The 110,895-nt window shown below is 31.2% G+C and overlaps 13 protein-coding genes, 1 long non-coding RNA gene and 2 pseudogenes across 18 annotated transcripts; 7 read left to right on the top strand and 9 right to left on the bottom strand.

Moving 5' to 3' along the window:
- The first annotated feature begins 2,303 nt into the window (after positions 1 to 2,303).
- On the top strand, positions 2,304 to 3,915 carry LOC100799106 (probable pectate lyase 16). The gene is made up of 4 exons (XM_003547214.5): positions 2,304 to 2,963; positions 3,136 to 3,239; positions 3,322 to 3,460; positions 3,545 to 3,915. Exons 1-4 carry the CDS (start codon positions 2,304 to 2,306, stop codon positions 3,761 to 3,763), a joined length of 1,122 nt encoding a protein of 373 aa, XP_003547262.1. The 3' UTR covers positions 3,764 to 3,915.
- A 44-nt stretch (positions 3,916 to 3,959) lies between these two features.
- LOC100798581 (LEAF RUST 10 DISEASE-RESISTANCE LOCUS RECEPTOR-LIKE PROTEIN KINASE-like 2.7) lies at positions 3,960 to 5,981 on the bottom strand. The gene is made up of 3 exons (XM_006597530.4): positions 5,006 to 5,981; positions 4,392 to 4,436; positions 3,960 to 4,293 (listed from the first exon to the last, which is right to left on the bottom strand). The coding sequence occupies exons 1-3, from the start codon at positions 5,829 to 5,831 to the stop codon at positions 4,166 to 4,168; spliced, it is 999 nt and encodes a 332-aa protein (XP_006597593.1). The 5' UTR covers positions 5,832 to 5,981; the 3' UTR covers positions 3,960 to 4,165.
- Positions 5,982 to 22,342: 16,361 nt separating this feature from the next.
- LOC100802124 (probable WRKY transcription factor 31) lies at positions 22,343 to 25,051 on the top strand. 2 transcript variants are annotated; one of them, XM_003546112.5, is made up of 6 exons: positions 22,343 to 22,857; positions 22,948 to 23,049; positions 23,158 to 23,316; positions 23,506 to 23,877; positions 23,971 to 24,084; positions 24,214 to 25,051. In XM_003546112.5, exons 1-6 carry the CDS (start codon positions 22,588 to 22,590, stop codon positions 24,868 to 24,870), a joined length of 1,674 nt encoding a protein of 557 aa, XP_003546160.2. In that variant the 5' UTR covers positions 22,343 to 22,587; the 3' UTR covers positions 24,871 to 25,051. The 2 variants fall into 2 exon arrangements, with proteins under 2 accessions (XP_003546160.2, XP_040865920.1); XM_041009986.1 differs by having other exon boundaries at positions 23,506 to 24,084.
- An 8,250-nt stretch (positions 25,052 to 33,301) lies between these two features.
- On the top strand, positions 33,302 to 38,284 carry LOC100801598 (aspartic proteinase A1). Its single transcript, XM_003546111.5, has 13 exons — positions 33,302 to 33,822; positions 33,928 to 33,988; positions 34,490 to 34,584; positions 34,711 to 34,823; positions 34,909 to 35,077; positions 35,849 to 35,888; positions 36,024 to 36,088; positions 36,268 to 36,381; positions 36,506 to 36,570; positions 36,674 to 36,830; positions 36,920 to 37,039; positions 37,670 to 37,758; positions 37,876 to 38,284. The coding sequence occupies exons 1-13, from the start codon at positions 33,472 to 33,474 to the stop codon at positions 37,958 to 37,960; spliced, it is 1,524 nt and encodes a 507-aa protein (XP_003546159.1). The 5' UTR covers positions 33,302 to 33,471; the 3' UTR covers positions 37,961 to 38,284.
- A 3,503-nt stretch (positions 38,285 to 41,787) lies between these two features.
- LOC112999528 (mitogen-activated protein kinase kinase kinase 18-like) lies at positions 41,788 to 42,939 on the top strand (annotated as a pseudogene).
- Positions 42,940 to 45,306: 2,367 nt separating this feature from the next.
- LOC100526943 (APG6 domain-containing protein) lies at positions 45,307 to 47,592 on the bottom strand. The gene is made up of 2 exons (NM_001249379.2): positions 47,276 to 47,592; positions 45,307 to 46,008 (listed from the first exon to the last, which is right to left on the bottom strand). Exons 1-2 carry the CDS (start codon positions 47,559 to 47,561, stop codon positions 45,626 to 45,628), a joined length of 669 nt encoding a protein of 222 aa, NP_001236308.1. The 5' UTR covers positions 47,562 to 47,592; the 3' UTR covers positions 45,307 to 45,625.
- A 2,708-nt stretch (positions 47,593 to 50,300) lies between these two features.
- Positions 50,301 to 52,129, bottom strand: LOC100798048 (probable F-box protein At4g22030). The gene has a single exon (XM_006597529.4). It carries the CDS (start codon positions 51,947 to 51,949, stop codon positions 50,642 to 50,644), a length of 1,308 nt encoding a protein of 435 aa, XP_006597592.1. The 5' UTR covers positions 51,950 to 52,129; the 3' UTR covers positions 50,301 to 50,641.
- A 4,180-nt stretch (positions 52,130 to 56,309) lies between these two features.
- LOC100499909 (uncharacterized) lies at positions 56,310 to 58,988 on the bottom strand. The gene is given in 7 exon segments (NM_001250875.2): positions 56,310 to 56,549; positions 56,662 to 56,747; positions 56,843 to 56,913; positions 57,179 to 57,254; positions 57,717 to 57,818; positions 58,633 to 58,731; positions 58,843 to 58,988. Coding segments are annotated over 7 exon segments (558 nt in total). The 5' UTR covers positions 58,915 to 58,988; the 3' UTR covers positions 56,310 to 56,497.
- A 9,655-nt stretch (positions 58,989 to 68,643) lies between these two features.
- Positions 68,644 to 70,055, top strand: LOC100797519 (probable F-box protein At4g22030). The gene has a single exon (XM_026125883.2). The coding sequence runs from the start codon at positions 68,721 to 68,723 to the stop codon at positions 70,053 to 70,055; it is 1,335 nt and encodes a 444-aa protein (XP_025981668.1). The 5' UTR covers positions 68,644 to 68,720.
- A 4,906-nt stretch (positions 70,056 to 74,961) lies between these two features.
- On the top strand, positions 74,962 to 76,464 carry LOC100796982 (probable F-box protein At4g22030). The gene is given in 2 exon segments (XM_014767828.3): positions 74,962 to 76,199; positions 76,201 to 76,464. Coding segments are annotated over 2 exon segments (1,305 nt in total). The 5' UTR covers positions 74,962 to 75,020; the 3' UTR covers positions 76,327 to 76,464.
- Positions 76,465 to 78,777: 2,313 nt separating this feature from the next.
- Positions 78,778 to 80,177, top strand: LOC100796453 (probable F-box protein At4g22030). The gene has a single exon (XM_003547209.5). It carries the CDS (start codon positions 78,859 to 78,861, stop codon positions 80,110 to 80,112), a length of 1,254 nt encoding a protein of 417 aa, XP_003547257.1. The 5' UTR covers positions 78,778 to 78,858; the 3' UTR covers positions 80,113 to 80,177.
- A 575-nt stretch (positions 80,178 to 80,752) lies between these two features.
- LOC102667245 (uncharacterized) lies at positions 80,753 to 82,919 on the bottom strand. Its single transcript, XR_418325.3, has 4 exons — positions 82,248 to 82,919; positions 82,015 to 82,117; positions 81,666 to 81,736; positions 80,753 to 81,316 (listed from the first exon to the last, which is right to left on the bottom strand). It is a non-coding gene; the product is annotated as an uncharacterized lncRNA (long non-coding RNA).
- A 1,202-nt stretch (positions 82,920 to 84,121) lies between these two features.
- Positions 84,122 to 87,504, bottom strand: LOC100800509 (aminomethyltransferase, mitochondrial). 4 transcript variants are annotated; one of them, XM_041009984.1, is made up of 5 exons: positions 87,444 to 87,504; positions 87,172 to 87,304; positions 85,826 to 86,393; positions 85,224 to 85,342; positions 84,122 to 84,968 (listed from the first exon to the last, which is right to left on the bottom strand). In XM_041009984.1, exons 3-5 carry the CDS (start codon positions 86,381 to 86,383, stop codon positions 84,422 to 84,424), a joined length of 1,224 nt encoding a protein of 407 aa, XP_040865918.1. In that variant the 5' UTR covers positions 86,384 to 86,393; positions 87,172 to 87,304; positions 87,444 to 87,504; the 3' UTR covers positions 84,122 to 84,421. The 4 variants fall into 4 exon arrangements, with proteins under 4 accessions (XP_040865918.1, XP_003546157.1, XP_025981596.1 ...); XM_003546109.4 differs by lacking the exon at positions 87,444 to 87,504 and having other exon boundaries at positions 87,172 to 87,347; XM_026125811.2 differs by lacking the exons at positions 87,172 to 87,304; positions 87,444 to 87,504 and adding an exon at positions 86,971 to 87,099.
- An 8,491-nt stretch (positions 87,505 to 95,995) lies between these two features.
- LOC102664722 (glycine-rich protein DOT1) lies at positions 95,996 to 96,433 on the bottom strand. The gene has a single exon (XM_006598278.2). It carries the CDS (start codon positions 96,431 to 96,433, stop codon positions 95,996 to 95,998), a length of 438 nt encoding a protein of 145 aa, XP_006598341.2.
- Positions 96,434 to 97,075: 642 nt separating this feature from the next.
- Positions 97,076 to 101,094, bottom strand: LOC100795931 (putative Myb family transcription factor At1g14600). The gene is made up of 6 exons (XM_006597527.4): positions 100,576 to 101,094; positions 100,222 to 100,298; positions 100,067 to 100,103; positions 99,464 to 99,587; positions 98,102 to 98,231; positions 97,076 to 97,625 (listed from the first exon to the last, which is right to left on the bottom strand). Exons 1-6 carry the CDS (start codon positions 100,883 to 100,885, stop codon positions 97,440 to 97,442), a joined length of 864 nt encoding a protein of 287 aa, XP_006597590.1. The 5' UTR covers positions 100,886 to 101,094; the 3' UTR covers positions 97,076 to 97,439.
- Positions 101,095 to 105,763: 4,669 nt separating this feature from the next.
- LOC100795406 (L-ascorbate oxidase homolog) lies at positions 105,764 to 109,054 on the bottom strand (annotated as a pseudogene).
- Between the last annotated feature and the right edge of the window lie 1,841 nt (positions 109,055 to 110,895).

Raw genomic sequence — 110,895 nt, 5'->3', positions numbered from 1 at the left:
ATTCTCTATTATATGTTTTTAATTAAATCATTTTAAAAAATATATAATTATTTGTAGAAATTTTAATGTTTATATACTTATTTGATTTTGGCCCTCCCCAGTCATTGAATCCTGGATCCGTTTTACATTATCGTTTCATAGCCCTATTTTCTCTATATTTAATATCTAGCCACTAATTCAATATATATATGTCTGGCTACAAATACTTGTGAGCTTTCTTGGTTGAGATATATGTACCACACCCTAATTATGGCAACAAGGTTTTCTGTGACAATCAAACAGCCTACAAATCGCTGCAAACTCGCGGTATTTATCTTAATTAATTATATTTGTACATGCATTGTGCTTCTATGTGCACTGTAGGTGATTTATGTATGTGTGGGTGTGAAAAATCCTATAAAAATTCTATTTGATAGAATATAATAAAGGTGTTGTAACAAAATTATTATATTGATCAACATCTAAAAAAAGGAGTACATCATATTGGATATATGAAAGAAAAACAATCCATAGATTATATGTTATTTTTCAAATTTTACCTCAAGCAAGTATTTCTTAATGCATTTCTTAAATTGACGCATTTAAGATGCACAACCAATAAGTTGTCATCAGATAAACAAAATCAATATCAAATATGCATGGATAACTTCTATAAATTAAAACTTTTTCAATGCACTCAACTATTTTGGTAATATACCAGTATAATAAGAAAATGGGGCTAATTGATATCAATGTCAGCGCATGAAATGACAACATTGCCGATGAATGCTATCGTAAAAAATGAAGGAGTAATTTCACTAATTATTTTTTTCAAATATTTTAATATGGTTGAATCTAACTTTTAGATGGTTATAAAGATGAATGTATCCCTTTACATAATGTATCTATAAGAACACATGTTCATCTTTATTTTCAAATACCTAAATGAGGTTTTTTTTTTAAAGTAAATTGTCTTACATTCTCTCCCATCCTCAATTTTTTTTTTCATAATAAAAATGCATTAACATGATAGAAATATGGAGACCAAAACATGAAATTTGGGATTTTTAAGATTTTATACTATCCCATTATTTTCTTATCTTTAATGACAAATGTTTAATGACAAATGTTTAATGCAATGTTATTTTAATTATCAAAAGAAGAATTTGTCTTGGCCAATTTATTTTAAAGTATTTGTTATTGTTAACAGATATTATTATATATTGTTGAAACTTAGACCTAAATATTATCATATACTATACTGTATTTGATTTGAACTTTTGAGTGTATTATGAATGGTAAAAACCTATAAAATTGAGTTATATATATTTTTATATAAATTTTTGATATTATATTTTTTTAATTATTAATTTGAACGCGATTCTTTGCTTTAGATCCTTTTGGTCCTAAATCCTAATATAGTTTCTAACTTTGATAATTATCTCAAAGATTATGCGATCTGATCCCTATCATACAAAATTAGAATTAGAGAATCAAATCAAGGCAGAAAAACCACATCCTCTGTCATTACTAGCAAAATCTTCTCCTTTTTTGCATATTTTCTTTGATTTGTTTCTAAAAAAATTAAAGATTATTAGCTTTTGTAATTTAGGAATGCTTATATATTTTTGTTATTAACAATTTTGTTTCTGCAGTATTCCCATATCTCTGTTATTGGCAAATTAAGAAGTGGCATGTCTCTTAATATAGAATTGTTTCAGAAAATATTATATCTAGGCTGAAGTGCTTTTACACACTGTCAGTCCTTTTGGTATTTCCCTTTGGTGCATATCACTGAATTTAGTCCCTTATTTTGTTGTGCTTGTGCATCACTCAGTTTGGTCCCCGATTGAAAAACCAAATTTTATTATTATTATTATTATTAGATATAGAGACTAAACTAATTAGTTTTACACTTATTTTTACAAAAAATAGATTTATGATGTTAGTGATCATCGAATTAAACTACCAATCTTATTAAAATACTAAATTGAATAATATTTGTGAAAGTCAAAGACTATATAATTTGGTACTATAGAGTTAAAAAATGGTGCTATAATATATAAATTGATTTAGTATACTCAAATTTAAAAAATATACGACATTGGCTATGTATATATATTTTTCGTATGCTTGAGTGAAGTTTTAGATGGTAATTAGCAAAGTCAAACTAGTAAGGCTCGTGCATCCACGTTTTTGTTAGCTCATTTAACAAAACCAAAGAAATTAAAAGTCAAGCCCCTAAATCGTGTGCACAACCTCATCTAAGTCTAACATCTACTATTAAATGAACTCACTCCATATGTAGCCTCAACCTCACAAGCATGGCCACCTCTCCCACACTACTCTTGCTTTCATGCTTCATACTACACCTTGCATATTCAACAGAAAGTGCAGTTCTAAACAAGATAGACTCTTGCTGGCGTGCCAAATCAAATTGGGCATCAAATCGCCAAGCCTTGGCTAATTGTGGAATTGGCTTTGGCAAAGATTCAATTGGTGGCAAGTATGGATCAATATATAAAGTCACAGATCCCTCTGATGACCCCATAAGCCCAAAACCAGGCACACTTCGTTATGGTGTTATCCAAACACAGCCCCTTTGGATCATTTTTGCCAAAGATATGGTTATTAGGCTCGATAATGAGCTTATCATGAATAGCTACAAGACCATTGATGGAAGAGGTGCTAAAGTGGAGATTGCAAATGGGCCTTGCATTACAATACAAGGTGTTAGCCATGTTATCATACATGGCATTAGCATTCATGATTGCAAACCAAGCAAGGCTGGCCTTGTAAGGAGTACCCCATCTCATCTTGGCCATCGTCGAGGCTCTGATGGGGATGGCATTAGCATATTTGCCTCCTCAAATATTTGGATTGATCATTGCTTTTTGGCTCGTTGTGCTGATGGCTTGATTGATGTTATTCATGCCTCAACTTCCATTACCATTTCTAACAATTACTTTACCCAACATGACAAAGTAAGCAAAATAAGTTCTTAATTCCTCCTAACTAACTACCTTGTAGTACCATCATCCCTTTCATTAATATTATTATATGGAATAGTATTTTTCTTTATGTATTATTGACTAAACAACCACTATGATCCTATGGCCTCATTTTTTTGTGAATGGTACTGTCCCTTGGCTGCAGGTTATGCTACTAGGACACAGCGACGAATACACAGCAGATAAAAAAATGAAAGTAACAATAGCCTTCAACCGATTTGCTAGTGGTCTGATTGAAAGGATGCCAAGGTGAGAGTCTATTTTATAGATTGAATTTTCATATAATACGTGAAAAAAATGAGTATAGGTTAACTTGTTTGTAAGCATGCAGGGTAAGATTTGGTTATGCACATGTGGTGAACAACAAATATGATGGGTGGAAGATGTATGCCATAGGTGGCAGTTCTAACCCAACCATTTTAAGTGAAGGAAACTACTATGTCGCTCCGAATAACCCTGCCACAAAACAGGTAAGGAAATGAATATAATCAGAGTCACATGAAACACCCCACCCCATGAATTAATGCATATTAAGTTGGTTTCTTGGGTGACAGGTTACCAAGAGGGAAATGAAGGGAAAATTGAAAAATTGGAAATGGAGGTCTTCTAAGGATGCATTCTTAAACGGTGCTTATTTTGTTCCATCTGGGTATGGTAGTTGTGACCCAAATTATTCTCCTACTCAATATTTTACTGCTGTACCTGCTTCCTTGGTGCCCGCAATAACTCTTAATGCAGGTCCCTTGACTTGTGTTGTTGGTAAAGCATGTTAATGTTAGTTTTGTCTTGCGTTTGTATCTTTCTCTCTCTCTCTCATTTTTCTTGTTTTGGTTGATTCCCGAAGCCACGCTTTGGAGGCATGTATCAGAGAGTAGACCAATAACTGCTTTGCAGAAATGTTACAGTTGCCAGATTCGTTTCTTAAGGATTGTTGTAAAAAAAAAAAAGTGTGAAAGATATGATTCTCCAGCAGAGTACTTTAATTCCTTTTAATAAACTATAAACTATACATAAGATACAACCCGATATTAATAAAGAAGACCATATCAAACTCGGAAAAATTGGGACACAACTCTATGACTAGGTATAATTGTGGTACAAATAAATAAACTCAATAAAAGAAAAACGTAACAGAAGGAATATGTGTATGCATGGTTCACATCATTTGGTCGTCTTCAGAATAGCCTATTTTCGTTGCTTTGAACTCCACACGTGACTGGTGCTTTAGCTCTCACTTTCTTCAAGTACCAAACAGCAGCTCCAATTCCAAATGCACCCGCAACCGAAACGCCCGTAACTGTCCCTGCAGCCACATTTCCAACACACACAACCCCAAACATGAGCCTAATGATCCCCTTCAAAAACTTAACATCCATATAAAAGCTATTTTAATTCTCTCACCTGCGATTACATGGACCCTCCTATTGTGCCTTGCAATATCATAATCTGTCAAACAAATATTAGCCTCATTACATACCTACCCAATTGAAACTATTGGGGGCTAGGACAAAGCCATCGTTTTTATTAGTCATCTATGTAAAGGTTAAACTAATTATTTGATCCATACAAGTAACACTCATTTAGGAATTAGTTTCTGTACCAAAAAAACAAAACTTTAGTTCATATAAGAGCATATAAGGATTCAAACCTAAATTTTTTAGACACCTAAAAAACATAATAACAATTTAACACCAAGAACCTGATGTATATTAACGGGGGTATATAAAGACTAAAACTTAATATTTTTTTCATACAGAGACTAGAGACTGATTCTTAAACAAGTGTCACTTGAAGGAGAAATTGTTATATACTTATATCTTTGACTACCATACTTCAGAACAATCTTTATGTGGCATGTGACACAACAAAATTTAATGAATTTTTTCCTATAAAATGAAAAACTTAGCTACCTATTACGTATAAATTAGTTCGGATCGAAGTGATAGTCCTGAACACTATGTAATAATTTCTCTTCCACAAGAGACCAATGATTAGTTTATTGAACTTGGACGTACCTTTGCAATGAGTAGTGGAGTTTCCATCCTTACAGAGACAAATGAAACTCTGATTCTGTGTGTCAAATCCACAAGTCCCACCTCCTTTCAATGGATCCTGACACTGAAGGCAGCGCGTGGTAACCGGGATATCAAAATCAACTCTGATCCCATATTCGGGAACTTGATCATAAGGCATAGGAGCACCAACGTTCTTCCAATAAACGCTAGCATAACTAGCACAATACTTAAGCATCAACCTCAGAGACTCAGTGGCTTTGGGATAGTAAGAGCAACAAGTACTCCGAGGGAGTGCAAAGGAGCAACCCGGCAAGTGCCTGCAGAGATAGCTAGCACTGTCACACGAGGAATCACAGTGTTCGGGGAAATGCTCGCAGAACATAGGCTTTGGTTGAATGATGACGCTGTCTTGGCTGCAGTTGAAGAACATGTACTCGTTCTGCGGCGAGAGCTTGAAGTGTGTGGCGGTGTCCAAGCTGAATGGCCTCGTGGGGCGAAACTTCTCGCCGTCCTCGCAGCTCCACATGAATGGATCAGTGACCACGACATGTGGATCGGAGTAGCTCAGGTTGCGAACTGGGTATCGCCCTGATGGGGTTCTGAGCTCGAGTTTTCCTGAGTTTGAACATTGTAAAATGTGTCTGTAGTATGGACTTCCGCATCCATCGTCGATGCCAAATGGATATTTGATGGGAATGTCGCCGCATGATGTTCTGCAGAGGCTGGATTGTGATGTTGTGAGAGTGAGAAATGATGAGAGAATTAGTTGAATGAGTAGTAAGGACATGGTGTGGGTGAGAAGTGAACACATCAGAGACAGTAGCATGGTTTATGAATGATCACAAGGGAAGTAACTATAGCAGAGTGTTGAAGAAAAAAGGAATATAGCTGAAGTGTTGCTTTTATAATTTATAGTCTCCTTTTGCTTTTATATATTCCCTTTTGGTTTCTTTGATCACTGGCTTTGTTTGTTCTCCTTAGTTGTTGGCTTGTTGCTTTTCCTTTCTGCATTGTTAAGCTATATATGGACAGAGGAGAGGATTAGTGGAGGAAGTAATGATTAATGTCTCTCTCACTCTCTCTGGTGATCTGGTTTTTCTAAATCTCCAGGGTTTTTCTGAAGAATTAATGAAGAGTAGAGATGAAGTGTGCACTTAGTGAGGAAAATAAATCCAGATAAAATGTATTAAAACTTTTATAAGTTTAAAATAACTTCTAATTTTTTAATAAATTAAAATATATAAAACAATTTTAATTCATAAGAAAAAATAGATTGTTTATCTTTTTTATTGGGTATTTATTAAAATAGATAAATTATTATTTTTTTATCTTTTTTCTACGTAAAATGAATTTCTTTTTAAAAGATTCTTCTTTTGTTTAGATTATAAGGTATCTTATGTAGGAAGCAATTATGTTTGTGTTAGATATAATTATTATTTGAGGTAAAAAATTTCTTTTCAATATTTAATGTACTTATATACCAAAAATTCAATTAAAAATACTTATTTCAGTCTTGAATATATGCAAAAACAACTAATGACTAAAAATATAATTAGCATTATTTAATTGTACAAATTCCAATTAAAAATAAATTATTTTTCTAAACTACTCTTTATTATAATTTGATATCAACAATAAAAATAAGATATTAAAAATAAGAACATAGTAAGTGAAAAGTGTTTCAGGAATGATCTTATCCAAGAAGATAAAATGGTGAGGTTTATTTATATTTAATATCAATACACGGGATTTTTTTTTTCCTTATGGTTCAGACCAGAAGGTTTACTAATTAAACTGAAATGACACCATTTTTTAAACGCCCTATTATATTATCATATACTTTTATTCGAAGAATTAATGTGCAATTCTTACATCTTATAGGCACCCAATCTGTCTTTCTGCTAATTATTATAAAGTTGAGTTACAAAATTATTTTTGGGTCCAAACAATAATGGTCCAAAAGCCGAACACCAAATGGAAAAGGCCCAAGAAATGGCCCAGAGTTGGAAATATAACTTGTCTACAACTGAGCAAAAGGGAGGAACTGCTAAGGGCACCCAGTGGTTTTGCTGGTACACCTAGCATGACATCGGAAATATCAGTTTTATCCTTTCGTAAGCTCAATACGGATTGGCAATCTCTAGACCCAATACAAATTGCCAATCCGTATGAGGCTTACGAATTAGCAATTCGGGCATACAATCCGTAAGAGGCCCATAAGATTTTTTTTATTTTTTTTCAAAAATATAATTTAAAATTTATGGTTCAAGCAGAAATCAAACATGTAACCTTCGCGTTACTAGCACAACACTCTAACTAACTGAGCTAATAGACCAATTATGTTATAAAATAATTAATGTTGCTATATATAATACTAAATTTTCTAATGTATATTTACATAATAAATTTTGTGATAATTAATTTTTTATTTAATGATTAATTTGTTTACATATATAACTTGTAAATAAAAATCATAGGTTTAATAAAAATTTACATATGTAAAAAAAATACCAAATTTATTTAATTATGAATTGTTGTAATAAACATCTATATACATCATTCAATTAAATATCATATTTTTTAATTTTCAATCACTGTAATAAACATCCAAATACATTATTCAATTAAATATCAAATTTATTTAACTATTAATTACTATAATAAACATCTAAATACAACATCCAATTAAATATCAAATTTGTTTAATTATCAAAAAATTTAAATAAAACAACGTATAAAAAATTATTAAAAAATTATAATTTTAAAAAAAATCAAAACATACAGATTGACAATTCATATGTTTTGAATTTTTTTTTAATACGCATTTATTCTTCTCCGGCAACGAAAATCCACTAAACTTCACCATACATATGTAAACAATGCATGTGCACCACCTACGACAACAAACACTTACAAAATGATGCTAATGGAAGCAAGTTGCACTAAGGAAGTGCGATTTTACGAAAAAAAGGCACTATAAAAATGAAAAAACTAATATGTTATTTGTAACCAAAAATACCAATAAGGACATTTTTGGTATTTTAAAAAACTGCTGGGTGCCCCAAACAATTCCCGAAAAAGGGATGCTATTGGTCCCAACTAGATTGCCATTGGCCTCTATCATTATTTAAAAATTTTAAATTTATCCCCACCCATAATATACAATGAAATCTTGATTTTGTTGCATTAGGGGTGAAAAAAATGTTGTTCAATGGAATCTCGATTGTTATTAGCCTCTATCATTATTTTAAAAATTTAAATTTATCATCACCCATAATATACAATAAAATCATGATTTCGCTGTATTAGGAGCGCAAAAAATGTTGTTCAATGGAATCTTGATTTCATTGTATAATATACAACGAAATCATGATTTTCTTGTATTTTTTCACACCCCGTTGCACAACAACGGAATCATGATTCTATTTTCATTGTGCATTGTGGTTTATGAAAAAAATGCACAACAAAATCACAACAAGGGAGGCTAAATACAACATGTATAACATAAGTATGATTTTGTTGCATAGTGCACAATGGAATCATACTTCCATTATGTAAATTTTTCACTAAGCAAAATGTACATGGAAGTAAGAGAATCGTACTTTCATTGTGTTATTTTTTGTTTATTTAATAATTTGACAGATAAAATTAACTTATGTAATAAATGAAATTTCATCGAAATGTCTACCACATATTGAGATACACCCATAAAATTAATTGAATACACATTGAATGTTTAAAATTATTTTAATCCTTAGAGAAGTCTACTACATATTGAGATACTTTAGTTGATTGAAATAATATTGAGTTGAAAGCTTAAATGTGTTTCATGTAAGGATTTTGCCATGAAGAGACTTTGAATGTGTAGTATCTTCTCCATTGTGGCACAACAAGAGACAATGAATAATTATCCCTTAAAAATAGCTACATTGTCATAAGACGGGGATAGCAAATGAATCATTGCGCTCTTTAAAAACCTAAAACAAGCCAAAAAAGTATTCAATAACAAAACATAGACCTATAAAAATATGAAATATACCGCGTCAATTATGAAATATCTAGAAATGTTGGGATAGCTAAGTTGCGAATACATATCAATGTCATCACCACCCACATTTTCATCATTATCATTCTTTATACCAATGTCATTAGGGCAAACTCCACATGTAAAAAGGATGTTTGGTAAAAAAAAAAATTTGACTTCTATCATCCATATTTCCCCACCTATGTAGCATTGGAACCTCTTCATGTGTGTGTGTGTGTTTCAATCCATTGACTTGTTGCACAACCAACAAAAAAAAATTGATTATTTTATAAATAATTGTTTGTTGCATAACTTGTAATTTATAACCAATGAAATCATGATATATAATAACTTTTGTTATTCAATGGTATCGTAATTTCATTGAGTTAAAATTTGTGCAACACAACATAATCATAATTTTGTTACATTGCATGAGGTTTGAATTTGCAACACAACATAATCTTAATTTTGTTGTGTTACCAAAAACATGGGAAAAAAAACTCATCATGATTTTGTTAAGTTTACAAAAGCGCAAAAAAAAAAACAAAACTCAATAACAAAGACATGCATGTGTGAAGAGAAGGAAAGAGGAAATAAATGAAGAAAAGACAAGAGAAAATGATAAAAGGAATATAGAAAGAGAAGGAAGAAAGAGTAGAAGGGTGGGAATGGATCGTGTGAAAATGCTTAAAAGATATTTTGGTCTTTACTCTTAATTGATAAGAACTAATTAAGAACAATTTTGTAGGGAGTAATAATAACTTTTTAGAAACATACTAGTGGAGGATAACTAGACGGTATTATAATTAACTTATGAGTTTAAATTTGATGAACTATTGGTGAAAAAAATTAAATTATTAATTAATAAAAATTATATTAAATATGATTTTTTAAAGTAATTACTACCTAAGTTAAACATCTATTTTATATGACAATTTTAGTAGTATTTACTCTTACTTTATTTTAAGTTTTGTTTATAACTATGTTATTAGTGTGAAATATTTATTATTGTAAAAGAATTTGATTGATTATTATTTTTAGTGATGTTTCTTTTTTAAATAACATCTTTTTTTATAAATAATACTTTGAGCATGAGATTTTAATTAAGAGTAACAAACCCAATTATATTCAAGTCAATTCTTGGTAAGTTTCCTTCTTTTTAAAGAAGCTGAGGTAAATAAAAATTTTTAAAAAAACTTTTAAAAGGCAATTTTAAAATTTTTTTTTTAAAAATATAATCTTAAGAATCTTAATTTTTACTTCTTATTTATTTATTTATTTCAAACCTTAAAATCTAAAAATAAACTACTTAAGAAAAATTAATTTAAAAAACACTTTTAAAATTTAAAATTTATAAATTTAATAAGTTAAATAATAGTTTCAAATTTTAAATAATTTTTTTTAACTTCAACTTTAAAATAAATTTTAAATTAAAAAAAAAAACCATTTTTTTAACTAAACAAAATCCAAATTAAACACTGCTTTATCGTGCTGGACTCCAAACTTTCTAAACTTGTAAAAAGAGTTTCAATTATATATATGAAATAAATTTAACCGGATGCGTCCCTCAAAAACTTCTCGTTCTGCCATGATATATATTTCTCTGTTCACTTTCAGTCTTCAGACTTTCTTTAATAAAATAAATAAATAAATTTCTCAAATAAAATGCACTTAAAACGAGCAAGCATGTGGACAATTTCATGCAAATATTAAAACAAGAAAGTTTTGAATAAGCTTCTTCCGGTGACCAATACCACGCAAGCCAGATCAGGAATGGGTTTGAAAGCAGAAAGTAAAGTCTGATATCTTGTCGTGAATTCATAAATCATAATATTGGTATGAATTATAATGTCTTGATTTGTCTGCAAAGATGCTTTTTAATGATTGAGAGAATTTAGTTCAATTGAGTAATGAAATAGAAGTGTGAGTTATTATATCTCCATATTTATTTTTTTATTTCTACATAAAAATAAAATTGTTATTAATACTAAAATATCTTGTCGAAACATGAGACTAAACGCTAAAAAACCAATTAATCCATTAATGAAAATCTGACTAGACAAAGCAGAAAACATTTGATTCTTATCTGACCATCCACAAAAAGGTGAAGGTCTTTCATATGTTCAGAATTAATCCATATTATAATATAGTATTCTTTAACTTCCAAGTCTTAAGATCAATGGTATTTTACAATCAAAGATTAATAATATTTAATCTAGAATTCTTTTATATAATGACTTCTCTTTATAAACGGCATAACCTTATTTCATAAACCGATTCTAGTAATTTAAAATTTAATCTAACAAAAAATGATGAAGATGACTTAATTGAAACAGACAAGTTCCCTGTATTATTTAAAATTAACTATAACTAAATCTTGTTGGAGGTAAACATGCACACGCAGTCCAGTCAATAATAATTGTAATAGGTTTAAGTTGAACCCTTAAATTAAATGTGGTTATAATTTAAAAGAAAATGAAGTTACACTCTTGTTGGAGTATCATTTAACCAAATGGTAAAAGACATTGCGTTTATTTGGTAATTGATTAATTTCTAAAAGTAATTAATTTTTTATTTTAAAAAGTTAATAAAACTTTTAAAATATATTCAAATTCAACCAAACACACACCTATTAATTTATCAGATTCAGCCATACATGGAAGAAATCAAGGGATTTGTAAAATAGTATATATATATATATATATATATATATATATATATATGGCACACCCCGTTCTTTGGTCTTGGACATGCATCAATGGGCTTCAACTTAAAAATCTTTGGGACTATTCTTCCTACCTCCAACATATTTTAAAAAATATTTTTTTTATTTCTTCTTTCGTAAGATGAATCCATAATTCATATGCTATTATTAAAAATATATTTTATAAAATAATTTAAAATTAATGATTCAGTAACTCTCAAATTTATAAACTTTTAGATTATTAACACGACATTCTATTAATAGATTAATTATGTTAAAAATTAATTAATATTAATATATATAACACTAATATTTCTAATATATATTTAATATATACATATAAGTTTACATAATAAATTTTATAATAATTAATTTTGATGTAATAATATTTTTTTACATATATAAATTTTTATTAAATCTATATCTAAAGTTACATTTAAAATTTATATGTAAAAAAATATTGTTAGTGAAATTATTTCAACTCGTTTAGTAATTTGTATAAGTGCGGCATTTGTCTTTCTTCCCCACTCACTACATTTTCTTTCTAGGAGGTTCAGTCAAACATCTTGTCAAAAAGGAGGTGTGAAATTATTTTAACTTGTTTAGTGATTTTAAATCTAAGTTCTCAATATATAATTACATTAATTATCTATATTTTGTCGTCAATTTTTGTGATTCATGATGATCTTATTTTGCTCCAGCATAATTATTTTAAATAAATAATACATACAATTTATACAAGAGAGAGGAGGGGGAGGATTTTAATTTTATACTATGAATTAATTAGAAATCAGTTTTTGTATAATTTTAAGATTAATTATTATTAAAATTAATAAACTTATCATATATAATAATTTATTATTAGATAGCAATATAAAAAGTATAATATTAGTACGTATATGTGATTTTTTTTCTCAATTTATAAATATTTAAGTTTTTTTTTTGAGTAATAAGATGATCCTACTCTAACTCTCGTAAGCCATCAAAACCTAAATCTGTTTTTTTTAATAAAAATAAAAGAAAATAAATGATGTATAGAGACTGGTCCGTAGTGTATTATGACATGGTATACGTTTTTCTTTGAGTTTGACGGTGGAAATACTAGTTGCAGCAGTAGCAGCGCCATGCATCCAATGCCACTCAAAACTATACAATTAATTCACACACAATTTCTTTCTTGCGGCTGACGAAAGTGACAAACAAACTACTACTCAGCAAAACACCAAAGGGTACGTGAATACAAGACATCACTCACCAAGACAAGCAAAGTGAATCCATGAAAAGAAAAATTGGGCATTTTTTTATATTAAAATTTGATATAATATATTTAAATAATAAATAAAACGAATTAAATCGAACACTTAATGTTTACTTGTTAAAATTTCATAATGAAGTGTCTACTAATTAATTTTTAATCTTAAACGTTAGTATAAATGGTTTTACGACCAATATTTACAATTCTCACGTTCTTAAATTAAAATTGTTCTTACTGTATGTGTTTGCTTGTAAGTTAATTAACTAAGTTTTAAGTGCTTGATGACTCAAGTTACTTGCACCTCTAATTTAAGACGGCACATATAACAACTAATTATTTATTACATTTATTTGATGTATACTATATTATTTAAAATATAAATAATTTTTTCATTAGATATATATCATGAATATCTGGAAGCATATACATAGTTGTCACTCAAAACAATATCACATCGAATAATTAAATTGATAAAAATATATCCACTTACAAAGTTATTAAAGTATATATGTATAATTATATTGAAATTTACACCCGATGTTCAAAGATTGCGTATTTATGTACATATTATTTGGTCTTACATTTTCCTTTTTCAAATTCAGATTTTTTTTGTCTTACATATTACGATAGCCACTCATCATAATACAAATAAATTTAAAATTTTTACATGAATAACAATAAATTATATTACAACTATTTTCAGTTCTTTTCATGACATGACACTAATTGTTATACACATGAATAACAGTCTTTCCCCCAATCATTATTCCGAAACAAAGGTTTAAGTGTTTAAATACTGAGTGAAATAAGTAATGTCAATTGTTATACAGAAAAATCATGTTCGCAAAAAATAAATAAAGAAGCATATATAACAGTTTATATTTCAATACATATACACAACTATATATATATATATATATATATATATATATATATATGCCTCGTTGAAACAGGACAATCTCAATCTCATGCAACTTGTGTCCAACGTAGGTAATAACACCTAAGAAGCATATCTGCCAAATAGCACGAATTGTTTTTATTATTTTAAAAAGATTAAATTGATAATCAGTTAAAATGTTGGACTAATTAATTGAATTTATTGAACATGAGATGATAATAATTGTAATGTGAAAGGTATCAATAGGTTCCTTAGGAGGGTACGCAACAAGAGCTGTCATTATGCCGTTCGCCGCATGGCTCTTTCTTCTCTCTAGCACAATGGCCAATGGTCTGCATATTTTCTACAATCCCTGCTGTCACAACCTAACCTAACACCATATTTCTACGTCAAACAAGTAAGCCACGTGGGCCAGGATCTAATCGTCAACCAATATCCCAGTCAACTCTAACCTTTTTCTCATACCCTCTCCTCTTGCATGATTTTGTTCTTTCTTTCTTCCAACTCTTGAAAACAGTGCTCTCATATTTAAATAAATTCTATGGCTATGTCGTGGATAATAGTTTTATATTATTTTTCAGTTACAAATTATTATTTAAATTATATTAAAATAATTATTTTAAAAGTTAATAAACTTATTTTATATGATATATTATGATTCAATGATTATGTAAGTGTATAATCTTTTTTTTCTATTTAAATACTATTATTTTCATTAATTAACATCTTTCTCACCTTAACAGCTTAACTTGTACTAATGTCTATGTATATAATTTTTTATGTCTCTCCGTCAATAATTCAACTGAAATGTTAAAATAATTAGAGATTAAATAGGTCGATTTATTTTTTATGTCTTAATTTGTAAAAAAAATTCAAATTAGAGATTTAAGCTTGACCTGACGGTGAGGTATATAGTGAAGTAGGAATTGTGTGTGCTACGTACGTCATTGACTATTTTTTAAAAAAAGTAAGACTGCCTATAATTCTCCGAAAAAAATTAAACCTATATATTACCTGCATTTGCTGACCAACGACCAGGCATGTCTGACTAATTATGGTGATAGCAATTTTCCGTTTTCTTTGTTGCAAAAAAAATTAAAATTGTAGTAATCAAGATGTAAGGTTGATGAGGTCCCTGAAATTGAATGCTTTACATTCAAGAAATTATTACGTGTAATTGTTTGAACTTGTGCTCTCTGCTTTTAGTATGCCTCACAATGTAGTGCTACTATACAAGGGAGTTGTAAATTTGTTATGGTGTACTTTTTTTCTAGGGTAGTCGGAATCAGAAACTACTATATAATATAACCATGTGCTATATAAACCTCTGGTTTCAATTTTAAACTATATAAGCCTTTTTTTACTCATAAAGAGGTACCTTTTTCACATGCTTTTGAAAAACAATTTTTGCACGGGACTGTTAATTCCTCCCTTAGCAGGCGCATCGATCTGTTTCCTATATACTTTTCTTTGGGCGTTGGTTGGATCGGAAATAATTTGAACAAAGGCATTTCTCTCTAGTACTCTAAAATTAATCCATACAAAGCCATGCATTGACAATTATGTCCACTGTTTGAATGTCATGGTCAAAGCCACGTGTTTTGGCTAGTTAACTAAGGAAACAAAATAAAACACCTATTATTATACTTAATATTTTATTCAGAAAAGTTACTTACAAAGTAAGAGTTGCTATATCTTTTTTAACTTTTTTGTTTTTGTCATTTTCTTTTTCTTTAACCAAGATATATATCTCATTAAGTATGCTGCAATATTAATTCATTAAATAATGTTATCTGGTTAAGAGATTTTTTCAATAGCTATTTTTTTTTTTATTTTAGCTACTTTAGATGAGATAGAAAGAAAATAGAGAAGATTAAAACATAAACAACTACACTTTTATATACGACAGTTGTCTTGCATGACATTAAAAATGGACAACGAAATGTTGTCCCTTTCAATTTTAAAATACATTTTTTTAATATATAATACATATAATATTAATTTTTTTAGGTGTTCAAATGGTAGAACTCTTTTTCTTTCACCCATCTCCTTATATTCTTCTGCAGCTACTAATTAGTCAACGTTCAACAGACATTGAATGGGGTTATGTTCAATGCTTTGGAAGGTGATTATTTTTTTGGGGTTAAATAGGTAGGTTTTTGTTTCAAAGAAGGACTCTTCCTAGTCAAGGTAAAGAAAGGAAGCTCGGATCGTGTGAGCTCTTTTTTCTTTGTTTGGTAACATCAAGAATTGCCTTTTCCCCTCAAACTTGAGCTATTTTTTCAAAAGAAGTATTAAAGGCAATTTGAAAGAGACCAAAGTTAAAGAACAACGTCGCAACATATTGAAATTTGTTAATGCATGGAAGGAAGAAAAAGTAGTCTCTGTACGGATATTATTAAACTAATATTTCCCTCATATATCCTCGTTCTAATTACCATTTACATTTACGTGGTTTGGAGAATAAAACGGTTGGGTAGGTTACCTCGTCTTAATAGTTTCCTTTGTGATAATAGCTGGAATTTATTTTGTTATTAATGTTCTGATTCATTACGAAAAAAAAGATAATGATTAATTGAGATAAATATTTCTTATTTACTTAAAATTTCATACTAGCTTTTCTTTGTTTTCTTATTCTCTCTCTACCATACCAAACATAAATGTATATACTTTAAGCTTACTACCTACCTATATAGAAGACTATAGGAGAGCATATTCTTGATATCCATAATTAAGCTAGCTAGCAAATCTTTGGTAGGAAAGAACTTTCATTCCCTTGTATCTCATTTAGAGAGGTTTTATTTTTGGCTTTTAAATTTTTAAAAACTAAACCTATAATTGTTTATTTTATAATTTTTTTGAAAAAGTTGTTGACAACATGATCTCTTTCACAAATAATGCATTTTTATTTTATTTTGTAACCCACCGATGATAGGCCAACCAATTTTTGAAATTTAGTCTCTTCTCATTCATGCACTTAAGATTGAGGGGCTATGTATATCATTATTTGTGGGTTAACCGATCTTTTAATCATCCTATGGATACTTGCTCGGATGCTTATTGAACCTAGACATTTTATTCATACTATGTTGCATGACTCTTGTGCAACCACTCATGAGACACATTTAAGGATCTTAGGATAAACTATGAGATCAGATAGGAGAAATAGTCCTTGGAATATCGAGATCCGACTAGATACGATTAAAATTATATAGTTTGTCTCTTAACTTAAAAATAAACAAATTAACCACATTCACTTTAATGCTTCTAGGTCTTCTACATGATCTAGTTACAAGAATAAATTTCATTAATTAAGTAAAAATTTACACAAATAATGATAGAAAGATAAAATTAAAAACAAACTTAGATGACAGAACAGGAAAAACACTTGGAAAATTTGGAGTTGAGTTTCATTTTAGAAATTGAAATTGAGTAGACTTTTTTTTCTCAATAGGGTCTCTAACCCACATTGAGCCAGATAGTTTGTTTCACCACATTTAGAAAACGGTGAAGATCCAGTGAAGGAAAACTTCAAAAGAGATAAGATTAGTTTTAAAAACTTAAAATTAAAGCTAGAAAACTTTTTTTCCTGTTTCCAAAAGCGAGTTAAAATAATTTTAAAATTTATTTAAAAATCATTTCAATCCTTTAAAATCTAAAAATTTCATTTTTCAAATTAAAGTTTAAAAACCAAAAGCTAGAAATTCACAATCACTCCATACGGCCCATTAATAACTGAGAAATGTATATTAATAAACAAATTATAGACAAATTTATTAGGATAAAAATTTTATCTATATTAATAATATTATTACCAGTGTATCAAATTGTTAATGTAAATAAAAAAAAATGCTATTGGTTTAACTTTATTTTTTAAAAATGACTATGACTAATATTTAGTTTTACTAATATTCATTCACTTTGTACCAAACCCCTTTTACTAACTATAAGATTAGATACTAACTATAAGCATTATAAATTTTATCTGCATTATTTTAATTTGGGATATCACCGTTTTGAAAAAGAGGCAGGTAAGATTCATATTAGCCAGTCCATTTGCCAAACTTGCTTCCAATCACGGCGCAACGATCAAATGGGGCAATTTTTTTTCTAAATTAATAAATGGGATAAAATTTAAAGTAATATCCATAAATAGATAAATTATAAGATATTCCAAGACTTTCAAGTATAAGTTCGTAAACTATTTTATGATTTTTGTTTGTTTTTTTTCTTTTCCAATGAAGTCATACAAAATTTATTACTTTCCTTTTTTTATTACAACTTTGAAGTTGTAAATATTTTTATTAGAAGTCGTAAATTATTTATCACTTCAAAATCATAAATAAATTTATTTAAATTAATTATTAACTAATTTATGTTTGTTTTCATTTTTAGTTTTATTTAACATTTTCTATGTTTTTGTATATTGTTTTTTTATTTAATATTTTGTATATTTTTAAATTTAATATATTATTTTATTCACTATTTTTTATATTTTTTTAGTAATGTTAAGGATTATTATTTCTTTTGTAAATTAAGAAAATAATAAAAAGATTTAAATTTAAATAAATATTAAAATTTATCACACATATTTATTTAATAAAAATATTAATGACTAGACGATGTCTCACATCAAAACCAGTTTTTTTAAATATAAGTAGTAAAAATATATTTATATTCATTATTTATTCATATTTTGTAATTCATTAATAAACATGCAACAATAGTAATATATGTTTGTAGTATATTTTAATATTTTTATTTAAATTTAAATTTTTCCATTATTTTTATAATTTACAAAACAAGTAATAATTGCTAACATTAGTAAAAAATATAGAAATCATGAATTAATATAAAAATAATGGAAAAACTTAAATTTAAATAAAAATATTAAAATATACTACAAACATATATTACTATTGTCGCATATTTATTAATGAATGAAAAATACGAATAAATAATTAATATAAATACATTTTTACTATTTATATTTGAAAGAACTCGTTGTGATGTGAGATATCATCTAGTCATTAATATTTTTGTTAAATAAATATGTGTGTGATACATTTTAATATTTTTATTTAAATTTAAGTATTTTGTATTATTTTCTTAATTTACAAAAGAAATATTAATCCTTAACATTAGTAAAAAAATATAGAAAATATTAAATAAAATAATATATTAAATTTAAAATACAAAAATATAAAAAATATTAAATAAAACTAAAAACGAAGACAAACATAAATTAGCTAATAATTAATTTAAATAAAATTATTTATGATTTTGACTTCAATAGAAAAAAAAACATAAAATAATTTATGATTTTATACTTAGAAGTCATATAATATCCTAGACTTATCCCTTATCCCTTTGTAGATATTAATTTAAATTTTATCCCTCAGTAATTTAGGAAAAAAAAAGTCCCATCTGATCCTTTGGCCTCCAATCACTCACTCTCTTTAACTCTTTAATAAATGTATACAAGGAAGGATCTTTGCTCATTTCTATAATAAACAATTGGAAAATAGGAAAACGCCACAATGTTGTTTGTTGCGTCAATTTCTTGAAATATAGGCTTAGAAGTACACACACTAGGTGCTTCGTTGCACATTCAAATTCTTAATTTGTCAATTTCTTGAAATTGAGGGACAGAATATTTTTACTTTTAAAATGCTACAACCTAAATGTTATGACTTCCACCGAATTAAAGAGGTGAATTAATTAAAATATATAAATTAAAGTTGATTCCGTTGCAGCTTAACATTGTTGAAAAAAAAATATATAGACACTTGGAGAAATCTTGTTGGTTGTAGCTAGACCAATTCATCTTATTCGATGGGATTTAACATTGTTTTTGCCTGATGAACTTCCCCGTTTGTTTCGGTCAATTAATACATAAAATGGAAAATGATTAATCGTGTGAGTGGTTGACGGACGAATCTTAATTCCCCATTAGAGCGTTAGCAAATACAGCGACCTGTTGTCTAACCAATACAACAAAAATTAAGCCATTGAATGAATGATTAATTTTTTGTCATTCTGACAATACAAAATAAGTAACTAATTTACTTGCAAGATATAGATTGCTTCTAGTATTCACACTATAATTGAAAAAAATCAAATGATTGATGCCGTGGTGATATAAGATTCTACTATTTACAAGATATCAGGTTAGAACTTGTTTTGATACTATGTTATAATGAATAATGTGAGAGATTAACTCGACCCTAAAAATTAGTTTAAGGATAAATGTTGTCTCTCATTTATATATATATATATATTAATTTTAATGTGAAATTATTTTTAATGAATGTGAAACTTGGATTATTTTTAATATTACGAGTAAAAAAATTTTAGATAAATGACAATGATATAATACCAGAATTAGTCTTTAAACTAATAAAATTGAGAAACATTTATGTTCTCTAAAAAAAGTATAATTGAAAATTTTATACATAGGATAGGAGTATATTAATGTGGGATGTTGAATAAAGGATTGTAAGAAAGTGGGAGGAGAAGAAGAGGGGGTCCCACAAGTAAAGAGTCAACAAGGTACCCGGGGGGTTTGGATCTGAAATGTGGTGGGTGGGGCCATGCAAAGACTAAGTTACTTGGGCAACCAGTCTTCGGTCACAGGTGACAGAGAAAGAGAGAGAGAGAGAGGGCCGGGCCGTCAAATTGGTTGACTTGGCTTTTGATTCATTGTGTGTTTTTCTGTTGAATTTGTTTGTCTTTGAGTGTGGGAGGAGAGAGAAAAATTGGGATAATTTCATTTTCATCACGTGTAACGTTCCCGCTCCAATCGGGGGCGGTGGCTCTTTTTCTTCGTCATTTAAGAGTCAGTCAAATCCTTTCTTCACGAAACCAAGACGAAACCCCCCGCACGTCTACTTTTCTCTCTCTACTTTTTTGTCTTTTCGGAAAGAGAAGAAGGACGGCTAGTAGTACTATCCAACAAATTTTCCCACCGGGTCGGGTGTCCGTGTATTTGTTTGCTTAATTGATCCATGTTCATCCAACACTACCCCTTTTATTATATTATATCCTTTTCTTTCCTCTCAGTTAAAGAGAGCCCTATATTGTTTATTGCCTCGGGATTGGATTTGGATAAGTATTACCCTCCCTTATGGTCACTATTGTCTTTTATGACAACATTGTTTTTTTTTCTCCTCTTGAGTACGGAGTACTAATTTTTAACTTCTTTTCTCATTGTAGTAAGATAATATTGATTATATTCTTGAAGGAAAACAAAATAATAGATGATAGAAAAAATAATTAATAAAATAAATAAAAGGATATAATAAAATAAATCATAATTTTAATAAGTAAATATTCATCAATGTCTTTATGTCACTTGTTAAGAAAAAAGAAAGAAAAATATTTTTATTGGAATATGTTAAATTATATTGTTTTATGATTGTGTTTTACATTCTTTTATGATTTTTACAATAAATATTTTATTCTTTTAATTTCTTAATCAATGTCCCAAAAATAATAATTAATAAGACTCATTTTAATAAAGATAAAAATACTAAATATATTTCTTAATTATTGTAATACATCCTTAAATAAAACTTAGAATCAAACAAAACTAATATAATATATTTTAAAAGAAAATTATTGACTACATAAGTTATATAATGATAAAATAATTAATTTTTTTCCAATCAAATAATGGTTGGAGACTATCATTTTTGTCAAGGGGATCTTGACTTTTGTCTTCATCTTTTGTGTGATTCGAATAGGATATACATACGAATATGTGCAAAAAGCACTTAAAATATTTAATTAAGGATTCATCTTTAAGCAACAAATAATATATATAAACGAACAACGATTTTTATGTAGGATTTTCCCTTATTTATATAAATTTTGTTAGACATTGCACGTGAATGCGTCATTTACCATCTAGGTAATATGTGTCATAAGTGAAATTAAATGGTCTAATCTCGTAATTATATAAAAGTATGATTATTTTGTTTTTATCTGAAATTGAATGGATACTTGGTCATCACATCTGAGTAGTTATCCAATATAATTTTTAATATTTTCATAAGAAGAATTTAATTGAGAATTATTATATATAATAAATTTAAAATTAAATTTTACAATAATCCTTGAATAATTGTTTGGCTTACGCATGATAATTAACACATTATTTTAATAATAAATAAATATTTAAAGATAAACTAAAGACTTTAAAGAGATACTACAATAGCATAATAGAAGAAAAGAGGATTAGTATTTTTTGCATGGAGATTTGTGGCGGCAAGATTCAATATATATCCTCTCTTGGGACGTTAGTTTACCTTAAAAATATACGTAAATATTTCAAAGGAAAAAGAGGGAATCCGGGGCGGGTAAGTGGGTAACCCAACGACCCAAGTGCAGAAGTGTGAACTGCGAGGTGGACCAAGTATGAATAACTTAACGGTGTGGGCGGGTTTGTGTGTGGCAGCATTTAGACATTGTCCATGCTGACGCACCATCTGGCGCAATAATTTATGCATTTTTCACAAATGTCCAATTTTCATTTCCATTTGGTCCACGCTCCTTCAATCCCCCCAACTCTTTTTATACCCCAACCCATTGCTCCGGAGAAAGACTTCATCTCCCAATAGCATCCATTCACCCATTTATCTCTCTCAGATTTCATTTTTCTTCTTCTTCTTCTCTCTCTTCTTTGTGCTTATTGTATTTTATGGACAAAGGATGGGGACTCACCCTTGATACCTCTTCCTCTCAATCTCTTCCATTATTCCCTTCCAACGATAATAAGATGTTTCCTCTCCTCGGATTCCCCGTCAACCTCAGCCGCGCCTCCAAGGAAGACGATGAAAACCGCAAAGTTGTCGGTGAAGTTGACTTCTTCTCTGATAGAAACAAACCTACACCTCCACCCTCTCACGACCACAACGTTAAACCCAACATCGTCAAGAAGGAAATCGATGAAACACCTCTTCACATTAATGTAACCTCCCTAACCGCCTTTCATTGTATTTATTATCATCAATTGTTTGTGCTAGTTCTATATTAATTTCTCTCTCTTCTTTTATTCTAGACTGGTTTACAACTCCTTACTGCTAACACCGGGAGTGACCAATCTACCGTGGATGACGGGGTTTCATCTGATGCAGAAAATAAGCGAGCCAAAACCACTGAGGTACATAATATTTAATTTAATTTTGTGGTGATTTTAATTAATTTTTACAAATCTATAAGTTTTAATTACTAAAATTGTGAATTAATATATGTATACTTGTTTATTCAGCTTGCACAGTTGCAGGTGGAGCTTCAACGCATGAACTCTGAGAACAAGAAGCTGAAAGAGATGCTCAGCCATGTGACCGGTAACTACACCGCCTTGCAGATGCATCTTGTCACATTAATGCAACAGAACCAGCAGCGAACAGGAAGCACGGAAAATGAGGTAGTTATAAATTCAAAAGTATTAATTACTGCATAGCTAGCTAGTTTCTTTGAATTGACCTGGGAAAATAATTTATCACAACGTAAATGAATTACACGGTTATTATATTTTATTTACATAAACCGTGGGTTGGATTTATGAGATGTTAATGATAACGATAATAATAATAATAATAATTTTGAAATTCAGGTTGTTCAGGGAAAGGTAGAGGATAAAAACGTTGGTGTTGGTGGAGGGAAGGTACCAAGACAGTTCCTTGATATAGGTCCCAGTGGCACAGCAGAAGTAGATGATCAAGTTTCGGATTCTTCTTCTGATGAAAGAACACGATCGAGCACACCTCAGAACCATAACATTGAAGCTGGAGCTAGAGATGGTGCGAGAAATAACAATGGTAAAAGCCAGTTGGGTAGGGAAGAGAGTCCAGACTCAGAATCACAAGGTTGGAGTCCCAATAAGCTTCAGAAAATGAACCCTTCCAACCCTATGGATCAATCCACTGCAGAAGCCACAATGAGAAAAGCTCGTGTATCAGTTCGTGCCCGATCAGAAGCTCCCATGGTACGTATTATAATTATACTATGTATATTACATGTTTTCATTAACCAATTAAGTAATTCTCAAACTAAATTATCTGATTTATTATTGTTGCAGATCAGTGATGGATGCCAATGGAGAAAATATGGACAAAAAATGGCCAAGGGGAATCCATGCCCTCGAGCATACTACAGATGCACTATGGCAGTTGGTTGCCCAGTTCGCAAACAAGTGAGTTTTTCTGATTGATCAACGCATATAATTAATAATAATTAGTATCTATTCAAGTATCAACAATATAAGCAATATATTGCTGTGGCTAAAGCTAATCGATATTAATTTCGTGGTTTGTTAATATAGGTTCAACGTTGTGCTGATGATAGAACCATTTTGGTTACAACATATGAAGGCACGCATAACCATCCACTGCCACCTGCTGCTATGGCCATGGCATCAACCACTACAGCTGCTGCTAGCATGTTGCTTTCTGGATCAATGTCCAGTGCAGATGGAATAATGAACCCAAATTTGCTAGCTAGAGCAATTCTTCCTTGCTCTACAAGCATGGCAACACTCTCAGCTTCAGCACCATTCCCCACTGTGACTTTGGACCTCACACACAACCCTAACCCATTGCAATTTCAAAGGCCTGGTGCCCCATTCCAAGTACCCTTCCTTCAAGCACAGCCTCAGAACTTTGGGTCAGGAGCCGCCCCAATTGCACAAGCACAAGCACTTTATAATCAATCAAAATTCTCTGGTCTTCAGTTGTCTCAGGATGTAGGATCTTCTCAATTAGCACCACAAGCTCCTAGACCACCCTTACAACCAAGCCAACAGCCCTCACTTGCTGACACAGTCAGCGCCGCCGCCTCCGCCATCACCGCCGATCCAAACTTCACCGCCGTGCTCGCCGCCGCCATCTCCTCCATCATAGGCAGTGCTCATAATTCAAACAACAACAACAGCAACAACAACACAAGCCGGACTACCATTAGCAGCTTTTCAGGAAACTGAACATTTTCTTTTTGGGTTCAATTTTTTGGTTAATATTGTTATTATTCCTTAAACTTTTTATTTTTGTACATGGGTACTATAAGGGAAAATGAAACCATAAATGTTCATATTCTTTTTAGTCCATGTCTTGGGAGGGATATATATGATATATTAGATCAGAAAAAAATGTTTTTTGTATCAATTTCTCTTTGAATAATTAATATTGTTGTATATTTGATTAAAAAGTTCTCTAGGGAGTAAATAGACAAATGGTAATTAAGAAAGAATCGTCTTTTATCTTCTTCCTTTGTCTCGTGTTTATCTTTTCTATATTGGCCAGCATGCTTTCTGACAATATTGAAAGCAACATATATAGATCGATGGTAACCCATCCCCAAACCCACAAAATAAAAAGAAAAAAACGATATACTAACAGCCAATATTGAACGTGTTTGCGACGAATATTCGGATTTAATCCCATTGGTCAAGAAATACGGCCATTACTATTTGACATGGACACGTAAATGAATAGTAGTTCGATAGGAAATAATAATCGATTGGTGGACTTTAGCTAGGGTAAGCCACGCTATTGATCTTCTTAGCAACTTCGTGTGCCATTGGTGTACGTGAGAGGAATTGAAAATGATTAAGTGAATTGAATAGTACTAGTAGTGATTAAATTAATATTATGGTCAACTAAATAATTAATATAGGTGGTGAAAATGGAAAAGTGAGATGGTGGACGTTGATTGGAGAAAGTTGGATACAGTTTTTGACTTTGAGTGGATGGACGTCGCGTCCACGTTAATGCCACCTTAAGGCCATTGGACGAATCATGTGAGAGTATTTAAACTAGGAATGGAGCAAGAAATCACCTTGTTGCGCACCGTACTTCACACATCGTACAAATGGGTCTTCTTCAGCATTTATTTGACTCTATCTAAACCAAGGTGGTGACTTGTGTGATTGGTTGGTTAATGAGCCAAGGAAAAAAATAAGCAATGAATAATTGAATATAGGTTCATGTGCTTCCATGTGAAGGAGGAGACTATTTTTGGATTTGCGATCAACCCCTTTTCAAAATCTCAGCTTCTATAACACGGATGCAAGTGATATGATCAAGAAAGACACGGTGCATATGAGTTTAACTTTTGTCGACGGGGAATTTCTTTTTTGAAGTGTTTATTCACATATTGTTGACAGGTTGATACTGAAAAGGTTTTGTTTGTGTGTAACTATAGGGATACTATTTTTCTGGTAAAGAAAGGATAATGAGCGTAACGTGGAGCATTTAAGTCAATTTCAACGACTATTGAGGATAAGATTTTTTAATCATGTGATTCAATGATTTATAGGAGTAAAATGTACTTATACTTAAAAAATGATGTATACTTGATAAAAAAACAAAAAAAAAACTAGAATACTTAATAAAACTATGACGCGTCATTATATGAAAATTATGGTTTACTTTTAATAAGAGGAATTATGTAATTATGTTGACTCAAACGCATTGTTTTTCGTACCAAAAACAAAAAGAAACACATCTACCAATTCTCATCAATACATTTCCCGCTCTCTTCTTCTCATTTTTTCTTTCTGTTCTCTTACGCTCTTTCCTCTCTATTTCTTCTTTATTTTTTTTTTCTTCCTTTTCCTTTTTGCTTTCTTCAGCTATTTCACTCCCACGTTCTCTTACCCTTCCCCTTTTCCTTCCTTTTTCTTTTTTCTTTCTTCAGCTATTTTTATTTTTTTCTTCTTTCTTTTTTGTCCTTTTCGTGTTATTTTTTTACATATTTTTTTCTTTTTCTTTATATTATTTTATTATTATGTTTCTATTTATATTTTTTCTTTTTCTCTTTACATTTTTGTTTCTTTTTATGGCAATAATAATTATTGCGATGTTGAAAATTTTAAATAAACATTAATTTAAATCTAATCAGTTAATTATATTATTAAGTAAAAAATTTTAAACAAACATTGATTTAAATTTAATTAGTTAATATATTTATTATAAAAATACTATCTTTACTCTATGTTTAATCACTTCATATAATAAATGTTTTACATTAATATTTATATAATAATTTTAATTTTTAAATATTAAATAAAAATATTAAAGTTTTATTAAATATACTTTTACTACAAAGTAGTTTTTAATTACTTTATTTTTAATTTCATAAATTGAATTAGTTTTATTTTTTTATGAATCACAAGTTAAAAATTTTATACTAAACATTAATTTAAGTTTAATTAGTTAATATATTTGTTATAAAATAATATTTTGACTCTATGTTTCATGATTTTATTTATGAAAATTTGGTTAATTAATATGTATATAATAATGTTAGATTTCTTAAATAAATATATTAAAATTAATTTACTAAATATATTCCATTACAAAATATTATAAAATTACTTTCTTAATAATATCATAAATTAAATTAATTTTAGTTTTATAATAGTAAAGTTTGCAATAATAATTCATAAGATACAATCCCGCTCAAGTTAGGTAAGACCATTATGAGGAACAAATATCTTTTTGCTAGTATTTAGCATAATTCCATTCTTAAGACTCAATCATTTTTGTCACCTTTAAATCCTATAATTATTTTTACTTATAAATCATATAAAATAATTAAATATTTTCATGAAAAAATTGTTGAATGATATTTATATTATGAAATTGAATTTTTTTTAGAGTAAACATTAGTTTAAATCTAATTATTTAGTATATTTATTATAAAATAATATTTTGCCTCTATGTTTAATAAATTTATATACTAAACTTTTGTTGATTAAAATTTATATAATAATATTAATTTTTTACATGAATATAAAATAAATTATATCAAAAATAATTTATTAAATATATTTTGATTACAAAATAGTTTTAAATTACTTTGATAATAATATCATCGATTTAATTAGTTTTAGTATTATGGGTGAAAATTTTTTTTGCTCAATATTTAACACAAGTTTATTCTGAGACTCAATACTTTTTTTTATTACTTATAAGCCCTATTTTTTTATTTATAAATCATATAAAATAATTTTAGTTAATTTCATAAAGAAATATTTTCGTTGAATAATATTTATATTATTGAGTTTAAATTTTATACTAAACATTAATTCTAATAAAATTAATTAATATATTTATTATAAAATAATATTTTGGCTCTATGTTCATTAACTTCATATACTAAATTTTTTTATTAATATTTATATGATAATATTATTTTTTTTACATTAATATAAAATTAAATATATTAAAATTGATTTATTAAATATATTTTCATTATAAAAAAATTAAGTTACTTTGTTAATAATATGAAAAATTAAATTATTTTTAGTTTTTTAATAGTAAAAGTCACAAGTATCATTCACGAGAGATAATTATGCTTCAATCATGTAGAATTATTATGAATAACAAATCTTTTTCTCTGAATATTTAACACAACTTCATTTCTTAGAGTCAATATTTCTTCTTCTTTTAATACTCAAATTAAAAATTTTATTTTAAAAAGATCATTTCAATTTCAGAAAAACCGGCAACTTGTTGAGTATTCCAAAAGCATATAGACACTTGCAGCAAGTCGTAAGAATGGCGGCATTAAGAGCGACTTCTAGCTACCTTTATAACTTTCATGTGATCCGAACATCTGATCCTCTTCGATCATTGCATTATGAATTATGATTATACCTAGCAATTTCTTTGAAAATTGTTTGTCTTTATCTCATAGTGGACGCGTTGGGTTTTATCTAGAGTGTGAATGTCTGCTTTCTAGAACTTCAAGAACAATAGTAGTAACCTTTTACAACTCAGCATTTCAATGTCTCTTTGCATGTGTTGCTGTAAAAGGGGAATTTATGAGCATCATTATCACTCTATTCTTTTCCTTTCTATAAAGAGTTGGGAAATTTGAACACTAAGACCATCTTCGCTGACAAAAAAAAAAAAAAACTTAGACCATCTTCTATCTCCCTCTTTTATTATTATACATTATATCATATATTTTTTATTTTTACAACTTAAAGATCTTATTTCCAATACAAAAACTTTTAAAAAAATCACTATTTAAGTTGTACAAATGACCTCATCGTACGTAAGACTACTGATATGGGAGTCTATCTAATTGCAGTATATACTTTCTTTCATTTTATTTCCTTTCTTGGGTGTATACTGTCTTGTGTTCGGATTGAAACTCTTTATACTTCAATAACATTTTCTATTTTTTTGGTGTATACTGTCTTTTTTTCTTCTTTTTTTTAAGGCTTAGCAAGTATATTTAGGCACAGCTGACTGTGCGCTTAGTATTTTCTTTTCTTAACATTTTCTATTTTTTCGGTCCACCCTTAACATTTTCTGTATGGGCATAAGAGCATAAGCAAACTGGGTTATCATAACATCGTTGGTAAATTAGGATGCAAAGAGAAACAGACGTGCCCCAAGTCCAGGCCCATTATTCAATATCAAGGGTTCCTATTGTGTAGTGCAAATGGTATATGAGCATATGGAGAGTTACTATTTGCAATACCATTTTTGCTACTAATACTACCCACAAGGATGTCTTTTAGTTGTATTCCCAAATTTCCCCTTGGACGGAAATACAACCAAAAACACAATCAAAACATGATTCTATTGTATAAGTGTGCAACAAAATCGTATTTTGGTTGTGGTTTTTTTCATCTCAAACAACACAACAGAATCATGTTTCTATTGTGTAAAAGGGGATGTGAAAAAAATACACAACGGAATTATGATATAACATAATCATGATTCTATTGTATTGTTCAACAATAAAATCATATTTTCGTTGTGTAAAAAGGGTGTGTAAAAAATACACAATAGAAACATGATTTTATTTTGTATCTCGTAAAAAATTTATAAGGAATTTATATTTCCGTTGTGTATTTCTTTAAACCTCTTTTAATTAATTTTAATTGCAGGTTAAATTTTTTAAAGCAATAAAATTAATTATGATACAGTTTACCATTTTAAATAGTAATCAATGTTTTTTTTAATTAAGATTGATTTAATTGGATAGAAGTTGTCATTTATAAATGTAACCAAATAAGTTAATATATGAATTACCTTTATTAACAATAATCAAATCAATTTATGATATTAATTTTTATCATAATTAATTTGATTACAATTAAAAATGGAGGGGAAGAAAATAGTGTGAGGGAAGAAGGGAAATGGTGGAAATGTCATGATGGAAAAGTGACTGAGGAGGGGAGAAGAGTTGGGGTGTAGGAAAACTCATAAAGATAAAATAGTCATTTGCTAAGACTCAATAGTGTCAATAGTAATTCTAGTAGTGGCAATAACAGTGCTCGAGCATTTGCTTTTTTTGGCATGGGCCTTGGACTATTCTTGTTAGGCAATTATTTATTTTGTTGCATCCCAATTGCATTATATATTAGATAATACAAATTATCCACCGTTGCGTTAAGTAATTACTTTCTTGTTAGGGTCTGTTGTAGTTTAAAGAGAGACTATTGCTTTCTACATTTTTCAATTGCTTCCTATACTGTCTTTTTTGTCTTTTGGAATGATTAATCCAGAATGTAAAATCAATCTAAAGCTTGAACTTTGAGGTTGTATTTGCATTCAGTTGTGTTATGAAATAATAAAAAAGTTCACAAGCAAGACTTATGAGTTCAACCATACTGTACCATAAGTATTAAGTAGACTTCTGACTAAAAACAAAAGAAGTACTGGAGTAAGGAGACAAGTTTAAAATAATAAATGTGAAGTTTAAAATGGAGTGTATGAGATGGGAAGAAGAAAAAAAATAAAGAAAGAAGAAGTAAGAATATGGTAAGTGTGATAAATGATGAGATGGAAAAAGAAGATAGATATAAAGAAAATGGTAGGAAGTTCATGGGTTGGATTCAAATAGGTTTAGGATAAAAATCAAATTTGAATACATAATATTTAATTGGATCAGATTGATTCAAGTTTTAAAAAAAAAATCAGCTAAAGTCTAAAATGTGTTGTTCAAATTGAAAAATAAATCTAAAAATTGAACCAATTGTAATTGGTTTGGTTCAGATTTGAAGTTGAAGCATATAAATGATCATATAATCGTAAAACATTCTGACTCAGTATAAATTAATTTTCTTGGAGAGCATGGATGGCAATAAGTTGAAAGATTCATCGGAGCATTTTGATGTCCATACGCATTGGAATCCATTATGGTTGTTGAGTAATAATAATCATTAATGTGTAGAACTACAAATGGGAGTTGTTTCATAATTGTCTCTCATCGTTACTACCATCTAAGGGTGCTTACTTGCACTCCCAACTGGGACTACCACACTATTCTTTTCTATTATTTTCAAGTTGACACTTTGCCTTTGCTTCTTGGCAATGTCTTCCATACTTGCTTCGCCACGCTACTACCTTCTACTCCAGCCTTTTCAGCCTTTTCGTTTTTCCTACTCTTTCTTGAAGGTCCCTTCGATTCTTTCCTAAGTTCCCATATCCCATATGCTTATTTTTTCTAGGTGATACCATTGAATGAATAGTACTAAAATCGTGGAGGACATAAACTAGAAAAAATAAAGAAAAAAATATATTTATGAGTTTTTCTTAATTTCATAATGCATTAATTATTGAAAGTTATCGTTAATATGATTTTTAAAGTAATTATTATAAATCCAATAATTTTATCATAACTTTGTCAATAAACATTATCAGTGTTAAATGGATTTTTTATTTTTAAATGTATTCATCTAACTTAAGTTGAATTAATTGAAATATAATATAGCTTTTGAGGAAAAAAACATAATTTAGTCTTAAATTTATATAACATCGTTAAGGTTTTTGTTTCAAAAAAATAGTATTTTAGCATTACAATACATAAGATAGATGTGTATTTTTATATAACTAAAATTTATAAAAATGAATATTTTAAATATATGAATTATATTTTATAATAAATAAATATTTTTAATATATAAATTATATTTTAAATTTATGGTAAATCATTTATACTTATTTTAAAGGTTAAATTACACATTTTATCATCCAACTTTTATTATTTTATGAATTTTGTCACCCAAATTTCCTCTCCCCATTTTACCATCACATTGTTCATTTTTTTTCTATATTATACCTTTACGTATGTAATAAAATGAAATTATTTCTTAAAAATTAGTAGCACAATCAAATCGTTTTGTTCTTTCTTGATTTTTTCTTAAGTGAGACATCAACATTTGTAAAATATAGAAAAAATAAAAACTTGAAAGTTAAAATTGGTAAAATGATAAAAATTTGGTAGTAAAATGTGTAATTAAGCCTTCTAATTTGTTGATAATTTATTTTTAAAAAATATTTTTACTGTTTATTTTAAAAAATATTGAAATTAAATTTAAAAATAAAGATAAAAAAGAAAAATAATTAAAAAAAATATATAGAAGTGATAACAACTCCTAAAAATACCTAAGCTTAAGAGGAACTCCTACTATATATATATAAAGAAACTCCTAAAACCGTTATTCTTAAAAAACAGTTCTAAAAATATTCTTATTGAAGATAAGAATTATAATTTATATAGAAATCTTTTCACTGTTTAATCGTTAAAGATAATTAAATAAGAACATTAAATTTATCACCAAAAACTGAAAGCTGAAACTGAAACATAAAAACCGGAACTAGTGGTGCGTTAAATTAGATCCTTTGCATAAAGGGTGAGAAAGAGAGAATGAAAGGATTCGAGCTTTACTTATGTTAGAGAATAAAATAAGAATTCGGTGTAAAAAAAATTTATATTATCATTTAATTATATATTATTATTTAATTATTTTAAGATAATTATATTAAAAATTAATAAATTTATCATATATGATAAAATAAAATTAATAATTATGTAAGATATTTATACTGAAAGTGCATAATCGTCTTTTCTCATAAAATAAATATAATTATCAATTCAAAATTAATTATTTAAAAAGAAAAAATTAAATAATTTATTATTATATACATATATTTTATAACTTTTGAGGTAATCCTCTTTTCCTATGTATATCATTATAATTTGAATAAATCATTATACTTTGTTAATCTTTTATAAAAAAAAACTGATTAAACAACTAAATCGGAACCAATGAAGGGGATTAATTTAATTAATTGAGGAGGAAGTGTTGTGTCGCGTGTTACGGAAACCATAATTAACTTTTGAGGCAAGAAACGAAACCTAGTCAGTTTCAGTTACTACATCCGAAAGCGTCACGAGAAAAACCCCACACTTGCCATTCACCCCTCCTCAGGTTGATGAACGGTTAAAGATGCGGGTCCCACAATGAGTATGTACGATAATAGGCTTAATACCCAAGCTGGGCCCACTACAGTGCCAGCCATAGCCAGATACTCACTTTCTCTTCTTAGCCTTTATAAATTCTCATTCTCCTTCTCATTTCACTTCCAATTCCTTTGCTTGGTAATGTTCTCTCATTGTTATCTCTCTTTTTTCAAAATGCATGCATTTTTTGTAACCATTAATTACCCACCACTATTCCATTGCATGCACCAATGAATGCGGTTTTATGAAACATGCTCTGACACTAGAACATTTATTTAACGTTTTTTTCTTGTGGATGAACAGGTAAATTAACATGGGAAACATGCCAAATGTGGTTGTGTTGTGTTTCTGTCTCTGGACCCTGTTGTTTCCTCTTGTGTTCTGTGCACCCAACGATGGGTTGCGTAGGATTGGACTTAAAAAGGTGAAGTTGGACACCGATGACGTTGTGGGGTTTAAGGAATTTCGGTCTTCAATTAGAAAGCATCACCTTCAGAACATCCTTGGAGGCGCTGAGGACACCGATGTTGTTGCGCTGAAGAATTACTTGGATGCTCAGTATTACGGTGAAATAGCCATTGGTACCCCTCCTCAGAAGTTCACTGTGATTTTTGACACCGGTAGCTCTAATTTGTGGGTGCCATCATCCAAATGTTACTTCTCGGTGAGATTGCTTTTCAATTCATAACCGTCTAATCAATGCGTGTAGGTTCTTTTTTTCCTCCTCATTTTGGCAACTTGTTCATGGTGTTTTTGCATGTTGGTGCAGGTTGCATGTTTCATGCACGCTAGGTACAGGTCTAGCCAGTCCAGTACCTACAGGGAAAATGGTTTGTCTCCTTTTCTTGTCTTCTGATTCTGAGGCTTTAACTTTGCTAGCTTGTTCAAAATTTATGGAGGTTTTGTAGCTTTTTAAACCGACAATGCGATGTGGCAATTATTTGATTAACATGTGAAGACTAGAACTCATAGGGAAGAAAATAGATTTATGAATGGAATAAAATATGCAGTATTCACAGACAAAAGTATTCGGTTATTGGGGAAAATCCAATATAATTTTAATGTTGAATCAGGATCAACTAGGACATAAATAAAGCATTGGGTTGAACTCTTCCTTGATGTCAAAGAAATATCTTTAATTCTCAAGATTTATATAGCAGTGTTAGAAATTCTTCGTTTCTTAAATATTTGTAATTTGGATTACATAACATAATTCATAACTTACAAAGTCATTGTTTTTTACTTTGGGTTACTTGACATTGTGCATCTGTAGAATTGATGCCAGGATGTTGTCCTTTTTATAAATGAGGGTTTGTCTTCCTGTTTTTCAGGTACTTCTGCTGCAATTCAATATGGTACTGGAGCAATTTCTGGTTTCTTTAGCAATGACGATGTCAAAGTTGGTGACATAGTTGTAAAGGACCAGGTAATGATGATTGTCAATCCCTATTTCATTTTTCTTTTCCTTCACACCAACATGTCAGTTGAGTTGGCTTCTTTCATAATAAGTTGATTAATCAATTAACGTGAAGTATGTTTTGATCTCCATTAGGAATTTATTGAAGCAACTAGAGAACCTGGAGTTACATTTGTGGCTGCTAAGTTTGATGGTATACTAGGACTTGGATTTCAAGAGATATCAGTTGGATATGCTGTTCCAGTGTGGTATTTGCTCATATTTAAACTTTTAGCTAGCATTTCTGTTATTATTTTATTGTCTCTGTCAATTTGAGGCACTTTCCTGTCACAGGTACACTATGGTTGAACAAGGTCTTGTAAAGGATCCAGTATTTTCATTTTGGCTAAATCGGAAACCAGAAGAAGAGAATGGTGGGGAGCTTGTTTTTGGTGGTGCTGATCCTGCTCACTACAAGGGCAAACACACTTATGTACCAGTGACACGAAAAGGATATTGGCAGGTTGGAATCAACATATCAACATACTTGTACTCTACGATGTATATTAACCTTAAATAGTTGACTACCTGGTATTAACTATATATCGGTATTAGTTGGGTATACATGGTTATGTATCCTATACTTATGACTCAAATACATGTTAGTTCATGCATAACATCAAGTTTTATTGGTTTGTTTCTAAATTAAACAAACTAATATTTCACCTCTTTCAACACTTGTGATGTCTTTACATATTTTTTCTTTCTTGTAACAACATTATGAAAATTTAAATTGTATAATAATTTTAAAACTTTATTGGTTTTTTTTATATATATTTCTAAATGATATATCCCCTCATACTTGGGAATCCTAAAGTATATTATATTTATAGTAATTTAGTATATAGTCTATACACGAGGTAATTGCTTCTTAATCATAAAATAGCATTTAATTTTAGAAATTTTGCTGTTCTCCCATACTTGAATTGGTAGCAATATCGACACTCATACTTGTAGTGGCGGATCAAGACCCTAAATCAGTGGGGATAAATTATAAAAAATAAAATTAGTGAGTTCAATTATATAAATATAGATGAAATAAAATATAAAAATATAAGATTTTATTTACAAATTTAATGAATTTTAAAAAATGAGGGGTGCAAGTGTACCCTCTGGAGCCAACGTAGGTCCGCCACTGCATACCTGGATGCATGCAACAAAGCTTATACTGCATGTGTTTCTGTTTTGTTTTCAATGGTCCTCTAATTTGTTCACTTTTTTTTTTCCTGAGCAGTTTGACATGGGAGATGTGCTTATTTCTGGTAAACCCACTGGTATGTGTAGAAGACAAAATTAACAGAAATACCTATTTATTTGTTTCTTCTATGGCATGATCATATTGATAGCACTTCCATAAATGGTTCAGGGTTTTATTTCATCGGTACTGACTTTAGTAGTTTGTGATCCAGGATATTGTACTAATGACTGTTCAGCAATTGCAGACTCTGGAACTTCTTTGTTAGCTGGTCCAACGGTATGAATAAATGCTTGTAAATGTAGCTTGTAAATGTAGGCAGCTATTTAGATTTTCATTTCCAATTAGAATTTCATTGTCTGTAAAGCATGCTTTTAACTAATGGGAAAGGGGTCTAAAAATTGTACAAACAAATGCTTCTGACCATATGATCAAAATACATGATTATGTTTTTGTAGACTGTAATTACCATGATAAATCAAGCAATCGGAGCAGCTGGAGTTGTAAGCAAAGAATGCAGGTCCGTTGTCAATCAATATGGACAAACAATCTTGGAATTGCTCTTGGCTGAAGTAAGTGTCACTTTTAATTCATTCTTGTCATATATATCTTGGTTGATGGGATTCTCGCCTATGGTCAGGTGATCTGGTCATCTTTCAGAATGAGTTTTATTATGGTTTTCACTTGATCCTGTAGGCAAAGCCAAAAAAGATCTGCTCACAAATTGGATTGTGTACCTTTGATGGGACTCATGGTGTTAGGTAAGCCCGAAGATATTATGCCTTTTGTCATAGCTTAGACGCTTTAACATATTTAATGTTCTCTGATTGCCATTTTATTAAAGAGTTTCAATTTTTCCTCTAGCATGGGTATCGAGAGTGTGGTGGATAAGAATGAAAAAAAATCATCTGGTGGCATTCGGGATGCTGGTTGTTCTGCATGTGAGATGGCTGTTATTTGGATGCAGAACCAGCTGAGGCAGAATCAGACAGAAGATAGGATAATAGACTATGCCAATGAGGTGAGTTAATCTTTATTTTACTACCTGAGTACTCAAATCCTGTTTTTGCTTTTGATTTTGATTCTAGCCTTATGATGATGACATTTCAGCTTTGTGAAAAATTGCCTAACCCAATGGGACCATCATCCGTTGACTGTGGAAAGCTCTCTTCAATGCCTATTGTTTCCTTTACTATTGGTGGAAAAGTTTTTGACCTTTCCCCTGAGGAGGTATAGTTTCAAACCTATTTAGTTACTTTTGGAAGGGCTGATCACTGACTATTTAATTTTGTGTAAAACGAATTTATAACGAGGAAAAGGAATTCAATTGGAGGGAAAAGAGAAAACCATTCTCTAGCAAAAACAGGAATAACAAGTACGGACTAGAAGATAAACTTAGTTTGTGAAGCTAAATTGAGCTTTGCAAAGTCCTCAATTTGCAGTAACAATCTGCAGGTCTATCATTGAACAATCACTACTGAAATTATTGGATAAATCTTAAAGAGTTTAAATTAAACCAAGACAACCTTATCCTTTGAATCCCATCAAAGCATTGTTTTCCATATATTCCACTAAAATACAAATATAGTTTCAAGGGGGTCGAACTAATCCAGTATACTTTGTTGGTTGAATAATATTTTATATTGCTTACTTTACAAATTGGTTTTAACTAAAATTAGAATAAAATAGAAGATGGAGCAGGATGAACTAAGACAGAGAAGCACTTTCAACTTTCAATTGCTACTATAGTGACAATTATATTTAATAGCAGTAGGCAGTAGTGCAATTTCTATGAATGAATGGTCGCCGTCTTCCATGTATTTTGTCTCCCTCATCCAATTTTCTATTTGGTTTCTTCAGTATATACTGAAGGTGGGTGAAGGTCCTGAAGCCCAATGCATTAGTGGCTTTACTGCTTTGGATGTTCCTCCTCCTCGTGGTCCTCTATGGTACAAACTATGACATTAAAATTTAATTTGCTTGAGGCACATACTATGGCATTTACCTTTTAATTGTGATGCATTTGATATGATTCTCACTTAATGGCACATGCATCATAAATGCAGGATCCTTGGAGATGTCTTCATGGGGCGCTATCACACCATCTTTGATTATGGTAAGTTGAGAGTCGGATTTGCTGAGGCAGCATAGAGAATGTTCTCATGTCTCTCAGGGCAGCAACCGCACTTTTCTAGTAGTTTATTTTCGGTTCAGAAAATTGGTTATACCAAACAATATATTACATCATGGAAGCACAGTTGTGCTTCCATACTGAATATTTTCAATCGTTATCTGCTTATAGTTTGTATACCTTTGCAATCAGAATGTGCCTAAAATTGTGGTTGTATATATTAATATCCTCACAGTCCCTCCCCCAATGTATTGAATAGCTTAGCAGATGAATGTGGGGTAGTGTGGCTGTTAGGCTATGTATGCTTCCTTAGTTGAATGGTGTGAATATGACTTTTGTGATTCCTTATTTTCTTTCAGCTCTTATGTTTGGCAAGATGCATTTATGATATGTTAGATGCTTCAAAGTTCAAACTGCATATTAAAGAAGAGAACCATGCGTATAAAAAGAATAAAAAAAGGAAGGTGTGTCAGATTTAGATGCTTCAAACTAGGTAACAAATATGACTTTAGAAGTTATAATTCACTAATAATGTCAATGTGTTTACGGCTCAACTGGAACCACGTCTCTAATAGGTGGGTGTGTAGTGTGATGATAATATATAGAACTTTTATTTTTATTAGGCATTCGGTCACTGTAAAAAAAATCAACAGGGATTCTTACTTTTTTTTAAGCGCATCGAGGAAGTGAATTATAACTAAATTTGACTGTTTTTGTTTTTTGATATTATTATACTATAATTTATAAATATCAAATAACAAAAAGCCCTTTTTGATCCTGAACCTGATCTATGCAAAGCAATTTGTAAAATAGGTTAGGCTGGTAATGGAACACAAATAGGTTGTAGCTTCTTTCTGATCAATAAATGGTAATAAAAGGAAACATGGACTAGGACTATTGATATAGATTTTCGATAAGGGAGATGGCATTATTGAACCGTATCAGCTTGAATTGGGCCACGAGTCAAGGTTGTGTTTATGTCCAATTTTTGCATTTTTTGTTTGGCATTTTGTGATTTAACCCTTACCCAGCAAAGGTGTTGGGGTTTATTCATGACGGATGGGATGAGTGATTGACCCATTTGGGTCAGTTTTACAATTTTTTTATATAAAAAAATGGATTCACAACAAAATAAATTACTGGCATGGCATGAGTCTATTTCGTCCATAGACCAAGTCAAATTAAAATTTTGACGACGTAATAACACATCGCGTAAGCGTCATAAATAAAACTACTATTATGAATAACAATGTCATCATGATAACCGCACTGCTAGTTTTTGCTCCAACAAGAAACAATCAACCACAATTCATATGTACTATTTCATATACTTTTTTTTGTATCATTTGCACAACAGTCAAGTCACATAAATTGAAGTTTCATCTAGCATTTGCTATTTCATGCACTTTTTTTCTGCATATTAGTTAGCCTGAAGTTGCAATACATTATTGAAACTTCATGCGCTTTTTATGAGCATTAGTCATGTCATTCCTTGAAGTTACAATTTTAACTTCATGTACTTTTTTTGCGCTTCGTAATTGCACATTTACTGTTCGATTTGATGTGGTTCGACTTGCAAGCCACGTCCTCAATTAGCTTACTTTCTCTTAAAAAAAAATTACATGGCACGAAAACCGCTAGTCAAAATTGCAGTTTGACTTGATCCACGGTTAAAAACATACACATGCCAGCAACTAGTTTTGTAACAAACACATTCTGAAAAAAAAAATTATTTACAAGTGACCCAAATAGATCAATCAAGACTTGAATATCATAATAGATTAAGGACAATGGACTCTAAAAAGGGAAGCATAATTATCAAGTATTGAAGTGGTTGGTTCGTTCCAAGGGAAACGCAAGCACAAAATTCTAAAAAGATTGAGTAGATATCTTTGTACTCATAAACTTGGTGTGATTCTTCCTTCACCATCTAAACTTTTTTTTTTTTTTTACAATATTAGCACCACTTATCTTGCCACTATTTGATTTCTATCTTTCATGCTCGAACTAAACTTCTAACCCGACTTTCACTTTGTACATGTAAAAGTTGCCTCTAATTCATCTTCTTCAAATCACTATGTTTCTACCATTCTTCAAGTTGCTTATGTTCTCTCACCAAATCTTTTGTCTTCTATCCACACACACAAAAAAACTTTGTCATCTTCTAGGTAGGTATGTTGTTTCATGTGACAACTTCATGGCTTCACCCCAATCAACTGGAGCTGGAGTGTCAGACAAGCCACCAATCATGCCCTGTAACTTAGGATTTTATTGATTTATTGAAATTGTTATATTAGGTGATTTGCTATAATTGTTGTAAATTTGTAAGTAATTGATTCGCTATACTGATCCACTCTATTATACTTATGTAATTTGCTATATTGTCTTATTTCTCTATTAATTAAGTTTCCTGCGCTGGATAATAGCTCAGAGAGGAAATTGCTTTTCTTACAAGTTTACTGTGTTATTAAGGTAACGGACAAGAATAAAATTGAAAACAACATTAGACACATAAAAATTAAAAATGGATTATAAGTATAGGAATTAAAAAAATATTTTAACTAAAATATGTTATAGATAATATTAAGGAAGCTGGCCTGGGATATAGAGAAATAATGAAATTATTTAATCTGGAAAGGTAAAGGACAAAGTGGATTATGAACCGTACAAAGCATTGCATTGCATTGCACACTCAGAAGCAGAGGAATCAAAGCAAAGAGACTCTACTACAAAAATGGTTGGCGGCATGTGATGATAGAGACTTTAATCATTGCCTTCCTTCAATTTGACTCTTCCTTTGATGCCCTCTCTCCCTCACATTACGCACGCAAAGTGTCAACGCCTACGCCCTCACCCCACTTTCACCTTACTTTCCAACGAAAAGACCATCCAATTCCAAAATTATTATTTGAATTATTTTAAAAATTTATAAAAAAAATAGATTATAATTTAATGATTGTGTAAAATTTATTACATTATTAGTGTATAATCCTTCATTCTTAATAACAATACTAATATTAACTGTCTAACAAATTAAACTCCTCTTACACTGTCTTTATCCTTCTCCTTCGTTTAATTTGTTAGTTAACAACCACACACAATGTGAATGTGAATGGACAGAGTGGTTGGTATGTTTTTTAAAATAAATAAGTGGTGATTACGATTAGTGCAACGACTGAGTTAGTTGGCTTTAGCTTTTTGTTCTTTACCCACATTCCAACTGTCCAATGTGTGCAAACCATGGCCAACATCCTTGCCTTTGAGGCTTTCACCACTCTCTCCTTGCGCTTTACACTCATCATAGACTAAGCTCCCTCTCAGTTTCACTGTTGCCATTTGTTTTGCTTCGCATACAATTCACCTAACTTAGCAGATGAACCGGTACTTCGTTTAAAATAAAGCACCATATACCCGTTTGACTTCCAAATTATTAATCCAGAAGATGTATGTGATTAATTAGGAGGCAAGAAAGAGTGTATATTAGAATTTAGAACTTATCGTTTACTTCTAGTGAATAATTGGCATTCACCAAATTGATTAGGTATGCATTAGTTTTTAGGAGGTCAAAGTCCAATTGTTCTTGGCCTAACTCAAGCGAATTCAAGTTAAATTGAATTCATCAATTCACCATATCTATGAGACAATTACGATGGTTTTAGTTTCATAGTCCATATTCTACCTACTAATTCCAAGGATTCAAGCATTGTTTGGCACAACCCATGCATCTATCTTTGACACTAGCATAATTTTACCAAGGCAACAAGGACCATGGACATTGTTTAATGTTAACTAGCGACACATAGATCTAATAATAATATTAAGGTGACCAAAACAAGTAATTTCCCTTCACAGAGAAATTGAGGCGACGAAATCCAAAATGCGTCTATTTGTTTGTTTTCCTTGGTGGGCCCTCAAAACATTTAACAAAATGTTTCACTCGCTCCATCCCCTCATTACCACTTCATGATTCACGAAGCACGCTCTCTTTGTCTCACCACCGTTCACCTCTAGTAGCTAGCTAACACCGCAATCTTTGCAATCTCACCCCTTCACACGATCAAGCACGTGCCACCATGTGCACCGTCTCTCCTTAAAACCTAGCTAGCTCATTCATTCATGCCTGTCTAAAGCCATAGCCTGACACGTGGACCCCTCCCATCACAAGATCGTGAAATATGAATCTTCAAATTCAGAAAAGCTGCGCTAGGAGGGAAGGGGAGTCGTCGTCGGTGATCGGCGGCACGCCGGAGGTGGCTCGGGGGGAGCAGCAGGGGTTCCCTGCTGACGTGCGGGCACTTTGTTGGAGATGATCACCTGGAAGCCTCCGTGGCACGGCAGCGTTGACCCGGCGGCAGTGGTTTATAGGATCGGATTCTTCGGCGAGGAGCCGGAGATTCCTAGTTATGTGTCGGAGCAGGGGAGGGACTTTTTGGGAAAGTGTTTGAAGAGGGACCCCAGTGAGAGGTGGTCGGTGGAGGAGCTTCTAGGACACGGTTTGTTAAGGAATGCACGGAATTGAAGTTGTTGGTGTTGGATTCGGACACTCCCACTGGTGTGTTGGAACGAGGTTTCTGGGATTCGTTAGAGACAGCTCCGCATGAAGCACGTGATTGTCCCTCTCTTAGGGACAGAATTCGTAGGTTGTTTTCGAATGAGCCTGTTTGTGCATGGAACGATGATGAATGGGTTACGGTGAGAGGCAATGAGGTCCATGACATGCAGTTGGAGGGTGAAGGGTTGTCCTTCACAAAACGGACACCACTTTTTGTGATGAAGAGAATGTTTTGGTAACTTTTTGTGAACCTAAAATTGTAGTATCAACTGTAGTATCAACTGTAGTTGAATTGAGTACATGAAATGCTATTAGTGATAATGATTATTATCTTAGAGGCAGAAACTGTGATTGTTGCAGCAGAGAATCATTGTTGTCATCTTGTGTAAGTCTAGTGATTGTTCCCCTTGGAAAATTTGATTCTAATGAGATGTGAATTTTTATCCTGCATCGCTCTCTTTTTCTGCTCTCACTCTCTCTCTCTTTAATTCTACTTTGGATGAATTGGACACTTTTCATTATAATATAATATGGGATAACATAATGTGTGTGCGACATAATGAATATACAGCTAACTAGGCCAAATTTGCTTTTAAAAAAAGGGCCAAATTTAATCACAAGTCACAACCATAACTAATAGCTTGCGCTTGGCTTTGTGAATCATCATGCACAGAGTGAGTTCAATTAATGCGTATCAGATAATTTTTTTTTAAATGGTAACTTCTTCTACTTAAAATTAAAAAAGCATCAAGGATTTCTTTAGAATTTCCGCTGTTAAATGTAGACACGAACATTCTTTCTAGAATTGGTATACAACTACAAGGCTTGTTCTGTGATTCTAAATATTGGTAGTTGATGGTCACACCCTCCCTACGGTGACTGCAAGTTATCCTACTCTATCCTGACTTATTCTGGCTAATTTCTCAAAGGAAGTTTTCAAAAGCAGTGAGCTAGGAGCTTATTTTTGGTGCTCTTAATCCTATTCTTGTATGCATCTGCATTTATGTTTTTTTTTTTTTTTGGAAAAATCATCTGCGTCTGTGTTAGTAACTTTTAGTGGTCACAGACTCACAACTCAACTTTTCACAGCGAAAACAAAAACATTGTTGTTGTCTATACTAAAATAAATAAAACTGTCACAGGTGTCATCTAATCTAATTACTCCACAAAACAAGTCTCCGCTCTTAAATAAATGACATTTTTGTAATTTACTGTAAAACAAGGTTATTTTAATATGAGCAATTTTTTGTTGTTTTTCCTGTACATATGCACGGGACTGTCTCTAGTTATCGTATTCATTAATCATTAACCAATATAAGTGTTTTCTTTTTACTGAAACCAATAAAAGTGTTATTCATTAACAAAAGTGGTAAATTTTTTATTAAAAATATTTTTATCATATAAAAATATAATAAGTGTTTTCTTTAACAATAAAAAATTATCACGTTCAATTGTCTAAAATCAGTGGCAGAGACTAATGTTAACAAAATTCATAACTTAATTTATGCATACTTAATCTTGCAAATATTTACCTATGTTTTCAAATAGTAAGGAGATCCCCACTTTATCCAACATAGCAAAAGTCACCAACCCTTAGTAAACTGCCTCTACTTACGTGTGCCTAAAAGAGCTGGCCATCTGTATAAAGAATTCGTAATTTTCAATTATTTTATGTGTGTGCATAATTCAATCGCAATTTTAACCATCAATTTGAATAATTTCATTTCAATATTCTTTAAATGAGCCAAATTTCATTCCATGCAGACTATGAAAGTGAAACTACTACTATCATACAAGACATTGTTTATCAACATAGAAGAGGATAAGAGGACAAATGTTCCATTCATAGTCGATTACTCTCTTTTCTCAAATTCTTAAAGTGCATAAACCGTTCTGAGGACTCTTGTATTAATTATCAGACTTGGCCCATTTTAGTTATTTACTCCATTACGTGCTTTAGGAGATCACAAAAAGAAAATACAGGTCCGATTTTTCAGTTGCTTTAGTGACTTAGAAGCAGAAAAATTATACTTTTGTGAGTAAAGCATATGTCAATTTGCATAAACTTTTAAACAATCAAATATAAAGAAAATAAAATGAATTAAAAATTATTCAAAATTTTCTCATAAGTTAAAATTAATTTATGTATATTAACTTTTCAAAAATTATCTCATCTAACTTCTTTATAAGCACCAATAATCTCAGCGGAGCTCAACATTTTTTACTTTTAGAAATCTTATTAATGACAGATACAATTAAAAAGTTCCCGTAGACTAAAAGCTAATCCAAATAGGACATATGTCATGAAATGCATAAACAGATTCAATAACCTGCATTCTTTTCCATTTGAATGAATACACAGATCTCGCCCTTCATTTTCTTGCCAAATACATGAGAAACGTGAATAAAGATTTGAACCATTATCTTTTCTTCAAAACGTTATCCTATTATGAGAATAAAGTATAATCTTTCTTGTGTAGAACTCACCATTTAATAATGCAGGGATCAACCGTTTTTTAACACAAATACAAGTATAATTTTATAACATGATGTCCTTTTTGTAAGAAAATTATCCAAATTTAAAAAATTATGATATCTGCACAAATTTTGTTGTGGGTATAGTCAATTTTTTCTTGCAGTACCTGGGCTAGAGTACTTGAGGCTGCCTTTGATCAAATGATAACACTAGTACATTATAAAGAGCGGGTATATAGATGACAAAAAAAAAAAAAAAACAAGTATGACCAGAAATGAAGAGATTACTCTCTGGACAAAGAGAGACATCACTCAAATAGGATAAACAATAAACAAAAATTAAGTACTAATAGATAACTTAAATAACATCAAACAATAATCGTGGGCACATCCCTTCAGTTGTCGAATCTTAAATAGTGGAACAGAAGTTGCAGAAGTTACATTATGTGCAGAAAAAAACAAATCAGCACTATATTTTCTGTTATCACTAAAAAAAAATTCACAATTTGTCAGAACAAAATTGAACCAAATTCAACTCAAAAGTGAAAATCGTATTCCTTTAGGAGCAAGCTTACAGGGATTGACAAGCTGTTATCAACAAACTGCCATGGAATTCCTTAAGAGTATACAAAAGAAGCCATTCTTACCTGCAATTTTCTTACATATTCTTCTTGGAACCTGAATGTGACAATTTCCTGTCCAAGGATTGTAGTTGGTTGCGGAGGTTCTGGTTTTCCTCAAGTAAGCGATCATACTCAAGAAGGAACCCCTCAGATTGTTTTCTCAGAGCAGCTATATTGGCTTCAGCACCATCTACGTCTTTTGTTTTTGACTGTAGTTCAGATTCAAGGCGGCTAAGTTCAGCTCTCAATCTGGCTCTTTCTTCCTCCACAGACTTAATTTCTTCTGAATTTGCAACTTTCCCATCTTCAGTCCCTCTGGTTTGTTTCTTCACAGCTTCCATGCCTTTTCTTCGAATCCGCAGTTCTCTTATGTAATGATGTAGTCTGTCTATCATAAGTGCAAGGAAAAGGACAGCAACTGCAAATAATTGACCAAATATTAATGATGCCCAGCTTCCTTAGGAAGTATCTTCATATTTCAGAGCATTAGACAGAAAATAGGTCCAGAAACTCAAAACAGTATCATTTGGGTTGGATTAGAGCTTGAATGTCACTTTAATCATGTTTTTAAGATGTGACCAGTGTTATGATAAATCAATGACATAAAATTTGTTGAGATGACAGCTAACTAAGTAAGTTTATGTTAAACATGATATACTTCACTTGGGGAACTTCAAGGAGCTGCTTGAGCAGGAACTAGTTGTCTCCAGAAATTTTGTATTGTAAAAGAACACATCATTATTGTTACAATTTTGGCTATAGAAGAGGATTACGAGAAGTGGGAAAACCACTATAGAAGAAACCACTACGGTGAAGCACTGTGAAACAAATAAGATGCCTTGGCTTCATTTACATGCTTGCAGCCGACTTGGATTTCCTTTAGTCAACAAATCAAAACTGTTGGATGAAGATAAGATGGCTTGAATCTTGAATCCATATTTTAAGCCTAATTTACTGAGATAAACTATGAGTTGTCTGATCATCACCCAATGGTTCCGATTGTTGACTGTGTGAATGTTTGAAAAATCTGACTGCAGAAAATCTAAATCTACCGCTGTTCTTTTGCCTTCTTTCAGGGGTTAAATATTGATTCTACTGAGCACAGGGCAAAGTAAAAATAATGTGTTCCTTGTCCAGCAATAAAAAATAATGAAGGAATAAAAAGTAATGTCTCTATGGTTGTCACCACAATGCCTCATGAAAGGAGTCAGTATAAAGCAATTGGTCCAAAAAAAACAAAGATTTCCATATAGTGCCGGCAGACACCTTATGTCCTTTGCTAACATGGCCCAGACAATCAAGACCAAACAAGCTCCCACTTATAGTCATTGCAATCCCGAGCTACAAAATTTAACATAATAACATCATAGGAAATGACACAAGCCACACAACTAAAAGCCTTCTGCTTGTGAGGAAAAAAAGAAAAATCAACATTGAAAACCATACACATGTGAATTGTTCCAAATCTTACATTACTCAAATTGTTCCAACATTTAAACAAGGGAAGAAATCAATCAGCATCAAATAGCAACGTATACATTCCATATCCCAAAAGGACTTAACAAATTAAATTACAATCCTAATGCAAGGAATGAATTGAGATTTGATTAACTTGCACACGCATGAATCAGATCAGGAATTCAGAAAACAAATCAATTCATAGAAAGGGGAACAGAAATACATACCCATGAGCGTTGCTTCGAGGAGGTGCTTGGCCATAAGAACCTGATCGGTGGGGTTAACAACAGCACCCTCTTGGATCCCACGCTTCTGAATCTTCAACATGCTATACACACTCGACAACAACACCACGAGAACGGTCCCTGCAACGGTCTTCACCATCAAGGGTCCACGACCTCGCTTCAACCGATCCAAGCCCATTATCACGAGCTTCCTCAAAGGGGTCTTGAACAGCAGCAACGCTATCATCGAAGCCTCCGAAAATATCACCGTGAACAGAAGCTGAATCATCTTCCTCCGCAATTCAGATCCCCACAAATTCACAATGGGATCAGAGAAATTAACAATTCTATGGGCCCAGTTAGAGGTTGTGCGTCACTGTCATCAATCTTAAATCACAGGAGATTGGACAATCACAAAAAATTAAAAATTAAAAAAAGTGTGACAGAGAGAAGAGAAGTGAGACCCACGACAATTGAATTTCAAGGCACGGACAAATTTTGGGCTTCCAAGTTACAACGGGATGGTTTGGTTGTGTTTAAATGAGAACGAAAGAAAATAATTTTTTAAACGATTTGTGTGGGTTTATACTTTTTTTTTTAATTGTGTTTTTATTCAAATATCTTTTTCTTAATTTTTTTGAATTTTAGTTTTTCTTTCATACAACCAGATTACCCCTAAAAAAGATTTTGTGTTTTCTTAATAAATCCTCGTACTTTCTATTTTTGTCGCCTAGGCTTTCGATTTTTCTGATTTTGCGTCTCATGCATTGTATTATCGTTTATTCATGTTTAGTACATGTTAGTTTGGAAACGTTAGTCTGAATCAAGAGTATATTGTAAACTTTTTTAAGGTAATCAAAATTATATTGTAAACTTAAGTTTGATAAAAATAAGTTTACTATAACATAATTTATGTTTAAATATTTTTTTGTGTAAAAATATGTTGATAAAATAAAATTTATTTGGATAATATAATTTTATTTTATGTTTCTATTGTAATTATACATATCAAAAGTAATTTTATTACTTTGAAAGCAACAATTTATTGCTTCTATTCTAAATCCGAGTTTGTTCCAAACTGAGTTAAAAAATTATTTTTCAGATAAATCAAACATAACACCAAACTAAATTTGGAGGTCCAAAAGTATGTTTAAAGTATCCAAATGAATCATTAATTTGGACGGGGGAGTTTAACTTTTTTTTTTTTAAAGAAAGGGTAAGTTTTTACTTTTACAAAGCTCAATAAAATTTAGGTTAAACTATTCCTTTTAAATCTCTAAATTATTTCATCAAATCCTTTAATTAGGTCTTTAAATTTATTTATTTGTTATTTTTATTGGTCAATATTAATTGTTAATTTATTAATTTTTTTTTGTTAATAAGAAGAATTTGAACCCTCCACATCTCTCAGGTCCTTCTTTCCTTCAACCACCGATGTTAGTTTTTATTTGTTATTATTTTCTTCTAATTAATTATGTATTTAAATTTATAATTTATAATTGAATCATTCCATCTAATTGTTATTACGAAAAGTTAAACCACACTAATTTCTCTCTAACCTTTCTCCAAATTATCATTATTGTCATCTCTACAAATTTGTATTAGGTATTCTCACCTCTCTCCAAGCTATTATTCTCATTTCTACCGGTTTTGATCCCAATATTCTTCGAATAGTATTTTCATCTCTTTAGGTCCACACAACCTATATTCTTTCACACTTTACTACAAACTCACATAACTAACTCATATACTTAATTTTCATAACAATAATTAGACAAAAGAATCTAATTAAAAAATATATGCAAGTTTAAGATCCAATTAAAAATTAATAATTCAATGATTTAATTAAAAATTATTAAATAATTGAGGCACTTATAGAGTAATTTAACCTAAAATTTAATTACCTTTAAGTTTAAATCATTGACCATACACATTATCTCCCTAATATATAGTTCAATGATTTTCTATACTCTTTTATGTACTTAGTCTTTAAACTTGTGATTTAAATTTGTTTCTCGTTACTTTTAATTTTTGTTATGTTGGATGATGAGTAGCCTACACAAAATTGAATTGAGAACTGAATAGCTAGCATGAAATTTCTTAAGAATTAAAATGTTGTTTTACTTTATGCATGGAGTTTGAGAATTACAACATAATTTCTCTCATTTTCTAAAGAAAAGTAGAAAAGTAGCAGGAACATAATTTGACAAGATTCCACCTCAGATGGGACAGTTACACATAATCGTTAAGAAATAATAGGCATATGACTGTGAAGGTAGACAGAGACACCCAAAGATGAGGTATGATTCATTTGATATAATCTTTACTTATTACCTAAAACATTAGAGTACTTTTTTATAAGTAATTACCCTCTTTCTCATAGCTTCTGCGAGACGCAACCTTGTTATGTGTTAACATTATATAGATCCTATTTCATTCACTTTTAATTTTTCTCTAACAAAAGGCATAATCTTTTCAATTGCTATGGTCTAATGTTGATCACCTTTAATTTTGAATGCTGTTGATATATGATCGATTTGGATTTACTGGGCCACACCAAAGTTGGTTTTACAGCTCATGAATGTTAGGGGCTTACTATATCTCATGTCAAAAGCCATCTTCAGGTACTCTTTTCTCCATAGCCACGAATGAAGTTATGAAGGAGAAAAAGGCGTTATCAGTTCACTTCTTGTTTTCTCTTTCTTTCTTTAATTCCCTTATTTTAAAATAATGAAACAAAATATGTTCATAAAGAATGCAAGTCCTTCATAATTCATTGTTAGTCTTAAAGTTTCAGATTCAACCATTCTGTTAATTTTAATTAATCAACTTGTAATACAATAACATCTACAATTTGAAAAAAAGAAGTTATGTTAAATAATCCAGAGTTGGATTATCTAAAGCGTGGGAATTTCCACGCAGTCCGAATCTGAAGTTTAATCTTTATACAAATTCTCCTTTGTCGCCATGCTCATTGGATAGAGTGGCAAAGATGCACCAAATCAAAAGAAATAGATTCCCAAGAATAAGGAATGGAAACAGCACTCAATCACGTGGGTCTTGTTGGTTTTAATTCATTCTTATTTTGCACTTGTTTTCAGTATTCTGGAGGCAATACAAAAGCCAATGTAGATGGCTAACACAAAAGCTAATTAGCTGTGGATCTAAGCTAACAACTAGTTGAAGAATAATAGGAGCAAAGCTAAACTCTACAAATCACATTTACCAAAAAAATCATGATAGTAAGTACACATAGTAATAATATTATACTTAATACCAGCTAACAATGTATTCATAAGCATTCTCTTGTTATGAGAATATTTACAAAACAAAGCTTAATAGTTCCAGTATACATGGTAATAACACTATCTAGAAAAGTTTGCTAGCAAACTCTTCACAATCATTCTCTTTATATGAGGATGAAATTGAAGCAGTAAATTGCCTGAGTTCTGAGAGACTCCTACTTAGCTGTAAAGCAACTTTGATTTCAAACAATTCCCCATTTTCTCTTTTATGAGGATCTTGTTCATTTATATTTAGCTCTATGCTCTCTTCCATGAGCTTAAAGAAGCCAGTGGTTGTCCTATACATCTCAAACGCCATCCCTACTTGGCCCCCATGCTCTAATGTGTTAACAACACTTGCCGAAGCTCCTCCAATAACCCCAAGCATAGCAGGCCAAGATGCATTCACAGAACCCAAAAAAACTGATCCTAAAGCTGCAAGGCCGGTGAGCAGTGGACCAGAAACTGCCAATACCTTGTTGAAGTTCAAAACTCCTTTAGCCAACCTCAAGTAGTCTTCCATGTCCTTCTTTCTCAAAACCATCACAACCTTTTTCATCTCATCTTCCAAACTTGCATCCCATCCATTCTTCCCTTTCAAATTCCCAATCCCACCAAACTCTTCTTTTCTCACACACCTTTGCTTCTGTCTAGGCCACCACACTGCTGGCTCCACAGTTTGAGGGAATTTTTCAAGCATTGAGCCCAATAGAGGAAGAGGGTAAGCCCTGTCCAATGCCAAGACTTTCTCCATTGCTTCATTAACATAATTTTCACTAGGATTCCCAACAGAAAGCCTTGTTCTGAGTTCTCCATGAAGCTGCTTGAACAACCTAGCAGCATTTCTCTGCTCCTCTACAAGCTGTGATGGCTGGATTTTGTTCATGACCACAAGTAACCCTGTGGCTGCCATGTAAAGAATTGTGGAGGACACCTTCAAGGCCACAATAGGTGCTCCACTTGAACCAACAGCTGCAAGGCCAACCATGGTTGCAGCAGAGAGAGTGATCATATTAACAGATGTCGTTAGCAGGCAGTTCCAGTTGTCGCGCTGTGCTCCGATATTCTTGTGCATCTCCATTCTTTCTGCTACAATCTCCATAATCAAATGAAGCTTAACAGCCTCAATGGAATTTGGTGTGCTTGTTCTAGGTGCTGTGGAACTGTTAGTGCTGATATTGGAGTAGCAAGGATTCTCTTTTGCATGAGTTGTGCTGGTGGCTGAAATGTAGTTATTTAGATAATTCAATTCTGCCACCAAGTCTTTGTTGGGAGGCCTTGGAGTGGAGATTTTGGTTACCTTAATCTTCGGCACATTGATTGTGGCAGCTATTCTTCTTGAACTGCAATATGAGAAAGAAGAAAATTTGCTTGAAACCATAGTGGTTCCCATGTGCTCTAGCTGTTTTTTTTATGAAGGCCTTAACTAGTAATGGTTAGGGTGTATTTGATTGAATTCTGCCACTTTCTCTTATAGCACATTCATATATATAAGCAGGTGGAATGTGATTGAGAAATTTCCCCACACGGCTGAATAAGTTGCGAGCATTGAAATCTATGTTTGTCCTTTCATTTTGGCTACATCTGCTCCGGGTTCTCCCTCCTATGCTGACTTTCAACAGAAATAACGAGTAAAACCTGCAAGGCTGTAATACCAACAAAAAAAATTGTTAAATAACATAAAACATGACCTGAAGAAGACTTTAATTAATGATGACTTTGCAAAAAAAAAAATGAACTTCTTGTTGAATGTTTTAACCTGCCTTTTTGACAACCAACGACCTTAGTATGATATTAATATCTGCAATAATAAAGCGTACATATACCTCCACAAGAAACTAAGTCACATGGCTGTGTTTAATATTTTAGTACGTGGCCATGCATTTATTTGATTAAAATTTGACAGAGTTTAATAAAGTACTATAACTGGAAGTCCTTTTTTTCCCTTACATTTATTGCATTCTTTCACGTGGGTTGAGTAAAATTGTTTTTCCATGATTGATACTGTAGGGTGCCGCGGTTGTTCACAAGATAACTTTGAAATTAATGCTACATATTTGTCAAGTATAACTCAATGGTCAGATGCTCCATTTTCTGACCAGTTCCTCACATAATACCTACGCATTGTGATTTTAACTTTTGAGCAACCTCGGTTAAAAAAAAAAGAAGCAAAGATTTCTCTCGTTCACACATCCATCACCTTTTCCCAAGTTGAATACTATACCTCAATTTTCATAGCAAGTATTTGACTATTTATGTTTGTTATAAGGCAAATTTTTCGCACCTAGACGGTTTTGGTACTTTGATTACGTGTCCATATATCAGACGAACACACCATTTACTAATGACCCATCATCTATTTGTTATGAAGTTTTTAATTTTGCTATTTAGTGTCCATGGTTATTTAATTAAAATATATAGTAGATAAAATTAAAATATTTTGAACCTAAATAGACATATCAGAACCCTAAATTTCTCAAATAGAACACCTAGACGCAACAATACCTCTATTTCCAGAATCAACAGCCACGAAAATGACAGCAACGGGAAACATATTCGATGGAAGAAAGAAGGTCGTAGACAGAAAAACAATCAGAACAAACCCCTAGTCCGTGTTTGGATGGAATAATTTAGCAGGAGAATTCATTTTTTTAAAAAAATTAAAATAATTCATGATAAAATAGCTTGTTTGGATAGAGTATTTGAAAGGAGATTTAATTTCTGGTATTTTTATGAATCATTTTGATTGATTAAAATAGTGAGATTTCAAATTTTCTCAAAAGATATAGAATTTGAAATTCTTTTTTTTGGACATACTCACTCTAATTCACGTTCTTGCTCATGACTCTTTTTCGCTCAACACTCATAACTACGAATGACCAAAGTTTTTACGGTCGATATCGACATAAGTTGTTTTTCACTGACGTTGGCCGAGGTTTTTTCGGTCAGAATTTTTTTGTATGATATCAACCAAAGCTATTTTTTGCCGATATCAACTAAGATTTTTTTTAGATGATGTTGATTAGGGTTATTTTCTCACTGATGTCACTCATGGAAAATTTTTCCTAATGTCGACCAAGGATTTTTTTGGTCGTTGTCATCCGGATTTTTTCAGTTGATGTTGACCAATGATTTTTTTGTCAAAGTTGGCTAGATTTTTTCTACTGACATCGATCATGACTAATTTTTTAGTAAACACCTGTTAGGGTTTTTCAGCTGACGTCAGCTAGATTTTTCCAGCCAACATCAGCCAAAGTTATTTTTAGCCAATATCGATTAAGGTTATTTTTTAGCCTATGTTAACTAGGGTGTTTTGGCTGATGTCAACTGGATTTTCTTAGCCGACGTCGGTTAGGATTTTTTTGCTGATATCGACTAGGGTTTTCTGGATGACATCAGCTAGGGCTATTTCTTAACCACATTAGCTAGGATTTTTGGTTGATGTTGACTAGGGTTTTTTCTGCTAACACTAGCTAGATATTTTTGACCAACATCGGACATGACTATTTTTAGTCGACATCGACTAGGTTCTTACAGTCAACATCCATCAGAGTTTTTTCGGTCGACATTGGTCAGAGCTATTTTTTAGCCAACATCAGTCAAAGCTATTTTATATCCGATGTTGGGTAGGGTTTTTTGTCCAACATTGGTCAGGGCTATTTTTTTAGCCAACTTTGACTAAGGATTTTTTTGCCAATGTTGACTAATGATGTTTTTCAGTCGACATCGGGTAGGTTTTATTGGTTGGCATTGACCAAGCTATTTTTTAGTCGATATTGGGTAGATTTTTTTGTCAACGCCTGCTAGGATTTTTTAGGCCGACGTTGGCTAAAAATAGCTTTGGTCAATGTCGTTCGAAAAGACCCTAGCTGGTGTCGACGAAAAAAACCTAGTCGACGTTGGTAAAAAAAATCTAATCAATATCGACTGAAAAATAAACTCAACCAACGTTAGCCAAAAAATAGTTCCGACTGACGTCAGCTGACAAATATTCCCAACATACTTTGACAAAAAAAATCCTATTTGATGTCGACTGAAAAATAGTCTTGATTGATGTCAGTTTAAAAATATCACTATTTGTGATCAGATAAAATAATCCTAGTTAAAATTATCAATATTTTATATTTATAAATTATTAAAAATTGAATTTTTTTTAATTAATATTTCAAAATTAGATTGTGTTTATTTTCTACAAAATTTAATATTAAAATTTTATCTATTTAAAATATAAAATTGAAATTTTGCATATGGAGGAAATTGAATTGCCCTATCCAAACAAAGAATTTAAAATGGAAGAAATTTGAATTGATTTATCCAAACAAAACATTTGAAAAATGAAAGAAATTAAAATCAAAGAAATTCAAATTCTAGACATTTCAAATTCTTTAAAATTTTGAAATTTCTAATCCAAACACAAGGTAGGGATAACAAGGAGCGTCGTTGAGGGCCGAGTTAGAATATATGGTTAAGAGGAAAGATGAATGACTCATTTGCTTTTAATATTTTATACTACAATTAATAAATAAAAAAAATTAATTAGTTACAACAAGGAGGGACTAAACCAAATTATAAACTTTTCTTAATTGTCCACGTCACTGAGGGTACCAAAATCCTTCATAATATAAAGATTCCGAAGAGTTGGTCTTGTTATAATTTCATATATTGCCATAAACCAATAACATATAAAAATAGTTACTATATTACATTTTAAGAATAAAATCATTAAAACATGTATAGTGTGATTTGCAATCAAATTTTGGTTGTTACATTGAAATTCACATGATGAAAATATTTAATTGTTGAAACTATTTCCCATCAATTAAACTTTGACGATAATGAAAATGAGAGCATGGATATTATATTTAATATAATCACACCATGTCTTCACCAAAAAAGAAATCATATCATGTCATACTCTTTCTATTTTCTAAATTTTTTTGTTGAAATTATTGTGTAAAAAATTTATAAGCATATATACCTAACGCGAAGAGTTGTCTCAACTTTCACGTGACTTGAAACAGAGCACGTGCCACAGCTTCCTCTGAGGATTCAACAACACAGATTTTGACAATACAGGTATACAAATACAACCTCATTGGGATTTTTGACTCGCGCGATGCTTCAATCCCTTCATACCCTTTCTCATAAAAGTGCATAAAATCCTAACGATACAATAATCTATTTATTAGTATATTAGTATGTTTCTCAAATTGTGATGTTCTGTTTATATGAACCTTTAACATTATGAATGGTTAAAAATTGAGAAATTATTACTTCAGAATAGTTGTTATGGCGCATCAATTATAACCATCTAGTTGCTTTTGTTCAACCATAGATCAGCTGCATCAAATGACGGCAATGATCCCGGAAGAAATGAATTTCCTCTCCCTTGACAAAATTGCCAAGAAAACTTATTAATGCTTAGTTATTACTTTGTCTCCAATATTCACTTGACATTCACATATGAGGATTAAGTGTGTACTTGATTTCACATTGAATTCTCTTGAATCTCGTTAAAATACCAATTAATGTGAATTTAGTTAAATTTTTTCGTGCTTGGTTCTACATTGTGAAATGGTTTCTAAATTCATAATTGATTTTAAGTTAAAGCATTTTCAAATAGCTTTTGCATTGAATAAAATTTTTGTACTGAATTTTACTACTAACTTATTTTTATAATAAAACATCTAAAACATAAATACATTTCTTCAAAATCAATTTTATCACCGTTTGTTTAAACACCCATTAACATTCGCAAACTTGTATATTCCGAGCACCGCAAATTAACCATGTCTAAATAATCAGACAAACTAAAAGATCTTGCCAAGACATTAACATGAACAGCAGATCTTATTTTGATTAGTTTAAACTAATGCAAACTACACTGGAAAGAGTAACAGTTTCCTAGCAAGCAGGAGCATATACAGTAATCTTCTTTGCTTCAGGCTTTAATCAATGCCATAGATCGTGCTCGAAGGTTCAAGAATACTCCCCTGAAATAAAATACACTCAATGAATGATCTCAATTTAGTTGTTGTTTACCAAAGGGAATGATCATTAACAAGTCAAGGAAAGTAGAGGGAAAGGCAAACAAAAAACACGTACCAGAAAAATGCTACTAAGCTTTGGAAAACAACACGGAAATGAAGAGGCATGAATTTGTGATTTATCCACCCCACAACAGGCCAGACCTGCAGTTCAATTCATTGGGGGTTCTAAAGTCAAAAACAAAAAATTGGTCTTCCAGTAAATTCTGTTATTTTCTACATTTGTAATAGAATATTACCGTCCATGATGTATACTGCACTGATGGATAATCCTTCTTAACTTTAGCTTTCACATTCACCCAAGGTTGGCCTGAAATCCACTTTTTCATCATAAACACACAAGTACACAACTCACCAACCAAGCATGCCATTTACACATCATTTTTAGGATAACTCATTTTTTTTATTTTATAAGTAAACAAATAGTTGGCCAGGAATGTCAGAGTTGGGGACCCTATTTTTGACACTGATGAGAATTATTCTATTTGTCCACATTTTCCACCTGTATCTTACTTGGAGTATTTCCATGCTTCTTCAATGTAAATAAAAAAGTTAGATGTTGAAAAATGACTAACCTTCAACAACTAATCCGTAGTAAATCATGAAAAGCAAATTGTTCCAAGGATTAGATGTCAACTGTTCAATCAGAACCTGAAAAAGAATAATCAAAGAAAAAAGAATTGTTACAAAAGGATAAGTTATATACATCATCTTTTCTCTCATTTGTATTGAGAGAGGTGGTATGTAAAAAAAAAAAAAATACTCATTTAATTATAAACAAATTGTTGTAAATAATGTTTGGAATGATATTAGTTTTAACTGTTTAAGGATTCAATTCATGAATAGCAGCATTTTGAGTGCAATATAACACAACTTACACAAGTACAAACTTGTAAACCCTGCCACTTTTGATAGGATTTGTAAATTATTTCATTTCCCCTAAATTCTTTACAGTTAAGGATTCAAAGTGCTTTCAACACTACTGCATAAATTAGCTGATATTTCAAGCTGCAAAAACTGTAAGAATAGAAGATTGATGACACAGGTGCCAACCGCAATGCCTGAATCCAGGCGTGATAGATATAGTTAGAACAGAAGGTTTTGCAGTCTTACCTTCTTGGCCACAGTTTTTGAATCTCTCTTTCCTTTGAAAATTTTATCCAGTATTAAATGAAAAAAGTGTCCAAAGGGTCCAAGATAAGCAGCTCCGAAAATCTGCATGAAATAAACGATTTGCATGACTCCTAATGCATAAATATAAAAACAAAAAGCGCAAGCCACACATAACTGTATTAGTTAAAACATAAATGATTATGCAAGCAACGTAGTTCCATCAGAATGAGCAGCGACATGTTGATTTTTTTTTTTAAGTGAAACCCAAAAAAACAACCATTTCATCTTTTTTAAAATCAGCTTTTGACAATAGAGTTCCAATTTCCTATCACCCCAAACCCCCAAAAGTCCAGCCTGAATAGTCTGGCACTCTCTCTTCCACACAAATATTAGAAGAATTAAATACACTCATCTTTGAGATGCTTAAACTACATCATCTTCCCCTTCATTTTAAAAATTACACTCCCATTTCCAGATAGATCAATTTGCACACATTTTAGTTTATTTTTTAATGTAAATGAGACTATCAGCTATGAGAAAACCTTGTAATAAGAGTATTCTTCTTTTCTTTGACCAGATTGCCATCAATTTGCAGACTTAACAGAATCCATGATGTTTTGATTTGAACACTAGTCCAGTAAACTTTGAAATTTCAACTCAGAATCCTCATTTCATCTTTTTTAAAGTCCCATAGTTTTTAGCAGAAATTCAAACCTAATTATTCAAACCAATAATGCTCAGAGCCATGAAAAAATACAGAAAATAGACCCCTAAGATACAGCACATATTAATCTATCAAGGGAGGGCAATTTGAGCATTACTCAAGTGGACTATAATATACTCGTATTAGAAATTTTGGTTATTACACTAGTTGTATGACAAGAGTAAAAAAAAACAAAAAGGAAAAGACGCTGACCACTTTGAAAAGAAGACGTTTGAGTTGAAGTTTCTGTATCCCAGTAAGTTTCTGAGACACAACATCGCTGATCGCTGATAGTACCCCTGCAGTGATTACCTAATTTAATCCCCAATGAATCGGTCAACGAAAATAGATGCAAAAGAAAAATGAAAAAAACAAGAAAATAATTGAAATTGAAAAGTGTGATGGATGCAGAAAAAGTAGAACCTTGGTTCTCAAAGGGTGTTGCTGGAGCTGTTTGACGTAATTGTTGAGTCCCTTCTTTGCCAAAGAACCCATCTTGCTCACACTCACTCACACCCTTTGACTCAATAACAGAACAGGTAACTGCGCCTGGGACTGCAATTCGTGTCTCGTGTGCATTATTAAACTATTCATTTATGGTTGTTGTCCCAAAAATATCTTCACAAAGTGTGAGGAGCCGATATTAACCCACGTGGTTGTTACTACGGACTAATAGTACTATTTGATAATATATATTAATAGTTTAATTATATTAAAGAAATTATAAATGATATTAATCAAGTTAACATTTGAATGAAATATGAGATTGACATATTATATATGGTATGTCATATATGGTTAGCACAAAAATAAGTCTGAATTACAAATGATATAAGTAATGGTTTGTATGTTTGACAAAGATAAAGTGGATAGACGTGCATTGCTACTTCTTCAAAAAGTGAATATGTTGGAACTTGTAAAAATGCTAACAAAGTTAAAAATGTAGTACATTATAATTTGTTGAAATGGAATGACTCAAATTTTTATATTTGTCAACCCTTAGATCTTGTTGATGATTTCTCACATAGTTTAACCTTTGGGATTCAATCATGGTGTAGCCATGTACTACAAATTGTTGGAACAATCTCCTTGATCTTAGAATAGTTTGAGCCTCATTAGGTCTTGATTGCATTCGATACGCAAAATGTTCTCTGATTGTTACTTTTTTCCTCTTTGCAGCATGACTGCGAAAGTTAGCCTTATGCAATATGCCTTTCTGTATCCATCTTCGCCTTTAGGAAATAGCAATGGATATTGCAAGGGTAAGTAAGAAGGGTGTAGTTCATCAATTCTTTTTAACCGCCTACTTTGTTTCTCTACTATGATATCTCTATTTTCTCCTGTTTGTTGATTACCAACTATAAGAGCAGCCACTTCAACAACCTTAGGCAAGTTGTATAGTCTACCATCAGTTTGTCTGTCACATATAAGTTTCAATTTTAAATCACAAACTTAGGAGTCACGAAATTTATCCCTTGCCATTCTAAAGGTTTGAGCATATCTATTTTCATGGTCAAGCATTTGTTTCAGCTTCATAACAATCTCTTCCTCCATTGAATCTTTGTTACTACAAAGGAAATAACCAAAAATGTATTTATTATAATAGTTGTAGTCACTATAATATGCCTAGATAAAATTATAGAAAAAACCTGTAAAAATTGAACATACCTAAAATCAAATATGAAGAGCAGTAGTCACTATATTTGTATTTTACTTTGAATATGAATGTATTATGCCTCACATATATTAAGAAAATTATTTGTATTTTACTTTGAATATGAATGTATTATGCCTCACATATACTAAGAAAATTAGAGCTATGTTGTGTTGACTTAAGGATTATGAGCAAGTCTATTTTGCACTTCATTCTCTATGTCATAAATGTAGAGTCATGTAAATTTTGGTGAATTTTGTGGCATTGGTAGGAGGCTTCCAATCAAATGGTGATTTTGACCTTATATTCAAAATGATGGAGGTCCCCTTCCTCTATTTAATGTTCTGTCAATCTTTGTTCCAAGGGATGTAAATGCAAACATCAAGTTATATAATCGAATATGAGTTTGGAAATTTTTGCTCTGTCTTGAATTGCCAAACAAAAGTTCTTTCAGAATATCAGGAGGTTCTTTAAGAATTGGCAATTGTATTTTGTCATCACCACAACAAAGACTAAACCTAGGATTTAGACTCTTCTTATCTTTGCTTATCCTTTCATCATACCACATTTGTGCTCCACATTCTTGACATGTCCAAATAGGGTCTCCAATGTCATGGTAACCTATTAAAAATTGATAATTCAAAGGTTATACGCAATCAAGTAGTGCATTTAAATCTCCAATAGCATGAAGTTATTAATTTACTTGCATTAATATGTCTGGTTTCATCATCACTACAGCTTTCTTCGTCTGTCATTAACAGACTATTAAAATGAAATTCTAAATACAAAAAATTTCAGTTAGTTATAATAGTATGATCAATAGGACATTAACTGAGAGTTGCAACATTACTGTGATGAGTACACAATCCAACTAATTTACCTGCATCTTCATGGGACAAATTCGTAGTTTGATCATGAAAATCTTCATGAGAAATCATAGATTCATTATGCAATGTACATCTTGCAGTAGATAATGGATGTGAGTGATTAGCTTGATGATTCTAGGTTGACATGATGAAGAGGATGCAATTGAAGTAGGATCTATATTCACCTTTTTATTGCTTGTTACATTTTCTTTTCCAAACTTGTTCATGAGATTCATTCTAAGAAATTTTATTTGGCTCTTGATGAAAGTATGCCTTTAAACTCGGCCCAAACAAGCCCACTAACAAAGCAACTTCACTCATGTGTTAGTTTTTTCTAAACCCACCCTATGTTTCAAATTTTTTTTAACTCACTATTCACTCCATTTTGTCATTTTTGAATTCTTCACTGAGGCCAACAACCATTTCCCCTTTTCCTTTTTGGCCACTTGAAGTCAAGGTCTACCTCCATACCCAACTTTGAGAATAAGGTTGATTTTCGATGGGGATAGTATTGTTAAGAATATTATTATGTGGTCAATAGAGTTGTGCACTTAGGTCCACTATTTGTCTTTTAACAATAATAGATAAATATGGATAATAGTGTAGGGAGATTCTAGAATGAGTTTATTATAAGTCTGGTGGAGGAGATTGTGAGTATCTCTATTATATATATATATATATATATATATGTATATATATATATTATGTAATCACCAAGGATATGAATTAGGAATAATGGTAGAATAGTTTTTCCTTACCTAACACACTCTCTCTCCTCTTTTCTATGTTTAAATACAAAATTTTAAAAAAGAAAAAAATTGTTTATTTTATCAAAACATGAAATAAGGAAATTTGATTACTATACCTAAACACAAATATTGAAAAAGAGGAAATTTGATGATTTTATCCAAACAAATAAAAAATAAAAATGAAGCAATTAAAATTTTAAATTTTTTAGAATTCTCAAGTACTCCATGCAAACGCATGCTTGATATTCATAACGTATATAAAATAAAATTAGACCAAAAAATTTCAATTGGTTTTTTTTTAAACCTCTTTAGTCTTTTAATTACTATGTGCAACATACAAAATACATATTTTTTTTCCAACATGGTAGCACCCAGATGTGAGGTTATGTCATCCCGTTGAATATTTACTTTGAAAAATATAATGATTCTTGAACACTTCTATAGATGCTTACACTTTGAGAAAAATAATAAAAAAAAAGATTAGAGATTAATTTGATTGGTGATGTAACGTGATAAAAAGAAAGTGATAAAGAGAAATTAGAAGTGAGATGACTTATTTGAAATTTGTGAGTTTCCAGATAATATATCTTTACCCATTTACTTTAAGCCACAGAAGGAAGTTTTTTTTTTTTAAGAAAAAAAGGAAGCTATATATGTTGTTATGTGTTTGTTTTATCCTGAACAAATAAGTGTGACCGTTAGGAATAAAAATATAACGGTAAAGATACGAAGAGCTGAAAGTTGGCATAATATTGTTGACCATAGAAGAAGGTATGCTCAGTTCGTAAAAATGAAGTAAAAAATTTAAAAATGACTTAGAACTGAAGGTGGAAAGAAACAAGTTGACAATGGCCAGGGGTCCATCATTCAAAGGAGAGTATGACGCTCACAAACAAGTTATATTATTATCTTGTTATTTTGATTTTTAATGATAATATTATTATATATGGTTCAATTTAGTTCATGTATATAATGAAAATATTTTTTTTAAAAATTGAACCTTTTAATCTCACATAAGCAAATATCTCATTAAGCAATAAACATATCCACATTTCGGTTTAAACCAAAACCCTCAGCAGCAAACATACCCACATTTTGGATTTGGGTTGGATCGTTGAGTGAAGAATACGAAGCTGCTAGTAGCCATCGAACCAATGGTTGTCAAAGCAGAAGAAGGTGACAACGATATGAAGAAGAAAGAGGAGATCTTGAGTGTGGGGTATCCGGAGAAAATTGTTGCTCATTAAAAATTTTGTAATTTAATTCATGAATCCAAGAATGAATGACACGAGTCAAAATGTTTCCTTTCGATGCAGTGTTTCACTAATTGTCACTTCTTAGATGAACAATAAGAATAAGTACACTAACTATGTATGACATACAAAATTTTATTTGAGTGGGGACAACAACATGTTAAAATGTATTTCTCATAAAAATTAATTATTGAATACACTTTAAACGTCTAGACATTAAGAAAGATGAGAATTTTTTTAAAATAATATTTTAATTATACAGAGATGAAGTGGAAATATATAATAAAATTATCATTAAATATTAAAATAATGAGATAATAATTAACTTAATTACTATTAATTAAAAAATCAACTATATCAAAACCGCTCTGATTAACGGAAACAACCTATAAACTCTCTTGCATTTTGCAGCTCTCCATGTCCCTCGGCCGAGATTTGCCCTCCAATAAATCCTCCTCAAGAGATTTAGATTGTACTCATTCTAATTACCACACTCAATGATTATTTCAAGGCTAACTCAAGCTTTCACCATAATATGTTCAGAAAGAAGAAAAGTGTCCCACGATAATCTATAACGAATGAAAAAACATCAGGAAAACAGCATTTTAATTAATGCTGGTTTTCTTTTTAATTTGAATTATTCTATCATTTTGAAAAACTGATTCTTGAAAAGCATTTATGAATTTATTATTTTATTGACTTAAATATATTTTTAATTTATGTAAAATTAGTAAGTTTCAATTTTCGTCCTTATAAATTTTTTTCTTTGATTTTCATTCCTCAAAATATTAAAATTTTATTTTTATCCCTTCTATCATGTGACACTTGTTAATGACTTCTAGCGGAAGGTCAAGTGTCCATCCCAGGTAAAATTTGGTATTGTTTGGGGTAGAATGTTAACATATAATACCTTTACTTCTTATGCATAAAAAACATATAATATCTTTATAAAATATTTTAGATCCCTAAAATAAATTTTATTTATGTAATTTAGAATGAACTTTAGGACCAAAAATATCGATTTTAGATTTTTGAGGGATTAAAACTAATGAAAAATATTTTATAGGAATCATGCAAAATAAAAACTTGCTCATTTGATTGGGACTAAAATCAATAATTTAAAATTTTAGAGAGATGAAAAATAAAGGAAATTTTAATAAGGACTAAAATTAAAACAAGCTCATTTTATAGGGATTTTTTTGAAAGGAGCTAGTCTTATAGGGATTAAAAATATATTTTAGTTTATTTTATTTTTAAAATAAAATGTTTTCAAGAATAAAAAATGGTGTTACTATTTGATTTAAAGAAGGGGATGGAATTGTAAAGAAGGAGAGGAAAAATAATAGTCCTTTTGTTGTTTTATTAACAAGAAAAAGAAAGAAATTTTAAAAATTAACTTACTTTTATGGCCCACTTATAATTTTAGATTTCAATACTAAGCAGAAATATTTTAATTAATACACTTAAAATATTTTGAATTCTCTCTTCCAAATCCTTCAATATTTGAGAGGAGTAAAAATTAAATAAGGGGTGATTTTGCTTTTCCTCTATTCCACTCCTCAAAATTAAACCAAATAATAAAATTTCATAAAAATCATCCTTCTCCGTTCCTCTCCATATCTCTCCAACCAAAGCCTAGGTAATTAGTCTTTGTAGCTAGGTAACTATATTTTTATGATTTCCTTTTTATCTTTATTATTTTTTGTCCTATAAAAAGAAAAGAATGTTAATATATGTGAATATGATTTTTGTTTAGCTCTTTACATGTATATTTTATTTTCAGACAATCATGTTTTACAGCACTACTGTTGAACATTAAATGTTAATAATTCTCTAACTCGATATTTAAATCTTGGTTGGTTATATATGTTATGGGAGGACCAACCCCTTCTGCCCCCGTTGATGAACGTTAATATGCATATGATCCTTCCTTTAGAAATATAGGTAACTATTGAAAGGAAAATTCATAAATCATAACACCAGAAAGTGAAACGATATATCGGAACATAAAATATTTATTAGAATTTCCTCCAATTCATTCTGCTTCTCAGTTAACCGCTATACCATAAAAAATACAATGCTTTACACACACAAAAATTAAACAAAGTAATCAATATGTACCATAATAATACAAAAACATTTCATCATTTCAAATACTTCTCCAATATTTTTCATTTCTTTTTATCTCTCTTCTTAACACATAATAAATCCTATCATATTTATATTTTTTCTTCTTTTACTTCCTCTATCTATATGTTAAATAACACAATGAGTATCCATGTGACATTTTTCTATCTGCATATTGACACATTGGTTAATAATTTAAAAGAAAACTCTTGGTTTTTTTGCCATAAACTTATGTTCAACTTTCTTTGACATCATTCACAATTTTGTTTGATGGCATCTATTTGAGCTAGATGCCTTGGTGCTCAAGGGTTAATTAATTATATAAGTAGCTCTTAATGAACAAATTTTCTTGTAGTATAAGTCTATTATGTAAAATCCTTTGAATTAAAATCCTTTGAATTGTGTCTTTATTGGTCTCTGCGGCCCCTTTGGCACTTGATAAAATTGGCCAAGGAAAAAATAACTGAGTATAATTGTTCTTATCAAAATTTGGAGTTAATACACGTCAGGGTGGACGTGACCAAAGAGAATTCTTGAATTTCATACGTTGGCTTTGAGAGGTGTCTTTGTCAAAAGGACAAAAGGGAGAACCTGCAAAATAAAGGACTCCAACGATCAAATAAAAATGAGTTAGGAGAAATAAGAAAGTATATGCGTATAAGTGTCCGAGGTGCAAGCAAACATGAATGTGCTCAAGAGCTGAGTAGATGCGTGGAGGGTTTGATGGAACCTGATATTTATATGAGTGAAGCGTAGCTGCGGGTTTTTGTTTGTAGAAGTTGTTATAACTTTTACAGATAATTGTCAGCTTGTAGATAATAGTCGGGAACTTATAGATAATGCTAGAGATAAATTGTAGCTTATAAATAAAAGCTAGAAGATAATCGTACCTTGTAAATAATGTGTGGGCTGTTAGACGATTGCAAGTGCACCAATTAGTTTAAGTATAGTAATTAAAACGGTAAGACCGAGTATTGTATCCACAGGAAATTTCTTGTACTTCAATGATGCATATTCAATTTGTAAACAATGTTTAATTGCAATAAAGTTAAATGAAACAACTCATTCAAATCATCAAGTAGACTGTAACAAATTTTCTCAACTTAAGAACAAATGCTAAAAATAAATGCTGAGTTGTGAGATGAAACAAAGACTGAGGTGAATATGTCAGGGATTATTCTACTGAACTTTCTCTTGACGTGATTAATGAAGTTTTTTTCTATTTAACATTATTCTAATGTTCTTTGCATCGTCAAATTAACTCCAACTGCAATCTCTCACATGAAAGAGCCTGACCCTCCTAGTTTCATTCTTGATCCCTCAACAAAATCAGCCGCATTACGAATTAGATGCAATTTCTACTAGATTACTTCACACTATTCCTAGAAATGAAGGCTTCTAGCTGCTCTATCAAGTTCTAAGGACTAAAAGCATTTCCCAACACTTAAATCCTAACAAAGCATATAAATGAATGATGAAGCCACAAATATAAAAATTAACCACAAATAGAAGCAGAGAACACTAGCAAATAATATTAAATAGATAGTTAGAGTTTTTATATCAAGAATGCTCAATGGAAAAACTCCCTAACAATAAAGTGTTTAGCCCTCCATTAGCATGGAGAGCTCATTACAAGGCTAAAAACAAGATAGAAATGGAATGGTGAAGTAAAAGTATGAAGAAAGCAACTTCCTTTTTTTCCCTCAGCCTTGGTGTTGTGTTTTCTTCTCACCTATGCTGCATGTGTCCCTTGGTTTCCCTTTCTCTTCTAGCTTTAAAGACTTTTGAGTTTCTCAGATTACGAATGCGCGCTCAGCGAGCATGTCTCGCTGAGCAAGAGTTAGTGACTAAGCGCTTAACGAATGTAGACGCGCTAAGCGTGAGAAGCGACAAAGGCTTCGCTGAGCGAGCTGACTTTCTCGCTAAACAGATTAGCCTCGCTTAGCTAATCTGGCTTAGTGAGCAAGTTCTTCAGCAGCACTTCCAAATCTTCCTTTCTTAAACCTAAAAATTCAAATAATAACAATATCAATCATCAAAATGAAGCCTCCATTATGTAAAGCTCAAACAAAATCAATTATTTACAAATCTCACACAAAAAACAATAAAATTAGAGGCACATTACTACTTTTTATATACTTTATAATGCATTTTGTACTCTTGAATAGCAATTATCATGTGCTTATAGATAATAGATAAGATATTCGAATATATTCAAATATTAATAGGTTGGAGATAACCTATTAGTTGGAAAGTCCGACTTCTAAGAGCCGAATGTTTGCACTGCTATAATGGGACTATGAAGGATTAACATGTGTCTCTGAGTGTCATGTAGGACGTCACATTTTGTAAATTTTGATAAGTATAATAACTTTAAATGAATTTATCTTTTTCAACAATGAATAAATTGTTTTCTCTGAATAGAAAAATATTTGCTTACAGAGAATAAATTAATAAATATTTTTTACCCATGCATATATGAAATTTATAATACTTTTTTGCCCAGCGTGAGCTATTGCTGAGCATCTTCGTTAGTACAGTATTTTTCAAATAAATTCTGCTATACATTATTGACACATCAATGTAGAGTTGCCGTTGGCTCAACGCGCCCACTTCCCCTGTTACGTTGCCCTTGACTTTTATCAATGGTCAATCTCAAGCACAATTACGGGATATTATCTTGGTTCAAACTAAGCATGATAAACTGATAATTGTATTTGCAAAAGTACAATGTTACTTAAACACTTTTTCATTTTAAATATCTAATTAATATCTTTTAATTTTTTTCCTTATCAAATCATAAATGTTATAATATTTATATTTTTTCTCTCTCTTTGTCTAATAACATTTGAGGTCTTCTTTTAATTATCTTTTTTCTTTTCCTAAATTGGGATAAAAAACTTCCTGCTCCGTTTTGCTCCTGATATATGTAATGACGGCCAAGACAGCTAACATCGGCATAAAGATTAGCTTTTAACATTTATTTAGCAACTTTTGCTGTTGCCATTCATTAACATTTATTTTTTTATACAGTGCCTAAAACCAAATTTCACTCTAAAACTACTTTTCCTCGTTCGTCAAATCTTAATTTAATTTGTTCATAAAGTCCACACACGAGATCGATATTATTGTCTAACAAAAGTGCAACTTTTCAAAACTAATTGTGCGGGGAAATTTAAGACGTATTTGGTAAGGCCAAAGAAATTTCAAAGTTAAAGACTATCCAACAATAGCCAATGTATTGAAGAAAAAAAATAATGCAAAAATAACTGAAATGAAAAGGAGCAGTCATAGGATTTGTTGCATGCATGCATGCATACTAATTTTCTTTTGCCTTTCAACAAACACACATTGCAGCAGTGTGGTTTTACTACGTCGCATGTTGAGAGCCAAAACTAGCCACAACAACGAAGCTGGGAATTTTGAACAGAGACCATGTCAATAAAACTGGTCAATCTAATTGGGTTTCCTCATTTGATTTTGACTCTTCCGCCTCCCCTTTGGTTTCATAATTATAAATACTAACCCCCAACTAACGTATCTAAACACCAAAACCAAACAACTATTTCCTCATCAACCCCACTGTCCTAAACACAAAAAAGCAAACATTACATTACGTATAGAAGAAAAAAAGCTTAAACTAAAACCCTTCATGGCTTCCATACAAACCTCAACCCTACTTTCTCATACTTCCATGTCTTCAAAGAAAATACATGCCGCAATCCACGTTCCAAAGAAACTCTCAAGAGTGGATGTTTCAGCCCCAAAGTTACGCACCATAAAGCAGGCAGAGGAATTAAAACCCAAAGACACAAGTCTAATGTTAGAAAAGAAGAGTTTCAACAGCACAATATCACATGATATTGGTGAACAACAGCATTCTACAAACCCTAACGCGCTTATTCAACTCTACGCAATCTTGGAAGCTGTAGCTGATAGAGTTGAAATGCACGACAACATTGGCGAGCAACGTGACAACTGGAACACGTTGCTCTTCAACTCCATCAACATGATTACACTCACTGCCACAACCATGGCTGGTGTTGCAGCCACGTGCGGTGCAGGTGCACCTCTTTTGGCTCTGAAGCTATCTTCTGCTCTTTTGTTTTCAGCAGCCACGGGGATGTCACTCATCATGAACAAGATCCAACCCTCTCAACTCACGGAGGAACAGCGCAACGCTTCTAGGTTGTTTAGGAACCTTCAGAGCGAAATAGAAACCACACTTGCACTCGGGAATAACCCTACGGAGGAAGATGTGAAGGGTGCAATGGAGAAGGTTTTGGCGCTCGACAAGGCTTTCCCACTTCCCTTGTTGGGAGCAATGCTTGAGAAATTCCCTAAGAAGTTTGAGCCAGCTGTGTGGTGGCCTTCTAAACCCTACGAGGGAAAAGGAAAGTCAGAGAGTGCTGTGCATCTGAAGGAGGTAAACACCGGAGAGACTTACCCTTGGACTCCAACACAGAGAATGGGAAAGATGAATGGATGGAGTGAAGAACTAGAAATGGAACTGAGGGAGGTTGTTGAAGTGGTGAAGAGAAAAGACAGTGAGGACTATGAGAGGCTTGGAAACATGGTTTTGAAGGTAAACAAGACTTTGGCCATTGCAGGGCCTTTGCTCACAGGAATTGCAGCTGCAGGAACTGCATTTATAGGCAATAATGGTTCTTGGGGAGCATTGGTGCCTCTCATGGCTGGGTCATTGGCTTCAGCAGTTAACAGCTTTGAGCATGGAGGGCAAGTAGGCATGGTTTTTGAAATGTACAGAGCCTCTGGGGGATTCTTCAAGATGTTGGAAACTTCTCTTGAATCAACTTTGGAAGAGGAAGATTTGGAGAGAAGGGAAAATGGGGAACTCTTTGAAATGAAGATGGCTTTGAAGTTGGGAAGGAGTGTGTCACAACTGAGGGAACTTGCTTCTAAATCAACTTCGTATCGCATGGAAGGAGTTCTTGACATAGACGAATTTGCCAGCAAACTTTTCTGAGAAGAATTACATTTGTTGAATACGTGTTCTTTCATTCTTTTTGTGCAGTTTTACTTGATATAGAAAAGGAACTTAGTTATTACGTACACTTGTTTATGAGAACTAGGATCGAAGTGTTTTGGTCTTCTACGATATTTGTTTACAGAATTCGTTATTGAAAGTTTGAAACATTTGTATTATAAAATATAAATGTTTGACTCTTGCTGCTATTAGTCATAATGTCGAGCTACGATACACATCTACAAAGAATTTTTATAATACCTTTTAGTATATAATTGTGACCATCGGTATTTTTTAAAAAGTATTGCCAATCAATCAAAATTTATTCTTAAAATAATTTTAATTATAAAATTAACAATTTTTTAAGTATAAAAAATAATAGATAATATCTCACAACTAAAATTAGAATTAAAACTAAATAAAAATTTGTACAATATTTTAATGTGAAAACCCTTAATTGATAAGGGAAAAAAATCACATATTATAATATTAGAGAAATATTTGTACTAACTGAAAAAATTATAACCCAAGAGATCACTTATCCACTTTTTATAATAATAGAAAACACATTTCTCTATAAAATAGAAGAGAAAAAAACACTTAAACAACACATTTTTTTTTTGTTGGGTGGGATCGAGGTTGATCTAAGGGTAAAACAATTAAAATTAAAACTTTAGGTCCACCGATGAAAAAAATATTTTTTATTAATTTTTATAAAATAAAAATGATCCCATATAATAAAAAAAAGTCACATATGTTAATAAAAGAGGACTTCAAATATAATTTTGACATTTAAATTACAAAAATCTCTTAAAGATTGTTTTAAATCTTATTTACATTTGGGCCAAACCCTGGTGGGAATAATCAAATTAACTAATGAACTTTGAAAGGGAGTAGCTATTGATATACAAGAATAAATTAAATTCTCAATGCTTGTAACCCACCTAAACAGGTGGATTTTTTTTTTATTTTTTTATTTACTTCACTAGTATGATAAAAGTTTTTTTTTTTTACTTTTCATATGCTACAATGGCAAATGGCTTTATAATTTCACACAGTCATATGTAATTAGATAATATGCATTGTAATAAGTAATTTGTACGCTTCATGTGATTGCGTTTTAATAAAAAAAATCATTCTCTTTAAAAAAATCACACTTTTTATAATTCATTTATATGTCTGTTTTGTGTCACATTGTTCATTCTATGCTACATTTTTACTCTTTTATATATTTATCTCGGACATTAAGAATTGTTGCAAAAATGTTTCATAAAAATATCATTATTCTAAAATGTTCTGTTACAGTTTTTTTAAGTGCAATCCACTATTCATTCTTATTTCAATCCTTCTTAAAAAAAGAAAGTTTAGGAGTTAATTTATGTTCCATTGAACCACGTAGGTTCTCATGAGAATTTAGTTTATTTTTGTTCATACTTTGCATTTATTTTAAATACTATTACATAATTTTAATTTTAATTTCAAATCCTGATGCATATATTGAATTAAAAATATATATTTTTAAAATAAAATGAATTAAAAATTATAGCAATTTAGTCAATGATAATTTCATATTAATTTTAAAATTTTATATTTTTACATAGAATAACCATAAGGATAAATAACACTTACACTCCTTGAATTTTGATGAAATTACACTCGCTATCTCCCTATCTTTTGACATTACATTATTTTTCACAAATCTGCACAACTAAGTAAGATATTAGCAAATTAGAAAGATGAAGTAATTTTTCCTAACAATAAAGATGATGTTTAATTTTTTTTAGGAAAAAAATCCTAACTAATTTAAAATTTGGAATCTAAATAAAATATTAATTACTGTTTTTTCTTAATTAGTTTATATAAAATAATTTGAGATGACTATATATTATTTTTTGGGATTGAAGAAATATTAACAACACAAAGACACAGACTACTCTCTTTATGGCTATTCTAAGGTTATAATTAAGGCAATAAGACTTATAACAACATCATTTACCAATGTGAACCTCTTTTAGCTTCGTATATTTTGAAAAATTATTTATTGTCAATCAAATATACTTTATTGACAATATGATGGAAGAGTCATGATTCAGTTTCTTGGGTTTTCTTCCATCTCGATTTTCGGCCAGATGGAGATACGAAAATTATTGATAAATGAAATTTGGTAAAATCAATATTTGGACTTCCTAATTTTATTTTTGGTTTCTATTTGATATATTAACTTTTATTTTAATTATTTCATTTTGATATTTTTGTCTTTCTTTTCTCTAGTTTCAATTTGGTATTTTGTCAATTATGACAATTTGCCAGCATAAAATATTTTAGTGTTTTTTTGTCAATTAATTACAAAATTATGATAATTTTTAACCTTTATTAAAATTAATGACTTAACAAAAAGAATATATTAAAACAAAATAAATAAATAAAATATATAGAAAAGTATAACAAAAATATTTAAAGACTAACTTAACAAAAATAGTTAGTAAACATAAATATTTATTTTATCACATGTATATATATTTTGAATAAATGAGTAAAAATGTATGTACATATCATGTGCGCCACATAGCTAGCATCAACAATAGTTGCTTGTCATACTAGCCCAGTACACGTCGGCACGCAAGACCAGAACTGAGTCCAAGAGTTGAGATTTGCTTGCATACTCCCTATATTCAATCTATATTCAATGTTAAATAATATTTTGTGTTTGAATTTGATCTGAAAAATACATTTTGAATTTAGAACTCACCTTAATGTATATCAGAACCGTTTTTTAATCTTTAATGATATTTTCAATTTATTTTCTCTTTCTGACCAAAGATTAACTTAATTTATAATTATTAATCAATTTTGTTGGAGCCAATTAAAATACACTAGGGAAACAGTCGAGGACTTACATTTCAAAGGATGAAGAAAGAAGCATTCTTTTCTCTAGCTTGGATAATGAAGAAACAAATAATCTGACATGCATTATATATTCCCGCTAATGAAAGTTACCCTTTGCTGGCTGGTCTAGGATTCGGCTGATTTAAAATAAAACAAGGAGATATATCGTAGATGTTTGAATATAATTATAGTCGTTCGTTAATTAAGTATATGTGTAACAATTTGTGGAGGATAAACTGTACTTAAGTGAATATACTACAAGTGTAAAATATTTATCAGTTTTTTTTAAAAGCAAAAGGTATAATTTTATATATCGAGAAGATAGGTAAGTACATAAAAAAGAAATGGGAGAAGTATAGTGAGGCACTATATATACATATGTTTCACTATCCCATATACCCTTGTATCAGTTGTATGAACAAATTAATCCCACAAAACTTAATTAGCCAAAAGGCCCCCATCTGAACCAAGTATTTGCAGTGCAAAATGTACCCTCATATATTATTTATCAATGATTAATTAATCTTTTATCACAGAATCAGGTAAACTACTTTTAATGAGACCATCTTTATTCTTAATTACATTTTTTATCTATAAATTTAAATTCCAAACTTATTTAACTTGTATCAACTTAATGTTAGTGTACATAACTGAAGAATATTAATTAAATTTTCTGGCATATCCTCCTTCTTTTTTTACAAAAGACATATCCTCTTATAATATTATTATTAAGTTACTTTGTCATTGTAATTTATTATTATTTTTTTAAAAACAAGTCCTTGCTTTACTGGCTCATAAAAAAAAGTCCCTTGTTTTGCTAATCATTTCCGTTTCGATTTACTAGATCCAGTCGGCCGAAAATGAAGCTCGTAGTCGTAGGCATGCCATGCTCTTTTTTCCTTAACCTCTTCTTTTAAGTTAATAAGTACATCCCCTACCCAAATAATTTGTCCAATTTACTTTTCAAGACGAAATTCAAAATGAATGGGCAGCACTTTGGCCTTTGCGATATTTCTACGCATTCGAAAATTAATCTTTTTCTTTTTTCTTGGGGGAGGGAGGTCAACCATGTATTCTTTATTCTTTATTCAAACTCGACAATTTACAAGTTATTCAATAGACCAGGCCTTGGCACTAAGGAATGACCACTTGTTAAAATTCTTTGGATGACCTTTGCATTCTTGTAAAGTAAGATAAAAGAATAAGACGTACAGGTTATATTCAAAATATAAATAAAGCATGCACATTTTCAGTTAGTAAGTATAATTAAGTTTAATTATATATAGTCATTTTTTTTAATACGAAACTTTAATTTTAAAAAGCTTCTATAATCACTTACTAACGATGCTACGCATGTGTTTAGACGTTTTAGGTCACATACAAATATACACATCAAATTTTTTAATCGATAAATATTAATTGTTAATTGTTAATTTTTGTTATCAAAAAGAAAATTAAACTCATGACTTTTCTCTCTCTTTTTTTTTTACCACCAAATTAATCTTTAATTTTTTATACACATCAAAATTAATTTTTGGACACCTAATAGAGTGAAATAATATATATAAATATGACAGGTAATATCATATAATGAAAAGAGAAAGATAAAAAATGAAAAATATTGATCAGATCTTTAAAAATTTGGATGTTCAAAAGTCATTATAAACATATTCATTTATTTTTTTTTCCAGTATTTTATAACATTAGTATATGCATATACTTGTACAGTTGTACAACACTTTGTGTTCAATTCTATGTAATTGAAAGGAAAGTACTGAAAGCCTTCATTTAAGAATGTTATGCTTGGCATGACAACGTTAGCATGATGTTGAGATCTTGCCATTGGCTACAATATTTTGAACAGGAAATGGTCAAGCTGACATAAGCAACTATGTTAGGCGCGGACCCAATCAGCTCCTTAATTTTATTTTATTTTTCTCAATATCTAGCACCTTCTCTTATGTTATTATAAATACGCATATACAAAGTACGTAACCTTCTCAATTTATTCATTCAACACTTTTCCGAAACCAAAGTAACCAAACTTCAGAAATCTTACAATCTAATAACCTACACAATATGTCTTCCTTACGAGTTTTGCCGCTACTTGTTAATAACCCTTTACATTCTTCTTCACGTTCTTCTTTTTCTTTTAAGAGAGTCAATTGTTCTCTCAATGTCCCAAAACTACCTAGAGTTTCCTTTTCTCCATCATCTAGGAGAAGTCTGGTTGAAGACTTAGACAAATTCACCACAGAAAAATCCCCATTAGGTGAAAAGCATCATGATCTATATAACTCCACAAATTCCAAAGCCATTATTCAGCTCTATGCAATCTTGGAGGCTGTAGCTGACAGAATTGAAATGCACAACAACGTAGGAGAACAACGTGTGAATTGGAACACGCTCCTACTAAACTCCATCAACATGCTAACACTCGCGGCTTCAACCATGGCTGGTGTTGCAGGTAGTTATGATGGTGCATCAGTTTTGGCTCTTAAACTATCATCAGCACTTTTGTTTTCTGCAGCCACGGGAATGCTACTTGCTACCAACAAAATCCAACCCTCACAACTTGCTGAGGAACAAAGAAACGCTGCAAGACTGTTTAAGCAGCTTCAGACACAGATCCAAACAGAAATCGCCATTGGAAATCCAAGTGAAGGAGATGTGAGGGATGCAATAGAGAAGGTTTTGGCTCTAGACAAGGCTTATCCACTCCCCTTGTTGGGTGGTGCAATGCTCGAAAAGTTTCCAGCAAAGTTTGAAGCAGCTAGATGGTGGCCAGAAAGTAGATTATCGAGCAACGACAAAGACAAGATAATGGAGATTAAGAACAACAATAATAATGGATGGAATGTGGAGTTGGAAGAGGAAATGAGGGAGGTTATTGAAGTGTTGAAGAGAAGAGACATGGAAGACTATGACAGGTTAGGGAATATTGCACTGAAGATAAACAAGGGTTTTGCTGTTTCAGCACCTTTGCTCACAGGAATTGCTGCACTAGGGTCTGTGTTTTCAGGAGATGGATTAGTTCCTGCCCTTGCTGGGGCGTTGGCCACGGTGGTTAATGCTTTTGAGCATGGAGGGCAAGTTGGCATGGTGTTTGAAATGTACAGAACCTGTGGTGGATTTTTTCAGCTGTTGGAGGAGACAATTGAAGCCGCAATTGAAGAGAAAGACTTGGACAAAAGAGAAAATGGAGAGCTATTTGAAATGAAGATGGCTTTGCAATTGGGAAGAAGTGTGTCACAGCTGAGAGAACTTGCCACAAAATCTGCTTCATGTCGTAGTGAAGGGAGGGAGATACATGAATTCGCCAGCAAACTCTTCTAAGATCAATATTTGTTTTTGTTGTTTAATTCCTTACTTACCATTCTTTTAATTTTTTGAAAATGTATATAATGCATGTATAGTCTTCTGATCTGGAAAAATAGGAGGCCATTAGATGAGAGTGTACTTTTTTGGTCGAGGTGTGGATACATTTACATGGATGATGTTTAGTTCACATCACTTTTGTATATTTTGCATTCTCCTTTACATTCTTTGTAAGATGTATATTAGATCACTACTTAACGGAAAGAGAAGGAATATAAAAAAATAAAGGATATTTTCCAAATTAAAATAAGAGTGAAAAATAATGTAAAATAATCAAGATTCGTTTACAAGGGCGTGCTAATGACCGTCATGTATATTATATAGATGGTCCAACAATTTTTTATTTCAATATATAGTAAATAATTGACTATTCAAGTTTTCAAACAAAGACCCTATCTATCAACAGAAACCTAACGTTCCCAACTGAACTTATTGAATTTGGAAAATGTTGATCTGTTGACAATTTCTTATTTCAATATATAATAAATGTTTTGTTGTCTCATTTTATTGTCTCATCCTTTGATATTGGAACATATGTTTGAGATGTGTACAGTGTATATGAAAGAAAAAAGTAAATAATTAGATAGAGAGATAATTGTATATGATATGGATATTGATTAGAATATCAATAATTATTTTTATGTTAAAAATAATTAATTAACAGTTTAAACCTATATTATTAAGAATATTTTTAATAGAAGATGTCATTTTGATATTTTAACCATTTTTTAATGGATCCCACATGATCTCATAAGACCTCTTTTATTTTTCTCTAATAGTAGATCTCATTTTAAAATCTTAAATCATTTAAAATATTAAATCATTTTTTTAGATCTTATAAGAATTAAATGTAAATTAATTTTGTAAAAAGAGAGGAAAAATTATTTTTTTTAAATGAATGCAGATTTTTTTTAAGGTTATTCGGTCTAAACTTTGCATCTAATTCTTGTAATATCAAATCTTGAAATTAAGATTTGCCTGCAAGATTCCTTATTAGAGATTCTCTAAGCATTATATGTTGCATATCAAGATTTAATGGTGGAATTATGAGAACTACCTCATGTGGTTAAAAATAATATATTAAATTGTTGTAAATTTTTGGTAATATAGGAAGAAGAAAGAAATCATAATTATAAATTGCTGCAGTTTTTATTCTGATCAATAATTTCTGGTTATGGTTTATACCAATAAATTAAAATGAAGAAATAAAAACATAAGGGATTTTCTCCTTAATTAAGCCTGCTTCAAAGTCCTGGTTAAATATCATAATAAGTCTATATATTAAGTATGTGTGTAGATTAGTTTGTTTTTTTATTTAAAATAAATTATAATACAAATTGAAAGAGTTTAATTTTCTTAAAAAATTCTCCCAAAATTAAACATATATGCTAAGTAATTTTGATGACAGTCTCATATAATACGTTACCCGGTTGTAAACCCTTATAGCTGGATATTATATCAATTTTTGAAACAAATATACTCGTCATAAATTTATAGGTAGCACATAGTTTTTTAATCTCCATATTGTCATTGAATATGCTATCTTCTATCTACTCTAATATTTAACAAACATGTGTTAGCTGTATATTGATTCTTTGGTCTCCAGGAAAACAAGTACTTAGATACTTGACAATAGAAGCTAATGATTTTAATAACACAAATTAAAAATTAATCCTTCCGTTGCAAGAAATTTTTAATAAGCGTTGAAATTGTTTTCCTGTCAAGTTCCACTAAGGTGAACTTATGAGTCTCCCGTTTATATCTCGTATAAATATTATACTGTTTATTTTTGTGGCTATATATACCAATTCTTCATGCACATAATTTTATTTTATTTTATAATCAAATATTAACTCGTTTATTTATTTGATAACAGAGGGGGAAATATTAAAAAGCAAAATAAAACGTCATTAAATCGTCATTCATTTTAATATTTGGAATTTAATATGATGTTATATTTGACTATAGACATTAATAAATTTTAAAATAATTTTATTCATATAATATTTTTTTTAAAAAAAATTACGCACATTTTTTTTTCTCGGCTCTCTCCAACACATTCATCTTGTCTCACTTTTCCCCCCTCTCGTGTGTATAAAATTGTCAAACTTTGCTTTACAATTTAGAGTGGCTACCAAACAAACTGAAATTTACATGTAGTTGACATTTTCATCGTCAGCTATGACATAAAATATACCTTGGGAAAAAACAAACAAGTGATTTTATAATTTGAACTTGCGAACCACGAAGTTCAACTTCAGCCCTTCGATTTCATTGCAAAACGACTGCTACATCGCAATAGGAGAGCGAGGCAATCCGAGTAGGAGACGGTATAGTTTGAACAAAGATAGAATGAAAATCAAAGAACAAAAAGTCAAAGCTACACATCCAGTCAACAGTTTCCATATATGACCCTTTCTTTTGATCCCTGTGTTCACACATAAGCCCCTATATATTACAACCCATCACTGATCCCTTCACCAACAACAACATCAAATCAAATCCACAACAAACCCACACAACATAGACCTAAAGCACTATGGCTTCTTTACAAATTTCATCTTTGCTTTCTAACACCTTTTGTTCAACATCATCATCAAGAATAAAATCTTTTATCCACATCCCAAAAAAACTCCCTATACCTTTTTCCACCGCTCCAAACCCAAAACCAAGTAGAAAGCTGTTTGAGGAATTAAACGGTTTCTCACACACAATCCCAATACTCCAAGACAACTCATGCAACAACAACACAACCTCAAATGCTACCATTAAACTCTACGCAATTGTAGAAGCTGTAGCAGATAGAGTGGAGATGCATCACAACATAGGTGAGCAACGTGACAACTGGAACACCCTTCTCTTAAATTCCATCAACATGCTCACTCTCACCGCAGCCGCCATGGCCGGTGTCGCCGCCACCATCGCCACCGGTGACGCGCCACTTCTGGCTCTAAAACTATCCTCCACGCTCTTGTTCTCTGCCTCCACGGGGATGCTGATGGTGATGAACAAAATACAGCCTTCACAACTGGCCGAGGAACAAAGAAACGCTACGAGGTTGTTCAAGCAGCTCAAGTCCCACATCGAAACAATACTAGCCATTGGAAACCCTACCGAGGAAGATGTCAAGGACTCAATGGAAAAAGTTTTGGCACTTGACAAAGCCTACCCACTTCCTTTGTTAGGAGCCATGATTGAAAAATTCCCCAAAAAATTTGAACCAGCAATGTGGTGGCCTTCAAAGAGAAACAACTCCAAATACCATGAAACAAACAAACAACATGGTATGAACAATGGTTGGAATGAAGGGTTAGAAATTGAACTTAGAGATGTTTTGAAAGTGGTGAAGGAAAATGACATGAAGGACTACGAGAGGCTAGGGAACTTGGTGTTGAAGATAAACAAGAGTTTGGCCATTGCTGGGCCTTTATTCACTGGCGTTGCGGCTGTGGGATCTGCATGTTTGAGCCAAGATTCATCATGGGGAGCTATAGTGGCGGTTTTGGGAGGGGCATTAGCGACCACTGTTAATGCTTTTGAGCATGGCGGACAAGTGGGGATGGTGTCCGAAATGTACAGAAACTGTGGTGGATTCTTCCAACTGCTAGAGAATTCGATCCAAGAGACTATGGAGGAAGATGAAGAACAAAGGGAAAATGGGGAGTTGTTTGAAATGAAGTTGGCGTTGAAATTGGGAAGAAGTTTGTCACAACTCAGAGATCTTGCAAGAAAATCGGCTTATTCTCGGGTAGAGGGAACAACCACCGATGAATTTGCTAGCAAGCTCTTCTAATTTAATTTAATTTTTTTTTGTAATCTAATTAGCTAACAATTAATCAATTCTTTGATTCAATTCTACTTTTTGCTGTTCTTTTGGGGCGCGCGTGTAAAGAAACTAATCTGCTTTGACTCACCAGATAATGAAAAAAAAAATGCGTGGACAATTTCTCGTCAAAATATTACAACTTCATTGTCATCTTTTACCTAACCGACAACCACCGTGTAGACTTTTCAGTTTACTAATGGGAGATCATCATAAATTCAGAATTAACACTTAAAATTATAGTGATAAATAATCGAAATGGAGTATACAAAATTTGGAGTTTTAAGAAAATTTTATTCTAGTACTTGAGTAATCTAATATAATTAATCATTATTTTATTCTTCTAGCTTTGAAAGTATTAATTAAAATTTTATAATAATTTAGTAAAGTAATTTTATTTATTTTTAGTTATTCAGTTAAAACAATGATTTGTTATTGAAGTAAATAACAACAATCTTATATGGAAAAAATCATTTTTTGTCATTTGATTCCATAACACTATCTTTATTAGATAGGAATAAATATTGATAAATAATAACTCTCAATAGAATATTAGAACGAAAATATTTATTAGATAATGAACAATTGATTTTAAATTATCTTAACAATATTAAAAAAAAACAATTCTGCGTATTCATGATAAATCAATGTTTACATATAGATATAAGAATATATTTGTCTGTGGAGTAAGAAGTTTACTTCACATCTCTTTAACTACAAAGAATTTTCTAACATGAAAACACATTGACAAAATGATGATCTTTGAATAGGAAAGGAGTGAATTGGCTTAATTTGAAAAAAGTATTATTCTTTGAAAGATTGTCTCGAGTGTCTAGTACTATGTGGTTCCCCCTTACAAGAACTCTGTAGCTTAGTAATGTAAACATAGCTAGTTAGTCAAATAATGCTTCAACCACAATGCTTATGGTGAAGGTTCGGGAAATAAATTTCAACGGCGCAACTTACCTTCTTTAGAACAGAGATGCTGAGGGTGCAAGATTGTAACAAAGGCAGCCCTTGAATTAAAATAGAGTATAAGAGATGTGGAACCTTCATGACACTCACTATTTTCCTCTCCTTCCCCTCTATTTCCCCGTCTTACTTGGCAATCGGGTGATTTCCCTTTGCCAATCATTTATTTCCAACTACTTCATGCTTTGATACATCTCCCTTTCTGTAATGGAGAGAAAGAAAAATCAGTGCAACACAAGTTCTGTTTTGAAATGTACAAATTATTTCACAATACTTGGGAACTAAAAGCGACACGAAAAGAAAATCACAAAGCACATCAAAATCTTTCCTTGTGATCCACGACACTGACAACAAAATTATTGCTAATCACATGGTTGTAAATCAAAATTATGGTCAAATGATTATAGATGTTCTATGTTTCCTCCCAGGAACTAATTTCACGAGGAGGTGTTGAATCTCATGACGGATTTCTGCTTTACCAAACATATTTCTAAGTGTGTAAGTATGTCAAACAAAATGAAAAGGAAAGAATTAAATAAAAGAATGTTAACCTGAGATGAGTTTTACTTTTCGCTTGATGGTTCAGAATTCCACTGCGCTCAGATCCATCTCTATTCATTCCCTTCAAAAAGAAGTCAAATTCCTCCTTTTAGTAAATCAATTTCTTCTAGGAAAAAGGGGAAAAAAATGCAAATCAGAATGAGCAATATTGCAGACATGGACCTGATAAGCACATAAACATTGAAAATAATATTGGAACATAGCCAAAAAAGAATAACGGATGATAAAAGATAAGATTTGACCTTAAGGGGAGCTTTGGATTTCCATATTGGTTTGTTTGAAGGAAAAATTACGGAAATTAGAAGGAAAAAAAACGATGAGGGAAAACACAGAGCATACATTGTTCAGACTTCAGTCAAGTGATTTCCTGTATCCCTCAGGCATAAATGTTCGTTGATGGGCAAGTTGGCCCATTTCCTTATGAATTTTCAATTCCTAGTCTCTTTCAATGAAAAGACAAAGATGCATATAGAATCAGAAAAATAAAATGAATCAAACAAAAAAACATAAAAAATTGGAAAAATAACACAGAAGGAACATAGTGAAAGAATAGCACAGAATACAGATCATACCTTCAAACTCTAGTTCATTGCACCATGAGCAAATCATGCATCATATGAATGATGTTTCGGCCCTAGGTTCCTATTTGACCATCAAAACTACCAATTTCCCACTCCAGAACCTGTTTCGCCTCCTTGGAATGAAAACCATGGAATCCAAAATATTGCAATATAGTTATGTACAGCACAATCATTGATAGTTTAAGTAAAGACAAACTTGTAACTAAGGCCCATGATTTATATTCTGAAATACTCGTGAAAAGAATTTCTCCAAATGTTGTCACTTACCATCCTGTAAGCCTCCTCTTCTGCATTGTGGGGTGAACCAAAAAAGCAATTGGTTTCTGAGATGAGATGGAATTGAATATATATATTTTGTATGGTTGATGTTTTTCAATAACATATCATCTAACAAACCAATTGCTTTTTCATGTTCACTCACACAATTCAAAAGTCACGGACTAGAGAGTATTGTATGTAACAACATTAGGAGAAATTTTATTGACAAACATTGCAGAATATAAATCACACGTCTTAAATACGAGTCTATCTTTACATGAGCTATCAATGATCGAGCTTTACATTACCACATTTCGTTCGATCAAGCAAGACAGCTTGTTGATCAATTGAGAGAGAAATGGGAGAAGAGGTTTTAGGTTTGGCAATGTGTTGTGGGAAAGAGAGGTAGAGAGTTAGGCAATTTATTCACTGTACCCATTCCCCAATATTCGCATATATGGTTACTTGCTGTTACTATTGATTCCACGTGCGATGGATAACCTCGTCTAAGTTGATTTTGTCTGTTACCTTTTGATTCACGGGATACATGACTTTTTGTTACTTTTTACTGTAAAATCAATAAATTATGTTAGAAAAAGGAAATATATGTGATTTGGTTTTCTAATTCATGAGATATAAAATGATTCACTTCCTTCCGGGTGATTCTTTTTGTTTTTTTAGTGATCTTTTTTTACTTTGATTTGGTGAGATCACAGAAATCAATTTCCTAATAAAAAATGGGAAAATATATTAAATGTCATTTAATTTTCCAATTCTTACGAGAGATATTATCAAATATGTGGATCTTATTCCATACGAAATTGACTTTTAACTTTCACTTGGAATCAAAATATGACACACATACACACAATAGCTTACCAGGTAACACAAATTTAGTTATTGAACATTTAATTATAATTATTAGATTAAAATTAATAGTTTAGATTATGTATTTAATTGCAAATCTCACTTAATCTTTTAAAAATCTAAAATGATCTTTAATTAAAAAATGAAAATCACATTAGATTTATAATTAAATATACAACTTGAACCGTTAATTTGAATCAAATAATTAAACGTCCTTGAAACGAATGCACCGATGATACTACTGTGTACACAGGGAGAGTGATACTTGTATCTCTCTTGCAAGAATGGACCTAAAGGAAATGGCTAATATATAGTTTTACTTACAAGAGTGTGAAACAAATGACGGTTGCATTAATTTACTGAAATTAGTGGATTCTAAAGGCCAAAATCGCCATTAACTTTTGGGAGCTAGTAAGATGAGAATCATGAAAGTTTGGGAGCTTGGTGATGCATACTAACAACTATGGCAGGTATAACTAGCCAGCCACTTTTAAATAGTAAGGTTCGTGAGTTAGAGCAGGAGCATCATGTTTTATGTTGAAAGCCGTTGTGATCTCACTCAATTTGTTGAAAGCTTGAACTATTTTTCTATAATTATTGATCAATCCAAATTATGTTCTGGATATTGTGAATACTGACATTAGAACCTGATTCACTAGTATTTACCATAAGAAGCATTATGGTTTTGTGGATGATATGCAGTTGATATCACCCCAAAATAATAAAATGACACAATCAAATGAAATGAATATCACGGGTCATGCGGTGAATACATGTCCACTTGAATTCCATAGATGTCATCTTGACTTCAATATAGAAGTTGGTGGGAAAAATGTCAGAAAATTTCAAGATTTCTCTCAACTATCATACATATTTGAATGAAAATTGAGTTATTGATGCAAGGCGTCTTCCTTGTACTTGATATGGGTAGGAGTAGGACAATGGCATAGAAATTCACTACAACTTCCAGATTATAAGAAAACTGGTTTAGAGGGAGTATTAGGAAAGGTCAAAGGTTCAAGGTGAAACCTCAAAGTAAATTAGGATGGCTTATAGTATTTTGTTGGTACAAATGGCATCTTTGTAACAACTCCTTCATTAGACTTTCCTCGAATAATAATCTTTACTTTGGTGCCTGCCTTGTGCAATCCTGATTTCACATATCCAATGGCTATGTTCTTCTTGAGGCAAGGACTGAATCCGCCACTTGAAACTTCCCCAATGTTGTTTCCTCCTTCATCTTGAATCTCACTGTGGCTTCTGGGAGGAGGGCCAGAAGAAAAGAAACCAACACGCCTGATCTTAGGACCTTCTTCAAGCTGTTTTAGTATAACATCAGCCCCTAGAAAACCCCCTTCAGCTCTCCTTCTCTTCCCTATGGCCCATGTGAGTCCTGCCTCAATAGGTGTAATGTGCTGTTCCAAGTCATTGCCATATAAACACAATCCAGCTTCAAGTCGTAGACTATCTCGAGCACCTAATCCTGTCAGTCTTATCTTCCCTTCAGATTTTTCCAGAATTGCCTTGGCAAGATCCACTGCACTCTCTGAGGGAATTGATATCTCAAATCCATCTTCCCCAGTATACCTGAAAGTCTCAGTGAAGAGTGTGTTATTATGCACAGTACTCCCTAAGCTAATAACACAAAAAGACTAACTGAAATTATGAAATTGCACTCGTTATATCAGTCAGGAAATAACTGTATAAGGCAACATTTTTAACATTGATGTAGCAAAAGTGATACCATACAAGATGGAAATTCAGGTAGCATTACTACATCTCAGACGAGATTTACAAGGTAAATTGCTAATGTAACATAAAGCAAACCACGTGAAAACATACCCTGTTCGTGTGAGAAAGCACTGCACACCATTGATGTCCAACACACGGAACTCCCCAAAGTACATCTTGCTTAAATCCTCTTTTGTCAGGTGTTGAAGAACTGGAGCAGCAAGAGGACCCTGCTACAAAGGAAATAATGATTGTTTGTTAATGTTAATAAGAGCAGTTAATTAATTTAAAACTCCCTCAATTTAGTAGTCAGCTTAAAAGAGAGCACATCAGTATCCCTTCATGTTGAATTTTCACATGACCTTGTCATGGGAAAATTTTATGTGTTGCTCTCTTTGTAGGTATTAAATAGGTGGGGCTTATAGCTTATAAATATTTGTGAGTATTTATGAAGAGAGAGATGGACACCATTTTTACATGAAAAGGTCATGGGAAAATGAGATGACAAGCAGTATGGTGCAATTACACTACATCCAAATATATACAGGGCAGGTGAGGTGATATTAGGCTGAAGTAGTATTTCATAAGCATTCTTTATTCTAAAGAGCACATTACAGCCATCACAATAATACCAAGTTGGAGGAGGTAAACTCAATAGCAGTAAGTTCAAAGTGTGTGTTATGATGCAAATGTACAAGAGTGTGATAAATGACCTGCAAAGCAAGAAGAGATCTCTCATCATGGATGTGCCATGACACATCACCACCTTTTGCCTTGAATGCCTTCATATGTTCCTCAATATGAGCCAGATCTTTGTCCCTACATCCAGCATTCACAACCAAGTATATGTGATCATCCTTCACCTTGGTAATCACTGAATCATCAATTGCCCCTCCTTTTTCATTTGTGAAGACAGTCAACGAACCAGTTCCAGGGGCAAGCCCAGCAACATCTGCAATGACAAGCTTTTCAAGGAATGGGACAGAGTCCTTTCCCTTGAGGCTTAGCCCGCACATATGGGAAACATCAAAAAGGCTACCATTCTCCCTACAGTTAAGGGTTGAGTCCATAATTGAGTCCTTGTATTGGATTGGCATGCTCCATCCAGCAAATGGCACCATCTTCCCTCCATTAGCAACATGGAAGTCATAAAGGACTGTCTTTTTCAGCTCAGCATCTGAGGCAAAATATCGACAAGCAACAGCTTTATTATTACCGTGAGCAAGACGGCGAGGGATTGATTGCCCAAGTTTCCACAAGCCCCACCTCATTTTCTGTTATCTGAGGAATAAAAGGAGTTCAATGTCAAAAAATTTAATCTATACACAGCATAACACTAGATTAATTGGAGGGTTCAAAGAAATCCATGTCATATATAGTATAACATTAACATAGTACTCATCATGTTACTCTCTCTAGTCCCTACCCCATAAAGGGGCAAAATTTGCAGGTCAAAATTGAAACAAAAACAAGCTGTTTTATGTCATTTCATTGACATGTTACAGTTCTAGATATGATCAAAACTTAGAAGATACAAACAAACAAACAAAAGAGGCTAATTTATTGCACTGGCCAGATTCAGAGGTGACACTTGTGAGAACAATAATTTCATTTCTTCTCTTAGACCAGAAGTGGGCACAGTTCATGTTCTCAAACAATGAAATAAATACCATGAGATAATCGTACGTCAAATTCCAAAGTATCATAGAAAACCTCCATCCAACGCATTGTAGAACTCAGAACCTGAATCAAGATATCATAACGCGACAGTGACATATGACACGGAAAATCATACAACCAAAACAAATGAAACAAAAGAGTTTATGTATCACCAACAACACATAACATAACACCCCACCTAGCAAGAAACACTTAAAACTCAAATCTTTTATCAATTGTCTAGATCCAAGTTTCAATTCCCATATTCATCAGAATCATCAAAAACACAAGCAATCCGGAAAAAAAAATACAGATCATGGTGTTTTATGTAAGAGCAAAGACGAGTCCACATGGGAAAATGCAAGGAGGGAAGGGATAAAAGAAGGGAAAAGGCACTTACATGGTGTGTGAAGTTACTCAGAATGGTGGAAATCTGGGTTCCCGAAAAGGCATCAGTAGTGCAAGTGAAACAGAAGGATCTGACAAATAACCTTTTTCTATATATATGCGTATGAAATAAAAGGTTCGCTTATCTGTTGTAATGGAAAATATTTGCATAAAAAAATATAAAGAGGTACAAAGAAAAAAAAATTTAAAAAAAAGAAAGGGGTTGGCGTGTGAGTGAGTGAATATGGTAGTGAGTGGCAATTGCATAACCAGACACGAGTTTACCTTGTCTTGTTCTGTTTTTTTATTGCAGTTCATGTTCAAGTGTTGCTAGATCATGTTATGCTTTCTATGCACCCCATGCAACCTATGTCCAAATAGAATGGGAAACTCCAGTGTACTTTCTTTGCCGATGATCTTGTCCGAGGTTACTGTACAACGGGACCCACTTGTCATGAGAGCAATATTTGCTTCGAATATAAATTCATAGATGGAAACTTTAAAATAGGGTCTGACAACAAGTGTTCATAGTTCACACTAACAGTTAATGGATAGATAACTTTTATTAGAAATTATGGTGAGAATACCTTAAAATTTATGATGAAAATATATTGGGCTTTTTTATTCTTACAATGGGACCCACTTGTCATGAGAGCAATATTTGCTTGTTATAATTTTTTGGTTTTATTTATTTATTTTTAACTACCAGTCTTCTAAGAATTACAATAGACCTTGTTTTTATTTATAAATATCTATTTTAGTTTGTTTGTATAAAAGAATAATTTTATTTAATGTATATGATTATTTTTTAACATTATTTCTACTGCATGTTACTCTTGTAATATTATAAAATATTATAAAAGTGATGTGAAATATATAATATGTGATAGTTGTTGGATTAGTTTATTTAAATTTAATTTTTCAAAAACACTCTTAAAAAAATTAAGAAACAGAAAAGATTTTTTTAAAAAAAATTACTGTTTTTATATAAAAAAATTTACACAAATACATAAAAAATACAAAATTATTTATTTTATTAAAAATGACATTTTTTTCTAAAAACAATAAACTTTAACAAATAAGTTGATTATCAATTTGATGCTTAACTATAATCATGACCATTATATATATATATATATATTAATTCAAAGAACTAAATATATTTTTAATCTTTCATAATTTATTTTATTTTTGTATAGTTTAAAATTTTAAACTTGTTTATCTTAACATATGCTTTTAAAGGTTTAATAGGCATGTATTATTAATTTTTTTTATCAATAATCAAAAATCATCTTTCATATTACCTAGTAATTATTTAAAGAAATTGTTATAAAGAGAAATAGTAGTAACACAATTTTTAACATAATATTAAATATTTTTTTATTATTGATGAAAATTTATTATAAAATTACAATTTTTTTGTGGATTTCACTTTTTATGAAATGGTTTCTCTTATAATTTTTTATTTTTAATAAATTTTGATTAATAATAGAATTTGTACAAGAAATAGTGTGTGTGTTTTTTTTTACTGAAAAGTAATATATTAGAGATTAATATTATATATTATAATTTGTAATTAAATCAGAATCTAAAATATTTTTATTTTTACATCGTAAGACATATATTATACTCATACCAACTTATTGTATCACTGTGCTTAAAAAAATCTAAATTACTGCAGTAAAAAATAGCATCTAAAATACATATTCTTACCAATATTAATGATGATGTAGGCAATATAAATCTCAAGAAGAGATCTCTAACATGACAAAGATCTGTCAAAATATTACTAATTTATTATAGGGAATTATATGACATATTTCAATTTCTTTGCTGTTGATGATTTGGAATTAATACTAGTTTTTAATTGTTTTGTTTAATGATAAACTATTTATTTTAATCAATTATAATTTTTTTTTTAAAAATTATTAACTAAAATATTTGGTCACAGGACAAAAGTTGATAAAAATTTAAAATTATAAAGCAAAATATCTTTTTTATTTAAAATAATAATATTAAAAAATATTCAGATATTAAAAATATTTTAAATAATATAATTTATTTAATCAAATTATACTTTTTATGTGAAAAAGACGGAAACATCACAAAAAACAAAAGAATGATTTTCCATTTTTCAAAACTAACAAACTGATCATTATACTTGAGGAAAATTAATAAAAATCATCAAATAAGATTAGAAAATTTCTAGGCAAATTTGAGAAAATCCTTTCATTACAAGTTTCCTAAATAAACTTGAAAAACTCTCTTTTTCTCAGAAACGGTACCATCTCTTTTCACAATGATCCATTTTATAGAGGGATAAATGACTCCATTTGTGTATGGGATTTCATTTTAATTGTTTCATCTCTCCACCTACCTTCTCATTAGTATCTTAGAGTCAAGGTACATTTTACTGCCACTTGGAATGTATTTATTAACATTCTACCCACTTGCACTAGTATTTGAAAATTTAGATTAATTTATTTAACAATGGTAACTTATAGTGCAATCATAGGAGCAATAGGAATATCATTGTTCTTTATAATCTCCTTCTCTGCCTCTATCCCCATCATTTCTTTCTCCCATTCCACCCATGCCCATGCCAGCTCCAAAGCCACTACCCTAACCATACCCTTCATTACCACTTCTACTGCCACTTCCTCCACCTCCTCCTCCTATGGCGCCATTACCTGTACCTCCACTGAAACCACCACCATAATCATGACCTTGCCCTCCATTGCCACCTCCTCCTCCACTACCAGCACCACCTCCTAGGCCTCCTCCCATGCCACCTATACCTGTACCAATGCCTATACCAAAGCCATTTCCATAACCTTGATTAATGTCTAACTAATAATAATCCAAGGCCTTAGGTTCACATGATTATATGTGATGTACGTGGCGTTTTAGTATACAGTATAGGAATCTCCAGTTAGACAGCATTATACTATAATTAATTATTATATGTAGTGGAGTTGGTGACAGTATCATCTCCTAATATATCAGAAGGGAACAAAGGTATTCATGTTTGATTATATGTCATTCATGACTCATCATTTCCATTCAAGAACTGCTTCTAAATCTAATCAGAGCTCACTTATCTCTAATTTAATGGATCCTTCATTAATCACCTGCGATCACATGGGCAAAATGGATTCAAGAGCAGCAATGTGGGTGCCATGTGACTAAAAAAAATATCGAGTTTTGGTTACTGAGATTTGTTCCTTTTGATAGAGTATGTTTGTTTTGGTAGTGGCTTATTAGACATTTATTGAAGTGTACGCCTAGCAAAATACAAGCAAATCCCCCACTTGCAGTACACCTAAAATTTCATCATAGATGATGGAACATAAAAGTTGAAGACAGCTTGGCTTGATGTTTTAACTTTTAATGGATACGTGGACTAATCTCTAACCACAAACACTAAATAATTTTAGCCTTTAAACCACACCGATCGCATCAAATAACCAATTTCAACAATTATTTGAAAGTATATCTAATGAAAAGAGAGTCAATCATTGTCGAGGTAAAGAATGAAAGTTGCTTTCTTTTCAGTTCTTGCGAGTCTCAGGATAATTGCTAGTTAGAGCACAAACTTCTTTTCTAAGGGCTGTGGGTGCTTCTAATACCTGCCACGTTATGACTAAGAAAACTCAGAAGTACTATTTATATACATTAAAGGGCACGTTTTCTTCAATGCATGTCCAATATAATTCATCAAATTATATGAACAGACTGCTGCTTTTTATCTTACAGAATTTTTAAAAACTTCGGAGGCCCGAAATCGTTCTAATATCTTACGTATTATGGCAAGAGAACATTATTCTTTGTAATTCTTGTCATTTTCTGACAACAAGTAAATTTTAATTGAATCTATAAGATCTTCAGTATTTGTTAAAGCTCAACTACACCCAATTCCACTTCTGATCAATCCATAATTTTTATACATGAATGAGCTTATAATAATCTCAAGGTGGAATACAATCTCTGCCAGAACATAATTAATTATGCTCTGAAGTTATTCATCCAATCTTAGATATATTTTCAAACCAAGTTCAGTAATTTACTTATTCCTATATGGTCTCTTAAAAAAATAGTGTTTTCAATATTCTATAAAAGCTTGGAAAATGTTTCTCTACTAAAATTAGTTTCTATTGTCAATTATTCCTTAATTTATACTCATTTGAATAGTGTGTTAAATAGATTAGATTCAAATTGAATACAGGACAACCCACATTAGTTAAACAAATGTATATATACATTTGTACAGCTTGTTTCACACCATATATAAATTATTGTTCGATCAATTCAATTAAATTTCACCGAGTTCCAATTCAATCACCTCATATGCATGATACGGCTACTCTCTCACTTTTACTATTACTTGTGTTAAATCATAAATGCACGGGTTATGCATGTAAAATTTGTGTGCCTAGTGGGGTAATAAGAGAATTAGTTGGCATATACACCGAGAGCCATATGATGGATTTGTTAATGTATACCTACTTTTTTTTTGGAAAGAATACATTAGCAATTAAGTTATAACCATAAGACTAAATTAGTCTCCTTTTAATTTGATATGTGATTTATTGGTCCCAAAAAATAAAAGAAAATAAAAAACCAAAAATATTCGTCGGGTTCGCATTAACTTATTACCCTTAAAGGATCTTACAGTTATGTGATTGCACGGTTCATAGCTCACAACTCAATGTGTACAATATCTCAATACACATGTATCTTACAATTCAACACATACTCAATTTATCACATACATTTAATCTCAATCACAAATTCACAATGGTATAATTCCAAAGTAACATGTGTATCACACCTCATGAATCATATACACACCACACAGTATTAATATATACATGACACAAATATAAATTTTTACCTATGAATTATGCAATACACACAACTACTTAATTATTTTCAAAATCATTTTTCGTCACGCCTTAAAGTGATTAAACTTGTCGGGTTCCCACAGTGAAGCTCATCACAAAACTCGTCGTGCATTAACTCGTCATCCTTAAAGGGTCTTACAGATGTGTGATTGTATAGTTCATAACCCACAACTCAATGACACAATATCTCAATACATGTGTGATCTCACAATTTAACACATACGCAACTTGTCACTTACATACAGTTCATCACACTTCCATAATCCCAAGACACGTTATCACGCCTCATACTTCATATACATGTCACAGAGTGATAATATTAATATGTTTTGTTCATATGATTAAATTTCTCAAAAATTTTCACATAATCATATCAAAATCTAAGAAATCAAAATTATAGGTCAAAAACACGAAAACACCAAAAACACTCAATTTTATCAACCAATTCGCATCAGGGCATCAATTGATCTGTTAAACTCAAAAATCTCGTAATTATAATCATAAAGGATGAATTATAATACAATAAACATCATAAAATAAATCTCAATTTGATTCTTTAAGGATCTCTACACATGTTCATTCTAACCCTAATTACAATAAACTCATATCTTACCACTAAGCAGACTCACATGTGTGGTCTGACAGCGATAGCAATGTCTCTAGCGGTTCCTTAATATTTCTCAAGCTAGTTTTTCTACTAGGGTTTTCAAGTTGTTAGAGAGAATGAGAAGAGATTTGAGTTTCAATTTCACTGTCTCTATGTAAGGGGTATTTTTCTCTCTACAGATATTATTTCACAAATCTTAATGGTGAGAATATACAAAAATGAGTTTTGAAGCTGATGTCATTTCAGGATGATCCAAGGATTAACGAGTTCTAAATCATAGTTTTACTAAGATAGATTTGAGTATATGCGAGAAAAAGATAGGACTTTGAGAGAGGAAGAAAGGAGAACGAATTTGAGAGGAAGGAGAAACGTAGAAATATATCGCAAATGTAAAAATTAACCTAATAAATTTCTATTTATAGCTATGATATTTTGAACCTATTATTTACTCTATTTTTTTATTTTTTTTATTTTATAAAAATTAACTTTATTTTAATCTTCCATTAAATAAAAACCTATTAAAACATCTATACATTTTTTAAAACATCATTTTACTCTATTTATTTTTTAATATATAAAACCCTTATTTTAATTAACAAAAATCCTTTTCTCTCATTTATTTAATTTCTAAAAATTCTATTAATTTTTAAATAAAACTCATTTTATTTATTTTACAAAAAATGAGGTGTTACACACCTTACACCTTAACGACATGCGATCTATATTCATAATTCATTAAGTTAATACTACTCACTCAACAAAAAAAATTAAGTAACCCTAAAATCCTCTGCGGCGTCATTCTCGATTTCTAACCTTAGTCGCCCTATGTTGCTCTTGCCTCCTTAGTTGCTCTCACCTTAGTAGAGTCACGAACCCAATCACCTTGAGCAACGATGCATGTGGCACACAGGTGAGGGTCATGAAGGGCTTTTCGAGCGTCGGAAGGAAGACGTCGCTCTCATGAAAAGGGAACAATATATGGTTGGATGGCGCTCTCATGTTGTTTCTTGCTATTTTTTCCTCTAAAGGTATTGATGGTGGTTTGAGTGCTCGACGCCAAGGTGACGAAGATGGTTCCACTTTACGAAGGGGATGTTGACCGTGATTACATTTTGAGCTTCAACAGATTTGCAACTTTAAACCTTCAACATAAAAAGCTTACCCATGTGCCTTATCTTTGATCTTGATTAATTGCAAGTAGAAGTGTGAAATCACTTGAGGCCATTTTGTTCTCTTGTTCTAGATCTGTGTTTTTTTTTTTTCATTGTAGGAGTTGTCAAGTTTACATGAAACCAAACTAAGAATCTAACACCCGTCTAAACTGAAACCCGCACCCGAAAATGTACTTTGATCGGATTGTGTTTCTTGACTTGGACCCAAGCGACCTAACCCATTGTACACAACTAGTTGCCATTGCCTCTACATTAGCATGAAAAGACGATTCTACCTACCAGTTCAAAATTCGTCACCCTTCATCTTCTTCTTTCCTTCTACCCGTGCCACCCACCTTTCCTTGCACCCCTCATCTCCCTCTTTTTCCTTCTTCTTTCCTTTATCCTCTGTGCCCTTCCCCCTTCACTAACCTTCCCTTCCTTTCCTCTTTCCTAAACCTTCCCTTGCCTTCCCAACCCAAACAAATCCTTCCTTTCTCCCCTACTATGTGCCCCTTTGATCTAGTATATTTTTTCTGACATTTTTTATTCAACAAAATCGAGATTCTACTATAGATTTGTCTACAACTAAATCATAATTCCATAGTTTTTTATTAAAAGAATAATAATAGAATCACAATTCTGTTGTAGACAATCTACAACAGAATCATGATTCTATTACTCATTTTTTTTGTGTTTTGAATATTATAACAGAATCGTGATTCTGTTGTGTGTTTGGCCAAAAATTGACTAATCTCCGTTGAGGAACCTAGCTGACTACCTTTAGTGAGAATCTCCTCCCTCAATCGTGTTTTTTTCATTCAAAGACTCAAACGAGAGACCTTACTTAAAGAGAATGAGTCTAGTATCACTCGGACCAACGATTTATTGATGTAACAACTCCCTTTAAATAACTTATTTTGAGGTTCAAATTAAAGCAAGTTTTATTATGTGACATCATATTTAACTAATTTATTTACATTTTATTTTAATGGTATAACTTCTAATAAAAGATTTAATTACTTTTTTGGTACAATTATTTAATTTTTTATTCAATTAAGTCCCATAATTTTTAAAAAATAAGTTAATGTTACATTTTAGTCCAATTGAAGTAAAAACATTTTAGAAATTATGGGATTAATTGAAGTAATTAACAATAAGTAACATTGACTAGATTTTAAAAATTATGAGACAAAGTTGAACTCTATATTAATAGTGAGACAAAATAAAATAAAATAAATAAATAAATAAATAGTAAAAAAATAATTAAGCCTCTAAAAATCCACATTTTTATTTTTTTTATTTTCACTTAAATTGTGTTTTACCATAAAAATATTATTTTTTTAACAACATATTATATTTTTATTCATAGATAATCATTCTTTATATAAGAAATGGTGCTTAAATTTAAACCGCTCATATCAATTAAATTAATTCTAATAAGAAAATAAATTACAATTCCTTAATGTGTTTTGGATATATACAAGAATTATTATTTTAATAATTAATTATATGTATATTCAATTACAATCAGAATATTTTGTTTGGATACAGTAATAACAAAATTAGCTTTTATACATTAAATTACAAAAAACATATGCACGAAGCTGAAAGGAAAAAAAAAAACTATTGAGAAATTTGGAAGTAATTAATTATAATTTGAAGATAATGTGTCTAGGGAAAAAAAAACTATTTGGGAAAAATCATAAGTTTCCACAACACATTAATTAAAACATCATTTTTTATATAAAAAAAAACTTAGTTGTCACCAAATTTTAACTAATTTCTAAAAATTATGATTATTTTTAAAAGTTTAATTATACATTTATCTTTATAATTAAAAAAATTTCTTTTTTTCCCTGCAAATATGATTTTTAATTTCTTTTATTCTTTATACATATATATTATTTTTAAAACATTAAATTTGAGTCATTGAAGTAAAATATTTATCAATTTTATTTAAAATTAATTTTTATTTAAAAATTTAATTGATCGTTTTTAAAAAGATTTTTTTTATTGTACGAGATTTGACTTGAGCTTACTACTAGTAGAACGTAACACTAGTTTAATCCTAAAAGCATTACTTACTTTCTATTATTCATTCAATATGGTAACAACATGACCTTATTAGCCTTGATTGATGATAAGAACAAAAGAAAAAGTGAAATGGCAAAGTCAAGGTCGTAGCTGATCCATGAATTCTCCACCAATGCCTCCTCCATATCCGCCGTCGCCCATCCCACCACCTCCATATCCTCCATTCCCACCACCACCAAATCCTCCGTTTCCACCACCAAATCCACCGCCAGCGCCACCTCCAAATCCTCCGTTTCCACCACCACCGACACCTCCACCAAATCCTCCATATCCACTTCCTCCACCACCACCACCACCACCACCTCCACCTCCACCTCCAAATCCTCCATTTCCACCCCCAACTCCTCCTCCATGACCATATCCACCTCCATAAACACCATTCCCACCACTGCCGCCGCCACCATAGGCATGCATATGGTGAATCATTGGCTTCTCTTCACCAAAATCACCAAGCTTTCTGGCCTGGCAGCTAGCAATTGCAGCAAGAAAAGCAAGCAAAAGCAACTTGGAAAACATGACTACTAACTACTTAGGATAATATGCTATGTGATATAAGAGAATGTGCCTACACACAGAATATATAGATGCTCCACTAGCTGCTCATGTATACCACCAAAAAATGTGATGTTCGGCGTTTAAACTTTGCAGTTGCCCCACGCAATCCATGCTCCAACACCTACCTACTCGCGCCACTCTCTGCTACCCTACCCTTAATTAGTTATCACTTCCACTTAATTGTGTATTGTGCGTACATAGTATACATGGATCATTTTATCTTCAAACAATATATCATCCTTAATTTTCATAATAAACTAAGAAATAGTATCTAGTCCAATATAAGATCAAAATTAATCAAATATACATTAATTAAATAGCAAAAATATACACTAGTGTGTTTAAAATGGTAGTTTTTCTTTTACAAATATTAACCTGTTAATACTGATTAAAAAATACAGATTTATTGAAAGTTAAATATTTATTATATAAAAAATCAGAAATATTTAAGACATTTTTTAAGCAATTATTAAAAAAAATTAATGAAATATAAGAAAGTGAAGTAAATGGAAATTAAATTAGCAAAAAACATATTGGATAAATCAGACAGCCACGCTAGCTAGCTCAAACAACCCAAGATTAAAATTTAAGCGATTAATGGAACCAATACATAATATTATTAATTATATGTACTACTGATACTATTATGTTCTTATTTTCTAGTACTTCTGATCATGGGCACGAAACTAAAGTGGCGTTAGTATTACAATTTCCTCGGCCTCCTGCTACCAAGTGCTTCATCGACATTTATTAAGAAATTAAGAAATAAAAATGAATTGATAAAAATTTTATATTTTATATTTTTATTTTTAATTTCTTGATCAATATCGGAAGAGCACTTGATAGTATACATTGTTCTTTCTTGAAAGGTCCTGCACCATTAATTTGTAGTGTAGTTGTAGGATGGAAGAAACATATATAAATGATGACAAAGAAAAGGTTTGTTGTTATGATTGTGTGCATGATTCTAACAGAGCGTGAGCTCAAGAGAGACATCATTGGCATCTGGACCAGTGTGGCTCCGATTCAAGAACGAATGTGAAGAGGGCCTTGAGCTCATTGAAAGGGACAGTGTGTCTTGGAATCTTTGATGGTCCCTTTCATCACCGGCATCACCTAGTGACACCTTCTCAGGAGTAGTAGTTTTATTCTCCTGAAAAACAAAATGGAATAAACTGTTCATTCAACCATGTAAAATTTATATATCCTATATATACATAACTTGTCCTTCTTTGATTATTATATACTCTCTTTCCTCCGTTTCAGATTTATATGATGTTTAAAGTTTTAATATATATATATATATATATATATATATATATATATATATATATATATATATATATATATATATATATATTTTATTGTATTTTAAAGAATATAAAATAACTTTTTAATATATCATTTATTTTCTTAATTAATGACTTATTTACTTTTTTTATACACTACTCTTATTAAATATTAATTAATAATAATTTTGAAAAAAATATTTTATGTAATATTGATTTTATAAAACATCATATATTTTAGAATATCTTTTTCTTTTAAAATATCATATAATATAATCTGAAATGGAAAGAGTATGTGCCACAAAATCAAGAGAAACTAATGAGAGGAAGGAGTTACTACTTGGACAGACTGGCCTCTCAGAAGACCCTCGAAGATGATGTAGGAGTGCACCTTCTGTTCATTGCCGTTATAAATTATAATCGATTCACCCCCTTGGTTTCCATTGTGACACTCTTGCTCATCATGATTCCTGGCATAAGAAACAAAATCACTGAGTTGTTTGTAACGGGTATTTGAAATTTATTAATGTTTCATTTTACTACTTCACGACTCATGCATGTTTTCAAAATTCAAACCAATTAATTAAGTGTAGACAAACTCACAGACTTAATTGAATCCTAACGTTTACATATTTTCTGATTATTTATTTTATTTTCCAAGAATATACTTTCACCCCTTGTTAAGTAATCAGGGGAGACAATGGCGAAAGTACTTTTAATATCACTTTTTTCTCATACAAAAAATTGAGGACGAAATTTAAGACTTGTTGATTAATTTAACCAAGCTTTTTTCGATCAGACCAATATATATTGGTCATATTTTCCGAATTTTTGTCCTATATATCTGGTTATGGAATGATATTTTACCTTAATTTGGTGTTTTTTTTTTGTTCACTTAGTTAACGAAATTGGGAAAATACATTTTTTCTTCTAGTTAAACAAATACGAGGTATTCATATATTTGACAGGAGTTTCAATTTTGCCTAAAAAAATATTAATGAGATCGTAGCAGTAATTACTTTTTTTTATAGTAATCAAAGGTTTTAAATTAACTGTTAAATAGATGTCCGTGTGTAGTTCACTATTTTAAGCATTATATGTATATATATACACACACACTTGAATGATAGTTGTAACTTTTTGCATTGCTGGCGAATCAATTAAACATTTAGCAAGAAATTGTCACTAATTAAAATATTCTTTAAAGCCATTTCAAACATTTTTTTCACCGTCATAAGGTATGTTAATGTCTTAATCTTTTACCCAAAAAAAAAGTCTTGATTTAAATTAAATATTATTGTTGGCAAATGATGGCGTATTTTTATTTTATTTTTGCACTGCTCAATTAAATCAAATAAATATTTACCAAAACAAAGTGAGTAATCGAAATGAACTTTTTTAGGCCATTTTAAACATTTTTACTGTCATTCAAACAAAAATAAAAATAAAAACACATTTTCTTTTATTGTTGAAAGATATGTTAATATCTTAATCTAAAAGAAATCCACAAATGCATATATATACATTTTACTTAACGGATACAGAGGAGCCTAATGCCTGTTGTAATAATGTCCTACATTTTTTGCAATTTAAAAACACAATTCCAAACCATAACGCAAATTATAAAGTCTTAAAAAAATTATACGCACTGTCAAAAGAGAGGTACGATGATAAAAACTAAAAATAAAATAGAAATATGTACCATTGAGCTTGGGTGGGAACAAGCTCTTCCGTGCAGCTTCTTTTGTGAGGATTCTGTTGCCTTTGGCCAAGAGTTGAGAGTGTGGAAGCAAGGAAATCCGGAGCCATATCATTCTTCTTTGCACCTAGTAAATAGAAATTAATAAAATATATATAATTGACCATATATTTAATGAGGTTAAGAAAACGTTCTACCATGTTTCTATTAAGGAAGTATATATATAATTTCTTTTGTGTATCCTCTACTTCAGTGAGTGACCTCATGAAAAAACATGTGTAACAGTACCACAACACTAAAAGTTATTTTTCTAGGAATAAAATCCTGAAGAATATTTGACGTTACTTTTATGCTTTTGGTGACTTAAAAGGGAATCAACCCCTCAAGCTGACGTCCACTTTCCCTGGTTGGTTCCTTTAATTTCTTGGTATATATGGATATATCTTATTTTCAGTGTTTAGAGATTTAATTTCCTCAATTGTACCAAACAAAATGTCTAATATTCTCTACACCTAGCTATTTCTTCCATACACTTGATGCCTCATACATCTGTGGCATGAGAACTTGCACATAAGTAACTGATGCACAGTACAATTATTTATATACCTTGACTCATCTGCTCGTGTCTCATGCTCCTGTACATCTGTCGTGAAGCATATGAAGAAATTCTTAAATTATTTTAAAAATAAAGAAAGAGAAAACAACTTATAACGCCTTTTTTTCACCCATGACTTTATTCGTGGTTATAGAGAAAAGAGTACCTGAAGATGGCTTTTGACATGAGATATAGTAAGCCCCTTTACATTCATGAGCTGTAAAACCAACTTTGGTGTGGCCCCTATAAATCCAGATCGATCATATATCAACAACATTCAAAATTAAAGGCTCACCATTAGAACATATATAGCAATTGAAAAGAAAAATTAAAAGCGAATGAAATAGGATCTATATGAAGTTGACATATATCAGGATTGTGTCAAGCGAAGAGACTAGTCGATTAAAAAAAGAGTTCACGTATAGTAGCGGACATCACCAATCTGATCGTGCCTCGAACAAGATAAAAGAAAAAAACAAAAAAAGATATGTAGGTAAATGTAATAAAAGCTAATAATTACTGTTTTCTCCTCCAAGTCTTTGAACTGCATGCACGAAGCAACGATGGAGATCTGGTGTCCAACGAAGCCTAGGCATTTTTGATCGAACATAAGGCCTAGCCATAGGAGTTTTGAGGCTTATGTCAGGAAGGTGATGAGAGCCAAAACAACAACGTGTCGTGGCTCTTAACTCAGAAGGTTGAGAAGGATTATTATTATTATTATTATGAACAACAACAGTGGTGATAAGAGAAGAGGAGGAGGAAGACATGGTTGAAGGTGGGGAGCGTTTGAGAGAACTCTCACTCTGAGCTTTTTCACCCTTCTTCATTGAGGTACAAAGAGGGGAGGGGTCTGTGAAGAAACAAATTAAAAGAGAATAAATACTAAGCAAGACTGTGTGGCAGAAAGGACTTGTCCTTTAGTGCAGCTTTTGTTAACCCCTCTTGGGAAGGGTCAGTTTAGTCCTAGAGAGGTTCGATGGATAAAAGAAAAACTTGAGACACGGAAACTCAGAAACCAAAATATTGTTCAAAAATGCCTTCATGATTGGGTGAAAATGAAAGGTTAAAAAAGTGAAAGGGCCGTTGCATCAGAGGTGTTTGTGATATCATTTTCTTTAGACATTCCCTTGGGTCTTTTCCAGACATTCTTTGTCTCTTAAGGAAAAAAAGAATCAGCTACATATTTCTTCATTATTATAAATACATTTCAGGAACTACAAGTACCAATATAAATAGTATTAGCAGATGTGAAGGCAAGCTACATCACAGGGGGGAAAATTAATTTCTATATACATACTGTGAGTATAAAAATTGCTGTCACGTCAGTTTGAGTTTAAAATAATTGTAAAAAAAAACTAACGATTTTAAATTGTATAACTAATTAAATGAAGGTGTAAAAAAATTAAATAAAATATATATAGCATGCTTCCTCCTCTAACACATTTTATTTGAAGTATTAACAATACATTTTCTTAATACAGTACACTTTTTTTCTCACACTATTTCTTATACAAAACATTAAATACACACGCAACTTCTCTTGATCGCACATTTCTTTCGTAAATTTTCATTGATTTATTATATTTATTATTTTCTCTCTCTTACTTTCACCCCTACAAGATGAGATTTATGAGTATAATTTCTTATTATCCATTAATTAAAATTCATTAAATATTTCTTGAATGATAGAGTGTACTGAAAAACATACGTTAAATGTGCTATTTTATCATTGTTTTTTTAAAAAAAATATTTAATATTTTTCAATTGATTGTAATGCAATTACTAAGACACACTCAACTTTTCTTGATCACGCATTTCTCTCCTCATTTTTCATCATGTTATTACATTTGTTAGTTTCTCTCTTTCTTTATTTATTTATTTTATCTCTCTTTCTTTCACGAATCGTATAAATTTTATGATTTTTAACAAAATTTAATGAACATAGAGAGTGTATTTAAAAGCCTAATATGATAAATGGTGTGTTATTTGTCAATGAACATAGAGAGTATTTGTAATGCAATTACTGATTAACAAACACAGTAATAAATGCCAAAAATTTATGAGAACTGAGGGGATCGAAAAAGAATCATCTTGCTTACCAATGTATTTAGGATAGTGATTTAGGAACTAAGAAAGATTATATTTATTATATAAATAATAAGAAAGCATTAAAAAACATAATTTTGGGCTTCAATCCAAAATTAACTGGCACCCAGAAATATATATGCGAAATAGCTGGCTAGCTTAGAGGGAATTGAAGTGAAGACATGGTCAAATAAGATGCATGACATAAGCAATATTGAATGTGGCAAAGAAAGCAAGAAGGACCCCGGGCATCCCTCTTTGTCATAAAGCCTTCTTCATTCTTGACACTACCCAAAGGTCCCCCACATTGACGTCACATACACGCTGCCTCTACACCCAATCACGTGAGGACACGTATTGCCACCTAGCATGTCGGGGATTCCTCCCACGCTTACACCTCGATCGTTATAAAGTTACCATTGGCATCCACCATCTAAATAAGTCTCCACATTGGTGCCATGCATGGAATTCAAGTTTATTTCTTTTTCTTCACACAATGCCAAATTGCTTCAACTGAATTCAAGTGCGAGTGTCTCGACGTGAGAGTCAGAACTCTCTCTCTCCACACACACGTGAGATCGACCTCTCTCACAGTCTCGCTCCACACACGCGCACGATCGAGTTTGTGTAAACTCGAACGCATGCAGGGACAGGTGTTTAGTGGCTTTGAAGGACACTGAATTGAGAACTCGATCACTTGCAGGGTATGCATGCGTTTCATGAGAACCGTTTGATGTCCATCCAACGATTTAGAGCTTCAAATAGTAACATGCATGCAAGTCCACGTTGTCTAACTATTTCAACTTTTCAACCGTGAGATCGACATCAAACAATCCCTCATGTAAGTATTTTTTTTTTAATTTTTTATTTTTGTAAATTTTTTCTTCCACTTTAGTCCCTATATATTTTGATTGTTTTGTTTTCCATCTTTATTAAGTTTCTATTATAAAAATGATAACATGACAAATAAATTAATGATATCATCATTTCATATGTCGCATTAATGTGAGATGATATGTCATCATTAGCTAACAAAGACCAAAATTAGAATACATATAATTTATATGAATTAAAACTAAAAAATAACACAATTGCAAGAATAAAAAAATATTAAACTGTAGTGGTGGTGACAAAAATCAAAATAATGATACTAATTATGATGACAATGACAATAGTAATTATGTTAACCTCATTGTCCAGAGGCTCTTCGCTATGCGAAGGTATGGGGGAGGGATATTGTACGCAGTCTTACCCTTGCATATGCAAAGAGGCTGTTTCCGGATTCGAACCTATGACCAACAAGTCACCAAGGCACAACTTTACCGCACCAGGGCTCGCCCTCTTTTTGTCTTTGTAAATATATCATTTTTTATTTTAGTCCTTATAAATTATATATGTTTTGAGTTAATAATAATATGACATCTCATGTTGATGTGGAATGTTGACATACCGGTTTGTTTGCTATATATGTCATTATTTTTGTATTAAAGGTTAACGGTAGGATGAAAAATAAAATAAATATAATTTACATAAATTAAAGTATTACAATAATGAAAAAAATGTTAAATTACAAAGATGAAAAGTATATTTAAGCCATAACTTTTTTATGGATAGTTCCGCTTCCTCATCTTTTTTATAAAGTGTGAAATTATTAGAAAAATTTTATTTCTATTTATTTTGTGTTTTCAAAGTTTAAAATGCAATTTATTTTCTTAATTATAAATTTATAATTACATGTCAATTCAATTCACATATTCTTTCAAGCATCTCATAATTATTTGATTCCGTAGAAGGCTAAAATTCTCACAACTAATTAACTCAATTATGTTTACAACACATTTTTAAAGTATTAATCCATTATTTGTACGTTCAATGAGGTGTCTGCTTTTAATTTTTCATAAAAGTAATTAAATGGAAGAACCAATTGAAAAAAAAATCCGAGTTTCAATTAAAAGAAAAATTTAAGGACCTAACTAAAAGTATGAGAACCTCAGATAATTTAACCTTTATTAAACTAATTTTTCTAAATAAAAAAATGAGTGTACCTTTGTAAACTCTTGTGAGGTGTACGTTATAAAGGGGAAGTATGAAAACTCATGATTACTATGAAAATAAGAATATGTAATTAACAAATATATTAGATGAAAATTAATAATTTAAATTATTTTTTAATTACTAATTTTGCATAATTTTTATTTTAATTAAATATCACATGTACAAGTGATCAATGATTAATGAAGCAATCCGAATCATTAATTTTAATCTAATGTTATAATTAAATGTTTTGATTTATTACAATAACCACAATAGGTAAATATTATAAGAAAAAAATTAACTATCTATAAGCATTAAATTTAAATTAAAGGTTTTTTTATTATTCTTTTAATTGCAAATTTCATTTTTTTTTCTGAACCCTTTTAATTCAGGATTATTAATTAAAGAGAAACATGTGCTAACAATTTTAATATAATAATAATAATAAAAGATTGACATTATATTATACAAAAATATTCCTAAAATGAATAATACTCATCTATTTTGGCCTCATTATAGAGATCAGATATTTTGAATCACTTGATTCATCAACATCTTATATGCATGTGCAAGGGAATTTTCATTATGGACTTCTTATTAACAACTGACGTGTTTCTCACTTTTGCATACTGTTTGGGATAAAAGTACTTTTACAAACAATCACGATTTTATTGAATAACTAAAGCTGCAAAAGAATGATAATGAATTATGACTCTCTTCATATAGTAACGACAAAGTCATGGGTGGGGGTAGAATAATTTTGTTCATCTTAGGAACCACAGATGAAAACAAGTTCAGCTTCTCCATCAATAGCCTATAGACCGTAGTTGCAATAGCCAAGGACAAAAAGTTTCACCCTATTTTCAGCATTAATTTAACCACATTATTTTTTTTTTCACACTAGCATGTCTTATATTTAACTCAACAAAAAAAATCTGTTTGACTGAGTTAATCTATTTTTAATAACTTTATCATTGAGGATAGCGCAGATAGTTTACAAGTTGTTTATTTATTACTATTTCTTGAGTAAATATGCATGCAAGTTAATCCTTCAACATGTGTCGATTTGATTCCTAAATGTTTACATCCATACGATTTACTCCTCAAGTCCATCAATTTCATGTTAAGTTAGTCATTCTATATCAATTTATAGTCCTTACTCCTAATGGTTTGGATGTTTGATCTCTAAACATGTCGATTTTGTGACACACTAGTCTCCAAGTTTGATCAATTTCACAAAGTAAGAATTGATTTGTCGGAGTTGACGAATTTAAAAAGTAAATAAGTATAATGCAAATTTCCTAGGACCAAATTAACCCATAATACCACTTATATATGAGGATCAAGTTATGCATAATTAATTTAATTGCGATGCAGTCACAATCTTAAAATATGTAAGTTTCTCAAGTTAAAATAACCTGTCATGTTTAGGACCTCATCCGCCAGAAATTATTAGTTCTTGTGTAAGCCTTAAGCGTGCGTAATCTTATACCGAATACCACAATATCAAAGGTATATTGAGCATGGGTCAAAGGTTCCTAAAAAATGCAATGCTTTCTCTTTTCAACATGAAAATGCATGCTTCATCATAGTTTATACAGTAGAACGGAGGAAAATACAGAGGTATTAGAAATGCCTAGAGTGTTGCGACCTCTGGCCCTGCCACAAAGAAGTGCATTCTTTGGGATCGGATATTCATCTCTCCATATGACTTGGAAGATGTATACACTCTATGATAGAATTGTTGTCCCAAGTATTGCCTTGCCCAATTCTCAGACCTTACATTCCACATTCCCACATTGTCTAGCGCTATATAAATTGCAGCCCATGACTTTGGGTACACCTAAACTCAATTGCAACAAAATTTAAATTAAAGACTTTATAAAATGTTGTGGTATTACATGGAATTTAACTAATAATTAGACACATGTTTTCTTTTTCTTTTTTTCCTTTTTGTAACCTGAGTGGTGCATCTAGGAATAGCGTCTCTTAGATTGTAGTATGCTCTACTTGTAGGTGTCCACTGCCCGCTACTAAACCTAATCATTTCACAACATGAAATATGATATATTTGAAGTGCAAATAAATACCGAAACATGGCTAATTAGTTAGTATTATATTGGTAATGTGCTTACCCCACACCAAAGAAAGAATAGCCATCAATATGCCATGACTGCAAAAAGTTCTCCCAGTTTTGGAACACAATCTCCACAAATTCATGGAAGTTAGCCCCCATGACAGAAGTTTGGAGGAGGGATTTGCCTTTGTTAGTGTTGGTAGGAATTCTTCCAACAGAGAAAACTCCAGAGATGTTGAAGTAATCAGCTAGTTTCAACGGAATATCTGGTGCAACATATGAGACGCCGTTGATCGCATACCTCTGCTTGCCATTGATAATAGGGGCAGAGTTTTCCAAAATGATGGTTCTAATGGGTTTTATCAATCCATACTGGTAAGATCCCTGAGGGTTTGGCCTAGGTCTACTTGCTGTCAGGTTCCATCTGGTGTAAGGAGCAAGAAAACAAAACATGAAACCAAGTTATTAGTTAAATAAGAAGTAAGGATTATATACATATGTTACTTGGAAGTTGGAACTGCCAATAGGGAAGGTCTATTATTACATGCATGAAAATTGTAGTGCTCCCTCTATACTCATATAAAAAGTGGTTTTGAAACGATTCTTCATTTAATTTTGATTCTATTTTTAATGATTCTTTTTTATTCATGATATCAAGTTTCAATAAAAAATATTTTAGAAATAACTTTAAATAATATTAACTAACTTTTTTAATTAGTGTAAAATTAGTTATTTTTATTTATATATGAGTTCAGATGGAATAATTTATAGGCTACAAATAGTGAATAAGTTAACAAAGAGTACCGAATAGTCCTGGCCTGAAAAAGAGAGGAAGCAATGACATCTTGGGGAATGGGACCAGATACCCTATTGCTTGAATTGTTGTAGTGAAGAATGGAAGTTGTTGTGAGTATCTGTTTGGTAAATCTTGTGGAGACATCTATGTAGTAATTTTTGGCAGGCTGATCAGCTGTGAAAAGCACTGAATAGGATTGTCCAAGATGGATGTCAAGGGAAGAATAGGTGTTTTAAAGGGTATGAGATCCTTCTACCTTCACAAGTTTCATCTTGTGCCCCTGGATTCTGAAGTTGATGGATGTTGTGAGCCCCACATTTGATATCCCGAATCTGTAAGTCTTACCTGCATATGGCACATTGAAATAATCAAATAATATAACATAAGAATTTAATTTAAATGTACTATCAATGAAGTCATCTAATTAAAGATTTTGATATGTATAAACTATATCTGTTGAGTTTTATAATATCTAACTTAAAAGTCAATACCTAGTATAATTTTCTATTAATTGACAGTGTGAAGAAAATTAAACTCAAATAATGATGCAAAGGGTGGGAATTTTCCATTCCACGTTATTTGGCAACCTACCTTTATCAACAGTGAAAGTGGTTCCATTCCAACCACGTCCATTGATAAGAAGTCCATGAGGGAAGGGAAGATTATGACCATCATTCAGGATTTTATTCAGCCTCTACAACAACACAAGAAACAAAGGGCAATTATTAAGGGGAACGTGGGGAGATGAAGTGAAAGGTTTATTTCTCTTGAAATCTTTTCAATGTTTCTTTTTAGTTTTACACACGTCTTTTTTTAGGAGACTTACATTCATTATGTGGCATAGAAGTTACATCTCGTATGAAATTTTAATAGTATACCACTTCTACAAATAGTTCTTAATGTCGCATCCAAGACATTGAAGCAAATGCAAGTGGTTCTTATCTTACACAGTAGTGTGTCTTGAACCAATCTCCAGCAAGTAAGGTGAAGTCCCCTGCAGGAGGGAAAGGGACAGGAATCAGAGGACAGCTCTAAATTCTGACGCCGCCAAATCCTCCAGCAGCTTTGTGCATTCCCAGAGAAGGGAAATAAAAAAAGCTACCCATTTGGTCTTCACTTGGAGAACATAAGTGTAGTTTTTCCCAGGTGGAATTGGACAATTTGTTCCATGAATTCCATCCTGCCATGAGTTTCTCCTTTGTTGTAATCCATTCCTACACAATATATGTTAAAGACAATCATCATCCAATTCCAATCGATTATATCATACACCAGAATAAATGTTCTTAGAATAATTGGTATGCTTGTAGGTAGAAAACAGGCCTACATAGATTCATTGTGTTCGTAAAAAACACAAACTTTCGTTTGTTACTAGTTTTTCACAGCTAAAAGCATAATGTTGCTGAATGAAAAGGGAGAGAGTGCTTTGGTGGTATTTTCCTTTCTTGTAACCAAAGATTCATTATTAATAGTATAAATTCCTAAAGACTGCTTCTAAGGGAAGGATTAAATGAACAAAGCACGACTAAAGGAGTGGAATAAGATACAAGAAATGTACCATGATATAAGCAATGGTTCCCTAAGGTAGTTATGCACATTGATGATCAAGTTGTCATTTGTAACCGGGTCTATGAGAGGCCCAGGGAACTTCCCATTAATCAAGATACCCTGCAAATTAAACCCAAGAATCATGTTGAACCCAAATAATGTCTTCTACAATAGTCATCATCAGTTTGTTCAGCCATAAAAAAAAAGGATAATGCATTTGTCGCCCACGAGAGCAGAATCAGCAGATCAAACTCTCGTGGAGGTTACAGGAAACAAGAATGGGGGTTTCTGATAGGAAAAGAAAAGAACCTGTTGCTTGACACCAAGAGGGTAAATGTCACCATAGGTGAGCTTCCAAGTGAAGAATCTATATGGGTCTTCACAGTTGACGTCGTTGTAAAGGAATGCAAGTGCAAGAACAAGAATGAGAGAAGAAAGAGCTTCGCATAGTCTCATTGTGAATACACGTACTTAGTTTCTTCTTCCCTGCCACCAATAGAACTTGCTAAAACTACAGTGTTTTTGTTTATGAAGATTTAATTTCAATATGTTGTTAACAAAGTTTTAGCGCCAATTGATAAAGAACCTCTAACTACAAGGTCTCACTCTTTCTTGTTCTTGTTTGTACGTAACGAGTAACGCGTGAGCAAAGAAAGTTGGAATGAGTTTGTGAGAACCTCAAAGTCAGTACATACATATATAATATACAATATGAAGTTATTCTCTCACTCAAATTCGTGTATTCCGTTGATGATCTCTACAAGAACTGCAAGAGACTCAAACTGCATCAAATTTTAAATATTGAAGTTGACGAAAGAGATTGCATGTGTTCACACGTAAATTTTGTTAAAAAATGAAATAAACATAATAACATATATGTAAAAAGTAGCTGTTATATATCGGAGTTAAGATACTCTATTACTTCATCTTTAAAAAAAGAAAAAAAAAACTCTAATACTTGATATACTCGTGGAATTTTAAGTTAGAAGTCACCAAATGAAAGGAAAAGACAAGAGAAACAAATATAAATTTTATGGTAATGATAACAAATTTGCGGAGTTATTTTTATACGTTTCTTTACCTTATTACTTTGTCAACTTCATATCCTTTATTCTTAGTCGAGTTGGCTCACACAAATTTAACAAACACATGCAATCCAACTCGTGTTCAACGCTACAGTCCATTAGTCAGTGGGTTAAGGGATTGGACACAGACCAAAGAAGTTTGTGGTTGAGCACCTCAAATTCAGTACACACATATAAAGGATATGAAGTCACTCACGCACTGAAATTGGTGTGCTCTGTTGATGAATCCTAATAGAACTGCAAGAGACTCAAACTGCATCCAATTTTAAGCCATTAATATTGAACTTGCACGAAAGAGAAGGCATGTGCCACAAGCAAATCTTGTTACTCTAAAACGTAGCAAACTAGCAGTTATATTAAGATACTGTTACTTTGTTTGAAAAAAAAAATTAATATACTTGAATATGCATGAAATCATAACGTGAGTGAATGAAAGTCAAGTTATAGAAAAGATAAAAGAATCCAATTATACTGTATTTAAAATAACAATAATTAAAAAAAAAGTTAACATGCTGAGGTAGTTCGGTTGGGAGAGCATTTTTTCATATATTTTTATAGTTTTCTTCACCTAGCCTTAGTGATCTTGGTAAATAAGCTCACGATCATAACTGAACCACTCTATCCATCGATAAAAAAACACTGAACTATCTATGCAAGTTGGGCCAATTTAAAACAAATATGAGAAATTTTGAAAATTAAATAATTCTACTTTAAAAGAATTAATAAGCATATAAAAAATTGTGCTATCAACCAATTAAAAATTATTCTTAATATATGACTTATAATTAAAAATATTTATTTATTATCAATTTTAACAACATAAAATGGTTAAAATATAACTTTTGTCTCTTTATTTTGCCCATTTTATAATTTTGATCCCTCCATAAAATGGTTTGGTTAAATTCGTTATCCAACTTGATCAAATTTTAATATAGGATTGGATTTGTGTAATTTTTTTGACAGATTCAGCCCAAACTAATCCGATCATAAATGAATTGGATTAGTTGAATCTGAATATTTTAAAAAAATATTTTTTATTTTGTTAAAAAAATTTATAATAATAATTTTTTTTGTCTAAAGTAATTTGTAAATATATAATAATTAAATATACTTTAAAAAGATCTATGATAATATTTGAGTAAAAAGTTATTGATTTTAATGTTAATACAATATTTTATTTTAGATAAAAATAAAGTATTATATTAATATGAG

This window comes from Glycine max, chromosome 15, assembly GCF_000004515.6.
Source record: "Glycine max cultivar Williams 82 chromosome 15, Glycine_max_v4.0, whole genome shotgun sequence".
Classification (NCBI taxonomy): domain Eukaryota; kingdom Viridiplantae; phylum Streptophyta; class Magnoliopsida; order Fabales; family Fabaceae; genus Glycine; species Glycine max.
Note: the sequence above shows the minus strand (reverse complement) of the source record. Positions and strands in the feature narration are given on the sequence as shown.

What these genes read in the sequence shown, in the direction of transcription:
- LOC100799106 (XM_003547214.5), top strand. Translation starts at nt 2,304, where the DNA reads ATGGCCACCTCTCCCACACTACTCTTGCTTTCATGCTTCATACTACAC. An exon ending in ACTTTACCCAACATGACAAA is followed by an intron (nt 2,964 to 3,135) that starts GTAAGCAAAATA and finishes CCTTGGCTGCAG; the next exon opens with GTTATGCTACTAGGACACAG. An exon ending in CTGATTGAAAGGATGCCAAG is followed by an intron (nt 3,240 to 3,321) that starts GTGAGAGTCTAT and finishes GTAAGCATGCAG; the next exon opens with GGTAAGATTTGGTTATGCAC.
- LOC100798581 (XM_006597530.4), bottom strand. Translation starts at nt 5,831, where the DNA reads ATGCTACTGTCTCTGATGTGTTCACTTCTCACCCACACCATGTCCTTA. An exon ending in CTCCACTACTCATTGCAAAG is followed by an intron (nt 4,437 to 5,005) that starts GTACGTCCAAGT and finishes TTTGTTTGACAG; the next exon opens with ATTATGATATTGCAAGGCAC. An exon ending in GAGGGTCCATGTAATCGCAG is followed by an intron (nt 4,294 to 4,391) that starts GTGAGAGAATTA and finishes ATGTGGCTGCAG; the next exon opens with GGACAGTTACGGGCGTTTCG.
- LOC100802124 (XM_041009986.1), top strand. Translation starts at nt 22,588, where the DNA reads ATGGACAAAGGATGGGGACTCACCCTTGATACCTCTTCCTCTCAATCT. An exon ending in AAACACCTCTTCACATTAAT is followed by an intron (nt 22,858 to 22,947) that starts GTAACCTCCCTA and finishes CTTTTATTCTAG; the next exon opens with ACTGGTTTACAACTCCTTAC. An exon ending in GTTGCCCAGTTCGCAAACAA is followed by an intron (nt 24,085 to 24,213) that starts GTGAGTTTTTCT and finishes TTGTTAATATAG; the next exon opens with GTTCAACGTTGTGCTGATGA.
- LOC100801598 (XM_003546111.5), top strand. Translation starts at nt 33,472, where the DNA reads ATGGGAAACATGCCAAATGTGGTTGTGTTGTGTTTCTGTCTCTGGACC. An exon ending in GGATATGCTGTTCCAGTGTG is followed by an intron (nt 34,824 to 34,908) that starts GTATTTGCTCAT and finishes TTCCTGTCACAG; the next exon opens with GTACACTATGGTTGAACAAG. An exon ending in CTTTGTTAGCTGGTCCAACG is followed by an intron (nt 36,089 to 36,267) that starts GTATGAATAAAT and finishes ATGTTTTTGTAG; the next exon opens with ACTGTAATTACCATGATAAA.
- LOC100526943 (NM_001249379.2), bottom strand. Translation starts at nt 47,561, where the DNA reads ATGATTCAGCTTCTGTTCACGGTGATATTTTCGGAGGCTTCGATGATA. An exon ending in CCTCGAAGCAACGCTCATGG is followed by an intron (nt 46,009 to 47,275) that starts GTATGTATTTCT and finishes AATTATTTGCAG; the next exon opens with TTGCTGTCCTTTTCCTTGCA.
- LOC100798048 (XM_006597529.4), bottom strand. Translation starts at nt 51,949, where the DNA reads ATGGGAACCACTATGGTTTCAAGCAAATTTTCTTCTTTCTCATATTGC.
- LOC100797519 (XM_026125883.2), top strand. Translation starts at nt 68,721, where the DNA reads ATGGCTTCCATACAAACCTCAACCCTACTTTCTCATACTTCCATGTCT.
- LOC100796453 (XM_003547209.5), top strand. Translation starts at nt 78,859, where the DNA reads ATGGCTTCTTTACAAATTTCATCTTTGCTTTCTAACACCTTTTGTTCA.
- LOC100800509 (XM_041009984.1), bottom strand. Translation starts at nt 86,383, where the DNA reads ATGAGGTGGGGCTTGTGGAAACTTGGGCAATCAATCCCTCGCCGTCTT. An exon ending in GATCTCTTCTTGCTTTGCAG is followed by an intron (nt 85,343 to 85,825) that starts GTCATTTATCAC and finishes CCTTTGTAGCAG; the next exon opens with GGTCCTCTTGCTGCTCCAGT. An exon ending in TGCTTTCTCACACGAACAGG is followed by an intron (nt 84,969 to 85,223) that starts GTATGTTTTCAC and finishes TGAGACTTTCAG; the next exon opens with GTATACTGGGGAAGATGGAT.
- LOC102664722 (XM_006598278.2), bottom strand. Translation starts at nt 96,433, where the DNA reads ATGTTTTCCAAGTTGCTTTTGCTTGCTTTTCTTGCTGCAATTGCTAGC.
- LOC100795931 (XM_006597527.4), bottom strand. Translation starts at nt 100,885, where the DNA reads ATGAAGAAGGGTGAAAAAGCTCAGAGTGAGAGTTCTCTCAAACGCTCC. An exon ending in AAGACTTGGAGGAGAAAACA is followed by an intron (nt 100,299 to 100,575) that starts GTAATTATTAGC and finishes CTGGATTTATAG; the next exon opens with GGGCCACACCAAAGTTGGTT. An exon ending in GTTCCCACCCAAGCTCAATG is followed by an intron (nt 98,232 to 99,463) that starts GTACATATTTCT and finishes TTCTTATGCCAG; the next exon opens with GAATCATGATGAGCAAGAGT.